The 144179-nt window shown below is 39.2% G+C and overlaps 1 protein-coding gene across 3 annotated transcripts; it reads right to left on the bottom strand.

Annotated features, from left to right (window-relative positions):
* Positions 1–69718: 69718 nt before the first annotated feature.
* Positions 69719–136300, bottom strand: LOC134533052 (leucine-rich repeat-containing protein 24-like). Of its 3 annotated transcripts, none has more exons than XM_063370235.1 (5): positions 136172–136300; positions 85275–85446; positions 79758–80101; positions 77423–77655; positions 69719–74621 (listed from the first exon to the last, which is right to left on the bottom strand). In XM_063370235.1, the coding sequence occupies exons 2-5, from the start codon at positions 85443–85445 to the stop codon at positions 74317–74319; spliced, it is 1053 nt and encodes a 350-aa protein (XP_063226305.1). In that variant the 5' UTR covers position 85446; positions 136172–136300; the 3' UTR covers positions 69719–74316. The 3 variants fall into 3 exon arrangements, with proteins under 3 accessions (XP_063226305.1, XP_063226306.1, XP_063226307.1); XM_063370236.1 differs by lacking the exon at positions 136172–136300 and adding an exon at positions 102904–103258; XM_063370237.1 differs by lacking the exons at positions 85275–85446; positions 136172–136300 and adding an exon at positions 85142–85259.
* Positions 136301–144179: the final 7879 nt, after the last annotated feature.

The raw sequence follows: 144179 nt of genomic DNA, 5'->3' as shown, positions 1-144179 counted from the left end.
TATTTTGGTTTGAAAACATCCCTTTTCAAAAAAGATAGAGCTACAGTTGTTCAATTTCACAGCACAATAATCTGAAATGCCGTTCACGAGAGCCTGGAGAAATGCTGGGCGTGGCTCGGTCGGGCGGGGAGAAGCAGTTAGGCCCTTGTGGCAGGGCGCGGCGCGCGGCCCCTACATCACTCTCCACGGCGAGCTGACACACCAGGCGGGGCAGGCAAACATCCGGCGAGAAGGGGCGGTGCCCTAGCGCGCCGGCCCCTGGGAGGCATGCCTCCCGCACGCCATCGCGGCCGAGGGCTTTGGCCCCAGCGACGAGGGGAACTTTCCAGAACTCAGTCGACTGCCTCGACGCCGGGCTCCAGCGTCCGCTGTCGCTCTCGGGAACAAACAACAACAACACTACCTGCCACACGTCAGATTACAGATTCTTGTGAATTTTTACATTTACATGAAAACAACATTATCACTACAAAAATAGTGCTCGCAGTAATACTGGGGTCGGATTATTACCCGGGCGTTTATGATTTGTGTTGTCCAGGTACCTCCAATAGTTAAAGTTATTTGTAAACCGTTCCCTGAATTTCTTTCCAGTATTAACTGCGCAAAAAAAAAAAAATTAAGTCTCATTATTGAATATTTTATCATTCTTTCCACGATTTAAGAAAACAAATATGCTTGAATGAAACATGAATTCAAATATAAAACTATGCGCCAATTTTCGTTAGAAGTACTCAGTATTATCTCGAAACACGTATTCCATATAATTTACGCCAAAATAAACATAGCAATGTGTTGTACAAAGTTACATCTTTCTTGTAGTATAATGAACTATTTATTGGAAACTGGTTTCCGAAGGATTTTTTTAAAGTACTTATATTATTTGTTCTGTGTGGAGTAGATTGATTCAACATTAAATATTGCTGAATTGCATTTGCTGGTTTGCGATGGCACACGCCTGTTTTCCATCTATTTATGTATTTATCTTTTTGCCCATTCTTGAGGTTTTTCTATGACGGCCAACGTAAACCAGAAATTGCGTATGTCAAAGAATTTATGTTGAATAAAAACTAGCTTCTTTACAGAACAGATTCAAATCAACAAGCATAATCCAGAGTCACTTTTAAGTGAAGTCTACTTGTCACTTAGGCTGCATGATTTTCCAATCCTTTAATATGTTATCACTAAGGAATGGAGAAATTCACGTTTTCATTGTCTGATATGATTGCACAGTACTCTACGGAATAAAAATGTCATCTATCATGTGCTGCTAGAGAAGTGAAAATTTGTGAACAGTGATTTCTAGTGATTCGAGTCCTTTTTATTCGTAAACATTTCATTCATTCTTTTTAGGGCATATCTGATCATCTTTGGGCTAGTGCTAAATAAACACAAACATCAGAAATAATAAATGACTCGAAATCAACTGTTGAATAATTTTCTGTCTAGTCCAACGGTTGTGATATTACGCTATTGGACTAAATATGGTGGCATAAAAATCGAGATGGCAATTTAGAACAATCTTAGGACAACTGCTCACACCTCATTATAAATTCTAACGTCGTACACACTTACTTATACTTTTTAATTATATTTATTTGCCGGTCTTTTTTTTTTCTGTGGCATACAAAAGCTCTGCAATGGCGCACGTCCATAAATGTTCACGTAGTTGCAACCCCATATCAACAAATGTACAAAGAACACTTAATGAATCTGATTTGCCAACATAAAGGAAGAAGCTTGAAATTATAAAGTGGTGGACGTTATCCTTGTAATCGAAATTAATACTTAAGCAGTACCGCAATGTCGGGGGAAAAAAAATAGCACTTCAGCTTTTCAACTAAATTATAAGCAGTTTAAGAAACCATTTGCTAGATATTGCTAGATAACCTAGGTATTTTTGGGATGTATAAAAGTGATGAAAATGTTCTATAGTTTTGGAATGAATACTGTACATTATTTTAAACTCAAATTAGATATATTCAGTTTTCTCGTCAGAAAACTTTACAATACATTTTACCAGTATTCATATTTTTGGCCTAGATATTTTTTTGGTTGAAATTATAGGCCCCTATTATTTTCTGTATGACAATATTGAACTAATATAGAGCAAACAATTACACGAAACGATGCAATTGTTAACTATTTCAGGAAGGTTCATGTGACGAAAATATCAACTAAAGCAAAATCAGCTTAACGTTTGGTGCTCAAAATTTTGTGTAAAGTCCAAATCTTTAATTTACGGAAATGAACTATACAATCAGGGATGAAGGGACTTTACATATCTGACTCCAGTTTATACACACATGTTTCTTTGTGTTTAAGCGATGTATTTACTTATGTATTAATAAAATCATAAAATATTAATTTCCAAATTATATTTAAATTTCATTTGTCCAATATTACAGATAAACATAGCAACAAATTAACTCAAGTTATTTTTACCGTCGAACTAAACATTTTTAGTGCAAAATACTCGGAGATCCTCAATGCCAAATATTTTTAACTTTTTCTGAAGTTTATCCGCTCTATATATTTACTTAAAGCTACGGCTGTGTTAACTTATCAAGACTTCTTATTGCACATGATGGTTGCATATGAAATACACTGCAACTGAATTGGCCAGTGAAAGAAGCGTTTTAATATGGGAGATAAATAGCTTAATTGCAGCCTCCCATTATTTTAATTATTATTCATTTACAGTTTGGGAAAATAAATTGGATGACAAAATCGTGGAATAAATCCAACGAATGTATGTAGTCTAGTGTTAGCATTCAAACATATTTCTTTCCATACATACATATATCTATATATATATCGTTTATATAAATATTTATTTTGGTGGCAGTGAGTTTCGTAGGTTCGTGAATGTTGAAGTTTTATTCTTAGACTTTAAATTTTAATTTGTTGCAACTGCTCCAAATCAGTTAAAGTGGACTATCATTTTGTCGTTTCTAACATAGGATGTAATGTAGATGTTTCATAATTTTATGTCACTAATTTGCCATTGAGTTGAACTATCTATATAAATAAAAATGTAAATTTTCGTTATTTCAAAATCTTAAAACTCCGAAAGTTCTTCACGAATTGCTTTGAAATTTGGACACAACGTTGCATTCGAATACGCGCGTGTTTTCGTATACCTGTGTCACACCTGTGACAGATAAAAAGATAGATAAAAATATATATTAAAAATATTTATATAAATGAATGTTGTGTGTTCGTCTTCTGTTTTGTAAAGATAAAGATAAGAAGATATATACATAGAGAGATAGAGAGAGGGAGATATATAGAGATGCAGAGAGATATAGATGGGGGGTAGATTGATAAATAATTTGAAACATATAAACATAGAGATATAGAGAGATAGAGTGATATGGATATATATTAATATTGAGAGAGATAGTGATTAATAGATTTACATACGATCGTATATATAAACATAGCTATCTCGCCAGCTAGTATGACGTTATGTCCGCCATCTTGTTCTCGTCTGCTGGAGGCCACCATCTTAGATTATAACATCATAGTCGCCATATTGTTTGCGTATGATGGAGGCAACCATTTTTATTTTCAGTAGCTACTTGCTACCAGGAGCGTTAGTTTTATTTAGTACACATGTCGTGCAGAGTGCACTGCCACCATCTTGTTTTCAGTACTCGATACCAGGACGCCTCCACCATAGTGATTTAATTTTTCCTCAATAGAGTACCACTCACCAGACCGTCGTGTCATCCGCCATCTTGTCAGTTGTCTTGGCCGCCATCTTGAAATTATATCATTACCTATAATAAATATAAATTCGGGAAAAATTCTAAAATTCGTCACAACATCTACAATTAATATACTTATTGATTCTAACAGTTTCTGTCCTTGGTTCGATACTTGCTCAATTAAAAAAAAAAGTATTTTGGGCAAAATATACTTAATATAATATGGTGAAAAATCCTAGTGCGTGCCTATCAACCTGATGGCCTGAGCTATACCTGGAGCGTGCGCATCAATGTGGTGGCCCATGCTATCTATACCTAGTGCTCGCTCCTAAGCGCGTCCATCAGTGTGTTGGCAGGGGCTATACCTGGTGCGCGCCCATCAGCGTCTATGAAACTACCCTTGCACTACATTTTGTAAATTTGAATAGTCATAACAAGATATAATCGCAACTTAATAAGTGTATACCTATAAATTATTGGCCAAGAAAATTTGTTGGAACAAAATGTGACGTCAAAGATCTTTATTATTTTGTTGGTTATCTAAAGCATTACGAACATGGCGATATCTCTTAAGTATTTTCAAATTAAAATTTGTAGTCCAATAGATACATTAAAAATATTTACAGGCAATTAATATATTTAGGAAAAATAATTTCTTGTCTTTCCATAGTATCGCAAACGTTGCGCTATCTCTACATTCCAATGTTAACTAGGGATTGTAAATCAACTTTTTTTTTCGTTGTCAATATTTATTTTTATGACTACAAATTATAACATACATTACTAAAGGATAGTTGTACTTTTATAATGTTTAGTTTGGCACACCAATACGTTTGGTTATGTCCCCTAATGTTAAGGAATGTGACTATGTATATAGGCCTACGGGTTTATAGTGTTGCAGAGGGTTCCGCCATCTTTGTTACACATTTCCGTTCATCGACTTCCGTTCCATTTTCAAGAAATTACTCTTACCAAATGCCGTATACCGAGAGCTAAGATGTTCAAACGTCAAAATTACAAGACAGGAACAGTAAATTACTATCGCATAGAGGCCATGGGCGAAAATCTGTTTGATTCCTTGGGGGGAAAGAGAAAGGCGGGGGGGGGGGGGGTAACTTTTATCATTTCCATTTCGCAGTTACGATTTCGTTAGTTCAGGCCCTCTCACAGAGGGACATTTTTATTCCAGTGGGGCCCGGCCGATTTACGCCCGTGCATGCAGCTATAAACATTATATTAAAACAACACGCATTTTAGTGTCGGCACTCCACAGTCAACTGTGTCAGTCGCGCACGCGCCTGTGTGTTCCTTGCCGTAACGTTCCGACGGGCCCGCGGCCGGGTGGCGGAGTCTCCGCGGACTCTGAGAGGACCCCCTGGCGACCGCTCGCCTCGTCGAGTTCCGTCAGACCTTTGAATATATTTATACTGTATAGAAGTCGCGAGTGGATAGGATTTACTCTACGTTTTTCAGAAGCGTATGAAGAGCAGCTTGGGAACTTCACCGCTGCAGTGCGCTGCCGTAACGCCCTGTATCGTCTTAGTTGCTATGTACACGTTAGAGCGCAGCACTGTCGCCCGCTGTCATTCCCCGCACCCCCCAGCTATCATTCACTGCAGCTGAAGGTCGTTCAACAGGAGGGGGAAGGGGTGTTTGAAGAGTTTGACACTTGTCCGCTAGAGACCACCACAAGTCGATGCCCTAGGGATGGTGGCGATTGCGGCGGTGAATTAATCAACTACCTCAAAACCGTATTAGAAATTTTAACCTGGGCTGGCGACTTCTATACAGCATATATATTCGAAGGTCAGACCTCGGCGGGGCGCGCGCCACTTGCGCCCCCGTCGCTTCCCCGGAGCCGGCGACCTCCGGCAGGCGCCCGGAGCAGGAAGCAGCGGGACTCCGGTACACGCCGACTAGAGAGAGAGATATTACATGGGCTCTCTCCTCGCCGACTCTCTCTCTCCCGCTTCTGTCAGCCCGCACGGCACTTCAGAGATCCGCACTCGTCTCAGAAACACGCAACTTGGAATATATTTAATTTAAAATTCTCGAAAAATCCACATAACAAAGAACTGGCATAAGTTAGAACGATCGCAACTCAGAAAATAATAACTAAGGACCGTCACAACTTAGAAAGACTCACAATGTCAAACTCCATACAACTTAGAAACTTCGCAAATTAAAACAAAAAAAAACATTACTTAGAAGTATCACAGCTTCGAAAGACAATAATTAAAACTGTCGTAACATCAAAACAAGAAACATAGAAACACAGAACGCTGAACCACACAACAAAGAAACATTGCAAACTTAGAACATCATTACTTAGGACTGTCACAGCTTAGAAAAACGTTACTTAAAAACACACAACGACGAAGTACGTAACTTAGAACTATCCCAAGTTAGAACCACATAACTTAGAACAGGCATAAATTATAAAATGTTATCTTGTGTGTTTCTTAGTCATGACAGCATCTCAACACTTGCTGACTCCACATCAGCAATCTTGGAATCCATATTTTTTGAATATCTGTAATTATTAAGCTATAAATACGGAAAAAAAATCCAAAAATTGTCACAAAAATCGCTTATTAAAATAATTATTTCGATTGATTTCTGTTCTTGGTTCGATGCTTTCTTGATATAAAAAGGTAATACTTTGTAAAAAAAACTTATTTAAAAATACTCGTAAAAAAATCATAAAAGAGGCATAAATTCCTCATCTACCAGCCTCCAATTGATTCGATCGAGTCCTGTTCTTGGTTCGATTCTTGGTAATCATAAAAATTTTATTTGAGGAAATAATTAATAAAATTTGGTGAAAATTTCCTAAAAAAAATTAACTGCTTAAATTCCTCATCCACCAGCCGCCAGGAAGCTACCGATGCCATCTTGGCCACCAAATGGGAAATTCGTAATTATTAACCTACAAATTCGGGAAAAATTCCCAAAATTCATTAAAAAAAAGTCATTTTAAATAATGATTGATTCGTTTGATATACGTCCTTGGTTTAATCCATACTCGATGCAAAAATAAAGATAATTTAATCAACATTACTAAACAGTGACATGTTCAAACGATAAAAAATTAAAAATAAAATATTTATTATGTATTTTCTACAAGAACAGATAAAATAAGCAAATTACAAGCGTTTCTCGATTTTAACAATCTTCATAGAAGTCGAACGAAGGAAGTCCTTTACATTCCTTGACATCAGTCGGTGGCCACGTTTGGTCAGGCTAACACGACAAGTTGGTGACAAGGTACGCCCAGTCGGTAGCCAGGTACCGCTATTCAGTGTCCAGAAACTCACGTCCAGCAGGTGGCAAGGAACATTCAGTCGGTAGCCAGGCATGTCTATTCAGTAGCCAGATACGTAATCGGCAGGCCAGGTATACATTCAGTTAGTGGTCGACATGTTCAGTTATCTTCTAGGCATGTCCAGTAGTTGGCTATACACATCAAGTTGATGGCGAGGTACGTCTAGTCGGTGGTGAGGTACGTATATTCACTGGCCAGGAACGCACTCCAGTAGGTGGCAAGACGCATCCAGTTGGTAGCTGGGCAGGTCTATTCAGTAGCCAGGCACGTAATCGATGGCCAGGTTCATTCAGTTTAATAGCATTTAAAAAATAAATTTAGACACAGATAAGTGACGTCAGAGGTGTTTGTGCACGAAAAGGCGTCGTAAGTCCTTAAAAACACATTTTTATACTTAGTTAAAGATTTTGTGTTACAGTTTTTAAATTTTGGCTAAAAGGTTAGCAGTATGCTTGAAACGAAAATTTGTATCATTTCAAAATGTGTTATTTAAAGGTTTTGAAAGCCTTAAAGGCCAATTCATACTTCAATGTTAGCATAATTAAAAACAAAAAATAATTAGTTGTACAATTATGAATGAACTGGTAGTATGCAGCAATTTGTCATAAAACTCTTTATATTTAGTATTTCAATATAAATGAATAAAAATCATGTTTTCCTTTCATGACAAATCACTATCAGCAACCGAATAATTCAAAATTGTATAACACAGGATTTCATTCTGGGATTTAAAATATTAATTGGCCGCTACGTTTCTCAAAACCATTATGAAAACACTAATCAAATTGATAAACTAATTAACAAAACATTTTCTCATAGTGATATAATGAATTAATTTAAATTCATTGGCAGAAACACTAATTTATATAGGCACTAGCTAACCCGGCAAACGTTGTTTTGCCATATAAATTATTTCTAGGGAATTTATAGCTGCAGTACCCGGCGTTGCCCGGGCTGAATACAGGATGAAGGGTACCTTTTTCGAAATCAGATGTAGTTAGTAATTGTCTTCTTAATTTGAATGTCAAGTGTGCAAAATAATTTATATCACTTTCAGATCCCGACAGACGTTGCTCTGCCAGTTTATAGTTATTTACCTGGTCTGTATGTAATCTAGACTCTATAAAGTAATATAGAAAAAAGCTTAAAAATAAGAGATTACAAATATAGAAAAGATTCCATTATCTAGCTAATCATCGACATGCATTGCAATGCCTCATTCAGCTATGTTTTGTAATATGTTTGAAGAAGTTACACATATACAAATCATCTATCCATCTCTCTAAACATATATTTATCTCTATCTACATCTTTATATATCTATGCATCTCTCTATCGCTATTTATATCATTATATATACATATTTACATATATACCTCACACTATCTCTATCTCTTCTATATATAAATCTCTATATAGCTCTATACATCTATATATCTCTTTATCTAACCCATTTCATTCTCTATACCTCGCTCTATCTCAACTTATCTCTCTGTCTCTATCTCACTCTATATATATCACTCTATCTCTGACTCTCTTTTATATTTAAATAAATTCTGTCATTAGTGTGCACTTATACAACAAAAACAGACGAATTACCGCTATATAATATGAAATAAACACATTTTTGAAACGATTTGTGCTCCAACTATTGGAAAATAGTTATACCGTCTCAGAAACCTTCACGGGCATGCGCATTACAACTCACCAAAATTGCATCGCAATTGGATGAATGGTATAGTAACGCATACGGCACAAACAAACGAAAATTAAAGACATGACTAACGCATCAAACGATGGTGCGTTTAAAATTCAAGGCAACTAACTCTATCTATTGACGAAGTTAAGAACAAAACGGTTATGAGCGCCTTTATTTTGCTAGCCGCTGCGAGCTCCACTAAGCGGGCTGGTCTCACCAAGGAGAAAAATATGAATTTGCCAGACCTTACTATGTGTATGATCGTGTGGCAGACATAAAGAAATGACACTCCCTCACTATTTGCATGTCTATGACCTATGATTTTTTCTGTTATAAAATGAAATTATCACTTTTTCACTCCCTTAGGGATTGAATTTCATATTAATATGTGGTCTATGTGTTAATCCAGGTAATGAACTCGCTGTAGGCGGGGAAGGTTGATCAAGTGTTAATTGATCAGCTATCGACCGGGGTTGAAAAATATAAAATTCTATTAAAAATTAGGGGTTGGGGGTAGAAGGGTGAAAATTTAGGGTCGTGTGTATTTTTTAATGCCACATTATAAAAAAATAAAATAAAAAAATTTCTCCAAAAATTAAAAAAAAAATGTTAGGGGTGGACAACCCTTATCACTTAGGGGTATGAAAAATAGATAGTAGCCGATTCTCAGACCTACTGAATATGCATACGAAATTTGATAAAAATCGGTCAAGCCGTTTCGGAGGAGTATGGCAACGAAAACTGTGACACGAGAATTTTATATATAAGATATTAAATAAAAACTACCATTTTTATATGCGTTCATCAAGGTCGGCCGAAAATTCAAAGCCCTCCTCCCCCTTTTCCATGTACAGACAACGTGAGCAAGTACCGGAGATACTGGAAAGAGAAATAAGGAGTGTCACTGGAGAGAAGAAAGTCTCTCGGCAAGACAGACGGGCTTCGAGGGCAGCAGTGTTTCGCAAAGAGAGAGACAGGAATGGGACTAGAAGGGTTTGAGGTTCCAAACCTCCTGGCAAAGACATTCGTCTTGTTGAGGACGTCAACCTCCTATTCCTCTCCCCTCTCCCCAACCCCTACCCCTAACCCCTTTCTTCCCGCGGGCTTTGTCTGAAGCAGGAAATGTAAGAAAAGCGAGGCAGAAACTGACGCTTTTAAAATTTTCCACCTTAAAGTTACGAAGGAACGCTGGCCACAAATTAAGCAGAGATATTGGTAAATTTCGTCAATTTACAAGTGTGCACTAAAGTTACTTACGTTTAACATGAACTCACGTGAATCACATTTGAGCGTAAACAAGACCGTAAAAAACTTGTTACGTCTACAGCATGAACACAATTAAATCTTCTTCGTGCGTATTTACCCTGTTTACAACGATGTCGCTACTTCACCACAAGAAAAGGGGGAATAAAAAGGCAAAGGTAGAAACGTGATGGAAAAATTTAGGATCAAGCGAAATTTAATGTGCTGCTTTGTTTCACTGCAACAACTGACAAAGAAATAGATCACAGATGATCTCAAAACGTGATAAACCAAAAAAATAATCATTTAACTTTACTTTACTCAGCACAATTAGTTTCAATATGAAAAAGGCAATTAAAGGGACAGATAGCTGTAGGACAGGCCTCTGCGTCATCAGCTGCATTAATAGGTATGCATGCAACTTACTCATGCAAACAAACTCATACAGGAACATACTATACACATTACTATTATATGTGATACCTATGCCAGCATAGACTCTTACAATACAAGGAATAAATGAAATGTGATTATTGATTTCAGTTAAATTCTCAATTCTAATTTAATTTAATGGATTTTTTGAAGACAAAAAACTCTTACCAGCGAAACTAAAAAATACATAGCATTGTAGCGACGCTTCACTGACCGAGAGTGAGGAGTGGGGGTGATCAATATTCCCCCTCCATTTTCATCGAGTGCCCCACTCCTGGACGTTCAATTTTCGTTACGCCTATCGAGCCATCACCTCGACTTACTCTACCGACTGTAAAAAAGTTACACTTCAAAAAATGTATGAAAAATGATTCTTTTTACGTCGTGGGAAAGTCCTGAGACTGGTCCAGTTTAATTTAATTCGAACCCGCGGTGTGTGGTTAGCAAATATATTTCTATACATTGTCGGAATCTAGGTGGAAAATTAGGGGAATGGGATTCGGGAGTTGGGGTTAGAATCCCCTTGGAAGTAGTTTCGGCTTCGCTGTCTGTCCGGCGTGCCTTTTTGCCAGCGCTCGTCGACCATTCGGACACTCACTGGTATAGTGAGCACAGCAAGCGCGTATCCAACTGAAAACGGCGGAGGGAAAGAAGGTGGACCATTTTTCGGAATTCAACGTCTTTCCTGGAGGAGAAGGGTTCGTGGTACAATATAATAAAAAACAGTAACAATTGGTAGAACATACTTTTAATATAAAAATAAATAACATATTTGTACAATATATTGAGAGGATAAGTAACAAATTTCCTTAACTACAACTCCTTGCTTGCTTCTTGTATGAAAATCCATTGACATACACTATGAATGCTTTAGCATTGCTAATCCATTTAACCATTTATCTGTTGTTGATTTTTTTACACTTGGAAAGGGAGCACCTGCCCCACCCACTTCCTCCTACCCTTGCTACGCCCTTGTACACAGCTCTAGTGGCTATGAGTACGTGCAGTTAAAGAGTGGCCTAGCCTGGGGCGCAAAACAATGCGTGGAAGTAATCGCGGCTGCGTAGCTACGTGAAGTGTGAACTCGCGTGTTCTAAGAAGAAGGCGAGAGATATCGTCAGAGTTGTGCGAGCTTTCGGATAGCCGGAAGCCGGAAGCCGGATGCTACGACTCCTTGTCCTCGTCGTCGCGGCAGGGCGAGGCAAGATGGTGTCGGCGCTTGGACCACGTATCGATCCACCCCCGACCCCCGCCCTCCGCGTCCCCCTTCACAAGTTCAGCCGTTTCTCGCGGCGCGGCGGGGCAAAAGAAAAAAAAAAGCAATTTAAGTGGAAACGCATTTGCAGGTGATCCTCGTGAAAGGTTTCGTTCTCGGCCGGTTTCAATGGTACCAACACCTCAGCTCCAGAGTCGAGGGGAAATATCCCTCCCGTAATATTCCGAGGTGTGGACGGAGAGAGACTGAAATTTACTTATTATAGTAAGTCATTTATATTTTAGATCGTAGTCTATCGTGTTATCTTTAAAAGATTTGTGCAATGGGAGTGCATGACTTGATGTAAGTTTTTGGACATACGCCATTGCTAAGAACTTTTTCTGTTGAAGAAAAACTAATAAATAAAATAAATAAATAAAAATAAAAATAAAAATACTTAAAAAAAGATACAAAAACACACAAAATTAAGCAAACAATTGCTGTTGTCAACAAGGATATGAACACCACAAAATATTCCGAAACAGGAATATGGTCAGCAAACAAAGAAAAAACAAAGAAAAATGTACTAAGAAAACGAAAAAATCCCCACAAATGATGACAACACAAAAATATTGAAACCCAAAATAATTCAGCACAACAGTTGAAGCGAGACAAAAAACATGACAAAACGAAAAAACAAACAAATACAATAGTTTTACCTAAACAGAAACAAGCGACGTTTCGGGAACTGCTATCTGCTCCCGTCCTCAGGCAGAGACGCACATGGTACGGAAACACAGGTGCGACAGGTGCACCTGTGTTTCCGTACCATGTGCGTCTCTGCCTGAGGACGGGAGCAGATAGCAGTTCCCGAAACGTCGCTTGTTTCTGTTTAGGTAAAACTATTGTATTTGTTTGTTTTTTCGTTTTGTCATGTTTTTTGTCTCGCTTCAACTGTTGTGCTGAATTATTTTGGGTTTCAATATTTTTGTGTTGTCATCATTTGTGGGGATTTTTTCGTTTTCTTAGTACATTTTTCTTTGTTTTTTCTTTGTTTGCTGACCATATTCCTGTTTCGGAATATTTTGTGGTGTTCATATCCTTGTTGACAACAGCAATTGTTTGCTTAATTTTGTGTGTTTTTGTATCTTTTTTTGAGTATTTTTATTTTTATTTTTATTTATTTATTTTATTTATTAGTTTTTCTTCAACAGAAAAAGTTCTTAGCAATGGCGTATGTCCAAAAACTTACATCAAGTCGTAGTCTATCGTGTCCAGAGTCACTGATAAATCTTGATTTCAGGGGGTCTGTATAATTGAGGGTTAGGGACTGTAAGTAATTAATTGATAACAGAGACAATGCAAAATACAATTTTAGCGGTATATTTTTAGAGGCAACCTAGTTTGAACATTGAATGATTTATACTGATAAGAGTTTTGGCTAATGTTGTTATATAGTTTAGGTAATCAATTTTATGTATTTATATTTTGTATTGATTAATACTTACCATTTTACTTTTGTTAGTTATTATTTTGAACTGTCGCCTTTTTTTAGTTATATTTCAAATAAATACTACCTATTGTAGCCGTTATCATGGTGAGACTCGGAAATTTTTATAGTTACGGTTCATGGTACATAGACCCCAAAACCAACAACTGTCACAATTTTTCTCAAATCACTTCCAAACTGATACATAAAATCTAGAAATGGAAAATTTTGGTCTAGTTCGTTAATGGGCCGACCACAGGGATAGAAATGGGGAAGGTTAAAAATAAAATCGCTGTAACTCCCATGATATAGAAAATATCACACCTGTTTGAGTATTAAAACTCGTAGGAGTAATACCAAAGTTATTTTTCTGAATACATTTTTGATACGACCAACCATAACTGCAAGGGGTTAAAAAAACAAGGGTTGGAGGACAAAAAAAAATCATAACTCCCTTCGCTGACACAACATCGAATTTGTACAAATTTTGATTTCATCTTATAATTTTTATCTAAAACTTTTGTCTGAAACAATTTTTGATTAGAGAACCATTGCTGCCAAAGGGTTTAAAAAATAGGGGTAGAATTTTAAAAAAATGCCCTTTTTTTGTATGTACACTATCAAATTCGTTCAAATTGTTTGTAAACGTTATAATTTTTATCTAAAACCTTTGTAAGAACAATTTTTTGATAATATGTACCATTGTTGCAGGGGTTGAAAAAATAAAGTAGTCGAATTTAAAAAAAAATTATTATTATTATTTACGTATCATGTACACAATAAAAATCCGTTGTATTTTATTGTAAAACTAAAAAAATTTATCTACAACTTTCGTCTGAAGTTATTTTCATACGACCAACAATCACTGCAAGAAGTAGAAAAAACAAATTAGTTCAAATTGTTTGTAAATATGATAATTTGTATCTAAAACGTTTGTCTGGAACAATTTGTTATTAAACTAACCATTTTTTTAAGTGTTTGAAAAAATCTGGGGTCGAAATAAGAAAATACATACATTTCCCTATCATGAACTCTATCGAAATATTGCTTATTTCTGTTTAACATTGTAAATATTTTTTACTTTTGTCTAAAGTAAATTTTATATCACAAATCATTACTGCAAGGGGTGGAATAAAAACAAGCTTGAAAGACAAGATGTCATCATTTATTTAATAGATTTACTATATAATCCACTATAATTGTAAAACTCTTAAACATTATCTAAAACCCTTGGCTGAAACAATTTTGAATAAAACGAAATATTATCGTAAAACAGGGGGTTGAAATTTAAAAAAAAAATACTTATTATCGAATTCGTCTGAATTTATTAGTAACTATCTTAATATGATCTTAAACCTTTGTCCAAAAATTTTAAACGACCACCTATTAGTGCAAGGAATGAAAAATAGTATTTGGAGATCAAAAATAATTGCATAACTTCCTTAGTGGGCATAATATGGAATTCGTTAAGACATGCAATGCTGATGCATTAAGTTAAAAACATTCAAAATATTTTCGCTGCATGGAATATGAAAAAGGTTTAACCGATCTTTTTTAAATATTGGCGAACATATGGGAATTTATGTAGGCTACATTAAGTTCTTAAAATGTTCCAGAAGTTTATAGAAGTTTCTCCAGAAGAAATAGGTATTTCGAAACCCACTTACGCCTGTAGATTGTGCAGGAAAGGGAATTTTGTTTACCTTTAAGTCCGTATAAAATAAATGTTCGTAATAAATTATTTTATTTTAGGAGATTATTATAAAGTACCATTTAGTAACCTTGGTAAAGACTTTAAGTACAATTGTATGGCCTTTGGTAGCAAATATTTGTATTATATTGCAAATTATTTTGAATAAACTTGTGCAGGTTCTAAAAAATATTAAGATTGGTGTTGTAAATGGTAAAAGTTTAATTTACATTGTATCCTGGCTCCACGCAGTTCCCCTTAAAAGTTACTCTGCTAATCTTTTGGTTTCATTTAGTAGCGTCGTTCAAGGAAGTTTCGGCGTTTTGATGTCGAACTTAGTTCACGAGTTTAACAAGTTGTTTTATGTATTCGCGACTCCCGACAGAGAGCGACGAAGTTGTGCTCCACTGCGGGTCAAATTGGTGATTTCACCAGCAGAGGAAGCCACACCTGTTGCAGCTAGCTATCTTCATTCCTTTGGTCGCCAATCGCCCTTGAAGACGTCATTTTTATTTTCTTTAGAATTTTAATTTTTAATCTTTTTTTTTTTAAATGAATTTTGCATCGATGAGAATCAGAGTAAAAATAAAACCCCAGCATGTCAAACTGCTCTTATTTTGATCAAATGTACCTGCTTCTAGGCAGAAAATGGAATTTTGCATCACAAGCTATGCCGCAATTTTTTTTTTCAAATTGGTGTTTAAACATGAAAATGATTAATTTTCAATTTAAGTCAACAATTGTTTTCCAACCACCCAAAATACAGTGATCCGTATAGTGGTCAAGAAAAACAAACAAATAATAATGCTAATTTTACTTTTTCCCAGTGATGACGAGTATATCAATAGACACGAGTATTTCACGGATGTTTAAGTGGCAAAGTAGACTTAAAGTTAGTGTACTACAGAGGCAGGCGCAGATCCGGAGCCGAAGTCCCGTGTAGGACCACCGACGCACCTGTACTGTTAAAATGGTTGTCATTAATTGCGGACCACTATTCATTATACAGTCTGTCCGTAAAAGAATGTCCCAATATAAATTTTAAAAGGATCAACTGTAGCGATGTTAGAGTTTTGGTTCAAGGTCACAATTAAAGTGTAACTCAACAGTTTTTAGATAAGCTGGCGTCCACATTCACCTGACATAACGCCATGTCATTTTTTTTTTACTTTGGGGCTCTATAAAAGATCGTGTTCACGTTCCACCGCTACCTAATGGTTTGCCAGAGTTGAGACACAGAATTGAAGAGGCTATTGCTTCCATTACTCCGGACTTGTTAACCAAAGTGTGGGAAGAATTACGCCTTAGGTTTGATGTGTGCCGTATAACTAAATGTGCACATAATAAACATTTTAAATAAAAACTAGGTTATTTCACCTTTACTTTGATGTACGACTTGTTGTAAATAGTCTAAATTAAACTGTTATAATATACAATTTAAATTGGGATTTTCTTTTATGGAGATTCTGTATATAGGGAACGGAAAAATTCGCAATTTCTTTTCTTTAAAGATATAATACAAATATATATACCTCTAAGCTGCTTCCGCTATTGGCACATAATTTGCAGGGAATACTCTCGGCCAATGAGCAACCCCTCAACTAACGAGGTCTCGAATCACAGTCTACCAAGTTGAAACGTTTCACTAGTCGGCAGCCAATGAACAGGTGGCATTTGCTAGAGTGTGTAGAGGACTGTGGAACCAATCGTAGAGGTAATTAAAAACGCGGAATTTTCTGATCCCTAATTATATAACGTTTATAAGATTATCACAATTTTTAAGATAACTTAGCCAAAAAATGTTTGAAATTTAACTTCGTGTTTTGCTAAAAAGCGTTGATTTAAAGATTTTTTTATCTCTCTGGGGAATATTCAATATAGCTAGGGCCATTTATTATACTCGAAAAGACTTCCAAACCAACTGTCATACTTATTGCATTCTGTTGAGCGAACGAATTTTTTTTCGCGAACAATACACACCCCTACAATATACCTAAGTTCCCCAGTAAGACTGTTCTCTAAAATTAAGACTCCAGGAAGTCTGTGGTGACCACTGAACAGCAGTAGGGGAGACTGGGGCTAGTTGTTACAGGGGCACGTTGATACAATGAAGTTCACGGGATACCCACAGTGAGCAGCACGTTCTTGTTAACGCCTGCTAACCAGCCTCCCGCACTCCACATAGTGTGTGAGTAACAACGCTATCGGGCGCGTGTTTCTCGGATTACAGGCAAAAGTGTTTTTTTACTTTGTGTTTAGGCATGTTTTTTTGTTTTTTCCATCGCCTGATACTTGAAGATAAATCCTGGTAAGACATTTATTGCCCATGTCCTGAACTCTGTAGATATTAGCTTTCGATAGTAGCTCTCATTGTATTTTTACCCAATGTAGTATGTCTAGTCTAAACCGAAGCATAAAATGGCTGCTCTTGGGGCTAGTTGTTACATTATTTTTGGGGCACGTTGTTACACTGTAACAACGTGCCCCTCACTGAAACAACATTCTCCTATTCCAATAATGCATTTATATATTTCTGTACACGCTAGTGTTAGCTCTATAATAGGCCTAATGCGGTCTCTACACTTGTAAAATTATTTGAGTGAAGTTATATTACGTTCTTTTCACTACTATTTTATTATACTGCCTATTATGAGACAAAACCTTTCAGGGTGAATATCAGCAACGTTCTGCCACGCGCATTTAAACTGTTCTTATAGTTTCACACCTGTAACTTATGAATATTTCTGTGATAACACTTTACATGATCATTTCAACGTAGTATATTTAGCAACAAGTCTCTTCTGTTGCAAATTATTTTATACCATGAATATCTAAGTGATTATTTATGGTGATGAGATGGGATGTGTATTATCAAATAGGCTTATTGACTGTCTGTGTATGTGTTCATCAGTTTGAGTTATATAAATTGAGACTCAATCTTTCTGTGGTCGAGACGTTAAGAGGAATGGTCAGTCGTCATATTGGAATTATATAGGCCTCATTTTTGTTTTATTTGAAATTAATTTCTGAACATTTAACTTCGTTGAAGCATAGAATATGCTTCATTAATAAATATTCTGTCATTATAAGTGTTTGTCTGCTATTAGCCTACTATAAGGTACGTATGCCATGTGTGGCTGTCCTACGTAAATCAATTATCTACCACGAAATTTTCCACAAGGTAAAATAAAAGTTAAATTAAAATATGCCTGAACGCTGTCAAAATTTTTATAATTAAACTCAAATTTAAAATACTGACTGATACTCCCTCTGCTTTATAACGATGTATCAGAACAGAGCTTGCCTTGAAACACGCCCACACTTCGTAAATATGCCTATTACTGTTTAATTTATCATGTAGGTCTAAGTCGAATAAAATAACGCCTACCAGCTTTTTAAGATTGAAATAACCAGTTTAGGCTTTATAAATATTGTTTTATTTACAGGAAATATGGTTCGTACACGTCGTAAAAAGACAGAGAGAGGAAAGACCAAGATAGAAGTCTTTGAAGCAGCTGTATTAGACGTTAAGACCAAAAACCTTTCTATCAGGAAAGCTGCAGCTTCACATGGAATAAATTTTATGACTCTTCAGCGATTTATTCAAAAGCAAAATAAGATGTGTGGTAAGCCAGCGACGCCAATTCAAATGGGTTATACTAAACCGCGACAGATTTTCTCAGAAGAAACAGAAATTGTGTTATTTGATTACATTCATATAGTTCTAAAATACTTTTCGGTTTGACTACCAAGGATGTTAGAGCCCTAGCATTTGAATATGCTGTAGCAAACAACATATCTGTCCCTCACAATTGGTCGGAGGTCGCCATGGCCTCTGTTGATTGGCTTCAAGGTTTCTTGAAAATACATCCAGGACTTTCCATTCTCACACCACAGGCAACAAGTCTTGGGAGAGCAACAAGCTTCAATAGGAACACAGTGAACGAGTTCCATAATAATTTAGCACACCTTTCAGAAAAGTATAATTTAGAATCAAAAGACGTATGGAATGTTGATGAAACCAGCGTGACTACCGTTCAGCGTCCTAGCAAAATTATTGCTGTTAAAGGCAGTAAACAAGTTGGTGCCATTACTTCGGCAGAACGAGGACAGTTAGTAACAAAGGTATTCACAGTCAGTGCAAATGGGAATTCAGTTCCTCCAATGTTTATATTTCCGAGAAAACTTTACAGAGACACTTGTAAGATAGCTGTAGCTAATGATCCTGTTGGTTCTGTAGGCGAAAGCACAGACAGTGGATGGATTACAAAACAAGATTTCTTGAAATTCGTTAAGCACTTTGTTAAGCACACACGTTGCACAACTGAACCAACCGTCTTACTTTTACTAGACAACCACATTGCACATCTTTCAGTGGAAGTTATTGACTTTTGTAAGTCTAACGGAGTTGTTATGCTTTCATTTCCTCCACACACAACCCACTGGCTGCAGCCATTGGACAGGTCTGTCTATGGACCCTTCAAACGTTTCTACAATTAATTTTGTGTCTCCTGGATGCAATATAATCCAGCAAAAAGATGAGTATTTACAACATTCCAGCTACTACACCAGGAAACATTCAAGCGGGGTTCCAGGCAACCGGAATTTGGCCTTTTAACAGGGAAATATTTGGTGACGACGAATTCTTTCCCTCTGTGGTAACTGACCGCCCATTACAAGGTGGAAATGACCTCACTTCACCTAACATTCCTGATCTAACTGGTTAAAATGATAACGACGAAGCATCCTTAAACACAACGTCCAGCATTGAAATGATGGCCTTAGTAATAACGCAATCATGCCTACCATATTCAACGGGAACAGGGACAAAGTTATCTTCTGAACTGAGCCTACCTGAAAATTCGTGGAACATGCCCGGCCCTAGTCAACCAAAAGATACAAAAGAAAAGGAATTGACAGAAAACAGAGCACACATCACACTTCAGGACATACGGCCTTATACTAAAGCAGGCGACAGAAAGGGAAAAGCAAGAAATAGAAAAACGAGGAAGTCTTTGATCCTGACGTCAACTCCAGTCAAAGAAGCTCTTCATAACGAGGAATTAGAAAGAGAAGAGAGAAAAAGAAGAAAACTGGAGACTGCAAACAAGAAGACAGCCCTCAAGGAATCTCGTAAGTCCGATTTGCTACGCAGGAATATTAGGAAGACGAATAGAAAACTGAAAAAGAGACCTAGAAGATCGACATCGTCAGAAGAAGATGATGACTATTTTTTTATAGAATGCCAAGGACCTTGGTCAGAGCGGAAGTCAGGAGAGGACTGGGTCCAGTGTAAAAAGTGTCTTTTGTGGGCACACTTTAATTGTGCTAAACAGAACGCCTTCTACAAGTGCAGCAACTGCAAAGCTGATGAAGACATTGATTTCAGTGATTCAAATTAGAAGGTAAAAATTATTTAGCTTCAATTAAAAAGTGGTTTGTTATAACTCACTGAAAATATTTTAATGGCAGGCCTATCATTCATTATCAAAGTTGGCGGTTTTTCGCTATTTTAAATTTTCCATTTCTTATTGATGAAGAAATAATTGAAGAACAGGCGTTCATATTATCGTTTTTTTAAAGTACTACATTCATTGCATTAGTGAATACTTTTAATGTTAACTTCTTAAGAAAGTAACATGCCATTTTCCACTTTCAGCATTTTTTTTTTGTTGGTGTAACAATGTGCCTCTTCTGTGTAACAACTAACCCCGCTCTGGGGCATGTTGTTACAAATTGCATAAAAGGATAAACCCGACTTTTTTCCACTCAAAAACGTTTTGTATACAAATTAATATTATCAAGTTTAAAGAAGAAATGTAAAGTTAATATGTACACTAAATATCATAGTTATATCAGTATTTATTACTGATCAATTAATAAATATTCTTAAATTGTAACAACTAGCCCCAGTCTCCCCTACTTCAGTGACTGGACTACAGTGATCTCTACACAACCTGGATGACTCTGACCCAGCAATAAAAAAATAATACTTGTTTCACCGATTATGTGTAATCCTGTATAACTCTATACTTTTACAAAAGTTTCCTTTGGAAACCTGTTGCCAAGAAAAAGTGTGTAATACTACTAGAAAAATATTGTAACTTTGTGCAAAGCATAGCTATAGTTATTTTCGCACACGTGAAATTACGTTTTTCGAGACAATGCTGAGTATTTCTTACGAATGTTGGCGCGTAATTTTTATATACTAATTTAAGTTTCATTCAAGCATATATATTTTTTAAAAGCACGGAAATGATAATAGAATATTCAACAATTTGACTTTATTTTGTAATATCGTGATTATTATGTGCGCAATTAATAGTTTACAGCTATTCAGGGAACGGTTTACAAATAACTTTAACTATTGGTTACTGCGAGTACTATTTTGTAGTGATATAGTTGTTTCATTTACAAAAAATTATATATATTACAGTGTAAAAAGACTTGATTATATACTTATAGGCAAGTTGAGACTAGCCTTAAGCGAAACGTATAGTAGAGGCAGGCATTTATTTTCGCGGGGAAAAAAAATCTAACTCCCATTAGACAGCATTATCGTACGTCCGTGCCAGCGGTTACTTCCTTGTGACTTGCGGCAATCCGGAAAAAATCCGTTGCCTTATTTAGCCGGGCCATTCAGGAGGCGTTTCTTTTCGCACTGGATGGCCAGGGTTGGTGGGCTGACAGAGTAGACTTGTACCTGCGAGGAAAGAAGCACATACGTAGAGACCGAAAAAATTCGCGGATTCATTTCGCGATACGCTAAAATTCAAATATGTACATATACCTTAAAGCTGCTTTTGTTATTGGTTCACTGTTCATCTGGACGACTCTGGGCCAATGGGAAATGCTCAACCAAAGAAGTAAGGTAAGATGCCCATATATCGTCCCCCAATTGTTTTTTTGTTATAAAATCCAAACAATTGGCTGTAAAATTGTAGAAAAATTATGAACTGGTAGCTTGGTTACCTACCTATTACATATGTAAGCAAAAAGCATTTTAAGTGAAAGTGTAATAAAAAATAAACAAAAATAGAAAAACAATACAAATTTTCATTTTCGAAAATGGGGTCCTAATTTCGTCCCCCTATTTTTAAATGGTAAAAACCTAAAATACATTCGGAAGTCATCATCAAAACACTTATAAATGTTTTTTTACACATAAATGATATAATACATGCATTTATAAATTTTGTGCCATCAATATTACTTGCAAACCAAACATTAGAATTGAAATACAAATTATATTTTTTACAATAATTTGCCAAATGTCGTAGCTTAACATTTAAAAAAGGAAGGAAAGTAGAAAACATTGTTAAGAAATGTATTAAAGCAACACATGTTATTGTATATTTGTATATAATAGAAAAGTAATATTTTAACTGAATATTCAAAATATTAAAATCTGTAAAAAGAGAACTAAATCCATGAAAATTCGAGACAAGTGGTAAAAATGAATAAAAATTTGCAAGTTTTGACTTACTTCAAGAAATAATTAAAGAATTTCATTTAACTGCCCAGGCAAAGATACAAATGAATTTTGCCTATTCAGAATGGGATGTACAAAGTCCACTTCTCTACACGATGGTCAGCAGAAAAAGGTTTGCAACAAAAAGGACAGTTAACATCGTTCTCACTGTCTTCGTCATAAGTTGAAACAAGTGAAACACAATCACTATCACAACTAGAAGAGTCAGAGACAACTTGTTTCTTCTTTGATCGTTTAGCTGATTTCGCTGTTTTATTAGTCTTCTCTTCGAGAGTGGATGTAGATGCCTGTACTACTTCAACTGAAGATTTTGATGTAAGCTTACCATGTTAGATGAGGGATCACATGAAGAAAGATCCAAAGCAAGTCTCTTTCGCAATTTGTTTGGTTCCTTGTGTTGAGATGTCTTTCTTGCATTTCGTTTCTTTTGCTGAGCTTCTTGTACGTTACCCTTATGTGGAGTTCCTGTCACCAGAATTGCTGTCCCAGGTCGGTTGGATGTAGATAGCTGGATTATTGGCACATCTCGAAAGGCTTTTGGACTGACCACTGGTTGTACTGGAGTTTCTTCTGCTCTCCTATTTTCAGTTACGACTTCTGGGTTTAGGGTTGGAAACTGGTCCTCGGTAAATATTTCTGGATTGAACGGAAAGATTCCTGTTTTCTTGAATCCATTTACTGCGGTTTGCAAGGTTGCAGCACGTTGGTAACCCTCTGCAAACAGTTTCGTGACCTGCAGTTTTCGCACAACCCTGTTTGGGTTGTTGGCTAACCAATTTTCAATGGCTTTGGCGTAGTACGACTTTAAGGGAAACATGAATGCAACATCGAGTGGCTGCAACTTATCTGTCGAGTGAGGAGGGAGACACATGATTGAGACATAATTTTCACGAGCTTCATCATTGACGTCTCTGTTCCGTGTGTGGGTAAAATACCCGTCGAGAACAAGTACCACTGGTTTCTCCTTCTATGGCCTAACAATTGAAATGAAATGGTCAAACCATTTTGAAAATAGGGCTGCAGTGATACAGCCCAACTCACTACACCCACTAATAGTCCCTGCAGGAGCTCCATCAAGTAGTTCAATTTGCCAGTTTTTTTTTGGGGGGGGGGAATATAAGCAGTGGTAGAACATACTGCCTTGCAGCAGACATGCATGTCACAGCAGTTATTGTCGCTTCTCGTTCGGCTGAAGAAAGCTTATGCACTTGCTTCTTTCCTTTTGCTGTTACAATTCTACTTGCCTTGTGCTGGGCGATGGAAATACCTGTCTCGTCTACATTAAAAATTCTTGTTCTATCAAAATCTATTTTTACCAGCTTTTTTTTCAAATGCAGAAGAAAGTGTATACGTTTTCTTTATTGAAACCTTGGATTCTTGCGATTGATAAATTCTGCGGTCACCTTATTGTATGTCATGGGTTCCTTTTAAAGAAAAGTCTCTTCCATTTCAACCCTGCGCTCTTTGTCTCATTTGAAAAGGGATGTAGTAGATTATTCTTTAGTGCTAACTGATAAGTCTTTCTCCTTATATCACTGACCGTCAATCCATAGTAGTTGTTTTCAATCTCCAAGCAGTATTGGACTAACAGTTTTTATATTGCCTCTGGTAGCACTGGGTGTCTTCCAACTTTCTTTTGTACACATTCCTCATATCAGCAGACAGCTCTGATTTGACATAATCTTTCAGCGTCGCTCTTGGAACATTAAAAAATTTAGATGCTGTTTTATAGCCCATAGTCTCTCTTTTACAGCTTTCACTGCAGCAATCATAGAGTCTTTATTCCATGTTTTCCGTATCCCCATCTGAAATGTATGAAATAGGCCACAAATCGCAATTCAAGCTGTGTAAGGACATACAGTGAAGAACAAATAAACAACCGTTAATATAAGAGATAATTTCCCCTTAACAATACAATGCTGCTGTCATTACAGAAGACAAAATTATAATTATGTATGTAAAATCCTTACAGCTTGTAGTGAAATTAATATTGTTATATATAACAAAGGCAGCTCTGTGCTGTTAAATAACATTTAAAAAAAGGTTCGAAATTAATATTTCTTCAAAAGCGCAATAAATAATGTGTAATTCATAATTATTTATAAAACTTATGCTGGAACATAGGTCTCTGTGATATATGGCACTGGATTTATTTTTTAACAGCCTTTGAAACACTGGTCTAAATTTCGTCCCCAGGACGAAATTAGGCACTGTACATGGGGACGGAAATTGGACAGGTCGAGTCTTTCAAAATGGCCGTCTGTCTCTCCCAACACAAACACGAACAGGACGAAATGGCACATGAATATGAAAATAGAGGTTATAAGTAATACATTGCTATGTTGAAGCGAAAAAGTAACTTACCTTTCAATAGAAAATGTCATGGAACAAAGTACAATTAACAGGTTTTTCTCTTTGCTATAAAATACAAACTTAAATTACTACACAGCGCAGAAAGCGACCCGCTTGCGCGCCTTACTATATGTCTACTGCGTTGTTCTCTCCGAGTTCCATCGACTGCCGCTAAAATGCGGCTCTTACTAGTCCGGAAACCATGGGGGACGATATTAGGTCAGGGGACGAACTTTGGGCATCTTACCTTATCGTTATCACAAGCAAACTAGTTGAGACGACTCACAAGCCAGCAGCCAATGAACAGGCATTATTTTCCCGAGTATACTGAGGACTGTGTAGTCTATCCTGAAGGTCATTGAAACTGCGAATTTTTCCAGTCCCTACACATACGATGCTGGAGCTTGTCCGAAAAACCTTTTTCGCGATAAAAAAAATATATAGGTGTCCGTAGGAATGAGCGACGGTGTTTTGCGGATGCCGGCACAACATCAGGCGAGGTCCGTGACGGGCGGGTCGCGACTGTACGGGCAGCGCTCGGCGGGCGCGAAGAGATGTTATCTTGCCCGATGGTGTGGAGTGGCGGGGTCTCCTCCACAGGACCGCATCACCACATCACGTCTGCATAATGCAGTGGCCACGGCCGGCCGCTGGGAACAGCCGCGACGCGCGGTCGCACTCACACACGCACTCCGACACTCCAGACGAGTGGAGCCCCCCCCCCCCCCCCCCCACCCCGGCCACTTCGCGGCGCGTCCGAGTGACGGCGGACTGCTCATTGCTTGCCCGCTCGTGCTGGACGCCATCTCGTTGGGGAAAAAAAATTTGGTTGTCTGTAAAGTCGGTTTACGGACGATAGTTTAACGCGGCAACGTCATAACAAAACATTGATGAAATGATTGCATACTTTTATGAATAAAATTGAATCATTTTTATTGAATTATCACTATTTTGTATGGATACAAAGAAGGAGTGACATGAAATCTACAATTTAATTGATAAATTTACTTTTATTTGCACTCATTAATTCAAATATGTTTATTACTTTAACGAAGAGATTATTTTAACTATAACTTTTATACATGTTTGCTATTTAACTTCTTCCAATCTAAGTAATTCTGTTAAGGATAGGACGAGGATAGGTAAAGTAGGAAACGAAGTTTAATGTGTCTCGAAAAAGTCAAATCGATGGTTGTTCCAATCGAGTGGAAGAGAGATAGATTCGGCGCAAGCGTACAATGAGCGTAACGGGACAATATGCGTTACGGGACACTTTTTCGTGCGTGCAGCCGGCGTTCATCGATTTATTAGACGTTGTCACGTCAAAAAATGTGAGCGAGTCTTTCAGTTCTCGCAGACGATGTGTGACATCCAACCTCGGTAAAGAGCAAATTCTTGTGTTCTCGTGTCGCAAACACACTTACAACACGAAACTTCGGACAAGAAATTTAATTCAGAAATTGTTTCAAACAATGCCGAGCGCGATAAAGAAAAATGTACGGAAATTGTGCTTTCAACTACATTTCTGGACGCGAATCACACGTAGTTTACGCACCCGCCGCTAGGATTATTTGCTGGAGCAGCTACGTTAAATATAGAATCATTCCATTTGCAGACCGAAATTTTAAACTATATAATAAAACGGTTCCGATAAAAACGAAAAATACTTGAAAAAAAAATACTAAATCTCAGCTTTGTACTTGAAATTCGACAAGTAATTTTATTAAAACACTGCTCATCTTGTAAAAATTTACTGAACCATCAATACTACAAAGTTTCTCTTTGGGTTTGTGAACTTTGGTTTGCGCCGCAGATGACAGCACCGTGGTTACACGTTTCCGTTCCATGCGACTTCCGTTATATTCACGTAATTACTCCTACCCAATGCTGTATACCAAGAGCTAAGATGTTACACATCAAAATACAAATGTATTTAGCATGTAGGCGGATCAATTAACAAAAGTTTCGTCTCCAGTAAAAGGTATGTAGGAGTGAAAATATTTTTCGCCATGAAAGGTTAAAAGCACTGTAACTTTATTTCTCTCTTATTATTAAAATATTTGCTTTTTAATACTATGGTTTTACTTTCAGGCGAATCACAGAGGTTCTGTTACTTACACAACCGCTTTGTTCTCATTGGCTCAGAACATAAAAGAAACAAAATTTTCTCACTGATTGAAACTAATGAGGGGAAAAAACCGCAGATAGAACAAAAAAGTAAATTGAAACTAATAAACAGACAAATTTTCCCACGATGAATCTTCATTTTTATTTGTATTCCTACCCTTGGTTGTGTCATGAATATTTTACCCGGTAGTATAAGTACAAAATACAAGTGTGTATGAAGTTTAGGCTTTCTTCAAATGAATCAACAATATTTTTGAGTCTTTATACTTTATTTTTCGTATATTTCTCGGGGGATTGTACGGTTTCCATTGTGTAAAAACAAGTTATGGTTGTCAAGGGCGGCTCCAGGGTGACGTCATGCTCTTCTCTGATTGGCCGAGTGCAACTGCGTCTCTCATTCCATGCGCACTTACGCAGCCGGACCATCGCCAGGGGCCCCGTGGTTAGCGGGCCCCCACGCTGGTGTTTTTTTTTTTTTTTTTTACTTGTCTGTCTAATGTTCTGTTAAAAAAATGGACATTAATGGCAAAGGAAAATTAAAATTTTATAAGTATGAAATTAAAGTTGTGGTCAACGCCAAATTCTATTCATGATTTAAAAATATAAAAAATTTCAAATATTTTATCTCCACGTACAATTACGCGATTCGACAGGAATTTGATCATAAGTAATTATAAAACTGATCCGAGGATAATTTATCACGAAAGAATAATACATTATCTTAAGATAAATAATCAAAACCGTCGTCGACACTTAAGTTCCAATTTCGCTTAAAATTTTGTTTTAAAGAGTTAACTTTTCCAAATTTTCCAGGGGAGGGCCTCATAAAAGAAAATAGCCCAGGGCCTCGCAACATCTAGGGCCTCGAAGAGTCTAGGGCCACCACTGATTGCTGTCTTTTGCCAAATGTTTCTATTGTAAGATGGTTTATGAAACGCTCCAAGTCCTTGCTTCTATGCGATTTGAGTATTTATTTTCAAGCGTATGCCTTACGTTATATAATTAAGAGACCGGAAAAAAAAATTGGCGGATTGACTGACCAGCAAGAGGAACTCAAAAAACCTCAGCAAACGCGGCCAAATGTAGCATGATCATTGGCTGCCGAACTCCTAATTAAATCATATTTAACGTTAGTTGGAAAACCGTTAACTCAGCAGATTTATGAAGTCGCACATTATAATTCAAAATTTTATTTTTTGCATTGAGAGACTTGCAAATTTATAGTTACTGCATTTTTTTGTTAATGGAACTGAAATTACTATGTAAAATTGCAAATATTTGTACATTTACATGTAAGTAAATGTATCACTTCTAAAAAAATAATTTCGCATTACTACTGAGTTTGGATTCTTTCCCGGGTCTTTAATCTTTGTGTTGTCCTAGTTTCTACATTAGTTAAAGTTATTTGTAAATTGTTCGCTGAATATATTTCCAGAATTGACTGCACACATTAATAATCATAATAAAACTAAATACAGTCAAATTCATAAACATTTAATTACATTTTCCAAGGTTTAAAAAAATTATGGTTGTACAAAACATCATAATTTCAAATTATGCACCAACTTTCGTAAGTACGAAAATAAATATTCAGTATTTTTTCCCCAAAACATATTTCATATATGCTAAAGTAATCATGGCAATGTGATATAATAATTTTCAGTATTTTTCTTGTAATATTATTAAATATATCTTGCCTACTTTAATCTAAAGGAATCGTTTGTAAAAGTGCAAAAAAAGTTTTCTGTCTAAAAGATACCTGCAAATTTTGAGGCCTCGAAGTACAAAAATCCAATAAAATACACCTAAACATCCTCTTATCAAATACTATATGACCCGGAAAGAAATTGAAATGTAGAATCAGCCAATGTGCATTAGGTTGCAAAATTGTGCACACGTTTGTGCACCTTGCACCAGAAAATTACGCCAATTATGCATGTATTTTAGTTATTGTTTTAGGATAGGTTAGATCTCATAACATTATATTTTTAGATTGGCATTTTCATTGAGTCATGTAGCCCTATGGATTGACACTCACTTAATGACAAAAAAAATCGATTTGAAAATACCTCAATTCATACGATCCAGTCATATGTAGAGACCGGAAAAAAAAATGTGCGTATTCGTTTCGTGGTAGGCTAGAATTCTATCTATTTTACCTCTGCGTTGCTCATTGCTATTATTGGATCACATTTTGTGTCGCGGACTGTGGACGGATGAGAAACCCACATCAAAATAAGTACCTGAATCACAGGCTAACAAGTTGAGACCTCTAACAAGTCTGCAGCCGGAGCGGGTGGTTCCCGACGTATCCACGTGGTTCCGGGGTCTGGAACTTCGCGAGCGTACAACGTGCGAACACGGCCCCCTCCCCTCCCCCCCCCCTCAACAGGGTCTCAACGCGGCTGTCCCGTCCAGGTAGGAGGGGGGGGGGGTTGCACATGAAGTGCCCTCTCTCGCCCCTGGCGGAGGAACCAGACTGTGTCCGCCCCAGTTGCCGGCAGATGGGGCGCTACCCTCCAACCCGAGCAATTCCTCGCCCGCAAAAACTCGGCGGCGGGCATTAAACAGCAACTACCGCGGGCGAACGCCCCTTTTTTCGGCCGAACCCGCAGCTCGGCGCTAGGCTCTTTGACCGGGGGAATCCTTCGGCGCGCATTTGCATATCGTTTCAAAACCCCGCGCACAATGCCGGCGGGGTTGCGCTATAGGGGATGGAGAGGGGAAAGGGTTGTAAAATTTTTTTTTTTCCACCCCACCGACGGGAGACAGTTGCTTGGCCTTCTTCCTGTTCCGGGTAGCTCGCAGGTAGGCGGCTGTCACCGGCCCGTGTCACACGAGGTGAATGACGAGTGTTCCCCGGATCTCAACGTTTTAGAAATTCCCTGGTCTTCGTTACGTGCTGGCAATCCTGCGCTTCAACTCCTGGGAAGATATATTTTAGTTTGTATTTTATTTTAATAAATTATTAACAAGAGATAAATCCAAACACTATCAATAATGGTAGGACTACAGTCGATAGTAAAATTTATGCAGGAGAATAAAAATTACTATGCTATTTTTAAAAATAGTAAATTTTTCTTTGGATGATGATTTTTTTTTTTTTTTTTGCATATGAGAGAACAGCCAGATTTTGGAACAAGCGAAAGAAAGTAGCTCTCAATTATCAATAAAGAACGAAAACTAATTCAACATTTTATGAAGCAATTCTCTATCGATGCCTGATTACCACCTAATCTTCCTCAAATAATTTGCCCCGAGCAATATTTTACATTGTTATGCACTGAAATGAGAATAGAATATATCTGTAATATAGTTTGGCTAGTCGACAAAGTACCAGTACCCAAACTTAAGAACCTGATACCTAATTATCTCAGTTAGATATCATTGTCATGGTTCGTAGGATCAGTCAAACAATACCTCTAAGTCAGCTTGCAGTAATCCATTCGGTAAAGGCTCGTTAAATCGGTACGTTAGGGACTGAGGTTGCGCCAGACAAGCGATTTTGCCGGTTTGTTGGATGTTATATAATTTTTAACGGGATTATTAAATTAATACAAAGTGTTTATGCAACGTATGAAATAATATTAAAACCAAGTTATAATAAGCTGTATGTACACAGTTGTAATATTGCGCAACCCACTAGAAAACATAAATTGACACGAAAAAAAAATCCTAGCTGTGCCGGACTACAGAACGTGCTTAACCGAAGAATGCCAGACTAATAATCGCCAATGGAGAATTAAAGGTGCAGAATTTCAGGCACTTGAAAAATAAATATACCTATAATTATTGTTGCTAAGAAATAGTTTGAAACACTACAAAACAGATATTGTAACTTTGTAAAACACATGGCTATGGTTAATTTTTGCATGAATGAAATACGTTTTTTGAGATAATACTGAGTGTTTCTTTCTAAAATTGGCGCATAATTTTATATTTAAATTTTTGTTTCGTTCAAGAGTATTTTTTTAAACGTGTAAAATAATTGAATGTTCAACAATTGGACTTTATTTTGTTGTATCATGCTTGTTATGTTCGTAATACCGGAAAACTCTTCAGGGAACGGGTTACAAATATATTTAACTATTGGAGGTGCTGGGACAACATAAATCATGAATACCCGGGAAAGAATCTGAACCCAGTATTACTGCGAACACTATTTTTAAGTGACACAGTTGTTTTCATGTAAATGTACAAATTTACAAACAGCTGTAATTTTACAGGGTTTTTTTTTTCATTTACAACAAAATTACAGTGCACTGTACCTATAGGTTGTATACAATGATACTCAAAACAATTTGTAATAAGATTTATGTGCACAGTTAAAATATTGTGCAAACGTGATAGAAAACATGAATTCACACGAAACAATTCGAGCGAGAGTAACTCGATCGGTGCCGGATTACAGAACGTGCTGAACCAAAGTATGCCGGAATAAAGATCGCAGATGGAGGGTTAAAGGTGCAGAATTGTAAGTACTTTAAACATAAATATGTATTTATCGTTGTGGAAACATATTATTTACATTCGAAGTGTGAAGATAATCGATCCGATTACTTTAACCACCGGTACTGTAACATGTGCTCTGGTTCAACTGCGATCCCGTGGAGAAACATCTCGCTTCCGCATCGTGTAGCACGGAGGGCATGACCGTGCCGGGCCTACGGGGGCCCCGCCATGAATATTCCAATTAGGTCCAGAGGAGGAGTGATTGGCGTGTGTTTAGAAAATATTGCGACGAGGATAATTTGCATAGCGAAGGTCGCGCACGTCCAATGCAAATGGCGGTATATTCTACCTATCCCCCCCCCCTTCCCTCATCGACCCTATTTTTTTACGCTCCGAGGCAACAGCTGACGATCCAAGCTCAGGCCCCTACCCCCTCCCAAACGCTGGTACTAAAGACCTGGGTACCTACCCGGCAACCCTACTATTCATCGCGCCTCGGTCAGTCGACCGAATTATCGGCGTTCGTGTAAAAGTTAGGTTAGGTTAGGTCTGTTACATTAATAAAATTCTCGCGAAAAAAATTTCGTTGTTTGTTTTCCCCCGGGAGGTAGGTTTTCGCACGTTTGGGTGATCGTAACTAAAATGAAAATTTTACTAGGTTAGGTCTGAGACAAACTGAAATTTCTAAATTCGTGAGAACGTATAAAATATCAAAAAATTGTGGTGGGGGGGGGGGGTTACATCCCGACCGCGAAGTTTCCCGAGTAAGCGTTGAACTTCGGATATGTTCGTGACTGATCTAGTTATGTAAATGTTAAGGTGTCTCGTAGGCTGTCTGAGATGCCTAGGGGCATGCGTTTTTCGCTAATAAAATTTAAAAAAATGTATGATCGCACATTGGACTCCAATACCTAAGGCATGCCTGCGCTAGCGACTGTTCTCTTAGAATTGGCGGCCGTCTGCAAGAGAAGCCGTTGCCCTGTTCGGCCGAACCATTCCGGACGCGTTTGCTTCCGAATTGGATTGTTATTTTCGGTGTGCTGGCAGTAGACATTGCGCCTGAAATAACACAGCAGGCCGCGGAACGCAGGTAATGCTACAAATTTTCAACGCACATCTGGTCGGGAAATCGTTTCGCGGAAAAATACACGGATCTAGCCATGCTCTGCCCGGGTTGCGTTGCTGAGCTCAGACTGGTCGCTCGGCGAGTCGATGCTGGCCCTGCAGGATGTGCTGCAAACCCTGGCGTCGTTATTTCAGCGGCGGGCATCGTAGAGGGGAGCTATCGTAGCCGCACCCCCACGCACTGTCCCCAACCCACACACAGAAAAAAACAAATTTCTGAACTTTCACAAAAGATTCCTTTGGAAACCAGTTGCCAGGAAAAGGTTTGTAATACTACGAGAAAGATATCGAAAATTCGTACAACACGTGACTATGGTTATTTTTGTTTTGTTACGAACGTGAGCAAGGCCGGGACACGTGCAGGTGCAGAGCTATGGCTGGCGGCTGCCGCAACATGATATGCGCCGCGCGCGCCTGGAAGATTACAAGGATTGTCGCTTTTCCCCCTCCTTCCCACCACTCCCCGTGCGGCGCCCTGCCTTTGACACGTAACTGACACCTGACAGCTGCGGAGTTGCGCGAGTCGCCGACACGTGTTTCGAGAGATTTCTGCCGTCGGGTCGGCGCGGAATGACGCGACTGGCCCCGGCCGCGCTCGTGAGTTCTGGAAATTGCGGCTGATATATAAAACGAGGACGGCGGCTTGAGAGAGGGAGTTCGGAGTCAGAGTTCAGACGGGAGCTTTCCCGCGGCGGAGTTTCCGGGGCGATAGTGCCGCGGGTGCGGCAAAGTGGTGAAGTCCTTGGACGAAGGTTCCAGGGCAGGAGTTGAGTGAAGTCGGGAGTTCTCCCGCGGCGGAGTTTCTGGGCGATAGAGCGGCGACGTCCCTGGACGAAGGTCACAGAGCGAAGAGTTCAGTTCCAGGCGATAGTGTCGCGGGCGCGGCGGAGTCCCGAGCGAAGTTCCGAGCGAGGCGTCGAGCGGATCCTCGGCGAAGGCAAGTGCGTCGGCGGCGGCGGAGTGAGACGACGGAGTTCCGCGGCGGAGATCCACGAGGAGTGCTGCAGCGATAGTTGCGCCCGAGGTGCGGCCCAGCGAGGTTTGCGGTGTGTGAAAACGAGTGACTGGGGAAGCAATATTTTTTAAGTACAATTGATTAATTGGATTTTTTATATTTGCTAGTAATGCAAATAGTGGCAATAAATAAAACTGCGTAGTGTAATTAAATCTTTAATTGGGCTATCCTTTACGAACCCGCGGTAAATTGTAACAGTATATATGATATACGTTTTTCGAGATGATTCGGAGTACCTATTTCTTAGAAAAAAAATTGGCCCATAATTTTATATTTTTTTTATTGAAGTTTCTGTCAAGCAATACTTTTTTCAAACCACGTAAAAGATTTTGTAATATTCAGTAATTGGATTATTTGGTTTTATTATGCTTATTAAAGTGCTATTCAGGAAATAGTTTGCGAATAACTTTAATTATTGGAGGTACTGCAAATATAAATGCACAAATATCTATACCTAATTTTCATCAATATTTCTGTTCCATTCACAAAATCAAACACAGTGCAATTTTGTTAAATAGTATCTGCTGTTTTAAACGTGTAGAGAACACCGAAACTATTAATTCTGGCTCTGTCAGGATATTTTTCAGAACCATACTCGTTTCCTTGCCACTTGCTTAACCCTCTCGGATTCTCCTTAATAAATAACTGTTTTAAGAAATTAATACCAAAAAATGTTGTTACCTAAAACTTTTTTTAGTTAAAAAAAACACTTTTAGCAGACCTTTTTAATAATTCCATACTTTTGTAAGGTTTTCTAAGAAGGTTTTACTAACTGAAAATAAATCCGATGTTTAACGAAACAACATTTTAATGGTGTTTATGTACATATAAATGTGTTTGAATTTTTTTTTCAAGTGGAAAAGCCACGTATTGTAATAGAAATACATATATCGTTTTTGGAGGATTCCAGTTCGAACTCTACTCCAGTCTTACTGATTAAAATTTTTTTCCAAACGCTAAATCTTTTCCAGGTAAAATTTGTGCTCGGCTATCCCTTCTTTTTGTGCTACTGTATGCACATGCAAATTTTAAAACGATTAAATGGAAAATACTGCAAATCAGTGGAATATCACTGGAAAAGTCATTTCGGTATACTTGCAGATGGACTTGAATTAGACTTATTCTTAAATCAAGCTCCATTTAAGCAATTTTTGAGCTCAACTCTGATAATTAATGCACAGACTTGCATCCACAAGCTTGCGATAAGCTTGAATGATACTATGCAAGGTATCTTGTATTAGACACTTCAATTCAAACTTCGTGTAAGTTTGAATAAGGCTATCCAAGTTAGCTTGATAATTAAAACTTTAATTCAAGTTTGAGCGAGCTAGTTTTTGCAAAGCTTGCACCGATCGAGACGCGTCTGAAGATTAGTCAGTTTGATTCAAGCTTCTCCTCCTCCACTTCGAACCGCAAAGAAAGGGGGAGGGGGGGTACATACCCACACAGATTAACGGTCTTCCAGATCTGTAAAAGTTCTTCAAACTGCTCGCCAGAACTGAGCTGGTGCAACTTCCGGGTGATGTGAAGGTGAAAATCAACTGTCACCAGCGGATCAAGCTTCGCCGATCCTCCAACTCCAGGGCTTGTCGACTAGAGTCTCTTAGAACCTTGCAGGTTGCCGTCCCAGCAGGAGTTGTTCACAGGAGATAAGGAAAACACGTCTTCACACGGACGCGTAACACCGCCCTTTGCAGAAGAAACGGTTGCCATAGCCATGTGTTGTACAGAATGTTCAGGTAAGCTATTGCCGTGGTTGTGTCGGCGCACGTGGCAGAGGGGGGCAGAGGGGGGGTGGGTGACCGACGGGGGGAAGCGAGTGTCCGGTCGCGACCCCTGCCGTAGCGGCGGCTTGTAAGCTGTCTGCCGCGGCCGCCGGCGCCAACAGCGCGCCCGTGATGGATGTGCGGCGCGCCTGGCCCCAGGCAGCTGCCTCGGTGCATGCTGCGTCGCACGGAGAACGTGTGACTTTGGAAACCATCCCCAAGAAACACTTGTAATACTTCAAGAAAGATATCATTACTTTCTACAACACATGGATATGGTTAATTTTGCATTTTTGAAATACGTGTTCGAGATAATACTGAGTATTTATTACAATAATTGCGGCTTAATTTTATATTTCAATTGATGTTTCATTCGAACATAAATTGTTTTATTCATTAATTGGACTTTATTTTTCTCTCATTAATATGATTGGCTCGTATAAATTTGGGTATTTTCTCATTGGTTTCTTGACCTTCAAGTCGTGTAAAAAAAACATCATGACATGGTGGAAATGCAATTAAAACGTCTAATAACCTACGCGAATTACGCAGGTCGTGACGGAGTGAACATCTGCACAGTAAAATGTTTGGTGCTGAGAGTTGTTATTGTTATATTTAATTTTTTATAGATCATTTACACACTCACTCTAAGTTCCTAAATAAATTTAACACTCACAGAAGCAAACTGGTGCGATAGTGATACTATTCTATTTATGCTTCGAGTGGTATTTTAACTTTACTAATATACTATAAAATACAATATTAAAAAAAGGAAAAAGAAGATATAAAAACAAAAAATAAATTAACTACTTAACAAGAGCATATAATTTTAAGTAAGAAAAAATAATACATTGATTAAACAATACATACGATTTAAAGAAAGTATGATAAAAAAAACCACAAAAAACGTACATAAGCTACCAAAAATAAAGAAATCTCATATTTAGTTCAATTATTTAATCAAAGATTAATAATAAAAATCCACGTCTATTTTCCCGTTTGAGGCAGGGTTTAGGTGGAAGGAACGGGGCTGACACTCACAGGAGCCGAGGAACAGACCTATCGTTCCGGCCAGCCTGGAGAATGTGTGAAATGAGATGAGATTGGGTATGGAGCAGTGGAGAAATGAATTAGTGGGGGAAAGTGAGTGCTCCGAGAAAACCCACAAACACGGCAACGTCCGCCACGTTTCCTATTTGCGAAAAATTTCGAGTTCGACCCCGCTGGTGAGAGACGAGTATTCTAACCTCTCAAAAATGTAAAACATTGTGTTGGACATACGTCATTGCTAGTTCACACTGTGTTTCATTGAGAAACCAATGATGAATGCATAGACCACACAGAGAATCATGTAGAAGGAATTAATAAGAACAATAGCATAACACAGACGAACCCAGTGGACTGACAATGATGAGTCAGTTGTGACAAGAACAGTCAATACAGACCAACAACAACCTCGGACAACACTGCAACAAAAAAAAAGGCAACGAAACGATGATTCAAAACAGATAACCTGTACACCACAGCGAAAATAGAGCGAAGTACATGCGAAGCCAACGACGAAATTAAACAATATCATGACGTCACAACGATGACAACACAGACGAACAACAATTGCAACGTCTCGGGAACTGAGATAAAGAAGGTTCGTCCGTTCTTCAGGCTTGATCTATGACACCCAGTGCAAGCCAGCAATGGCGTATGTCAAACGTAATGTTTTTAATCAATATTTCCCATCGAGAATCATTTAAAGAACACTGAGCAGCGATTATTTTTTTACAACTAGTTATGCCCGGCATGCGTCGTAAAGAAGCAATCTTTTTTTTTTTTGTAATTTGTTTGAAGTAGGTACACATGTACAAAGTATCTCTCTATCCATCTATCTCCAATTCTCTATATATCTCTATATCTCTATACTATATATCCCTGTATAGCTCTCAAACTCTCTCCTTTACATACCTTACTTGTATATCTCTCTATATGTATATCTAAATATGTCACTCTATAGCAATGAAAATATTAAATATATATATATTTACCTATCTATTTTTTATCTATCTTTTTACCTGCCACAGGTGTGACATAGGCGTATAAAAACAAGCGCGTATTCGAAAGCAACACTGTGTCACAATTTCAAAGCAATAGGTGAAGAACTTACTAAGATTTATGATTTTTAACGAACGAACATTTACATTTCTATGTGCATAGATGACTTTCAGTTTCGCATATTTGACAGTTAGACCGTCCGGGACGGCTCTCGGGAGCGCACGTGCGAACTGGTCTCCGAGGAGCCGACCTCGCCGACCGGCCAGGGGCCAGGGGGGGGGGAAGAAGACCGCTCGCGGTAATCGGGGCGGACGTGTCTCCTGCAATCATCGCATCACGCCCGGCCTGTGTGCCCGCCCCTGCGGCGCGCGGGGGTCGCGACCCCGGGCGGCCGGTGTCCGGTGTCCGCGCGCGCTCCCCGGGTCGCAGTGCTGCCAACTGCAGGACTTCAGCTCGGTCCATGCGGTCAAGCTTCTTCTCGGCCGATGCTCTCTGTGCTGTACTTTGGTTCAACGCACGGCATACATACATGAAACACATTCTTCCAGATAATACTAAGCGTTTCTTTCAAAAATCCGCGCATAATTTCATATTTTAATTGATTACTCATCCAAGCATTATTTTTTAAAAAAAAAAAACGCGGAAAAGATAATGGAATATTCAACGATTTGGCTTTATTCTGCTGTGTCGTGATTATTACACGCGCAGTTGATACTTTAAAGTTATTCAGAGAACGGTAAATCAATAACTTTAACTATTGGAGGTGTTGGGACGACACAAAGCATAAATACTCGGGTAAGAATCCGAACCCAGTATAACTAACTGCGGAAACTGTTTTTTTATCGATACGGTTTGTTTTCACGTAAATGTATAAATTTACAAATATCTGTAATTTTACGTGAGTATTTCTGTTCCATTGACCAAAAAAAAATTTACAGTGTGCGGTTAAGTCATCAAAGCTTAACGAAAATTGCGAAACGCTCATAGGGCCGTCGAAAGTTGCAGCGATCAAGAAAGGGACGCTTAATGGATTTTTTCTCTGCGTTATAGCACCTTGCGTATTTTCACACTCCCATACTTGCACATTCGCAAAATTATTTACGCACAAACTTCCGCACTCATATCCTTACACACATCCATACCAGTAAACTCACCTGTACGCTTGCACACTTGTACACATGTTTAAAATACTTTAACACCTTACAAATGTCCTATCCTTCCTTCCAATAAAGATTTGCTATGCAGTGATGGTTTTCCAAAAATATAGTAATTTAAAAAAAATATATTTTTTTTTTAAATTTAAAACTTATCTTGTAATTATTATTAAAGCAATAAAGAATCGTACTAACAAACAAAATAACTAAATATTTCTAAATATGTCAACACGCTCATCTTGATGAGTATGCGCCTGGAACAATGTACTAGTCGCAAGATTGTAGCTTCGTATGAAAAACGTTACAAGACAGATCCACTCTGCTCTCAACCGTTGTAAATACGGGGGGAGTACGAAGGTTACGACCCAAACCTTACGTCTCCAGAGCCTGATGGAAAAGTGTAACGTTCATAGGGCAACGAAAAGTGCAACGAACAAGAGTAAGACATTCTATGACGGCGAGGGGAAGACACCTCAGGACTGTGGCTCTCGATGCCTTTTTTTGTTGGCATTATACTTAGCACACTTGAATGTTTGCACACTCGCATACTTGCGCATTCACAAACGTGCTCACTCGCATACTTCCGCACTCGAATACGTGCCACACATTCTTACACACTCGTATGTAAGCTTGTATACTTGCATTCGTACATTTTCAAAATATCTGTGTATCCTACAAGTTTCCTATCCTTCGCTCTGTGAAGTATCACTATAAAGTAGCCATTCATTTTCTTTTATCGGTCGTCCAAATGTTTTGGCGGAAATTTTTTTTTCCCCTAAAAATTTCAATTTTGTATCACCTTTTACATATTTATTAGTTTTAAGAAATAATGTCATTAATTTTTAGCATCGAATCAGATGTGAGAACAACTATATTTATTGATAGCAATGCCATTTTTTAAAATAGTTTTCCTACGTTTTATCGTGAGTTTTCGGTGGGTTTTTTTTTGCTACTATAATCAGCGGAAAATCAAGTTATGACGTGGCAACAATGGCGGCGTAGCCCCACGAGGCATCCCTGCCAGCTGTGAGACATGGGTTTGAACTCTTCCTAGGCCAAGGATTTACATGTACCTACCTCCCCAGCCCCACGCTCTATAAGCTAGTTCTGAACCTCTCTGACGTTCCTAACAATTTTTACTTATAATTATATTCTGTAGAATCTTAAAATTGCATTTTCTTAATTAATATTTAATAAAAATTTAATTTAATTTATTTGTACTGTCAATGATACATTTTTAACATTCAGGAACCTTTCAACGAGAACAAATATTTTTTTTATTATTAGTCAAACTTCTCGAGTTTTTTGAATATATATATGTGTGTGTATGTATATATGCTAATTTAAGATACAATTACGATTTTTTGTCTAAGATTATTATTTTTTTTATTCTATTCGATACGTTTGCAAAAAAAAAGCAATAGCGGTCAGTATTTTGAATAAGGCAATGTTATTAAAATTGTAGGCATGTGTTCATAATTTCGTGATAGTGTGAGAGTGTCGCGATAGTGAACCACGCGGCTTCCACGCCCTTGCGAACCTCAGCGCTGTACGGCCGTGACAATTACGTGAACTAGTAACCCGTTTCACTGCAGAGAGAATCTCCTACTTGTGAGCTTTATTAAATGCTCATTATAAGTTTGCCTGCCTTTTTCCATTGCCTAACTTGAGTCATCAAAGAACATAACAGAAACAGATCTAGGAATTAAACAGTCTGCTGGGGTCAGTATTGTAGCTCCTATTTACTTCTTTTTTACCTGTGATTCTTTTGTGTTTAATTATGTTCTGTAGTTTTTTGAATTTCGTTGATTAATGTAAATCGTCAAAATAAATATATTTCTCTTTGCTATTAAACATTAATGATAATAGGTTTTCTCCCAATTTACACTTCCTATGAATTATTTCGGACTCATGAATATAATTTAATTTAAATTTATCACTTTTTACATACACAACTGCAGGCCAGTTCTGCTGTCATCCCTTCTAAATACTGAGAGGAGTATGTACGAACGTTACGACCCTGGAATGTAGGCAAACTTGCGTTACAGTAAAGCAATTTGCGTCGTGAAACCTGCAGGCGAACAGTTAGGGTTTAGACGGAGCGGCCCGACTGTGTTTTGGTTTTTCAAATTCTGTACGTTTAAAGTGCATGGAAAAAAATACTCATAAAATTAAATATTTCAATTGCTTGTACCATATATATAGCTAACATATGTTATAAAACTATTTTTAAAATATAAATTATTAAATAAACATTTCCCCATTATGATTTACTTAGATGAAAATATGTTTTATAGTCACGAGTTTCAAAAATTGTCATTATAAAATTTAGATATTTGAATTTAAAACTTATCATGTAACTATTGTTAAAGCAATATGGAATCATAATAACAGACAAAACAACTAAATTACAACTTTACCTCTTTAAACTCTCTCATATTGATGAGTACGAACCTGGAACAAAGTACAATTGACTTTTTTTTTTCGAAAACATTCGGCTACATGTAAAACATGAATCTTTCTCTCAAATCAAAGTTTTGTTTGATATCTGTACCAGTTCCGCCCTTAAATTGAACGTGTGAATAATTTGCCATTTTCTGGATAAACGAATACCTTATTTCAGCTATCTGCGAAACGCATTATTTTGTTATACTAGGCCAAATTCTACTTTCTCTTCAGATTGCATATGGTTGGGTCATGTGGATATTCGTTATTTCCTTTTTGGCTTCATGTATTTCAAATGTATGATGGTTACCATTTTATACCGTCTCCAAATAAATAACGCAAAATTTCCAGATATCTTTTAACAGCCCGTTGAAAATGTCTGACGTTGGGTTGTTGTTTTTCTTCTTTCCTTCGCCCTCTGCTCCCCTCCTTCGCCATAGAGTCTGCGCGGGCGAAGACCCACACAGTCTGCGGGGAGCTCCCAGGCAACAGCCAACGAATAACGTCCCGGGAGGGAACGGTGATGTATCGTTCCCACGCAGTCCCGCGCACTTCACGTCTTACCTATGTTTCAATTATGACTCATTACCAGCGAGTTACCTCCAGGAAATAATTGTGCCCCGGCGCTGATCACAAGGGAGAAGCCAAAGTTTCCTCGCCCGCGGAAGAGAAGACATGGGAGAGAGCGGTAGAGAGAGAGAGAGAGAGAGTGAAAGGGTTGATCAAAAGGTAAGAGAAGTTCAATCAAGAGAAGGAGGCGAGGCACAGAAAGGGGTAGGTGGGTCGGTGGGGGGTGGCGGAGGGGGAGGGGGGTACTCATTACCGCAGAGTCGTAGCAAGAAGCGACGGACCAATCCCGAGCGAGCACACACACACACACACACACACACATCCCCCAGGCTCCCCAGGACAACTTCTCTTAAGACCCGCCAGTTTCTTGCGGTCGTGTTCCTTCCCCCCCCCCCCCCCCCCCCGCTCCCCTACCCGCGCCGGAGGAAGGGCTTCGCGGCAGTTCGCCCCAGCTAGCTGCTGCCGCTGCCAGCTTTTGTTACTAAGAGTTGCTCCTTTTGTTCCTGTGTGATGCTGTTCCGCCGCACACGCCGGCGAGCCGGGAACACCCCGAGACCCGGGGGGCTGCGGGCAACAGTGGCGTGTCTCCCTCGGGGTCACGGCGGGCCGAGGCACCTGGCAGCTCTCAGTTCACCGCGAGTTCACCCCAACTTTTACTAAGTTAATGTTATATGCGCAGGGCTCAATTGTTTCTTGAGCACGATTCATTTCGAAACACTTGTTTGCCCTGCAGAAGACAAAAAAGTCAATGTTTCCGAAAGGAAAAATACGGAGTAGTTTTACTAAGTGAACTTTCTGGTGACGTTAGTACTCCAAAGCGATTGTCAACGGTAATAATTTAAAGAAATTTTTCAGCCGTTGTAACAATTATTATTTCAGTTTACGTTTCGACAAGACTCCAGAAGCATCGCTGACTATAGGAAAAGTGTTTACTCTAGAGATCATGCTGACTCTAGATACGAGGCACTGCATCCAGTATCCTCGCTGACTCCAGGGGCAATGTTTAAGTCCAGCGGCTGTGGTGATTCCAAGGGACTAAGCAATCCACACTGTCTCCAGGGAACTTGCTGAACAATGCTATCTCGAGGGTTTTTTGCTCTCTTCAGAAGCCTTGCTTCATCCAGAAATGAGACGCCTCCGGGGAACACTCTCATACTTCACGCGCCTTGGATATTCCGGTGGTTTTGCTATATTTATGGACCTTATTTCCTCTTGGAGCCATGTTCACTGTGACTGAAAGTTAAAATATCTACGCTATCATCATATACATGCTTCCAGTGGTAGATGTTAGGCCTACTCCTTGAGCCACTCTAGAGGTAGACATTTTGAGCTATGATGTCTACACGAGCCATTCTTCTTTTTGTCGGCCTCTGTGGATCATAACGGCTCTAAAAGCATTGCTGCCTCAAGACACCATTCTACATTCTTAAGTCACGCTGACTTCATAAGTCGGGCTGACTTCAAAAGCAGTGTTACCTCCAGTGATTGAGCTGAACTGTGGGAGAAACACTGACTTCATAAGCTGAGTGATTCGTGAGACCACACTACAGCCATCAGCCACTCAAAATCCAGTGACCAGCTGACGTCACGAAGATTGTAATTCCTATCTACAATGTTACATTGAGACAACTCTCGCTCCAAAGACTTCGCTGATTCTATTAGGGACTGTGTGACTGCAAATGTGTTGTCTCCAGAATCAAACTGGCTCCAGAGATTATGCTACCTCCACGTATCTCGCTACCTTCAGAGTTTCCGATGCCAAAAAGCCAGTTTGCAGCAGCAGCTACAATGCTCCAGCATGAAGGACATGATGTACCATCGGTAACAATCTATGAAAGACAACGCTCGGCAAAGGCAAGATTATATAGTCAGTTTGAATAATAGCTCACAGTAACGACATGCTGCTTCTCTATTACAAAGTATGGGAAAAGACTAGCAGCTCATCAGACAAATAAAACGTGTAGTACAGGACATAATTCTGCTAACTGTAAGGAAACATACGAGGAAGTTAATCCCCATAAAAACTATTTAGCATGTCTTTAAACCTGCTGATATTTTTGTGGTAGAATAATCTATTTTTGTATTGTCTATAAAGTAGCTAACTATTGACATCAAAATTTTGTTATCACCTATAAATTGTGTGGATGAGAAAAAAATTGTCGAGGATTTAATTTGACAAAATATTTTATGGTGGCGGAAAAAACATTTCAGTGTAGAAACGATCAAATAAATCAAAAATATATCACCTTCAGAGCTTTCGGTTCCTGTCAAGCCCCACACCTAATAGACAAAGGTATTTCCGGCTGTTCAGAGAGCACTATACAGTTGGTTAGAAAGCCAGCCGAGTGGTTCTGGGTTCAAATCGTAGGTAAGGCAATAATGTATGTGAGGTCTTCACGAGTACACTAAACTCAAATTAGTTCCTAAGCTACCACTTCAATCAATAGCGTAAAAATGGTAATGACGAGGTATAAATTGTAACAAAAATATTAATGGTCTCATAATGTGAGCAACATTCAATAAAAGAATAAAATGTAGGAATAATTCATCATATAATTTACATTAAATGGCATCACTGAGTCAATTTACACATAAAATCAGTGAGAGTAAGTCATCTGAATTTAAGTACTCGACTGTACTCGACTTTGTGTCAAATATTAAACGATTATTGTCATAATACTTTACGTAATGCATTCCAATAAAGCGATAACCTACTTTCGGTAATATAAAAGCATATCAGGTCATGGTTTGGACGAGTATCTGTCAAGGACTTGTCATTGTATACATCTGTGATGAAAGATACTTGCTTAAAACAACCAGTTAATATGCAACTCAGCCCAAGTACCTGGTACAGACCAACCTATATTTATTTTATTTTACCTGCACTCTAATTGTTAAGCAATAAGGGTAGGATTATTTATTGGAAAATTTACAGTACTTAAAAAGATGTGGAGTAATGCTCTTGCTTCGAAATTATACCCTACGTAAGAATTTTACCTTTGCTAGAAAACTGTTTCAGCTGGAAGTATTCATAGTATTTTTGTTTACATTATGAATACGTCCACTAATAAACACGCAATTAAAATTCCTAACTATTGCTACGTAGAATAATTACAAAATTCATCTCAAACTACCAACTGTGATGACCTTATAATAACAATTCAGATAAGAGGAATCAAAAACCACACGCTCAAAGTCTACTTAATGATATATCATGTAGCTGTGTACGCAGAAGCTACGAATGAATGAAATTTCAAAAATTACATAATTCTGAGGAGACTATTTAAATGAGAAACCACTTCTCACACGTACGAGGACGAACGTGAAAAGAGACTGTATAATTTATAATTTAAGCTGTTTATTGCAGAATCTAAAAATGCACTGTTTTAATGACCAATAAGTAGGGGCAGGAAAGTTCACGGGTTATTTTACCTTTAGGATGAACTCGTCAGTCCTCTACATACTTTGGCAAAAACCACCTGTTCATTGGATGCAAATTTGTTAAGAGGTCTCAAAATTTTAGCCTGTGATACGGTACTTATGTGGAGGAGGGTTTCTCATTGGTCCACAGTCGACGACACAAACTTGAACCAATAGCAATAGCAACCTAGAGGTAAAATATACAGAATTCTAGCTTATCACTAAACGAATCCGAGAATTTTCCTGGTCTCTGACAATAAGACTTAAATCAGGCCGTTTTCATGTTGATTAGCTGATGGCTGCAACAGTATACATGGCTGGGTGAAGTGTCATCCGTACTCTGGTTTGTCTTTGGCGGAGGATGTCCTGTAAATGTGTACCAATCATAAAAGTAGCATTAACATGCAAACATTTTAAGATTAACCTGAAGATACTTCAGTCCAAAAATAGTTTTCTGGTCTCCAATAATTATTACAATAGATACCTATTTAAAAGCTCGATTTTTTAAAAATTATCAGTCGAAACACCCTAGTGAACTCTAAGGTAGTAACAAACTTGCAATAGAATAATGAATTGATCGTGTGCATCTCAGAAAATAGAAAAGTTGTATTCTCACTCGAACAATAAGCATTTGGCTACGGCACGATATCCTATCTTATGCTATTGTACAAGACATTCTTGTATTTGTATATGTATACATATAGAGTCTTTATAGGAAACTGCTTCAACTATTTCGTACGGCTTCCCGGTTCACTCGCCTGCAGTGCGGGTAGCCGCACTTTCAGGCGCGTGACTCGCCTTTTACAGTATAGATGTTTTTGGGGGTGATAAACCGAGAGACTTAGGTCCTAACTCTAGGAAAAATCGTTTAAACTTTACATACTTTAAGTTCAAAAAAAGCCAACACAACAGTAAACAAGTATTTTACCAAATATATGTACATGTATATCACTGACACACGAGGTTCGTTCAATTGGGTAGTTTATTTTTGACTTCTCATCGCTTTCACGTTTGCGTACCGGAAGCAGTATAACAGCGGGCGTTCGATTACTAACGTCAAAATGTTCCTGGGACATTAGGGCATACCCACGATGCTCATCCACTCAGGAATGATTTACAAGAACAAGTCGTCGCCAACTGAATTTTTTACATTGAATCAGATAGCATTCTGTGTTAAGCTTAAACAGTCAACTTTTAAACGCTCAATTTCCGCGGTTATTTTAACAAATAATATTACTGCGTATTCAATATGTCACTTATTATTGACCATTCACATGCATTCCATTGCCTGTCACGTATTTTGTTGTTTGTAACTGAACTTTATTTTACCACAACCTTGGTGTCACGTTCTAAATGTTCTGTTAAAAGTGCCTGAAATGCCAACATGGTCTGTCATACGGCATCACAGACGTCTGCAGGGCGAATAGTGACTGGTCTCGCCTTTCAGGCAATCATACTGCATCTTGGCCTTTTTGCAGTAGTTTTTGTTAGTTCATTCAAATTTTTTTAAATAAATAATATTTAAACTTATATACTTGCATTATAATTTTTATTATTTTCCTTTTATTCGCATTACATATACAGTTACACTATGTTTTTTTCAGGTAATTTAACACACACAAAAAAAACGTTTTTGTAATAATGCTACTAGTCTCTGTATGCTACGTACGGTAGTATGACTTTATTAAACATAGTATAGAAAAAGAAATAATCACAACAAGTACAAAACAAATCGTTATTTATTTAAAGATTAAATTATTTAAAAAAGAGAAATTTTAGTTTAAGTAAAATAAAGTATTACATTGATTCAATAACATTTAAAAATTAAACTTACCACTGAAATATGTAAGTAGACATAAGTTACCAGATAAATTAAAAACCCCGTTAAAATCTTAGAGAATTTATTTAATCATAAATAATATATAGAATCTTTGAAAGAAAAATCATAAACGTCACTGTAAAATTATTTAGTTATGTAAAGGAATGTGTAAGTGTATTGCTTAGATTATATACATACAAGTATTTACTCAAATACATATGTTTTCTTTGCAGAATAATTCATATTGAGCGTGTGTTATCATTCGCGAAATATGTTATTTTTAAGCAGTACATCGGGTTTGAGATAATCTAAAACCTATTTACAAGGTTTTGGATGAGATTTGTTTGTCGACATGAAGAGAAAAAAATATTGATTGGACTCTCTCTTGGATCCCAAGTTTTTGGTTAGGGTTTCAAAGTGGCAACAGGGATTTCCGAATTCAACGAGGTTAAAATACGCTTAAAAATAGTATGTAAAATTATTCTTGTGATTAAACGAGAGTCAAAAATATGTTTACCTATGTCACATCTGTAGTAAGAAAAGTTTTGTTACAAATTTTTTTTTAATGTTAATATACACACAGAAAACAAATATTACATTAGTAATTTTTTTATTATTGTATACGAATAATAAAATAGTAAATCAATTAAGTGAAATTATTTTTTTTTACTCTTATTAATTTATTAAATTTTCAATAATTGAAAACAATGTTTCGCGTCTTCCAAGCGAAGCTCCATCATCAAGATATTGACACACGATAAAAAAAAACTGTTTTACTTGATAATGGTTGAACTATCTCCCAGCAAGAAGCGAGCAAGCGCCGAGTGAAAAGTCGCGCGTTGGAACCACTTGGCGCGTGACTTGTGTCCCTCTCGACCGGAGCCGGCTGGAGGCCGCGCGCACTCGGCTCCGGCACGCTGAAGTGAACAATTGTGTTGGTGGTTTCTCGGCTGGAGAGGGAGCCACCCCTCACTGCACCCCCCCCCCCCCCCTCTACGAGCAGCTCCTCCGACGTCTCGGGCCGGAGCAGGCGCGCGGGAGGGCGAAATGAACGCGCGAGTTTGCCTCCACTTCATAACTAACCACTCTCCACCCAACCCCCCTCCCCCGTTCCTCCCCCCACCAGGGGCACCGGCCTCCGGGCGGACAAACTGCTCAAGTCGGGAGGCGAGGCCTCCTTCTGGGACCACCATCGTCCTGTTGCCTCCATCTGGACGAAGAAAAAAAAAAAGAGTCTCCAAAAAAAATGAGACACTTGAGTGTCCACTTGAAAGCGTATATAAGAAAACAGTAATGATGCTGGACGTCGAGATAAGTGAAAGAGAACAGTGGGGCAACATCTGAAAACTTTGGCTGCGACCCGGACAAAAAATCAACGAGACATTCGTCTTTCCTCTCGCTTGCTCGGACTGCTTGCGAATCTATGAAACATACCTGAAGCAGATCTTATGACTGACGTAGTTCACTGAATTTGTAGGAGAAAGTGTTGTTTTTTTTTTGTTTTTTTGTTTTATTGGAGTAAGGAATAAGGTGTCTTGTAGATCCGTGTGAAACATGATGACGTCCTTCACACTATCACTTCCTGAACTACAAATCAACAAGTTTTCGCAAGTCCTCAAATAAAAAAAAATATATATGTTAAAACATTGATGGACAATGAAGGGGAAAATGAAGAAAACTATTTTTGGTTAAGGAACACAGCCTATGTCCATTAACGCAACCCTACAAAGATACAGATGCCAACAGTATCCAGAAAATTTTAATTTCACGTGCATCTTACGCTCGATCGCAGCGCAGTGACGCCATCTTGTTCAGGCGCCCTGCGGAAATCAGGGCGACAAACGTGACGAAGATCTTCGGAGTCAACCACACGCACTAGCAACCAGCAGTCAGCTGTACAGCATAGTGGATGGTGGTTGTGGTAAGTTAACATGCTTGGCTGGAGTGGGTAGTGCAACGTACGGTAATGCCTACCTCCCCACTTCCTTCAAAACATTCCACGAGAGTTGTTAGAAGATGTGCCACTAGCTGTGCGACAGCAATACGTTTCCTGGACGTTGGTTGGGCGCGGTGGTCCGGTCGTGTGCTCCCATTGGTCGCAGGACTTAAAACCTCCGGACTTCTTCCATCTAACATCGGTAATGATCCTTCAAGGCTTTTAACTCGTGAGAGAGCGACGTAAACAAGTTTTTGTGTATATATATTTTTCATAAGATGGTGGCTTGCGAACTTCTACACGTTTGTATCACAAATAATTACAAGGATGCACGACAGCATACCTCGTCACTGTAATGTCTGCACCTGTAACATTTCAGGATTGCATTTTCGGACACACGTTCTTTAACAAAATATAGGCCTACTTGTTGCTACACTTTAAATTTAATCCTAGCTATTCCGAATATACTGTATACGTCCAACACCCATACACTCTACTGAACACACCAGGGGAACAGGCGGCTTTATTAGTCCCTTAGTAGTAAAATTGGTTTGCACGTAGTCTATTGTTATGATATTCATGAAAATAGTGAACTAAGAATAATTATTTTCCAATGTCTTGGTCTGTACATACTGTACGTCCATAAAAGAATATCCCAGTTATAAATTGTAATAGTATCAACTGTAAGCATTGTAGAGTTTTGTTTCAAGGTCATAATTAAAGAGTAACTGAAGCAGTTTTAGATAAGAACATGCGCGAGTACTGCTTTGTTGTTTTCTCGCTTGCAGCGCCACCTACGCAAAATGGCGACTCCTGAGCGTAAAGCGTTGTGTGTTCTTCAATTTGCTATGAATTAATCTGTAATTTCAGTTCAACGTGCGTTTCATTTAAAGTTTAATTGTGATCCCCCGTGAGGCCCATGATCCCTGACCGTTGGACTGGTCGTGATGGTCGAGACGACAGAGCTCTATTTCGCCGGCGTCCACGTTCACCTGACATAACGCCATGCGAATTTTTTTTTTCCTTTGAGGATTTATAAAGAATGGTGTCTACGTTCCACCACTACCTAATGATTTACCAGAGATAAAAGACACAGAATTGAAGATGCTATTGCGTTAGTTACTACGGACGTGTTAGCCAAAGAATGGGAAGAATTGGACTTTAGATTTGATGTGTGCCGTGTAACTAAAAGTGCACATGTTAATCATTTATAAGAAAAAACTAGGTTATTTTACCTTCATTTTAATCTTAATTAAACTGTTATAATAGACCACTGAAACGGATATTATTTTATGGACATACTGTATTATTTATTTTCCATTATGAGATGGGCGGGTTAGAAAACCAATCCTTCCTGATCGCAAGTGTGTTGGTAGGAAAGACATGGCTCACGAAACGCAAAACTTGGATGAGACTCTACGTTACACGCACACTGTCGGAACTATGCGCTATCTCGCCCATGACTGGGCGCCCCTGGAGACATGAATACTCGTCGCCCGAACGGGGCGACACTCTGTATGTTAATGCAAGCGGTCTCGCGAGCCCCCGTGCCGTATCTGCGGCCGAGCCGCCGAGACCTGCCTGCTGCTGGTGCTAGTACCGCGACCGGCCGCGGCGCGGCGCTGATAACGGCTAATGGAATGTGCCGGCGCGCGTCCCTCCCTCCCCCGCTGGCGGCATGATATCGACCTTTTGTGGGTGGGGGAATATGTTTGCATGGAGCCACCAGCTAGGACTGAGGTCGGGCGATAAGGGTGAACTCTCCATGCGTCTCTCACTACCGTTCGCCTCTACGACTACCCGTTCGCCGCCAGTAATGGTTTCGCGGTGACGTCGAGCGATATCGGCCGAACGTGAAGTAAGTACCTCATTTCCGGTGATGGCCACAGGATGTTCGAGTACTTCCATCATATGAAGTAACTCCACATGTAGGTACTCATAAGATCAGCGTGAAAGAGATGAGGGGTTAGATACTGCGCTACGAGAGCAACGCGTGCCTTTCATCCTCGGCTAGCCTGAAGAATGGTCAAAAGGAATACAGAAGTACAGCAGCACCGACTGAATGCAAGGGAAAAAATAAACCTTTTAATTGTCAATATACGTGCCCATAAAAATCCCTTCCGAAAGAGCTCCCCATCGATTAAGGACAAAAATCCACTGGGAGATCTAGGAAGTATGAGACTAATGAACTACTTATGGTCAGCAGGCTATTTTCCATTCTCTAATTATTTGCTATTATTTATTCCTAACAGACTAATTTTGGGATAGCAGGGAAAATTTTCTTAAATTTAACAAATATGATTTCATATTTTTGATTTCACATCTGACGAAGAATTGGTAAAGTTTTATTAAACGTAAACCACTTATCAATAAACAGGTCTTAACGAATTCAATGTATAGAAACATTTATACGTGTGGTTCTTGTGACTCCAGATTCTATGATGAAAACCCCGCAAGACTTCTTAAAAAAAAAAAAATTAAACTATCCTACTTCCATTTGCCGCAAAAGGGTATCAAAATATAATTAACACCCACGCAGGCTATAAGTATCCTTTATGTTCTGCAATAAACAACATTCAGAATTCACAAAATATTTTTTCAAGAATAAGACGTACCCTGGGCTGTTTTGAGAAAAACGTTTCCGTTATCCTCCGGTTATATTAATTTCAAAATCGTATTTAAAGTTGATGATACGCAGGCATTCAGAACCCAGTTCAAATATTATAGTTTAAAAAAAAAGGTCGAAAAACAAGAAAAGGGATTAAGAGAGCTAAACTGGGATGTTATATGGGAAAAGGAAAACGTGCTACTATTGAATATTTTAGCCAAAAATCGCCTTTGGCATTGTGTTACGATTTTATATAGATTTCAAAGAACTACTACTTATTGTAGCCGTTACCATGGTGCGACTTCCAGAAAATTTTGTAATGGTTTATTAGTTTCAAGGTCCAGACTCCAAAACCATAGTCAATTCAAACACGATAACTGCCGAAAATATTCACAAATCATTTACAAACTAATACATAAAATAAAGTCGTGGAAAATCTCCGTCGAGTTCGTTAATTGGCAAAATGCGACCCAATGGGTATAAATGGGGAAGGTTTTTTTTAACAAACAGAAAAATTGCTAATTTTGTATACAACCAAGCAAGGGGTAAAATTAACAATGACTGAAAGACAAAAAAAAAGTCCCAACTTGTTGATAAGGTATAATTTTTTTTTTAAATTATAAACATTTACTAAAACTTAGGCTGAAACAAGTTTTGAAGAAACAAACTACTATCGTAAAAACAGTGGTTTTAATTTAATAAACAAAAATCAAAATTTCTATCAAATTCGTTAAAATATCTACATCAACTGCGCCCACCAAATGCAGAACTAGGTTCTCGTGGCTGTTACGTCAGCCAAGCAGCGACCCGGTGTAGTGCGGGGCGAATAACAGCGCGGGTTGCAAAAGCTCGCCAGCCGCCACAGCTTCGCTGCCAGTACTGGCTTGCCTTCCCAGTCCGGGCGCAGGCCATCGAGGACGTGAATCTGGTGCGTCTTCTGCAGCTTCTCGAGTAGGGGGCGCGGAAAAGTACCATACTGGAAAAGTACCATACTGGTTTGGTACTTTTCCGTGTACTTTTCCAGTATAGCACAATTCCGCCTCTCTTCTTCGAAAAAGACGGTAAAGTTCCATACTGGAAAAGTACCATACTTGAAAAAGGACGAGGCGGAATTGTGCCATATTTTTTTACACACTCCATGGAATGACTACAACGCCTCTTTTCTCAGAATAGTGTGGAGAATTCGTCTGTAGACAGCGCTGTCAACTCCAACAGTTTCTTAGGTTAACTCAAATGACGCCAGATAGCAGCACGTGTCCTTTTTAAAGTATGGCACTTTTCTATTATGGTACTTTGCCGTCTGTTTCGAAGAGGCGAGGCGGAATTGTGCCATACGGAAAACTACCATATTTTACTACAAGATTCAAAAACATTTGTGGCAGCTATAAATTATATTTTTAAGTATAGTACTTTTCCAGTATGGTACTTTTCCGTCTGTTTCGAAGAGGCGATGCGGAATTGTGCCATACGGAAAACTACCATATTTTACTACCAGATTCAATAACATTCGGGCCAGCGATAGATTGGCTATGATTTTTCATTATTGTTTAAAGGTTTTAAAAAATATATACAAATATTTACTAGGTGTAATCTATAATACAACATCACTACAGAATTCATACTAAAATTTAAATTTAATATATATTGCATAAACTAAGAGAAAATGAATGAAATATCTACACCAGATTTTTTTTTATTATACCTCTTCGGATATTATCTTATGACAATGAAAAATTCACTGAGGTGCAATTCATGTAAATAAATATCCACTTGTGTGAGATATTTTTATTTTATATTATTGTACTGAAAATTTGTGTAAACCATCATGTTAGCTTTTATACTATATGTATCCATGGACTAGAAATTCTGTGATTATTCATAACCGGTATGTTTCAATCTTTAAAATTTGAGTAACTTTATGATTGACTAACGTATTGAAAAATTTAGCTGGGAATATTGAATTAGCATGTTAAAAAAAAGACTGACAGCAAAACACGTATTTTTTGACTTGGTCTGCAAAATCACTTAAAATTTAAATATTATGTCAGATTTGTTTCGTAGAAATATATGTCGAGCTTCTAAAAATGTGCATGTCATCCCTGAAGACGTATTTTACCATAATTTATAATATTTGAGAAATAATACAACTGTATGTCCAGCAAGCTTCAGTTATGCTTTGTAGCATCCTCTTGCAATTGCACTGGTGAACGATACTATTAAAATTATTATTATGGTTATTAGGTTGGTTGACTTTTTGTTCACATACATTAAAACTGAACCTAAGAATTAATCAAACATTCATAACTCTTCTGTGGTAGTCAACTTAAAGTACAGTGGCATACTCTAGAAATTTAGAGATCTTGTGTGATACCAATCCAAACGTGTTAAAAGAAATGTAACTGTTAAAGAAATATATTCATGTCAAACTTACAGTGCTCAAACCATAGGCGTGCGCAGGACTTCAGTAGTGGTGGTGCCAGATTACACAACAGCCCTGTCATTCACGGACCCCGAGCCTAAAGCGGGGGGGTCCGGGGATCCTCCCCCGGAAAAATTTGGATTTGAAAGCGCAAAATGGTGCTATTTAAGGTGTTTCCGAACAAAACCATTAAATACACAGATGTAAAAATTTTAACATTTTTTATGACAAATTATGGCTTTGAACGTTATAATCACCAGGAAAACTACTAAACTATTTACAGTTTTAAGCTTTGTTGAGCCATAAAGTAAATTGCACAAATTGTTTGCACGGAATTCATGCTGGTGGCTTTGAAAAACCGTACTTACATGTTTTCTGAAGACGCCAAATAAATGCTAGAAAATACATTCTCAAATGTTAAGTTTTAAAATCAACAAATCAAGGGAGTTTTTGCAACATACCTTAAATATGTAAAATATTAAAATAATAAAAATACACAAATAAGATTGTGGCAAAAGTTTTAACTTTTGGAATACAACAAAAATGTTTTGTCGGCGACTGCATATAAGTCATCGAGTAAGCCTATCCTTTTAACTAACTAAACTCTCTCTCTTTTTTTAAATAAACCCTGGCGGACGGCGGCTATTATTCCGTGCGCCTGCCGAGTGGAGTGAACAGTGGACACCGAGTGCGCATTCTATGTAATTCGAGGAGAACTATGAGAAGTATTTACATTTCAGAAGTTTCGTAGCCGCGGCCCGCGTGTACAACACACGTAATTGCAACTGGCTTGTTTCCGTGTGTATAGTTGGTTCGATTGATAATTGATATACTGATAGTGTTATGAGCACATATCTGTAACTCGACACGATTGGAAAACATATTTTTTTTTTGAAATAATACGGATTTTTGTAAGTATGTATTATTTCTGCTTGTAAAAAAACAAAATAACGTTAACCCTAATGGTGGTGCCAAGGCACCTGTGGCACCTACCGTGCGCACGCCTATGGGCTCAAACGACATATATTTAAGTATATTACTACTTTTTTTAACAAAGAACATTTTTTCTACGAGGTGTACATTAACATTAAATGAGAACTTTGATACGTACGTGGTATACTGTCTTGATTGGAACAACTTTACTTTAAAAAAAAAATCTTAAGTCACATTAAGTTGTAACACCAGTTTATGATAATTATAAGGCAAAATGATACTTTTAGTTTAACATAATATGTTTAAGTTCTTATGAATATTTCTACATCTAACTTAAAAAGAGGAAATATTCTGGATATATATTATCGGTTAAATTAAATTAAATAGTATTAAAATAATGAAGGCCGGGCTTCAGCCAAACTCATTGTGGTGGTGGGATAGTAATTTAAATGTAATACATTTACTCATGCGATTTACATAATTTTTGTGATAAAATTGTTAAAAAATCTATATTATAGATTTTGAAGACCTTAATGGCGCTATGGTTTCAAAAGTTTAAATATTTCCTTAAAGATGGTTATATGATGAGATATAATTTTCAAAGTATCATAAATTTCAGGCTATTCATTTAATCACTTAAAGGGCCCGACTGCACTTTTGACTGAGTTGAATTCTTTAAAAAGTCCACGAGTATGATACTCTATCTGATAAACAAAGCGACAGCATCAGTGGTGCCAACAAGGGAGTACCCAGGGGCAGTTGCCCCCTCTGCGAGTTTGGCATACTAAAGGTTTTCATATACATAATAATAACATTAATTTTCCTCTTTTTAGTGGTTCTTTCAAAAGGGAAGATTGATTCAAGATGTAGCTTGGGACATACTACATTCCTGAATATATAGTTTGTCATAAGAAATCACAATAACAGACGATAAGGATAAATATGCAATCACAAAGAAAACAACCATTAATCAGGGAATGTCAAAGCACAGCTAATACCTTGGAAGGAGTTAGTCAAAAATTTGTTACATCACGGACAAAGTGAGCCAACAAGACGAGACGGTAGCAGCAAGGACAGTAAATTAAGACAAAAAAAAAGGATTTTGGACAACACCATGACAAACAAATAACCCAACGATGATACTAAAAGATAACATTGAAAAAACAACGACAACACAAAGACGCTAAGGTGAATCCAATGATGTAACACAACAGCATTCCTAACACAACGATAAATAGCACAGACGAATAAAGGGTTTCTAAAAACAACAGTTACGACGTTTCGGGTGAGAGATTGTAGATTGTTCTCGTCCTCAGGAAAGATAGTTTCTTGTCACATACACTGTAATAGTGTATGCCCAAAACTTCACCTTCAATTAATTGTCATGTTATTTTAAAGTCTGAGTTTGTCATTGGCAGTTTGATTTTTTTTAATTACATTAGATATGAATAAATATTAATATTGAATTCTTTTAACAGGCCATTTCTTGTTGACCTGTGATTATTTTGTTTTATGGATTGTTTTTGTTTACACTTCTATTAAAAATAGATACAGGTATTAATGCAGAGAAGGATACTCATAAGAGGAATCAGTGTATTTTCATGTTTTCCGTAACAGTACATCTCAAGGACAGAGATTTGTCACATTTGTTCCGAACAATTTGTTTCTCAATTTGTATTGTATTACACAAATAAACACCACAGGCATGATAAAAACACGTAAATGATCCTAAGATAATCTAAAATTCCATTTTACGTATAACACTACCTTTGTAGAAGATTTTCCGGAGGTAGGGGGTGGCTTGTTGCCCCCTCCACAAATAATGGTTACTTCCATGGTGCACAATACGCAAAAGAGATGTAAAGTAAATTTTTTGTGTAATTTTTTTACAACTAGTAGTTACATCGAAAATATTACACATTAAAATTACTTTGAAAACATAAAAAATAATACTACGAAAAGTGTTTATTCGACATTACAGTATTTCGAAATCAACCCCATTCTGCATATTCTGCAACACCATTCCCAACAACTGCATTCATGCAGTTAAAAGCTAAATACACGACAACTTTATCATTATCTTCAATTGCAAACATGAATGGTTCTCAAGTATACATTTTAAAAAAAACTGTAATAACAGTTGACAGGTTGGGCAAACTGTCAATATTTTTTTTATATATCGATAATTAAGGAAACTTTTTTCCAACACACAAGTACGCAGGAGGCACGCTGGTCGTGTGGTCAGAACACTTGCCTCCCACCAAGAAGACCGGGTTCCAAATCCCAGCGGGGTCGAACCCGCATTTTCACCAGTGGGAAAACGTTGCGGCCTTTGACGGGGTCTGTGGGATTTCTCGGGGTACTCCCATTTCCCCTACAAAACAATCCCGTCGATGCTTCATATTCCATCCAATCCACCTCATGCACCGATATGTCTGTCCCTCAGGCGGGCAGCCGGCTCTCGTGAATGTGTGCCGCAAATTAGGATTTTAGGCACAATCCTTAATTTTGAATTTTAAATTTTTTTTTTCGGTAGTCATTTTTAGCGGCTCATATTTAAACACTCCCATTTAACCTTTGTCAGACCAGTCACCCCAATCTTTCCCTTTACTGGATCTGATTTTTGCCGATGCAATGCATGTCGTGCAGTGTACTCGTCTAACCCAGCTTCTAACGCACATTCACTGGCTGATATTCTCCTCCTCCTCTCCATGTCAAAGAGTGCTTTCCCCAGCAGACTATCAGATCAGGCAGTTCCTGAGAACCCTCTTTACGTGAGCGAGTTTCGGACAGGAACACGAGTCGTCTTGCCCAAGCCCTCGGCACGTCCCCAGGCTCGGTAGAGCCTCCTTTCCGACTGAGGTTGCATTAAAGGCTTCACAGGGAATATTGGCCAGAGCAATGACCTGGGCCAATAACCCCGACGACTCAGGGCTAAGACACAGCCTTCCTAACGTATGGCCGCGCTACACCACTGCCCCCTGGCGACTTCTGTTATAAGCTATGTCCGCTAGTCCTTTTGCCAGTCGCCAGAGATCGGTACCTGTCCCTCGATTAGCCCCATGTTGTAGCAGACAACTTGAGTGAGTCGATATTTACTCGTTTCGGACACCTCTCAGTAGGTCGCGCGGACATCGGCCAGTGCTACCAACTTCGAGATATCGAAGTCAGAGTTTTGTTTATTTACCACTCGGAAAACTACGGACTGAATCATATCATCGGCGAGACGCCCCGCAAGACTCCTGTCCGGCCGTAACTAAAGATGTAGTCAGCTCGGCAAGGGATGCTGTCCCTACAAGTCTTTTTAATTATTCTTATTCCATCTACATTCATCGTAGAAGTAGTTATGCTTCAGTAGTTATATTTAACATATACATATTTTTTTAAATTATGGAAACGTCCGTGACTTCCGTGATTTTGCGATCTTCGGATCCTGGCGAGCTACGCTTCGAACACTAGAAGCCACCTCCCTGTCTGACAGGGTCCAAGGGTTTAAGAGCCAGATCCGGACATAGCAGTGCCTCCTTCGAGTCCTCCAGCAATCAGGACGACTAGGGCGCCCTGAAGACATAAGATATCTGTTTCGGCCAGCGAGCACCAAACCTCCGGTGCTAAAGTTTTTTTTGAACTTCCCTAACTACATTCACATCACGACGTAGACAACATCGAAAACCAGAAATATTTATTTTGGGACCTAATAGCACTTATTGATCACTCTGGGATTGTTTTTTTTCTAACGTTTTATTTCTTTATTTTTGTTTACCGACGCTAAATGAAACCTAATATTCCGTTTATGGCCGGCCCTTAATTATAGATATTTTACAAGCCATAATTTTAATTATGTAATTTTAATGAGCTTTAATGTAAATTTAATAATTCAACGATTTAATAATTTAATATAATTATAATATATATGTGAATCAATCAGAGGTAATCAATTTCATGTTATAAGCATTACCAGTCAAATAAACATATAGATACTTATATCTAGACGAAATCACACCTTGTTTCTTTTTCTTTTCTTTTTGAAATTAAAAGAATCACCGTTACAGCAGTGTACGATAAAAGGTCAGCATTGATATGTAATTTAAACTTATTTTCCAACACTGCACAAACGTAACAAATGTCAGCCTCATCCACATAGACCCTGCCTCAGGCGAGGAAACTGTATGCATATTTACATTTCTTACACCAGTACGTAAAAATAATCTTTTGGTATTTTTCACGGTACATGGCTGAAAACAGCCCCAACACGACCAAAACAGAACCACACCAGATTTCATACCAAGAAAACTGACTGTGAATCCCGACAACCCATCAGATACATAAAGAAGGTTAAATAAAGTAGTAATATATATTTTGTTTTGTAAAATGATCCGCTGAGTTTCACTTTATCGTACTTTTTATGTAACTTAGTTTATTAACCAAAAACAAAATTTAATTGAACTCATACCTCAAGGATGACAAGAGGTCGTGTCATTTTAAAAATAATTTAAATCGTGCAATAATTAATTTATTTTTATGGGTTGTCAGGGACTTATGATTTTCGGTCACGTGGCTAAGATCAATACAATGGATTGCATTTCAACTAGTGACCTGGAGTTAACATCTATACTAATATTATAAAGTTGAAGAGTTTGTTTGTTTGTTTGAACGCGCTAATCTCAGGAACCACTGGTCCGATTTAAAAAATTCTTTCAGTGTTGGATAGTACATTTATCGAGGAAGGCTATAGGCTATATTATATTATCAATAACATTAGGGATCCTTACTAAAAGTCCAATTTAGAATCAAATGCGTTGGAGGGGGTTAGATACAACATGCAGTACACGTACGAAGTGTGTGTTAATGCCGCATTGCTGCCACGCACTAGATGCCATATCATTCTTAATTTTCCCATACAAGTAAAACACACCCGTGTGATATTAACAACGAAGCAATCAGTACCCTCATAAGAGTTCAATTAGTATTTAAATACCTTTTATCACATTAAATTGCAAACCTAAACTATTGTTTTTTTTTCCTCTCTCTGCGTTTAATTTGTTTTTTTTATTGTCCTTTTTTTCAAGTATATATATTTTACATACTTGAAACTTCACAGTAATGTTCCTTATGTTACGCAGGATGACATTTTCCGAAAATTAGATCCCACGGGTGGTTAAAACCAGGCAACAGTGGGTACTTTGTCTGCATGAGAACAGGATTTTGCATTGTTCATGCCTTCTGCGTCTCCATGGCAACGGGCATCGCGCGGCAGTGGCGTACCCACAAGGAGGGGCATGTATAATGAGCGGCGCAAGAGTGATCTGCCTGTAGACTGCCGTAGCGAAGTACGGGTACATCAGTTGTACGATGCGTGCACGAGTCGGGAAACCATCGGTGCTATTAATTTTCTCTCCGGTACATTATACAGCACTGTAATAAATTTTCACGGAATTTTTTTTTAATTTACCATTACTGTAAATGGGAGATGTGGCTTAATTTTTTTCCATTAGTATAGCCGTGCGAAGCCGGGTCGGGCAGCTATTTGAAATAAAATCGCAAGCATTTGATTGCTGCTTAATTCTATAGCTTCTTCAGATAACATCCATAATTTACCCATGTCTTTCGAGTATTCGAACTATGTGATAAGCATTTCATTACTTAAGACCATACAACGATTCATAGTAGCATTTTTATATTGAAATTCACACATTTATTTGAACTAATTATCGTTTAACAGTTAATCAAATTTAAAGCAATAACATTAAAATTTAATTCGATGTAGCAAGAAAATGATTATTACAATTATTGAACGAATTAACACCTTCTTTATTTGACATGTTTGAAAATGTATTTTTAATACATAAACAAATATTATTCAATGTTTTAAACTACAACTGTCAATATGATACGTGCTGATATCAGGTTTATGTATGAGAAGGACACAGTTTTGCCATAAAAGAAACAAATGATCTCACTACTCATTCACCATCTAAAATGCAAACAAATAACAGATATCTGTATGGTTTTTTTTTTGTAAAGACAATATTAACATTAATCTTTAAAAAGTATGGTCAAAAAATCTAAGAACTTAAATTTAAAAGCTGCAATAGCTGATTTCCATGTCTTGGATATTTCTGGAATTTGTGGTGCCAGTACAAACTTATTGCTTACTGGCTGACGTAATATAGGTATTTAGTAAGGAACAACAAAATATTTCGGAGGAAAAAATCTAAAACAAACACCAAACGACTCATAAACTATACCTTTGTAGGTATGCTCGCATCCACGATTATTGTTTCGAGTTTCAATATATAAAACTCTTTAAGACCTTTGGATTTTTATTTGTATGTATCAATAAAATTGTAAAGCCTATCTAGCTTAGGAGCATTGGGATGGGAGGCCAGAACCTGGCATGGACTGGGGTTTACGTGAATGGAGCAGATTAGGTATGCAAGGTAAATGGTATCAGGTACATAGACATTTTATTCAAACATCAAATCATAACATTAGTTTACTGATGAGGTTAAGTGAATACAATTTAGGCAAGGCCATAGGCGTGCGCACGGTAGGTGCCACAGGTGCCTTGGCACCACCATTAGGGTTAACGTTATTTGTTTTTTACAAGCACAAATAATAAATACTTACAAAAATCCGTATTATTTCCAAAAAAAATTATGTTTTCCAATCGTGTCGAGTTACAGATATGTGCTCATAACACTATCAGTATATCAATTATCAATCGAACCAACTATACACACGGAAACAAGCCAGGTGCAATTACTTGTGTTGTACACGCGGGCCGCGGTTACGAAACTTCTGAAATGTAAATACTTCTCCTAGTTCTCCTCGAATTACATAGAATGCGCGCTCGGTGTCCACTGTTCACTCCACTCGGCAGGCGCACGGAATAATAGATAATAGCCGCCGTCCGCCCGGGATTTATTTAAAAAAAGAGAGAGTTTAGTTAGTAAAAAGATAGGCTTACTCGATGACTTATATGCAGTCGCCGACAAAACATTTTTGTTGTATTCCAGAAGTTAAAACTATTGCCCACTCTTATTTGTGTATTGTTATTATTTTAATATTTTACATAGTTTAGGTATGTTACAATAACTCCCTTCATTTGTTGATTTTAAAACTTAACATTTGAGAATGTTTTTTCTAGCATTTATTTGGCGTCTTCAGAAAACATATAAGTACGGTTTTTCAAAGCCACCAGCATGAATTCCGTGCAAACAATTTGTGCAATTTACTTTATGGCTCAACAAAAGCTTAAAACTGTAAATAATTTAGTAGTTTTCCTGGTGATTATAATGTTCAAAGCCATAATTTGACATAAAAAATGTTAGAATTTTTACATCTGTGTATTTAATGTTTTTGTTCGGAAACACCTTAAATAGCACCATTTTGCACTTTCAAATCCAAATTTTTCCGGGGGAGGACCCCCGGACTCCCCGCTTTAGGTTCGGGGTCCGTGAATGACAAGGCTGTTGTGTAATCTGGCACCACCAATACCGAAGTCCTGCGCACGCCTATGGGCAAGGCTAAATACAAAAATCAAAAACAATGATTTTAGACAAAACGGGCTTGTTTACAACAAGCTTCGGAGGTAAGCCGGCTACACCGTAAGCGATCCCATCATACAACGCGCAGTTGACGCGAAGCAAAAGCAGTGCCAAGTATGCAGTTAAATTCAGACATTTTACGGTTTACATTTTGCTGCAAGGTGCAGTTACAATTAAACAATTAAAGAAAGAAGTTACATTAATTGCGTTGTACAAAACTACTGCGAAGTGCAGTTACAATTGAAGAAAGACGTTACATTATTTACGTTTTTCCAAAACTACTGCAAAGTGCAGTTACAATTACAGAAAGACGTTACATTATTAAGAAATAATCAAATACGTGCGACGACGTCTCAGGGGGAGACAGTTACCAATAAAAACCAAGTTGACAGTGAAGTTACGTTAATGCATTAATCCAAACTAAACAATTTTAAAGGTGGCGGCCGAAAAGGAATTTAGACAACCCAATTCAAGAATAAATGACTCTACATTAAGGTAAGGGCCACCGCCTCACACACGACTCAAACCAACTTACATTTTACCCTGAGGTCGCACACACACGTAGTTCAAACTGAACCTAACGGACTACATGCTAGTAGATTACAACAGATCAGCTACATTTAGGCTCCTGCTTAACCCTGAGGTAAGCTATTACCAAGAATTCTGTACTCAGGAGTACTGCAAGTTCCAATAAAATATAGTTGTATTCAAATAATGTGAATATTTATAAATAAGTAAACAAATCTCACAAAACTAGTGTCATCTAAATTCTTATTCTTCAGAAACTGATTCATTTTAAGGTCAGTACTATCATTACCTAAAATTCCGGCGATGTCAGTTTGAAATGTACCTTTTAATTTAACATCAGCTATTAAGCACGGTAAAACAAAACAAAAAAGCCAAAAGTGATATAACAAGGTTAACTTTTATGTGGCTTTAAAACCAAAAAATAAAATGTTATACTATAACTTCATGCTTTTAAGCACACACATATTTTAACTAAACACACTCTTTTAATATCTAACATTTATTTCAAAATAACTGCTGACAACCGAGCCTGACTAAAACCAGAAGCAAGAAAGAAAGAGGCTCCTGACAGTGCAAGCTTTTTACATAATTTTTTACTAGTCTATTGTTCTATATAATTATTGTACAGAGGGACTGTAAGTTTGTTTGCAGAAAATCAACTAAAAAATTGCCAGACTAGTTATACAAATTATATTTCACTGTTAAGAAATTACATACTTCATGCTGAACGAAGAACACAAGAATACATAAATTTGTTCGTTACCGAGGTGTACTGCACGTGTTAATGACACACGAAACTACAGTAAACTCGTGGAATAACATCATGTCAGTTTTAAGAAGACTGCACTTATCCGCTCTACCACTCTGGTTCTGGGGTAGAGCGCCTGCCTTGTGACTTGTAGGACCCGGGTTCGCGCCCCGGCTCCTCCAAGGCGGATTGCCCAGACCAAATGGTGGCATTTTCTCTGGTAGGAATACAATCCCTTGTAACAAGTCAGGCTACCAAAGAAACGGTGGGTGGAACAGAAAAAAACCTTCCAGGTGGCTTCCAAATGGGGAGCCCGTTTCTTTTCTTGGGCTCCCCATGCGGTGGCCATTCCGGGGGTTTCTCCGGGGGAACGGAGTTTTGCAAAAATAGTTTTTTTAATTTTAAGCGTTTTGGTTTTTAGTAACTGTAGCATTATCATTCCACCATGTTATAAATAAAGCTCAAACCAAAAAATATTTTATTTTGATTTTGTACATAATATATTTTAATTAAGTGTGTATCAGTCAGTGAGTGGTTGTATACCGATGGTGTGTGTTCAACCATGTATCGGTATATATTTTCTTGAAGTATTATTGACGGTTAAAATTTAGTCACAAACCTTTGTTTTGTAGTATTTTAGAAGTTTTTAACGAAAAACTATTGCATTTTAAAATCACATAGTTTTCTATCAGGAATATTGTCTTTAAAAAACGCTTTATTTATATATGTGTTTGTATGAATCCAGATGTCAATAAAATATTCTATTTATTTCAACATAGACAAAATTATCAATTTTAGACCTCGTCAAGCAATGCGTGGAATATATGTTTTAATTATATTACAAAAAGACGCTTTTCAGTCAAATTTGCAAATGCAATTTCATGGTATTAGGTGTTCCGCAAAGTAGTAGTTTATCTCAAATACTCTTTAATATTTAATAAATGATATTCCAACTGTAATCAGAACTAAGCAAGAATGTTGCTGATGAAAAAAAAAATTATATTTGGGAAATATTTTTGTGAAACTATTCAGCAAGATATTTCAGCTGTCCGGATCTGATTTTCAAGTTCACAAACGTCTCTGAATTACGATAGCATTTATTGTATAACCTTTAGTCAAAAAACTTAATTAATCAGAATAATCACATCGTAAGTAATGACATTAAACGTGGTGTCATGTTTTAAGACCTTCGAGATATATTGATGCAAAGCTTTTTTTTTTTTTCACCAACATGAAGATCTTTAGGTCTTATTAAATTTAAAACTTTCTCTGCATCAAGTGATTTTAATTATAAAAGAATTGAAAGTATTCAGAAAAAGTTCTTAAATTAATATTTAAAAATTGGTTGTATGTAAAGTCGATTTACAGACGATAGTTTAACGTGACGTCATAACATAACATTGATGAAATGGTTGCATACTTTATGAATAAAATTGAATCATTTTTATTTCAATAATAAAAGAATAAATACTTGAAATTATACTAGTAATCAGATTTTTAAAATGTCATGTGGAAGAGAGATAATTGCGGCGCAAGCGTACAATGAGCGTAACGGAACAATGTGCGTAACGGGACTCTTTTCGTGCGTGCAGCCGGCGTTCATCGATTTATTAGACGTCACGTCAAAAATTTCAGGCATTTAAATTATTTTGAATATGCTACATTCCTATGTAACCTATTTGCATTTTCTATTTACTAGACGTTCAATCAGTTTTATTACCATTTTTGTAGCTTCAGACATAATATCTCGGTTTGGATTAAGAATTTCAACTTGCAATTATAGATTTAGTGACACTTTTAAAACCATTAATAACTATTAAAATTGTAACTTGTTGAATAATCTAGAAACATTCATTGGTAAAAAACTTAAGCAAAAAGTTATTTAAAACTTTTATAATCTACATATTTATAGGTACTCCATTTTAGTTTATGTTAAAGATTTTTTTGAAAACCAAAGTAACCAATTAGTTACTATCAGTCTTTATATATGTGTGTTGTTTTGTGTTTTGTCGTAAAGTTATTGATATGTATTGTGTTAATGTGTTATTGGTACCTATTTTTTAATGTATGTGCCACAACAAACTACACTACACCCTTTGAAGACTTTAATTTAATATGGACATTAAAAATCATCCAAATAATGAAAACATTACATAAGAAAACCCTTGAATATTTGCGTTAGATTTGCACTCATTAAATATAGATCTACAATTACTTCAATTATTCCAGTGTGCAAAAATGTAAATTCTTCGTCCTTTTTTGTTATGGCAGTCTTCAATTTTCCGTCGCCTTCGTCAAAATAGGAGGAAAAGTACTATGATTGAAAACTACCAATTTTTTTTTAAATTGTCGAATTAAGAATACAATGCTGCATTGGAAATATTTATTTCTTCTCGTGCACCATCTGGAAATGATTTCTTATTGCAACTATCACCATCAGAAGCGCTATCTGTAAGCTTTAGTTTAAAGTTAACCTAAGAAACAGCTATCTACCGAGTGAGGGAATACTACTTCGAGAGGAAGTATGGCACAATTCCGTCTCGTTCTTTTAAATTATGACAGCTTTCCGTTATGGTACTTTTCCGCCTTTTTCGAAGAGGTCAGGCGGAATACGTCCAGTATGGCAGTCTGCCCCCCTCCCCCTAATTAAGAACCGAGCGAAGCGCAGCCTGCTGGTCGAAGGAAACAACAATAATGCTTTGTTACTTCTCGTCGATGTAGGGGTGAACGAAGTAACGAGTAGCTGGATCAGTGTCTGAATACAGCGATGGTGGAAACAGAAGTACCCGGAGAAAACGTCTACCAAGTTGCTCGTGTTTGACTGCACCGGGAATCGAACCCAGTTCGTGCTGGTGGGAGGTGAGTAACCAGTGATGTATTTTACGTATAGATACAAGAATTGTATTGATTGAGGGAAAATTTAATGTTAACTAAGCTGTTTCGATGTGAAAGCCAAACGTCTCTCTAAAAAAAAGGGGGGGTGCATTTTTGTATCACTCTAATTAATTATAGAACATTCAGAAACGCCTAGCACATTCTATAAACTTGTAGTCCATTCTGTACATACCTACTTTATACAAGACAGACCATTTTTTCTAAAATATTCCAAAAGGATCGCCATAATATTTTTGCATACCTATTCCATTAAAAAACCTAATCCATTTTCATAATTTCTAGAATATTCTCTTTGAGAATGACAACAATGAGATAACATAGTTCCGGTGCAGGTAGGTATACGTTCGAGCTCTCTCTCTTTAGTGATAACACCTACCTACCTATTTACTCCCATAAACAAAGCAATTTACATTTATAAGGTTTGCAGTGAACTTTAACTGAGTTTTTTTTTACTGTGACTACTAAGACAGTTCGAATAGTATCTTCTTTCAAAATCTATTTATTTTTTCATCGCTTGAGTTATTAGTTGTTATCAAATAAAATTTTCAAAAAAAATGTTTAATGTGTCTATTTTAGGAGTTGTACTTTTCTGTAAACAGAAGCAATATTTTTTTCACATTAAGGTAGTTGTAAATTAATTGTTTGGTTCCCCCCTCCCTTTTCATCTTTTTTATCAGTTTCACTGGAACTGAGAGTCTATAGCTTCGGGGCGGTGGTAAGGACTTGAGTAAAAAATTAATTGCATTTTAGTTAGGATATGACTGACTACAATATCTTCGCTTCGCCTATGTTATTTACACAATGGAACTAAAACATGTACAAAATACCTATTGTATTTTTGGTGGCTCGATCTATAATGTGATCTATGAACTTTAACGACTCACCGAAAAGACGTTCTAAGAGTACACGCCAGATAGCAGCAGGCATACTCTGTGTTTCGTTAGTGATTCGAAGTAACGCTAATGTGAAGAAGCCTGAATACCACGAATTTTTACTCTTATGTTTGTTTCTTCATTGTCATAAGTGCCATCCATTGGAAATAATCATTTCTCGTTAACTATACATGTGGACTTTGACTCTATATTAATTTGCACGTCAAACTTTCACGCATTATATCAGCACATGAATCGATTTCAATCGTACTTCACACATCGCAATTACTTGAACAGCCCAACCTGTAACTTAAATTGATAAGACGGTTTTTCTAATTTATATTTTAAGATATTGTGATATTCTTTTCTGATAAATTATCCTCGGGTCAGTTTTATAAATGCTTGCAATCAAGTACGTGCCAACAAAAACTTTATTTTTATAATGCGAATGCACGAATTGAAGTGAGTATTGACCAGCACATCAAGTTACGAGATAATACAAATTTATATTTACCTTTTTCCAATAATGTTCATTTTACAATTCAAAACAAAATTAAGAGCTCCGGCATGTGGCCTTGGGCGATTGCTCGGCTTGCCCATGTCTGAAGCCATCGACCGGCGAGAATCCATCTTCCGGAAACTTTAACCAACGCATTAAAAAAATATAGCACTTTCGATATTTGAAACATTATTTCAATATTTTGGTATTACTACAAACTATTTAAAATAAAAAAAACCGCTAACATGGAACTATTCGCGCACTTTCTGGTGGAAAAAAATAAAATAAAATTGTTAACTTACTTCCTTCACCCGAGACCCGCGATGAACGCAAAGTACGACCGCTACCGATGCAAGCCGCATGCATTAATCCTCCTATTGTGGGACCTTATTGCATTGCATGCCCGCTATCTCGTTTCAAGCTCGCCTCACGTTTCGGCGTGCCTTGTTGCATGCAGAGTAGAAACTGAAACCATGTTTTGCGCAACTCTATCTGTTGGGTGGGCCCATAACCAGGGCCGGTGCAAGGTAAATTGGCGCCCTAGGCGAAAAACCATAATGCCCTCACCCCCTCCACCACCACAGCCGGACACCCAAAAAAAAATTCCTAGCCTCAAAATACATCACGTAAGCCTAAGATTTTGTCAACAATCAAATGTAAGCAGGCTTGTGTTTTTTTTTTTTTACTTTTTTACTTATTACAAATCATGAACAGATCACCGTGGACTTTAAATAATTACTTATATCAATATAAACATTCCAAACTGTTACAGAAATCCATTTTCATCTAGTTTCAATAATCGTTAAACATATTATATCAGCGGTTATGTGTCGTGCTTCGCCGCCCCCAGCTACTTGGCGCCCTAGGCGGTTGCCTAGTTCGCCCATATGGACTCGCCGGCCCTGCCCATAACTACCAGCAAAAATACTCTGACGTGGGGTTCAAATCCAGTGTGAGATTTATATTATTATATTAATTACATGCTTGGTATCAGAAATATAAATTTGCGAGAAACAATGTGGTTTTGTAATTTAAAAAAAAAAATAATTTTCTATATAAATTAGAAGATTTATGGTATGCCACATCACAAAATTTCTACTACCTTTGAAGATTGCTGCAACATGGCACGGCGAAACGTCGGTCAAACAATGAATTTTACAGACGTGTCATCAATCTGGAAGCCAAGAAGTGGTTAGCTGTACAGATATTGGTTGCGTATCCCTCACACTAACTAAAGGGGAATTACACAAATATGTCTGGAATTTTATCTCTGCGTTATTGAAAGAAACGTTTTAGATAGAACAAGAGCTTTATCGAGGTATTACAAATTTAATATCTCTGCTAAATTCATAAATTAATATTTTATTTGGTTGACATGAATGCTAACATCAGTAACATTAAAAACAAAAAATATAAAAGTTTATTTATAGAGATGTCTTAATGTTTCCTGCCATGTCAAGCTACAAAATATATACCCCTATTAAAAAATACTCATAGTGTGTCATAACTAAATATTAACACATCTAAGATGGCATGGATCATCATTCCAACGAATTTTTCCTTTCCGGTATCAGCGTCAGTTTCACGTCATAGCAATTTACAAGTATCTATGGTTGCATAAGCCCATTATCGTATCATAACTGTAAAATAGTTTTACAAGGAAACTTCAAGGCAGAGATTTGTACCATCTGCGATTTTACAAAGCTCTGCCTTGCTGTTTTACAAATGATATAGTTGGTAACTGAGTTTGCAAGGATTTTCCTTGTAAAATATTTACAGTGATGCAGTTATCTTAATCGTATGACTTTAATGAAATCTCTTTTAGGACTTATACGTTTCATACGCAAGTCTTTGATAATTTGAAATAGATTTGTACAAAATATTCACAAATATTGTAATGGCATGCAATGTAATTTTTTATTCGCTCCAAACGTTACTGCAGAACAGGCTTAACTATTGGTATTTCACTCGGTGACAAATGATGGTGACCAGACACGATATCGCATAACTTTTCAGGGCTATCATATTATGGCTGATGGGTAACAACTATTTGGAAATCGAATACACAACTGTATATCCTAGTTAAATATTTCCAACTACTACATCTCCTTTACTCAAAACAAAAACATTTATTTGTATAATTTCAAGAAATGAAGCCAAGATAGTTAATGGAACATATTTTTTATTCAAACACTACAAAAGTACAAATAAAATAGTAATTTCTTACTATATCACTATCACAGATTTTCTGTTCAAACAGATATCAAATGGGCTATGTACAAATAAACAACACAGCAACGACGGTAACTTCAGTATACCGTTGAACAGTCGACAAAATGCTAAGTATTTAATTAAAAGCCACTACAAATCAGGATATTCATGATGAACTTACTCTCTTTCTTCAATACGTGACTGGTATTTGTAATACGTACCTACCAGTAATTAAAGAATAAATATTTCAGAGGCAAATTATTTATTTTGGATGGACGGTAATTTAAGCTTACTTGTTAATTTTAGTAGGCTACTATAGGCTAAAGAATATCTGTTATCCTAAGTAAATATTTAATGTTTTCTTATTAGGCCTAATAAATTGGGAAATATATTATGCATAATGTTTCAAGGTTTAAAATATGTCATCTCATTATTAGTTCGAATAAACTCATTGATAGATACAAAAAATAATCTACTTCGTCTGCAGTTAAACATTCATAGGTAAGCAATTATACATAATTAAATCGCCTCCAATTTTAATTTTTTTAAAATAAAACTAAGGAACTGCTGGAGTGCATTTGTACGATACTAAAATTCTAAGTGCCTCTTAATAATTTATATCTTTTCTCAGGATTTAATAACCAGTATGCAATATGTATGTATGTTGCTGATGATAATGTGTCTATTAAAAATTTTATTTCAGCTATAAATTGGGGTATTTTGATTATGTTCTGTATTTAAAAAGATTTTCGGCCAAAAGTTTTGCAAATATTAAAAAATATATATGTGGCCGGAATAATTCTTGTCAGTCAAATATAACACCAAAAAAAAAAACTGAGTTACAAATTTCCAATCTGTAAGAAAAATATTTCAAGGTTAAACTGTATGCAAAGGTTAGAGGTGCACAGAACCAGTTACGAGAATAACAGATCATGAGCAATGACACAAACTAGAAAATTATATGTGTATACTGTAAACAGTATGAGATTTTTGAATGAAATATATCATTTTAAATAATTTACTACTGCGTGCATCCCAAAAATATTTTATAAGGTACAGCAGTGTTGTCATAGCAATGTTTTATGTGATTAACTTGTTTTCATATTTCCAAAGCAAATACTGACGTTATCTGATTTTAATGAAACACTGTGAATTCAGATGGAAAACGTATTTTCCGAATAATATTGTATTTGCAAACGATGATTTATTTTTATTGGCACGTTATTTGCGATCGTTATTCGCTAGTATTATTGCAACTATTAATATAAAAATTCAAATTCAAATTTTGGATCTCAGTGACATTTCACGTAGTACATTTATCTATCTGCACAGAAAATATGCATTTGTGTTCTTACATACAATATCAGTTTTAAAACATAAGTTAAATATCTATCAGAAAATACACTTTATTGACACAATTAAAATATTGGAAATATATTGATCCAATCGTTTTTTCATCATAACAATGCAGGGAAATAAAATGTAATAAAACTAAATTAATGTACACATTTTTGAGTTCACACAATGTTAAGAAAAAGGCTAGGAACATTGAAAAAAGTAAAAAAAAATTAATACTAACCAACAAGTGTTTTAAATATACTACGTGCTTGTGGTTTTGCAGTCGAGGAAAACTGAACAGTAGTGCAATCTCCGAATAATGTATCTGTACCCATGTCACATAGTTTCGTAATTAATTTGTGGTTTCTGGGTTGAACAAACAAGGATAATTGTTGTCTATAAAACACACGTTACACTATCATTTGGGCCACAATCTTTATCTGTTGATATCTCAAAGTGGTGCCTACACTTAACTCATGACTGAATGACTTCTGTGCAACGTCGCAAACACATGATCAACAGTATAATACAGAAAGTGTCTACGGAATATGAAAGTACAGACAAGTGTAACGACTTTAAGAGGAAATATTGTATCTTTAGTGCTCAGCAGCCCGCCTACTCTTATGTGTGTGTGTGTGGGGGGGGGGGGGGGGGGGTTAAGCAAGTGATTTTGCCAAACTTCCCGTACATAAAATCAAATAAGCTAATGTCTAGTTATTACATTTGTCCTTGTAACTTTTAAATTAGAGCGACGCCACTTTATTTCTGAAAAAATTCTCCTCACAGTTTTAGCTAGGTCCCTTTCTGAAATGTCCACGTATGTTTATTTTCATGAAATTGAAAATAATCGACGAAAAACTCACGTTTTAAAGTACATTTAGATTATATCGTCAGTCATTTGATAAACACTTGACAACACCAAAATTTTGAATGTGCCATAGAGGTAAAAATTTAGAGAGGTCGTAGACCATTACAGAGGCTTCAAGAAGAAATAATTCGTGGTTTGTCGAGAACAAACGTTATCAGACAGATCTATGTACTTCAATTAGCGCTTGCGTATACAAGAATCGTTTTTAATAGCTAATCTGATTGGTGCATATGTGCAGTTTATGTTACAACTTTCAGCTTTTTGTTTACATTCAAAATCAAATTCCAGTGCCAGAGTCATTGCACGAACCAGTTGCTTACGCGACTCAGAAACTGATTCGCGCCTTAGAAGCGAAGCTGTCAACAAATATGCCATCACCCTTCGTCCACTACCACTTGGATCACTGCTTCACTGACCATTATAAAATAAATCCCGATACATTATACAAAAAAAAATACATATTTTTTTCTAGCAGCAGTGCTCAGACATCACAAGATCGTTTACTTCTTTCTCAAGAAATCATAATTTTTATTTAATTTTCAGGATTACATAACTTTCATTTAAAAACCTCATAGTCGGTACGTTATTCCTGTTGCACTAATACAAGCTGTTCCATTGAGCGAAGGTAATTTCAGTATCTTCATATATTACTGACTAACGTACGCACGACGAGCGACAAGTTTTCTTATAGCGATATCCAGGGACGTAACTAGACTGATTTCCACCCCAACCCCCCTCCCCCCTTTTTTTTAGCAACCACCCCAAATCCTTTATCGACAACACCTTATATGGCCACCTCACATTTATTCCACTATTCCAATTTTTTGTATTCAACTTTTGCAGTCATTTAATTTTTAATACATCACGAGTTGAATAGCACGCGAAAAATACCATTGTTAAAAAATATTTGACGATATACATGTGTAGTATCTTTCAATACAAATAATACAGTTCATCTGCTCCTCGACATATTATTTATTTTTTATGTTCCAACCCTACGATATTAAAGTAAACATCTATAGTAAAAATTACTCGGCCAATTTAATCTCCACCCTCCCCCAAATACAGCGTCCGGGGCACAAGTCCCATCTCCACCCCCCCCCCCTTCCCCTAGTTAGGTCCCTGGGCTGCCAATAGCTATTGGCTACAAAACAAAATTAAAATGTCCATGAGCGAGCAGTGTAATCGCTATACTTCTTATGGACACTATCGCTGTTCCACAGTTCTAAATTTTATCCGACAGCAGTTGCCTTTAAAGAAATTTTAACTGGATAACTAAAATAATATTCTAATTTCTTTTAAATGGCTTACATATCCAACATTTTTTTCTTTGATAATAGTGCTAAAAGAACAACATTCCTAATTTTAGTCACGTTTACTTTAAAATAATGGCACATAGTAGGAGTGGTAATCCCTATTCTAAACTGTATTACTTGGGCACAATTGCATCATATCTGCTAACGCAATCTCATGCTTCGATTCACATTGTGACCACTCACCGACTTTCTATTTTTCGTATGTCTGGGTATAATTTTCACGTGGCATTATCATACTGCTAGACATGTCCACACAACGTCACTGCATTTCTGGAACTTCCAACTCGCGTCACGTGGTGCGAGGGTGCACTATGCGAGAAGCGCATAGGCATGGCTCACGACCGTACACCCACGTATCACTCGCTGCAGAGTCCGTTGTCTCGAATTGAAACTTGATGTTATGTGAACGATTTGTTTGTAAACACACATAGAGTGGTAGCTTTGAATATATATACTGTATAGAAGTCGCGAGTGCATAGGATTTACTCTACGTTTTTCATAAGTGTATGATGAGCAGCTTGGGAACTTCACCGCTGCAGTGCGCAGCCGTAACGCCCTGTATCGTCTTATTTTTTTTATTTACACGTTAGAGCGCAGCACTGTCACCCGCTGTCATTCCCCGCACCCCGCCACCCATCATTCACTGCAGCTCAAGGTCGTTCAACAGGAGGGGCAAGGGGTGTTTGAAGAGTTCGACACTTGTCCGCTAGGGACCACTACAAGTCGATGCCCTAGAGATGGTGGCGATTGCGGCGGTGAATTAACCAACTACCTCAAAACCGTATTAGAAATTTTAACCTGGGCTGGCGACTTCTATACAGTATATATATATATATATATATATATATATATATATATATATATATATATATATTCAAAGGTGGTAGTCAGTGTTCGTAAAAACAAACAAAACGTGCGTTGTTTTGCAAGAGGTGACAGTTTGGGAAATGACAAGGTGGTTGACGAGCAAAAGGCGATGGCACGGTCGATCGTCCCGGCCGAGGGAAGACGGTGTCGGGCAAGTGGCGAGCTAGGAGGGCCCCTCCTTTCCGTCGGCGGGCTGCAGCGCGAGCAGGGGCTTCTGGGTGGGAGCCGGGTCGCGCTGGTCCAGCATCTTCCTCCGCCTCCGTCGACGGCGACGACAGCGCAGCCACGCGAGCGCGGCGACCAGAAGCAGCAGGCCGGCCGCGACTCCGCCGACGATGCCCGCCGTGGTCCACGCCTTGCGGGCGCGCGCGGTCCTCTCCAGCGCCTCCAGCTTCTCGCTGCACTCCTGGAGCCGCGCGCTCGCCGCGGAGGTCGCCTCGTCCGCCCGGCACTGCTGCGGCGGCTGGCCTGTCGCACCAACCGGCCACTCAGTCCGTTACACACTTACCCACGTTCATGCCAAGGGCGTAGGAACCGGGGGGGGGGACAGGGGGGACGTGTCCCCCTGAACTTTTTGGGTGGAGGGGACTGTCCCCCCCCCCCCACCCACTTTCTAGACCGTGATATCTTTTATTTTATAATATTAATTCTGCCCAACTTTATTTGTAATTTCTTCACTCATTAAATCTTATCTTAAGGAAACAATAATTATTTTAACATCGATGTATCCGATGGTTAGATACAAAAACTGCTTAAAAAGCGCTATTTTTCACTTTTTAAATCAAATTTTTTCCAGTGGAGGACCCCCTGGACCCCCCGTCTTAGGGGAATGGGTTTACATGACATCAAAATCAGTATTTGTCCCCCCCCCCCCCCAACATTATGAACACAGCTACGCCAATGGTTAATATAATGCTGCTAGCATGAAGGCTTAAAAAAGTGGTGAATATTTATTTTAGACTGACGATCACGAAAAACTAAGCACTTATTAAATCATTAAGTTCTTTTTTTTTCTTTTCGCTCCGATATTTATTCAAATATTTTCATTTGTTAAAAAATGTGTTTCAAAAGTAGGTTGAAAACATTCTGTGCAAGCAGCTAAACAAATAAAACATGTTTAAAAACCTTTTAAATATAGTGAAGGTTGTCGGCAACCTTGCTAACGGTTTGGTTATTATTTCATCCGCTCGTCCGTCGAAAAGTTAAAAAGATTGGTAAGTTTTTGACGGACGGTCGGATGGATGGAATTTTCCGGGCCATCTGATTGGCTGATGGTCACGTGATTGATGGACGGATGAGAAGGATCATTGAGAGTCCAGCTTAAGGAAGGGGGAGAAATACAACATCTTAGTTTCAACAGTTTTAGGCCATAACAGATAACGATCGTTTAATCTTAAAAACTATGCTCTCGTTAAAGCAAGTTAATGATGTGACTAGATTCCTGAATATAAAAATAGTGATTGGCTACTACAAATAGTCCCCTCCCCCTTCGTTTTTGTGAGAGACTACAACTATTGTAATCAATACTGTCAAAAGACACTTGTTTTACAGTTTTCGAAAGTCTCTTATTGTCTGGCTAAACGAACTTTATTAAAATATTCAAAAAAAAATTATGTTTTATAAACAAGATCTTTCTGTTTCTATGTCTCCCCCTGTCTTCACCTGTCATGTCGATTTTTTTTCCCGCTAATTGCTGATTTTATAAAGCAATAATACTAAAATAGGATTATAGAAACAATATTGTAACAAAGTTGTAAAACTCTATATTGCAACGAGGCAAACATTTCAATATGAATGTTTGCCTAACTTTGTGCAAACAGCAGATAACAAAAAAAACTGTATATCTGACAACCAAAATTGATGGAGAACTTAAAATGCAATGCTTATAAAGTGGAACATCCGAAGAAATTGTCCTGAATGACAAACTATGGCATGGTACGTGAAGTCGAGTAATAACGTCTACTGAAGAGCGCTAAAAAAAAATATTTACCTTTACTTCTGCGGTAGTAAACAACTAAGACATGTCACATCACAACAAATAGTCACCACTATGATACGAAGGGCCGCAATATTAATCTCTGGAGACGTATTCAGGAGGACAAGGATTCGTATACCTGTCCGACAATCCTGATTTTGGTTTTAAATTGTTTCCGGAAATCACTCCAGAATAATTATTGGATGGTTCTTTACTATAGGCCATGGACGATTCCTTGACCAACATTCCTTAATTTTGTCGTTCTTTGTCATATAAAACTACTTAAGTAACCATATTTAGCGTCAGGAAGGTCACACGTGGTGGGAACTAATGGTGAATCACGAAAAGTCTGCCAGTTAACGATTGCAGAAGGTGCCAGGCGACAGCCTGTCTCCAGCTAATGATATTTTAATGAGTGCAGGCGCTGGCCTGCTTATCTTCCCGCACGCCACTCACTGCGTTCCCAGATCCCTACTTCACCTCGACACAGTCCCGCCAGTTGCTACCGTAAGTAAAGGTTGCTACAAGCCCCATCATCCCCTCTTTCCTGTTGCTGTTTTTCCCAGTGCAAGAGAACCACGATTGGATATGATCGTGCGCACTACGTGCATTGGTAGCTCTGCAACAGCCAGCGCCAGTGAAGATTCTAATGCGTTTAATACGTCGTTTCCCTTCATTGCAATCTCAGAACAAAAGCGATTCTTGCGCCGATGTCATAAGGCCATTTTTTATTAGTTAGAGAATTAATAAATAGTCTAAAACACAAAATACTTGTATAGTTCTTGGCAGGGCCGATGCAAGGTAAACTGGCGCCCTAGGCGAAAAACCTTAATGCCCCCCCCCCCACCCACCCCCCCCCCCCGCCGGACACCCGAAAAAAAATTTCCTTGCCTCAAAATACATCACGTAAGCCTAAGATTTTGTCAGCAATCAAATGTAAGCAGCCTTGTGTTTTTTTTTACTGTTTTACTTATTACAAATCATAAACAGGTCACCGTGGACTTTAAATAATTACTTATATCAATATAAACATTCCAAACTGTTACAAAAATCCATTTTCACCTAGTTTCAATAATCGTTAAACATATTATATGAGCTGTTATGTGTCGTGCTGCGCCGCCCCCAGCTACTTGGCGCCCTAGGCGGTTGCCTAGTTGGCCTATATGGATGCGCCGGCCCTGGTTGTTGGGCAGGTACTGAAAGACCAGTATGCTTTGAGGTGACTCCCGAAGACGATGTAAATCATCGTGCGGTATCTAAGAACGAGCGGCGTCTGTGGCCAGGGGCCGCTCACCGGGCACGTAGTCGTCGCCGCACCGGAGGCTGTAGCCGCGGGCCAGCTGCACGCCCTTGGAGTCCAGCCACTCGGCCAGCAGCGCGCAGTCGCACAGCTGCCCCGGCCGGCCGAAGAGCGCGTGGTTGCCCGTCAGGTCCAGCACGGCGAGCCGGCACAAGGGCGCCACGTGCCCCACCGTCAGGTTGGTCAGGCTGTTGCCCGACACGTTCAAGGTGTGCAGCTTCCAGAACCTGCGGACACGCGGCCGTCACCACCTTGCCGCTGCCGGCCCACCGAACCTCATCGAAGCCCGTCTTTTGTCGCGAGGGAGTTTTCAAATTTGACTGAGGGTTGTAACAACAGAATTATAACGTATTTTTTAAAGTTGTCATTATAATCTTAGTGGCTATAAATAGGGGCATGCAGATTTCGCGAAAATATTTCGAGACTAGCAGAAAGTTAAAACACTGTAGCACCGTCTGTGTTTCGTGATTGGGTGAGTTTCTTTCAGGTACACGTATTTCGTAACAACACCAATCACGATAATCCAGTGCGGCAGCAAATTCGTCCTGAGTGGCTCGGTCAAATAAGGCAACGACTTCTCTCGCAGACGGCCGCCAATCACAAGGAAGAAACCACAGGTGCGGTTATACCTTGTTGCAGTCTAATAAGTGTTCAGAACTCTTCGCGAAAAATGCATGCTCTAGCAATAAATTATAACATAAACTACTAAAGGATAGTATGTTGTACTATATAAAATTTTACTTTTTGCTGCTTTTGAGCTGTGTAAATTCTACGATGTTCACGGAAGCTTCATTAAAGGATGATTCACGTGGGTCCGCCATCTTTTCGAGATTTAAGTTCGTCACAAGAATGGCAAAGTCAAATTAAATAAATGTCAAATTGAAATGAACTTCGATGAAAAGTCATAAAAGTGGGGATGTTTGGCTCACTGGTGAAGAAAATTAAAAACTAAATTAGAAATTCTGGTTGATCCCGGGTTTGACTACCAGGCCTGTCGGTAATTTTTCACTCCTGTAAAGATTTCCTGATCGCAAACAGTCAAGTCACGATCATCACTCACAGAGTGCTGGGGCACAATCCATCAGCTTCCGGGCTAATAACCCCATCATCATTATTATAATCATCATCGTGGGTATACTGCGCGGCGTATATCAGTGGATCCTGACGACGGTTAGAGGAAGTTCTGCCATCAGCCGACAAGAAGGAAACAAGACTAAACGTTCTTGTTCTTTAACTAACCTCAAAGTTGATAATACACGCGGGCAGCGAAATTGTTCTAACTACTTAGTTTAAATTACTATTATACAAAATTTAGTTTACAAGTTTACAAAAAGCTTGACTACAACGAAATTTTCCATTTTTAGGGTTTCGAAAAGCTTATTTTTTTATTTTTTAACTTCTGAAATAAATTTAATAATATTTACGAAGGTGAAATTGCGAAAATAAGTCCTTATCCATATGTTCTTATTTTGGTTCAAAAAATTATACATTAGCCACAAGTACATAGGCAAACACACAAAAAAAAAAGATGCCCTCACATCTTCTGAACACCTCGAACTTTCAGACAGTTGTTTTTCAGGTAAATGTTCAAAATATCTGTTATTGTTAAGAGACAAGATTTAATATTTTTTTAAAATTTTTTAAACCTTTTTGCTTTTTTAAACGGGAGATTCTGTGTCTTTTTTTATTTTTTATGAATTCTGTTTATTCATAAAGACATGGGCGTCGCAAGGATATATATTTTTTGGGGGGACTTCAATTGATTTATTTGTTTGAGGAATATCCATCCCCTGGGGGGAAAAAAAAGCGGGGGGGTGCGGTGGTCCTCCCCCGGGAAATTTTGGGGTTTGAAGGTGCAAAAAGGTGGTTTTTAGGCATTTTTCTTTCCTAAATATTCTAATTATAGTTGTTTGCACTATATAATTTATATTTTATAAAAAATATTTTCAGAGAACAAATTTGTAAAAACACAGTTAAAATATCTGATGGTGCTATATCCACACAAAATCATTAATTTAAACATCAGGAGAAACTAAGAAACTACGAAACTAAATATATTATTGGAGGGGACGAAATTGAAGACTTTTATTACTGGGGGGGGGGGCGTTCCCCCCCCTCCCCGTCCCCCCCGATTGAGACGCCCATGAAAAGATAGCATTTTAGTTAAACAACAAGTTACGAATAGCAGTTGTAAGATCAAAAAAGAATAAAATTAAAAATTTTCTAATTTAATTAGTAGGCTATATTTATTCCGGTGTTAAGTGGTGTATCGACGGTTCCACTGCAGTTCACGCAAGTGGTACAAGGAGGAGGGAGGGAGAGGACGCACCCCGCGAGCGGCGGCAGGACGCGCAGGCCGCACCGCGCCAGCGACAGGAAGTGCAGCTCGGAGCCGGCGGGGGCGCGCTCCAGCCCGGTGGGACCCGCCGCCGACAGCGGGTTGTCGTCCAGGTACAGCCTGCGCAGCGCCGGCAGCGCCAGCAGCGAGGCGGGCACCGCGCGCAGGGCGTTCAGCGACAGGTCCACCGTCTCCAGCAGCTGCAGCGCCGAGAAGGCGCCCTCCTCCACGGACATGAGCAGGTTGTCGTTGAGGTAGAGGTAGCGCAGGTAGGCGTAGCGCGACAGCGAGTCCGCCGCCAGCGAGCGCAGCCGGTTGGACGAGAGGTCCAGCAGCTGCCGGGGGGGAACAAGAGAGCGAGGCGCTTCCTGGTTGGTTGAAATAACTACAATTATAATAAATGAGACGGAAAAATAATACATCAAACAAAATCACTCGATACAATATAAATGAAATGATTTTTACCAAAATGCACTTATATAAGTAAAATGAAGTGGAAAAAGATCAAAAAGCATTCAAAGAACCCGTTTTTAATGAAATTAGCGTACATTAAAAGAAACAAATTTCAATGAATAAATGCTTGAATTGTAACAAAATAAATAATTGGAAAAGACTCAAATGTGTGGAAATGTTTTCCAATTGAACATATTAACGTGAAATAACCGAAATAATCTCAAACGATACCCAAGAAATGAAATAAATACAATTATAACAAAATGAGTCGGAAAACTAATACATCAATTAAAATCACTCGATACAATATAAATGAAATGATTTGTACCCAAATGTACTTAAATAAGCAATTTACTTTATTGGCGAAGTTAAAGCATGCTGTCTTGTCTTAAACTTAACCACATACATCTTTACTAAGCAGGTCCATGCAAGATTATCCGAATGAAAACTATAGCCAAGAAAAAAAAAACAATTACAAATACAATAAAATAAAAACCAAATAAAAATTCCCATGAAATATAAAAATAACAAAAAAAATTGCACACAAGATAATCATTAACTTAACAAATAAGATACTGAATATTGATTTTGAAAGGATTTTTAATCCATCTAACAGTTTTAAAATATTTTATGAGCTCAAACACTTAAATAATAAAGACTTAGTTTACATGTTAAATCCAGGGCCGGTGCAAGGTAAATTGGCGCCCTAGCCCCCCAACCCCCTCCCCCGCCGGACACCCCAACAAAAATTTTTCCTCGCCTGAAAACACATCACGTAAGCCTAAGATTTGGTCAACAATCAAATGTAAGCAGGCTTGTATTTTTTTTATTACAAATCATAAACAGGTCACCGTGGACTTTAAATAATTACTTAAGTATATCAATATAAACATTCCAAACTGTTACAAAAATCAATTTTCATCTAGTTTCAATAATCGTTAAACATATTATATCAGATATGTGTCGTGCTGCGCCGCCCCCAGCTACTTGGCGCCCTAGGCGGTTGCCTAGTTCGCCTATATGGACGCGCCGGCCCTGGTTAAATCTGAAACTGCGATATGGTCAGGTTTACTTTTCGGATCTAGAGTGAACGTTCAAGCGAAGAGAAATATGACGAGCAATGTCGATACCTCATTACCTACATGGGGCTGAATACTGACGTATAAAGCGCGAATCATGGCACATTCACAGTGTTGAGTATTAAACTTTTTCTGAAAATAAAATGCAGAAGAAAAAAGTGAAAATGGCTACAAGAAAGTAAAAAAATATTGTTACTGATCCGATTTCACTTTCGAGTTTAATTTGTGTGTATTTAATTAAACCAGATTCTGTGGCACATAAAAGATCAATTCTGCGTGAGCACAATAATTATATTGAACTCTGAACTACATTGCACCGGATGGATGATCAATTTATATGCGTGCCATACACAGTTATCAATGAATCATTAAAATTCATAAATAAAAAGCCTGACATTCCGCAGGTAAAAAAAAAAATAGTTTAAAAATGTACCATTAATACTTAATAGTTTCCAAAATTAATCTTCCATCATAAATCAGCTGAAAGTTAAAGATTACCTGGAGAAAAAAAAACTAGAAAGCCGCAGGTACTTCAGATTTTAATATTCCTTGACCTTTACTTATTTTTTTGTTTGAAAGCACAAGCTGAAAAAAAAGATTGACACTTTTATTGTTAACACTTTCACTCCACTTGCGAATTGACTGACGATTGCATACATGACTTACAAGGTTATTTCTCGTTAGCTATTACTTTTCAACCTCTCTCTCTCTCTCTCTCTCTCTCTCTCTGACTTGCACAACTACCGTCGGCGAGCAAGTGGACTCCCATCTGTGATCATGACTAGCTGGAATCACACGCTTGATAGTTGCCTCTCCTTGGTAGAGGTGGCCGACTAAGCGATAACCCCCCTTCATTTTCAATCTGTTCCGAGAGGCCACCGTTACACTTTCTCTTGGAGCTGTATTATGTTCGTAAGGCGTAGAACCACGGTAAGGCTGAGAACATTATATACTCCGGCCCCGAATCTGTTCAGTTCATCAAATAGCCGAGTGAAATTTAAAAAAAATAAAAAAAAAGGATTGAACGTAATAACGAGTGATCAGCCAGGCATTGTGCAATGATGTAATGATCAGGGTTCCCGATGATCGAGATTCCAAAACCCATTAAGCTAATGTGGTGAAGTTAGTCGGTTCGATCCAAACACACAAGCATTTCTCCAGTTCATGAGCACCGAGTCAGTAAACAGGTTACTTCACGGTTATCTGGGAGGTTGCTGCGTGAAATTACGTACCTTTAAATTTAAGCTGTGAGTACGATATAAATATAATATAAAGTAGTCTACACCACGTTTCACACATATTTCATTCGTATGAATTCAAATATCTTCAAATATCTGCAAATTAATTTTTGCTAATGATGAGGAGGCAGCAAAAACTTTTTTTAATAAGTTACTCTCCAAGCATAACAATCTTCGAAAAATGTGAAAATCTCCAAGGGAAATTTTATGGTTTATGATTTCTTTTAAAAACTTTATAGAATAAATAATACAACACGGTGCGCGGAATATACTGAGATCAATGTTTGGTAATGAAAGCCTTCGATATTAAAATTCCCGAAGTTTCAAAGTATAAACACTCATTGACAAATAGGCCGATACCTCCTTAAGAGTGCTCGATTTAACAGTTACTTAATATCGTGCGAGTGTAAACAGCGACTCGTCTAAGTACTGGATCACAATATGGCAAGTACCTTCTCCAGTTAAATGACCTTATAAAAGAATATTCATTAGTGTCTTGAAGGGGTGTCCAGTAAATCACTATGGTGCATCAAATAGGAGAGAACCTTCATATCAACCGCAATACAGAAGTATACCCTTCCCCTAATGTTGTGCACACATATTAAATTTAGCTACTAAACATGGTGCTGGATAAAAAATAAAGTCCGTGCTTTCTCAAGATCTATTAAAGTTTTGAAGAGCCACTCTCAAAGACATGTTTTTGTGAGTAGGTAACAAATTCCATACTGTATGATAGATGGGCCAGTACATTCTTGATATAAATGGCAATACAGAAGAGTCCCACCCAAGGCCATAACCCAATGCTTAGCTGTTAACCCCAATGTTGGATATCGAAATAAACAACACCAAGAATTATCCTCTCCAAAATGCATGCCCCAGTGTGTAGCTAGCTACTCACCACAATGCTGGATCTTGAGATCAAAAACATCACAAATCATCCTTTTCAAAATGCCATGCCCCAGTACGTAAGCATCACAATTTATTCATCCTTTCCAAAATATCATGCCCCAGTATATAGCTATCACACTAATAGCTGTGTTACAAATGAATCGATCCCTCCTACAGATCAAAGGCACTACAAAAGAATCTTCCTTATTTAATGCGTAGCATGCAATTGTTAATTGCTGAGCGCCAGATTATCTGCAAGCCTGGGCGACTCGAGAAAGTTGATTTCTGGACCATTAATGGTTGAGTTGGTGGAGAGTCAATTTATGTTCTGCCATACTACGTGAAGAAAAACATTAAATGTTCACTATGATGTCAAGTACTTTTTATAACTCTGAGGCTCACAGCTATCTTGCGCGCAACATACTCATCATATCATGGATGACAAATATGCCAGTGTATTCTTGATGTCACTACAGAATATTCCCTCCAAAATATCATTCCCTAGTGTATCCCTTATCACCCCAACTGCTGTATTACAAACAGTACCTCCATATCAACGATAATACATAAGATCTTCTTAATTCCATGTGCGGCACACCATATTTAACTACTGCACGCCAGATTATCAGTAAGCCTGAGCATCTCGAGAAAGTTGATTTCTGAATCCAACATGGTTGAGTTTCCATGCAATATCATATGCACAGTATTCTCACCATGGCACTGGATGACCAACAGACCAGTGCCTTCTCGAGATTGCTGCAGAAGATCCCTTCCCAAAGCCAATAGCCAGCGGGTAGACACTCACCCTGATGCTGGAGGACAGGTGGGGTGGTAACTCCCTAGGTTCAAAGAGCTGCAGAGGAGTCCATGCCTTCTTCAGGTTGCTACAGAAGATCCCCTCCCAAAGCCACTAGCCAGCGGGTAGCCACTCACCTCGATGCTGGAGGACAGGTAAGGTGGCAACTCCTAGGTTCATGGATCTGCAGAGGAGTCCTTACATGCGTTCTTCAGGTTGCTACAGAAGATCCCCTCCCAAAGCCACCAGCCAGCTGGTAGACACTCACCCTGATGCTGGAGGGCAGGCGGGAAGACAACTCCCTAGGTTCATAGAGCTGCAGAGGAGTCCCTTCATGCCTTCTTCAGTTTGCTACAGAAGATCCCCTCCCAAAGCCACTATACCAGCGGGTAGCCACTCAACTCGATGCTGGAGGACAGGTGGGGTGGCAACTCCTAGGTTCATGGAGCTGCAGGAGTCCCTTCATGCCTTCTTCAGGTTGCTACAGAAGATCCCCTCCCAAAGCCACTAGCCAGCAGGTAGCCACTCACCTCGATGCTGGAGGACAGGTGAGGTGGCAACTCCTAGGTTCATGGAGCTGCAGAGGAGTCCCTTCATGCCTTCTTCAGGTTGCTACAGAAGATCCCCTCCCAAAGCCACTAGCCAGCGGGTAGCCACTCACCTCGATGCTGGAGGACAGGTGGGGTGGCAACTCCTAGGTTCATGGAGCTGCAGGAGTCCCTTCATGCCTTCTTCAGGTTGCTACAGAAGATCCCCTCCCAAAGCCACTAGCCAGCAGGTAGCCACTCACCTCGATGCTGGAGGACAGGTGAGGTGGCAACTCCTAGGTTCATGGAGCTGCAGAGGAGTCCCTTCATGCCTTCTTCAGGTTGCTACAGAAGATCCCCTCCCAAAGCCACTAGCCAGCGGGTAGCCACTCACCTCGATGCTGGAGGACAGGTGGGGTGGCACCTCCCTGAGGTCCATAGAGCTGCAGAGGAGTTCCTTCATGCCTTCTTCAGGTTGCTACACAAGATCCCCTCCCAAAGCCACTAGCCAGCGGGTAGCCACTCACCTCGATGCTGGAGGACAGGTGGGGTGGCACCTCCCGGAGGTCCATGGAGCTGCAGAGGAGTCCCTTCATGCCGAACGCCACCGTGTAGCTGCAGCGCCGCGAGTCCTCCTGGGGCCAGGCGAGCTGCGCGGTGCAGGAAGCGACCAGCGCGGCCAGCAGCCACACCGCCATCCTGCACGCAAAGCAACGCCATTGAGTTTCTTTTCCCAATGCACTATTTCTGCCATGAGCGCTTTCCTTATTCTGGCGCAGACTGTTGCCAATGTAACTATGACTTACAACACAATCATTTTAGAGACAATTTTAAAATCTAATAAAAAAAAATTTAATTAAAATATTGTATTTTGTAAAGGAAATTTTAAAATAAGAATTTTGGAAGTACATTTTCTTGTGGTATTTCATCAACAGCGATCTCTGATAGTAGTCAATTATTCCTTAAGATGATGCAGGCTAACTGAAAGACACCATTTCTGTTTTTTTAACCATTTTTGTCAACACATTTTTATAACATTTAATTTTAAAACTATGGTTCTCTTTGAGCATAACACATAATTTAATGATATTTGTGGTGACAAACTGCTACAAATAGTTTATGCTGAAACTATTTGAACTTTTTGACATAGAATTATTTCTTTCTTTCAGAATGTTTACAACTGTAATATAACTATGTCAAGAAACACTACTTTTATAATCTTAGAAAAGTACAAATAGTACAATTAAAAATATTAAACCTTATTATAATTAAAGATAGTAAACATAAGATTTTTAATGTTAACATTCCAGGTAGCCATGAAAACATGCTGCTTGGGATAGACAGGGAGAGTCTAAAGGCCAACACACACTAATAGCCCCGCTCCTAGTTCGGACTGCTCAGTCCAAACTGATAGATTGGACTGAAGCGAGTCCATCTGCTCAGTTCGGACCGATCAGTCTGAACTGTCAGTGAGGACTGACATGAAACCTTCCCCACACACGATGTCTTCTGGTTGCTGTTGCTGTTGGCTGTATCGTTTCATCGTAGAATATACAAGAAACTTTAGATGCAGTTGCAGTCGCACTTTTAGTTAGAAAAAGGAAAAAAGAAAATCAATCAAAGAGAAAAACAAGTATGTCTGTCATAACACTAAGTTGATGGACTGTTTGTCTGATTTTTTGAACTGACGGTTTGAACTGGCGAGACGCTGTTCCCACGCACGGCAGTTCGGAATGAGGGTTCTCAAGCCCACAGTTTGACTTGATGAGGAGCCATCAGGTCGTCAGTCCATCAGTTCCGACTGATCAGTCCATTGCCTTGTTGCACACACACTGTTTAGTTCCGAATGAAAAGTTTGAACTGATAGTTCAGACTGATCGTGTGTTGGATGCAGCCTTAATAGTTTGCGGGGCCCTACAAAACCAAAAAGGGCCAACTTGACACGGTCCGGTTACACCTCAACTGACCTAAAAACATAAATATTCTAAATGATGCTGATGTTATCTACATATAGCTTGTTTTAAAAACTACCATAGCCAACATATTTTGAACAGGTATATTTTTCGAAGAAAATTCCGCGCCCCAACCGATACGTATTCCTTTCCCCAACTTCGCCTCCCAGCCAGCTTATCTATCACTCTCCACAAAACGTTTTCGTGCAATACCCTTGTCTCTAAAATTGGCTTATCTCCATAAGCATAAGCAGCCTACTAGGAAAATATACTTCAAGTCAATATATTATTTTGATAGAAAAATTAGTAGTCAGTTTTCATTTTTTTCATAGTTTTACATATTTTGTGAAATGTACTTACTATCAAAAACAAGTATAAAAATAGTTTTTCAAAGAAACAATTTGTCTTTTTAAAACCCGAAAAATAGCGTAATTTAAAAAAAAAAGGCATTTCTTTCGTAAACTCAAAAACTAATATAACATATTGCATTACAAGCTCCCCACACCCCCCATCGGTTAATATACAACCTGGCCTGTGGCAGATAAGTCTGACGAGCCACTGTATGTAGGCATGTTTTGTGACGAGGCTACCGAGCACAGGGAGTTCCTCACACTCGCGCAGTATCAGGGTGCTCCGGGTGTTATCGCTGTGCACTTCGCCCGAGAGATCGTGGAGGTCACGCGCCGTGGTCTGTGGTCTGGGACGGGACCAACCGTCACCGGCACCCTTCAGGGCGTGCACATGGACAGGCATTACACGTCCGGTCTCGCGTCAGTTCAGTCCATTACTGTGGTCAGACTGAGCATATCGTGAATAGAATAAATATGTGCTTCTCGTGTACGTTGAATTAATGTGCCTGGAACTACATAGTCACCGCCAGAAGTGCCATAATGGAATAATACCATAACGTAAATATTTTAAGTTAACCAAAGAAACTGCTGGTGGGGTTTATAGCGCTACCCACCGACGTTTTTTTTACACGCTATCCTGAGAGCGATGTACTTATTCCACGGAATGTATAAGAAATTATGGCAGAATTCCCCCTCGTCCTTTTAACTTACGGTAGTTTTCCCCCCTGTTTCAAGGAAGCCAGGGGTAATTCCGCGAATCCAAGCCGTGTCACCTCGAGTGTGGGGGGGGGGGGGAGGGGAGGGGAGGGGATGTGAGTTAGTGGTGTGACTACTCGCCCACCGTGAGTGTGTGTGTGTGTGAGTGTGTGAGTGTGTGAGTGTGTGAGTGTATGTGTGTGTTTGTGTTTGTGCCACAGCTGGGAGCGGTCGTGTGCCGCTGACTGCAGACAAAGAGCACGCGAGGAGACTCGCAGGCAGTCTTTTATCACCGGCGACATGCGTCATTTGCCGCCGCGCTGCCGTCCACTTCGTCAACAAGCGACGTCGCGCGGGCTCCTCCCACAGCAGTCACGTGCTCACGAGCTCTTGCCTGCCGACTCGGCCCACGATCCACTGCCTCCCCCCACCCACTGAACAGTCCCGAACGTACAGGCTTTTCCCTGTGTCTGCAGGCTTTGAATATATATACTGTATAGAAGTCGCCAGCCCAGGTTAAAATTTCTAATACGGTTTTGAGGTAGTTGGTTAATTCACCGCCGCAATCGCCACCATCTCTAGGGCATCGACTTGTGGTGGTCCCTAGCGGACAAGTGTCGAACTCTTCAAACAACCCTTCCCCCTCCCGTAGAATGACCTTGAGCTGCAGTGAATGATTGATGGGGGGGTGCGGGGAATTACAGCGTGCGACAGTGCTGCACTCTAACGTGTAAATAACAACTAAGACGATACAGGCCGTTACGGCAGCGCACTGCAGCGGTGAAGTTCCCAAGCTGCTTATCATACGCTTCTGAAAAACGTAGAGTAAATCCTATCCACTCGCGACTTCTATACAGTATATATATTCAAAGCTGCAGGTTTTACCTGTGCCCAACCTAGAGCTAAGATAAGAGACAATCGCTGCCATGGCTGGGCAATCCTGGAAAAAAAATGCACGCAACCTTCTCCCTGAGTGGCTACCCTAGCACTAGGCCTTCGGCCCGAGACGCAAATTATGTCCCTACCTGGCCCAGACACCTTCCAAACACAGTTTTAGTTAGGTTAGGAAAAAAAAGTTTTTTGCAACATTTCATATATTTTAAAGAGACATGTCTCTAACCTAACACAAATTAGACGTACGGAATCCTACCCTTCTGGGGAATAAAGAAATGAGGAACGAACTTTTTTTCTTTTTTTTTTTTCACGAGCAAAACAAATCGCGTGTTATAAGTTATACTTCTTTTCGATAAAATGTAGTTACATATTATTTTAACCGAAAAATAGTAAACTGCACAATGGATAATAATAGGTATGTATACACATTAAGCAGAAGTTCCTGGTATTGTTCGGGGTTTATGGAACGTAAAGAGAACATTTTTATTAGATAAAGAAATTCCAATACTTTTTTATTTAATTTCCGAAATTCAAACTACTGGTTGATTGAAGATATGAGTGGTTTTTACGAAATCAGATGACAATAATTTTTGTTTTATTTTGAATGTCAACAGTGCAAAATTATATCAAGAATTGACATAATTCTTTTTAATGGGTGGGGATGTAGATGATGATCTTAGATGTGGACAGTCAATTTTATCTGGCGCGCAAAATTTGGTGGATAGTGATTCCCCCCGTTTCAGACAGTAATTTTGGTCAAGTGTGCAAGATGTAAGCAAGAGTTACCAGAATATAGCTATAATGGAAGGGAAACATTTCCATTGCACGCTAAAATGTCACCCTCAACGTGCCTAAAAGAAGTATAACTTGAAAAAAATCCGAAGAATTATTCAGGGGTCTGACTCTGAGTCAATAGTGGTCTGAGTCGGAGTCAATAGTAAGTTTCCCGACCTGCAGCAGCGCTCGTGCTCGGCCATTACAAGCCTGCGCAGGCGCAGAGATAAGCACCGTCAGTGACAAGTGGCACAGCCATTGGCCGGCTGAACAGCTTGATTACAACGCGATTGCGGGAGTAAATAACTCCTAAGTATCTTGAAATATTTTAGCGCGTTTAAAATGTTCAGTGTTATCTAATTGTATGTTCAGTTTTATCTAATAATATATTCAGGAAGAACCTTTTAAAAGATGCCCCACGGAAAATGTGTGAAAAGAACGAGTGACGAAATAAATAGAGCAGTGTGACAAGAACCTACCTAGAAAAGAGGACATTTCCAGCACATGTTGTTACTTAATCACTTGTGATTAACGGGAACCATTTTAAAAGACTTATCCTGTACAACTGACCTACTCACTGACACATACAAATTCTAACACACTTCCATATGAGCTTGAAATGATATTTGGTCAGCTCATTGATATCGGTCTGTAACCAACGTAAAATTTAAAAAAAAAAAAAATTCAAAAATTCTAATTCGCGACGCATCTTATAAGTTGGCGCAGACCTACTGTAAACTTAACAGCGATATTGACTACACCATCATACAGGATTTCACTACGTTTTCAATATCGGTCTCTTCACTTTTTTTTTTGTCATTTTCTCCAACGTTACCGTATACCATACGTAAAGCCATCTCGACAGGTCTATTCATGTTGACGAAATCTACAATTTGGGGCCCACAACTTTGAGGTATTTGGAATAATGTATATTATACAGTGATAAATATATTAAATTTGTCCTATACATTTAGAGTTTACTTCTTGAAAACAAACTTCGATATCGACGATAACCTACACGCAACAAAAGTATATACCTATACACGTAGAAAGTAAAAACTGTTTCAAGTTTTTGCATAATATATGCCATATTTATTGGTTAAGCACAGTACAAACAGTAGATGTGGTACACACAAGCTATGTAGGCTCCTACTTTAGCTAAAGAACACATGTATTTGTTCCACGAGTAAGTGTTAAATGCACGATTGACTTTTAGGATGATAAAAATATTTATCCAACTTGTATTCAAAGGATATTTTTCATGTACCTACAAAAACATATGTACTCAGCGACAAAATCGATGTCTTTTTTTATTTCACGGGAATGGCGTAACTATAATGCTTGTAATTGGACTCTTTTCAATAAGAAAATCTGCGCATTTCTTGTTTAGACATTGACCTCTACGATCAAATTCCTACTGACTTTTAAAGTGAAATTGGCATCATGGTCATTCACTCATCCATGGTCACACACGATCGAACTTAAGATATGAGTTTCATTCTTGAACAAAGATAACACCTGCTATCTTAAAATTTTAAAATTACATTTTTAGAAGGAATGATAAAACTTTACCTTTACATCTTTTTTGCCACAGCCTACAGCCGTAGGTAGATTTCGAATTACATATTTCTTCTGACTACTTATATAAACTTCTGTAACAATTCAAGAAAATGTACTTGACATTCCATATGTTAGTTCAATATTCCAAGATGATTTATAAAACAATTTCTCACATTCCATGCAGCGAAAATGTTTCGAAGATTTTAACTCAATGCATCTAGCATTGACTAGCTTATAGCGAATTTCATATTATGACTTTAAAAAACTCTTTTCCATCCCTGGCACTAATACATAGTCGCATAAAAGTTTGCTTTGGACCACAGTTTAAGAAACTATTAAGATGGTTTAAAAATATATTCCAAGTTTTGCAATAAATGAAAACGGATTTAATAGTTCACAAGTTGTGTAAATTATGAATTTTTTAATTCTACCTTCTTTTTTTTTTTTTTCAAAATTGTATGAATAATTGTTGCAGACCACTTTTCGTTTTAAATAATTTTTAGAATATTTTTCAATTATTTCATTTACAGGTTACAAGAGAGTTAAGAATTATTTTGTCTTTCAACGCCAGAATGTTTCACCCTTAGCAGCAATAGTCGGTTGTATCAAAAACTGTTTTAAACAAATGTTTTAGATAATATTTATAACGTTTACAAAGAGTTCGAACGGATTTGATAGTGTACTTACTAAGGGATTTTTTTTTGTCTTTTAAAAACCCTGTTATTTTCCACGCCTTGCAGTAATTGTCGTATAAAAATTATTTCGGACGAAAGTTGTAACTAATAGCCTATTTTAAGGTCTCGCAATAAATATGACTGGATTTAGTAGGGAAATGATTATTTTTTACTTCTACCTCTTTTTGTTTTGGCCCTTGCAGGAATGGTTCAGACAAAAGTATTAGATAAAAATTATAAGTTTTACAAACATTTGGATTGGATTCGATTGTGTGCCTACTAGGGGAGTGATGATCTTTTTGTCTTCCATCCCTTGCAGTTATGGTTGGTCGTATCAAAAATTGTTTCAGAAAAAAAATTTAGATAAAAAGTATAATATATACCAACAATTTGAAAGGATTTGATTGTGTGAGTACTAAGGGAGTTGCCAATTATATTTTTATCCTCCAACCTTGTTTCTTCCACCCCTTACAGTAATAATTGGTCGAATCAAAAATACATTTAGACAAACGTTTTTGGTATTACTCCTACGAGTACGGGTGCGATATGGTTATATGATGGGAGTAATAGAGATTTTTCTGTTTTTCAAAAAACGTTCCCCATTTCTACCCCTTTGGTCATATTTTGCCTATTAACGAACTTGACTTTGATTTTCCATTACTATATTTTATGTATTAATTTGGAAGTGATTTGTGCAAAATTTCGGCAGTTATCGTGTCCATAAAAATGTGATATATATTTAAACTTTTGAGTTGAAGATGGTTTTGGGGTCTATGGACCATGAAACGAAAAACTATACAAACATTTTCCGGAAATCGCACCATGGTAATGGCTGCAATAGGTTGTCTTTCTTCGAAATGTACCTAAAAGTAGAGGAAGAATCTTTCTAGGTCCTTATTACTTCAAGTTATAGTGTTGGTAACGTCTAAACAACTTTCGGGCTTTTATAAATTCCTATGTTTTCAGTTAGTTACGTTTTGCGTCCTTGCGGTCTAGAGTTACTAGCGTACTTTATAAACCCGGCCTTACGTATCAGTAGGGGCAAGCGAAAAACTGAACGCCTATTAGACTGCAACAAGGTATACGCGCTGAGTTTGCTTCCGCACTTAATCACTGTGACGGGAGTTGTAACAATCGACACGTACCTGAAAGAAAGTCAATCACTAGAGACCGGAAAAATTCGCGAATTCATTTCGCGATAGGCTAAAATACAAATAGTTATACCTCAGTGCTACCTCTGCCATTGGCTCACAACTCACCTGGATGACTCTGGGCCAATGAGAAACACCCAACAAAAGCTTTATCGAATCACAGGCTGCTACGTTGGAACGTCTCACAAGACAGCAGCCAATGAGTTGGTGGCATTTGACCGAGTGTATGTAGAACTATGGAGTTCATCCTGCAGGTCATTGAACCCGCGAATTTTTCCGGTCCCTATCAATCACAAAACACAAGACGATGCTACAGTGTTTTAACTTTCAGCTAATCTCGGAATCTTTTCGCGAAATATGCATGGTCCTACGTATCGACCATTTCTGTGCCTATGTGACCAACTGGTCGGGCGCACGAGCTCTAAAAGCGCCGGGGGCGCTAAGGGCGACAACGGCTGGCGCATCACACGCCTCTTCGCCTCTACGCGCCGGGCGCCGAACTGGCGTGCAGTTTTCTTGTCGGTGACGCGCCTCTGTGAGACTTGTAGCGGTGACATAATTTTATGCTGGAATATTAACACGTCCCTGTACCACTTACAATAATGTGTGTAAAATTGTTCATAAGTACATAAAAAATGACCGTGAAAACATCCGTTTTAACCTTTTTTTGACTGTTCAAGAAATACACGTTATACACACAAAACCACTGAGCGATACTTGTAAAGAAACATGCAATAGTTCTTACTATAAATTTTGAACGGTTCGTAAATAGCGATAAGACGTGGAGCTCTCACGCCGTTTGGCGACCTAGTCAGGCACGCGCCTTATACGAGCTGCTTGCGACACCTCCCGGCGGGAAGTATACACTTGGCGCTAGCCAACTAAACGGCGATAACGAGAAGTGACGCTAACCTCGTGATCGGCGACCCTCTTTCGCCTTCGCGGCGATAGCAGCCTCGCTGCTCGCCTTCGAACACGGTTCACAGCCAACTTCCGGCCCGGCGTTAACTCGGGTGGCCGCCTGGCTGACCGATTGCGAAAAGCATTCCAGGGCTCCCGCCTGCTCAGGTGTGTGTTTGCGTCGGGCGGAATGACAAAGCTCGGCTCACGCTGCTCCGTCTCACCCGTCCGTCCGCAGTCACGTGACCTGCAGCCAATCAGGTGGTCCGGAAAATTCCAACCGTCCGTCCGACAAAACCTTGCCGAGCTTTATCATTAGACGGAGGGACGGATGAAAATACAGTATAACCTCAAAAATGTCTGAAAGGCACTGTCTATTTTTAAAGTTTTTTTTTTTTTGTTTAATTAGTTTAGCTGCTTCCGTATTATGTTTTTAACTTGCCTATGAACATGTTTTAAGTTTGATATTCGAAACAAAAATTTTCTGAGAGACAAAATTATTAAATAATGTACGGTAACTCTAAATTATACATAAATATATTACAGTTTGTTTAATAATTTATAAGTGGTTAGCGTAGGCCTACTTAATCGGCAAGTGTTAAAAATGTAATTAGGCGGTATCCAAGTAGAAAAATATTATGACGGGCGTGCGGATAATTGTTAATCGTTCGGCTTGATGACGGACGAATGACGGACGGACGCTCACCGGTTGGTCTAATGCGCTGTCGCCTCTAAGCACAAGGCTGTGGGCTGGCGCACGGTGTCGTGACAAAACTTTTACACAGTAACAAAAAGCCTTTAAAAAAATGCACAAATGGTTCATGTCACATCTCACTCCGAGACATCATCAGATTGAATTCAGCCTCAGAAGCAAAAGAAAAAAAACGCTCGGCACACCAGCATTGCAATAAACAAAGACGGAACCCAAATATGCAAAATAAATTTTACATGTCAACAGGTTGACGATACAGGTTGGGCCTTTGTATAACCAGTTCATTAAAATTCACTACATTACATAAATTTCCCTGACTATTTCCTGATTTTTAACCGAAATTTAACATTCCCTCACTAATTCAGAACTTTCCTGAAGCTGGACACTTTGTTATAGTGAATAGTCCAAGTATACCAACCCTTCGAATTCCTGTGTATGCACAGTCACAAATACAGCAGGAATGGGCCAAAGTTTGTTATCGTCACAACAATGCGTCCGCGTTCCGCGTCTTTAAACAGACCGACGAAGGTAAAATAAAGCGAGCACGAAGCGGCGGTGAAATAAACACTCTGTTTACAAGGCCCCGCGGGAAGTGAGGCACCAAGCTCCGTCTAACAATGCACAATCGTTCCGTGTTCCGGTCCGCCGTACACAGTTTACTCCAGGCGGCTGAAAATAACCCTCGTTCTGTCCAGACAGCTGGACCTGGTCATTTGACTGTCTGAAGAGAGAAACCAAAGATTCACAAGCATCCAGTCAGACACCCGAAAAATCCGGTTTCGTGCATCTTAGTATTTTTTTTCCCCCCTGTTGTGAAAGTTAAAGGTGGCTTTTTTTTAGTTTAGTTACATTATTAGTAATACGTAAATTAGTTGTCAAGTATAAAAAATTTCATAAAAATTCTTTTTTTTTTTTTTCTTAATTGAAACTGTTTACAGCCGGTATACGGTAAGTCGAGGCGATGACTCATAGAGCGTAACGCAAAGTTCGACGCTCAGAGTGGAGCGTTCGATGACGAAGAGGGAAATCGGAATAACAAAAAAAAATAGACACCTGTAGGACTCTCAGCATGTTTTTTTTGTGGCCAAGTTTGTTGCAATTGTGAACGTCCATGTGTGAACCTTCATACCAGTGTGCAATGTATAGATTCGTCGTTCATGAGAATAACTGATTTTTTTTTTTAATTATTGTTCAAGTGGCTAATAGAAGTGTGAAGTTTCACTTCTAACGCACGTGACAGCCAAGCACTGCTTTTTTTCCTAATAGGGCATATTTTCACTTGTCTAGTTGGTCTTAATAAAAATTAATGGTTCAGTGACGTTCTCACAAATCTGGTACTTTTATTCCGACCAGCCAGTTTCAAAAGCAAGCGGCGAACTTCGGAGAAGTTCGGAACCATTCGGGCGTCTGACTCCACGTCGGTGAATCTCGAAGGTTTTTTTTCCCCCCTTCGTTCAGCCCTACGCCAAACTGCTTGCTCGTTTAAACGTTTGTTTGCATATATTTGTGTCAGTGAAAAGTGAAATCAATTTTGTATAACTATTAGATTTGCGAAAAACTTCACGGAGTATGGAGCGAGGTTGAGCGGTGGGTGAAGACAAAAAACTCGGCATTCCTAGCCACAAATCATATCCAAATGAAAAAGTAGTTTCCCGGCTGAGGCAGGGTCTACATGGATGTAATTGGGCTTCCCTGCGTGAAGGACAACCTTAAGAATGCACGAGGTGAGATGAGTATGCAGCAGTGACGGAAAGAATTAACGAATACTCTCATGATTCGACTCAGCCGGAATTCGAAACCCCTGTCGCCTTTAAGGGAGGCGAGTGTGTTCTAAACCACTCAACCACCACGCCTCGAGACCAGCGGTTCCCTATTTTTTTTTTTTTTTTTCCGGCCAGGGAACCCTATGGTTGACTTTCTTTTGGCAGAACCCCAACTCCTTCAAAGAAAGTTATTTTAAAATAATTGTGCCAGATTTATATGACATTCGTCCTGACTCACGGAACCCCTGTGACCCTGCCACGGAACACCTTTTGTGAACCGCTGCTCTAGATCATTTCCAAATCCTGTATCAATAATCCTGATATGTACTGTGTGTTACCGTCTCTAATGACCTCATTGTTGACAAAAAAAAAAAAAGAAATTTCCAGGGAAAATTCCCCGTTTACAGGTAAATGGGCGTATGAAATTTTCCACGAGGTTTCCAACACAAAAGTTCTGCATAAGACAAGTCGACAAGTCTCAACAGGGCCATCGGCCAGCACATTGAAGTTTCGTTTATTTATTTATTTTGATAATTTTATTAACTTAATCGACTAATCTCTAAGATTGCCGTGAAAATTTGATTATAAGTACCTTCTCATTCGTCACTCTTCACACAGCAGAATTTCGTTACATCATAACCCCTTGACCTTGGAAAGTGGCGCAACGTTTCAGTCACTTCTATGACGATTCGCTTGTCTACGTTGTAACTAGTAATTTACTGCATTATAACTAGTCGTTATTTTTTTCTACTCAAGAACCGGAAACTCGTTTACACACATTAGAACCTAGTCACACATACGGTGTGCACAGCTTCAAGTGAAACCAAGCGATTTGAAAACTGCTCAAGATATCCGAATGGTGTCTGTTTACGAAAAGCATTTAAGAATGGCTTGAGAGGGGATAGGTTGTTATGTTTCAGTATAACGTTTTTAGACTGCATTTTTAGGAAAGTGAAAAGGGCTAAAACGTGTGATTTCAGAAAACTATTAGTATATATGTACATGAAACGCCCGGTAAAGATTCTCAAAAGCACCAAAGGGCCTTACATTACATCTTTATCTTCATTTCTCCGCTACCTGATTTTATGGTTACTGCTGAAATTTCATGGTCGCTCTATGCACGACGAGAAGACTGCGCGCCAGTTCAGAGTAAGTTAAAATGTGTGGGACCTTTTAAAAGTGTCCTAACCTCCAAAACACGTATGCAACATTTTGAGTTCAAACATTGGCTTATATTAATAAACATATAATATTACATTCATCTTTCACTCCCTCATCCTAAATAAGACTAACGAGCTTTAAGGTACCCTTTCAGAAATTACAGTAGGTAATCTTCCGCACTCTTCAACGAAGATTGTGCCTGAAATAAACGAAGGATTCTTCCCAGTTTCAAATAATATCTCTGTATAAACTTGACAGTAGATCGCTTTCCTGTTCCGTAAACAGGGTAAACATACATGTGGAAGGAAGGCATGCTGTAAACAATTTTTTTTGTTAGTAAGCATTCCAAGATGATAGCTAATTCTAGAAGTTCATGTTCAAGGTAATTTAAATTGGTGCTCTAAATTTACTAAGATAAGCTACATTAACACCCGGAACTTCTTGTTTTTCGTAAATTTAAGGTAACTTTATTTAGCAGTGTATGCTCTGAACGCAAAGGAAGATCTACACATAAAAGTGAGGTGTTGGGCTATAATTTCGTCAGCGGCTTCAGCCACTTAGGTAAAACTTGCGTAAATTTATCGTGATATATCCAGAACAAGGTTTGAAGGACTCGTAAAAGAACTGCAGATCGTCCTACGAAAATATTACTTTATTATGTCACGTTAGATTGCCGACTTATTTCTTGTATCCTCCATGCAATTCCATTCTAAATACAAAAAAAAAAGGATGTTTTTAAATATTATTTTAATAATAAAACAAGTAAAATGGATGTTGTTTAATATGAGCACATTTGGAGAATAGTTACGTATTTTGCAGTTATTTTGACATACATAGCAAAACTTATATATGTTCGTAAAATAATTAACCTTGAACTGATCCCTAGTTATGATTTTTTTTATCCAATACTTGTATCCCATTGTATATAGGTAGCTACAAAATATTGTTGCCCAAAGGTTTTGATTTTTTTTTTTAATCGAATAATAAATATTAACCCCTAAATATGTGCCAAGCATTGTCAGTCGTCCTGAACGTAAAACCAAATTTAAAATTAAACATTACGAATTACTTTATTTTTTCACTAAGGTTTGCCGGCTGATTTAAAGAGTAGAGCGTACGTTTTTTATTTATTTATAACCGTGCAGAAAAAAAATTTAATATGCGAAATACTGAAAAGAAAGTATTCTCATAAAAATATGGTAACGAATCTTACACGAGATTTTTTACAATACACATACCTCAGTTCTTTTCTTTGGGTAAACCCATACCTACCTATCAACTGTTGTGTGTTATCAACGTTGTATCACTAGAACAGAATGCTTTAAATTTTTGTAGCGCCTTTGACGTGAGGTGTTTGTTTCGCGGAGGAACTATTTGCTAACCGCAAGCTGTTTTAATTACTAAATCGTACTCCGGGGAGGGTGGAATTTACAGCGCACACCATACGAAATCATGGGAATGAGGTAGGTATATGAAAGAAATACGGTGGCTTTATAGATAGTCGACGCAACTGTCAATTTAGTTTTTTTTTTTTTTTTTAAATAATCATTGCTAAGTGGAGTACTACGTGAAAGGTTCAGAGAATGTATTAAATCAGTTTGTGGTTAGCTTATAGCATATTCAGTATTTTGTGCACGTCTAACGATTTTAACGCTAAGTCTTGGGTTTTTTTCCTGATAAGTTGGCGACTCTGAGAAGTGGGCTCGGCCAGCTCGGCAGTGTGTAGACTTGTAGTTATCGAAGTGGCCGGCTACCACGTGTTTGTGCTTTGCCCGGTGACGTCACAGCGGAGGTCGAAGTCCATGTGTGGTTGGGGGATGGGGAGGGGGTGAAGGGCATTGGAGTTCTGGGTATGGGAACAAGCATAGCACGGGAAATGACGCATGCATAGGACGTCTACGCGCTGTCGAACAGTCACCACGTATGGACCAATTGAGTTTACGAACATGCATAGCATTCTTGAGGGGAAAGTGGAAGGATGACTACCATGGGAAAAAAAAACAGTAGTATTTAGCTTAAGACCTAGATGCAATCAATACAAGCATTTCACAATAAAAGTATCGCATATACACAGCAATTAAACTTAGAGTAATTCAATCTACATAGCGATAATTATTTACACAAAGCAACGTTATTCGTTTTAAGTAGAATTTGCAAAAAGTAATTCTTGCTTACTGTCACTACTGGAACTGTCTGTTTCCGGCCAACCAAAAACTCAAAACGTCGTACTAATTTGTAATTTGACAACATTATTTAATAAATACGAAAATACGTCGGCCGAACACGCTGTGCTGAATGTTATTTACTTTTGATTTTTTGCGTTTGCACCGTGGAGTTGGGCGATATAACTTCACTGCGCAGCTTTCCCGAAGAAGAGGGGGGGGAGTGTGCTTACTGCTACTACTATATATGTGCAAATGTTTTCTTAGAATCATTCTTGCAACAGGGGAAATTAATTTGAAAAAAATTTAATGCACATACGCCATAGCTGGTCCATCTGCACTGTATGTCGCAGTTTAAGAAACGTCGCAAATTTGTTTTTTAATAGGAAGCTTACTCGTCTGTGCTGTTGTTGTGCTGCCCTCCAGACAAGCTGTTCAGTTTCATCGCCTGTTTGTTGATGTGTTGTGCAAAGTGGTTGTTTGTATTTAATGTTCTCGTTGCAAATGCGTCGTCCTTGTCATCCCACTGTGTTTGTCTGTGTTGTAATATATTTCTGACACTACCTTCCACGGAATTCTCTGTGCTGTTTAGGCGTTTTAACGTTTGACGCCAGCTGATTTTGGTTTGCTCTCCGTGTGTTTGTGTATTATCTTTGTCGTCCATTATTGAGGTTTTTCTACAGTACACATTTGTTATAAATCGTTACATATTTTCCTTTTTCATATTTTTCCTTTCGGACCTTGTAAAATGATGAGCTTCCAAAACGGGGAAATCGTTTATTATCCTTTTGCATTTTAGTTATTCTGTGAATAACGTTTACACAATAATCGTACGGCGTAGATTATGTCCCCACACTTAAAGCTACCTGTAGAAGACTGCTGAATTTGTTTGTTTTTTTACGTGATAATAATTATGCGCGTGTCTAGAGCGTCAACGCATTTGTGAACACACACGCTTATCCGAGGTGTCATTGTCGCCGAGAGGTGCTAAGCTACAGCGAAACTTTATCTGCTCTAGTGTCTTATCAGCAGTGTCTCCGTCCTTCACTAATTACGTAATTATTTACCTTTCAAAAAAAGCAACTAACAAGATTTTTTTTAAAAAAAAAGAGCGAAAATTCTTGTAACAAAATTTTAACGGTGCAAAACAATTACAGTTCCAAACAAAACATATAAAAGAAAATTTTAATGAAATTTTTGAAACCTGAAATCTCGAAATGTTCCTATAAAACTTTTAATAAAACGATTTGTTAGGTGCCCATTATGTCCATTGTTGGGAAATAAGTGGTTTGTTACTCCACTGAAGTTCTAAAACAGGTGTTCGGGGAGGAAGCATTTGTGGGCGTAAATTATTTTATGGTTGCGTTAAAAAGTTTACTGTGGTATAAAATCGCAGTACGTCATGTGATTGCGAAAGTGGAAACAGGCTCACAGCAACGCCTACTTTAATCCAATTTCGGTCAGCCTACATACAGTGTGGTACTATTTATTCTAAGCTTTTTAAAGATTTGAAGCACACAATTTTGCATTTCCTTGACATTATTCAGTTTTTTAAATTATTATTTTCATTTAAAATTGGAAGCATTTCGTCAGTCCCTTATACGGGCTATAAATATTTTATTAAATAAATTACCCGCCGGTTTTAAATTGAACGTATTTTGGAAGATTGGAACTGATAAATTCCGTCTCGTGTTGAACTAAGGTAGAACTGAAAGATCAGAAATCGTATAGTTCCGAGTTAAAATAGAACCCCACAACGTTGACAATTATTTTGCAAGCTTCGTGTCCGATAAACCACTAAATGCCGTGTTTAAGACTGTTAAAGCAAATGCGTTCTCGAGCATGACAAGTGGTCATTTTTTCACGAATGGCATTAAAGTTTGTGATACTTTGTAACAATTGTATTGGGTTTATTTCCAAAAATATCCTAATAGCATAGTCTTCAGTGGCTGAGAATGCCAATGCGTACTAGTCATGCACCAAGGAAGCTCTCCTGGTAACGGTTCACACCCTATATCCAACAAGACCCCATTGTGTCATTGTTTAACACCTGGCCGGTTCCCCTTTTAGCGGAATTATTTATGCGAGAAGGCTAAAAACTGGGTTAATTACTTTCAATCTACATTATTTCAGAATAAATGGGCACAAATAAAACAATGATGTATAATGAAATTTTTTTATAATGCTTTATAATTACAAAGGATCACAAAATTAAATTAATGTTATATTTTAACGTTTAAGTCTTCTTCAATATTTGTAAATAAAATAAGAAAAACTGTACTTTATTGCAAAAATCATACGCGTCAATGTAAAAAAAAAACACACAAGGTTTAAGGGCGAAATAATATTCTGGGTTATCAAGTCGGGAAACAGACATAATACATACATATTATAAACACACACACACGGTTAATTAAGATTTTTAACAATCCTGTCTAAAGGGCCCCGTACACACTCATTACATCTGTCAATTTACCACGAGTGACGTCCTGTCCGAACGATGAACTGTAGTAACTGCGCAGTTCTGTCCGGCGAAACCTCCGGTGTCTGGCCCGAGCCCCGGGACCACAGCTCCCACCCGTCAACCGACAGTTTAGAACACTTCGCGATGGCCGCTTAGACAAGGGAGAGCCTCCTCGTTTATCGTCACGTACGGATCTCTTCCAGAGATGTGGTATTTGAAGAATGGTAACTACAGTTACAGGCTGCCGCGTACGATGTACTCCAGCAATGTCCCAGTTAAACGCGCTTCCACGCTACACCAATTTATAACTTTACACGAAGCTAATTCGTTAAACAAATCTCGCACATGCGCCTACACTGGTACAATGACGTCACAGGAAAAACAAACACTACGCGACAAACACGAATAGGCATGATCTATCCGTTGTGGGCTCGACCATTGTTGACGCATAATTAGTCTCGTGGTTTATTAGCGATTCAAATCTGACGGTATTTTGTCACACAAGAAATTTCGGCCGACCATAACTTTAATGAGCGAATAGACGTTCTCGCGTCAAAAGTTAACATAGCGAATATTCCACCCACACACACACTCCCGAACTTACCTCCATGATCATGACAAAACAAACACTGGGAACGTAACAAAAAGGGGCGCAACAACGGGGGGGAGGGTATTTTGCCCCCCCCCCCCCTTCTTAAACCTTGAAGTGGTGGCAAACGGGGGCAAAGAAAGTGCTGTGTAATCAATTTTTAGATAGTAAAACTGCTTAAATAGCACTATTTTCCACCTTTAAATACAAAGGACCCCCGGACCCCCCGCTTAAATAGGGGGATCGATGATTCTTTATAAAAAGGTGTATTGCCCCCCCCCTTCACCCCTTTTTTTGAAATTTAGTTGTTGCGCCCCTGGTAACAAAGTATGTACGAAAGGCCAAGGTACTTACGCTGCGTCGAGGCAGAGGACGTCCTAGAGCTCGCGACGCCGCCACCCGACACGACGCGACGTGGCCGACAGCCCGCGTGATACTGATCGCTCCGCGCGCGGCCCCGACCCGTAAACATTTCGCCCGCCGACGGTCCGTCGACGTCGTCCGTCGTCGGCCTGTACCGCGCGGACTGAAAACATGCAGCGCCCGCCGGCAACAATGCGCCGCGGACCGAGAGATAAAGCGACAATGCGACGAAGCAGCGCGTTCTTATAAGCTATTACAGCACGGAACAATGGCGTGAGAGAATCCTGAGATTCATTGACACGGAGTCAGCAGCCCGAAATATCTGTGTTCGTGCATTTTCGGTTTATTTGTGTTTTAAAGGAAAAAAGTAAGGTTAGGTATGTTACATAAATATAATTCTCGAAAAAAATCCCTCAATATATATATATTTTTTTTACTCTCCCCCCCGGGGATTGATATGTTTTCGCACGTCTAGGTGATCGTTATTAAAAAGTTTGGTTATGTTGGTTCAACGACATTTAAAATACTTACTCTAAAATATGAAAAATATGAATCTCCCAAAACTTTTTTTTATATATATTGCACGATCTAGCTGATAGCTTTGGATGCGTCCAAAACTTTTCTGGCGTCTTGACTCCAATTCAATGAATCAGTGTGCGTTTATTCCATGGAGTAAACACCACGTGAACTCTTAGTATAAGTTCCCTTACTGAAAGCATAGACTAAACATTTTTTTTTTTTTTTTTCAGTCACCATTTATTTCAACAGACATTTTACGCCCGAACAGCCGGGGGGACAGCGTGTCCCAGCGGCACTGCGCTTTAACACGCTTACAAGCTAACTATATACACAACACAGCAACACTTAAACATTGGATATAGACCGTCGAGCTGCGCAGTAGGAAATTTTTGGGCCCAACCTTTAACTGTTAATTTTCCAACAGAAAAGTTGATTCATGGAGGACGCAGCTGGTAATAACCTCTTGGGCATAAAACAAAAAACTGTCAATTTCATATAATCAGTACAGTACAAAAGTGCGTTTGAGTGCAGTCCACTGTAATCTTTGGAAATCATCTGCCGTAATTTTTTTTTCAAACTCTTTTACAGTTCTATTGTTTTTGTTCTTTTTAGTTTAAATTATGAATTTGAAATTAATAACAGTTTGCTAGAACGCCTTCATTTCGTGGAAACACAACTTATTATAATTTTTTTTTCTTTTGACAAGTAAACGTCGTTACAGTGATAGTCGGTCGAACTTTCTTACGTGACAAAATCGCCAATAACTACGAGACTAATAATGCGTGGACAATGGTTGAGCCCGCAACAGATAGATAATGTCTGTACGTGTTTGTCACGCAGAATTATTTTTGCCTGTGACGTCATCGTGCTCACCGTCGCGTTCATCTTCAGCTACCACACATCCTTGCTACATACGATGAACTTGTGATGTATCTATGCTGAAACCATTATACTACTCTGTGTGACTGTTGTATTAAAAACATTGATAATTAAATTACATATAAACACTTGTTATGATTTTAATGCGACTTATTTTTTAATCTACGGTGCGCACCCAAACTGCGTCTTTCTGTGTTTGTTTTTTTAGGTGTAGTTTTATTGACAGTGTGACCAAGCTTGTTGACGTGATAAAGTGCACGTAAAATCTGTGTCGAGTGACTCATCTCAAATTAATTTGACATTTCTGCCACTGTTGTTCTGACAATAGTGTTTTGAAAACAACTCATAGTGGAGCCCAGTGTCGTAAACAAACAACGTGCGATGCTTTTGCAATTTTGGGAAATGGGCAGGGCCTACCACTGGTACTTCTTTCGACAACTGACAAATCGGAGTCGGGTTTCGCGACGCAGTGTACAGTAGACGTCGAGAACCCAATCCCTCTGGACTCGTGTGCAAGCTGCCGAGAAACAAGACACACAATACTTTCCCGCTGGAACAGGTTCTGCTTCTGCGGTCGACCGCCTCGTCATCCAAGCCCCAGAGGCAAGCAGTCTGGCTCTCCGTGCAGCCCGCGAGCAGGTATCCGCACCTAGTCCAGGTGCACTCGCTGCAGGCATTTATCCGTGTGCCCAGTGGCGTAGCCAGGATTTGTGTATGGGGGGTGTTAAGACGAATGCCCCCTCCCCCCCCCCCCTCCCCCGGTATGAAAGCGGGGGATCCGGGGGTCCTCCCCCGGGAAAATTGTGATTTTAAGGTGTAAAATAGTGCTATTTTAGCAGTTTTCGGTACTTAAATTTAAATACTGTAATGGTAAAATTTTTATTAATTTAAATATGAAATTTGTTTGAGTGATGAATAAGAAATTTAATTAAAGATTTGGTGCTAAGGGGGGGGGGGGGTTGAACCCCTAACCCCCCCCCCCCCCTCCCGGCTACGCTCCTGCATGTGCCTACTAGCTGGGGTACCCGGCTTTGCATAACATAAGGAACATCACTACCGAGACATACGCTTGAAAAACGGGATATTTTGATTTCGGTGCATCAAGGCTACGCGTCAGTAAAACCGGCACGTTCATTTTGTGGGAAGGCAGGTTACCCCAAGGCAAGACGTGTCGGACGAACGAAACGATAGCGCATTGCAAATTCAAGGCAACGCCACCTATTGACGAAGTTCTAAACTAAAATATTAGCGCTTTTAGTCCGCTAGCAGCCGCGTGCTTCACTAAGCGGATGGGTTTCGCGAAGGAGAAAGATAAGGAAGTTGCCAGACCTTAACTATATGGCCGACAGGCGGACATGGAGAAATGACACAAACTCACTGTTTGTGTGTCAATGACCTACCTTCTATGATTGTCCATTATAAAACTGATTTACCCCCTGTTTCACTCCCTTAGCGATGAAATTTCATAATTATATCTAGGCTATGTCACTCCCCGGTCTATAAACTATCCACATAAATGCAAATAATCTTGTCGATCCGTTGCTCCGTGGCTGCGTGAAAGAAGGACAAACCGACAAAAACACTTTCGCATTTATAATATAAGCAGGGGTTGACTTAATGGCGAACTTCAGGCTTTCAGCTTTCTCTTACACTTAACCACAGCATTACACAAACACGCAAAAATCATACTTCATAAACTTGTAATACTAAACTAACCTAAACTAATAGCTTAATAACTAAGTTTTGATTTGCAGCAATTTTTTTTCCATTGCTACCAAAGTAATTTAACATTGGCAAAAAATTATTCTAAAGTATGTTTTGTCATTATAATCAATACGCTACTCCGTTAATGCACCGTTTCTATAAATTTTTAACAAATAATGCTCGTTAAAAATTCTTTTTAGTTACGTTATTATGTTTAAGAAATTTCTATGTTTTCCTCTTTTTTTTAAATCTTAATTTTTGATGTGTTGGCATTTCTCAACCGCACAGATTATTTATATATATATATATATATATATATATATATATATATATATATATATATATATACACACACACACACACATATATATATATATATGCCACATTCCGCCTGTGCAGTTGCGCCCCCTGCTCGCGAACTGCCGTCAGGAAACGAGGGCAAACGTGATGGCTCGACGACCGCCTAGTGACAGCGTTGACGAGCCCCATTGTTGTTCGAGCGAGGCGATTGTCCTCGAGACGAGCCTGCTCTCCGGGAAACCCGTGACGTGACTGAAACCAAAGTCTCCGATTGCCACGGCTTCACGCGCGTCTTCGTTGCTCTTATCAAACAGATAAACTATGCGGAGGCGAATGGAGCAGATAATTATCTTCACTGTGTCTGCCTGCATTATGTAGTCCTCCTACCTGCGTAGCGTAGTTCAATGCGATGTGTTCTGTGTATTTGCATCGTTAGAATAAAATTTATATATATATATATATATATATATATATATATATATATATATATATATATAAAATTGTTGGAAGGTTTTGGCTGGTTAGATAAAGGACCTATGTTCGATTTCCCACCGAGAAGAAAGATTTTTTTACGGTTAATTCTTTTTAACAAATTTGAAGCTCTGTTTTTTTATTATCTCCTCCTATAAATTTCTATAATGATTAAAATAAGTTGCTATAAGAGAAAATAAGTTGTCATTATGTTGGCACCATTAGTATAAAACAGATACATACATTATTCATACTAAGCAGACCGCCTGCCTTCTATCGGTCTGACGTAACAACAATTTCAGGTTTTCACGCGAAAATCTTGGAGTTTTCCAGTATTAGTTCCTAGTATATTTAGTAATAGGTTTTCGTAACAACACAAAGATTCTCTCTCTCGCTCTCTCTCTCTCTCGCTCTCTCTCTCTCTCTCTCTCTCTCTCTCTCTCTCTCTCTCTCTCTCTCTCTCTCTCTAACACGTTGTGTGGCCAACTAAGCGAGAAGCGACTGGTGAGAATCCTAAAATTATAGTCGGTTCCGAACCACTGGAGGAATAAAACTAAATCTCTGTTTTCGTAACTGAATTTATATTCATCAGGAGCTGTAACAGCATTACAGACCCTTTCCTCGCGATACGGGCGTGTATCAGCGATTACGGTTGTAATTCTTGCAGATGAAAACATAGTGGTTGTTTCCATAGGCGTGCCTGGAGTTTTTGATTCACTTGTTTCATTAAATTTTAAAAAAAATATATTACCGTTTATTGCCATTTTCTGTTTCCGAAATAAAAGTATTAACGGCTTAATTAATTTTAACAAGATTGGCATATTTTAATAAAATATTATTGTTAGAAATCCTTTTTAAAGCTAGGATTTAGTTAGTTTTTTTTTTTTTTTTTTTTTTTTTTTAAAGTATTTTTCGCTTTTATTGGGGCCGTTCCATAATATAATTTAAAATTTCGTTCTTAAAGTAGAATGATTTGATAGTCGACGCAGCTGCTCCGGCAGTGAATTCCAGCGACGGGCGCGGGAACTACGTACGTGTAATTCGCGCCAAGAAAAGCAGTTGAAATCATAATTTGCGTGTTATTTTAAATAATACTACTTTTAAATTTCGTGTCCTAATTTCGTATTGTTAGTGTATTTGCAACATGAGAACACATGAATTCGCTCGTTACCGAGGTTCGAGTACACTAGCGAGTACTGAAAGACTTGCTTAGATATTTTTTTTTGTTAAGAGTTTCTAGCGGATACACGTACGCGCTCATTTCTTCCAGGCAGAGAAAAGTCTTAGAACGTATCGTCAGCAGCGATTGTACACGGACGGCCTCTTTCGCGCGGGGAGTTGGCGAGACCGGCGATAAACTGCTTTATCTGATAATACGAAAGTGAGCACGGACACCAGGGTATTATTCCGTTGGCGGTGACGCGTGTGCCGCTGGTGTCTCGTCGATACCTTATTCAAAGTCGATACGCAGGTTTCCCAACCCGCTGGGCCTCTGACGACAAGGGCAGGAATGCCAACAGCAGAGTCCAGGTGAAGCCACGCAACGACCGGAGTACTCCTCCTGGGAATAGTCGATGGGAGAGGTTAGGTATCTGAAGTGTGCAATCTCTTCCATTTTGATAATTGATAATTGAAGCGAGAATAAACTACCCCCTCCGCCCTTCTGCTTCCGTCAACCAGCCTTCCTTCCCATCGTGATTATAAAACTTTTTTTATATTTTATAATTATGCTTAAGGCTAATTCCTTGCCGATGTGATTTCCTCGAGGTATTTTCTAGCTATTAAACAAATTCTAACACTAGTTGTTAATCCTTAATCATAATGACTTCAACATAAAGAGCATGCACCACTACGTAGGCTAATAATTCCGTGTTAAGGATATGGAACTCGTAAGCTCCACTCAGTGCTGCCTTACGGACAAAAAAAATAGTTTTAATACGGCGCAATTCCTATGCCAAGTCTAACCGACTATACACCAGAAACCAGTACCGGGGGAGCTTAATGCTATCAAAACAGGAGGATTCCTTGTTACTGTGTTCGTACCGTAAGCTTTAAACTAATCAAATGTTCATTCTAGACACTTCATCAGCCATCCATTGGACTGTTGTGAACACAACGCCTTGTTTCCGCACAGAAATTATCTAGTAGCTAGTAGCTGACCTGTATAGTTAGTTCTCTAGCTTATTTCGTCGCACCCCCGTCTGTACGCCAATTATTGTTTCGGGAAGCCTTCTTGTCACTGTCTCGAACACATCCCAAGTACGGCGCTCGCTCGTGCAATTCCGTGGTCAGAATTTAAAAAAAAAATGCGAGATTTGATATATATCCACGATGTTAAAGTATTATAAATGTCACTGACCTAAGCTAAACAACCTTCTTATTTTAGTTACGATCACCTAGACCTGCGAAAACCTACCCTCCCAGAAATAAAAAGTTTTTGTAAGAATTTTAATTCTTCAGCAATTTTTTCACGTATTATTTAGGTAACTGACATGACCTAAACAACCCTCCCCCTGAGAAAAAAAAACTATAGTTTTAGAAAGATTGTAATAATTCAACGACTAATTTACGTATTATTTAAGTAACTGATCTAATTCATTTTACTTCCGATTACATAAACGTGCGAAACCAAATCTCCTGGAAAAATATTACATAACTTATTTTTTCAAGAATTTTTTATACTTTAACGAGTAAATGTATTGTTTAGGTAACTATGTCAATGTGTGTCAAAAGTAACGTGTTTTCCAAAACATGTGCAAACTTTTTTTTTCTTTCTAAATACCCTCTTCCCCCCCCCCCTTCCCGTAATATTCAGTATCCGCTAATTATACTAACCAAACTTTCATTTTAGTTATGATCTCCCTTCACAAATAAATAACTAATTTTTACGACAATTTTATTTAGTAACAACATAAAGGAAACTGAAGATGAACGAACGCTTGTTTATTTGGCTGTCGGGTTCAATGTCAGTGTTAGCTTTCTCGTCGGCGCGCCGTCACTTGCGTTCGCTTGACGCGGGGAGTGCGGGTGGTAATAAACTCGGCCACCTGTGCCGGGGGCCACACAGCTGCGCGCGCCAGCGGTCAAGGAGGGGTGGGGGGAAGTCCGCTGACCCGCCGACCAGTGACGGGCAGAACGATTCGATTGACCGAATCGATTCATTTGAATCATCCCCGTGTGGTGATACGTTCAAAATATCCGCTCATTTCGTTATTTTAGTTCTGACCACCGACAACGGGATCCGACACATCTCGAAGAGTCGTTACTCGTTCTCCTACTCAAGTATTCGTTACGTCTAGGCGGCTTGCCTTGTCGCCTTGCTTATTATCACAATCAGGTCAGCTCGTATAGCTGAAATTCCAGATGTCTAGCCGTATACTGACTGTTACCATACTATATATGTATGTATGTGTGTGTGTATTTTTGTGTCTGTGTGTGAACAAACTTCAAAGCTCTCGCCGATAAATTTAGTAAACAAAACCAAGACAATCCACGGATGATAATTCTAACGCGATACTTGTTAAGTAGCTAATCCCCACTCCCGCCCTTTTTCATGTCACTCTTTTTTTTCCTTGCCGCGGACGTTGCAATTACTGATTTCTCTGAATCCCGACGTCAGGAGTATTCTAAGAACGAATCAGACAGGCCGGTTCACTTTCCTCGTTCTCTAGAATCGTGTTCAGATTTCGAGTAATCGACTCTCAAAGAACTGAATCTCCACAGAGCGAACGAATCATATTATTTTGTCCCGCTCAATGAACGAATCGTTCACGAACGCCACATCACTAAAGCTGGGTGCACAACAATAAATTTAAAAAAAAAAGCGAGTGCACAGCAGGCCATGCACACGACTGTGCACACGACCTGTGCGAAATCAGTTCACAGTATCGAAATCTTACTGTTAATTTTAGCCAGTGAAATCTCGCGATATATCCGACATCTGTTGGTAGGGTTAGTAAATAACTATATTAACTACCAAATAATTACCCAGTGACGTCTGACCATTAATATGTGAACACGGTTTTTTTTTAACATATGAATTAACTTGGGTAACCTATGTAAAATTTTAAGAAACAACTGTAACAAAGAAAAAATTTTTTTTTAAAGTAATTGCTGATTATTTTTATAAATAATAGCATTAATTAATTTTTAAAGCAGAAATTACACCTCAGAATTGAACTATCTCGGAAAATTCTTGCCATAATATGATTGATAAATAAAAACAATTCTATAGGTCCGCCAAAATGGCATCTTAATCTACTCTCATTGGCTGTTGCGCTTTGCGTTCGAAACAGAAATAAAATATATTCATTTCCCTCCTATGCGCACGAACTATCTGCCATTCGCACAACCGTCCTATGCGCTATTGTGAATCAGTAGGTTGGGAAACATGGCGGTCAAATCTTGTGCGCACGACCTACTGTTACTGTTATGTTTTTTTTTAATCGTGCACCCCAGCTCCGCGCTGATACTCACAGGTGTGGCGCGACCAAGGAGAATGCTGCACGCACGCAAGATCCTCCTTGGGACGCGACCATGCCCGCCGGGGCCACGGCGTTGGATTCCCAACACTTTGTGTTTCTGTATGTTTCTGCGCCGTCTTAATTGCTCCATACGCGCCCCATGCTGGGATGTCAGTACACTGCTTATGGCATGACTGTCGCCAGATCTATAAACTTTAGGAATTTCAGGAAATTTACTTCTTTGGAATGCTGAGTGTACGAGAATCATTTTAAGACTCGTACTATCACGCTTATAAATCTTTAATAAATCACAATTTGTTTTTACTTTAAACAACAAGAAACAATTCACATACATCCATTGATATGAATTCACTCGAAAATTTTAATGAGCTCTTGACAAAGGAATTAATAATATCACAAACTTTTTAATCACTATCGCTACCTTTGACCAAGTTGATACTCCTTCCATAAAATCAGCCCAGGGTCGACAGAAGAATGAGGGGGTGGGATTATGTGGGTGAGGCAAACGTATTAAAAACTTTGTCACTGACAAACTGTAAGACATGTCAGTTTCTGAGGAATTGCTCTTTAGGATTTTAAACTACATAAAACAAAAAAAAATCATATAAGAGTTTTAGTCTTGTTATTTGTTTGTTGCCGTCTACAAAAATGAATTTTTCAGCCCCTTCGAATGGCCAGAGATATTTTGATGCTGTACAATGAACGAAAATCTAGTCCAAAGTTCAATTTCAAATGTCTATGACATTTTGCAATAGCGCACGCAGAAACAATATCAGAGCTTACGGCATTCGGCGTAAAGAAAGAAAGCGCATTCGCTCGTGGACTTCCACACACTTTGATCTAAGAATGAGACCCTCGATAATCTGAATCCAAACCAATAACAAACCAGGAGCAACTGGATGTTTGAATCACAGTCTGACTATTCAAGACTAACGTGTCTTTGCGTTTGGACAGCATACAATGAACGAGTGAGTGAAATACTCGAGAAAACAGTAACATAAAGTCTATAGCTTGCAGGTCATTGAATCGATCGAGTTTTTTTGTCAATGAGTACGAATTAGAATTTTCGTCGTTCGACGCAGACACTTCCATAAAACACAGTCCTTTGAACAATGTGAACACAACACTCTTGGAAATTTCAGTAAACTTAAGAACTTGGAAATATTTTTAATAAAAAACATAAACATGTGGAATAAAATAATACTGTGGAAGGATTTTATTATTATTATTATTTTACAAACGCAGGGCGTTGCGTTTAGAAGAGGCTGAAAGTCAATGTATGACAATTCAAAAATAAATTTCTCTGATTTAGTGAAATCATTTTACAACAGTCCAGTTAAACATCAACCAGATGCTTAGTTCTTCATCTTAGTACTTTCGCTGTTACATGTGATAAACTTAGCTGTTCAGCACCAACTTCAAAAGCGATATCAGCCTTGAGAAACACGTGGGACCATAGGTCGTAAATATATTTTCAACAGGGACGCGGCAGTAGGCCGACAATCACTAGGCCGAAAGCCACTAGACCGAAAGTCATTTGACCGAAAATTCGGTCTGCTACTTTTTTCAACTGATTTTTTCGTGATGAACCTGCAGCAGATGATTTTTTTTCCTGTGGAATTCATACCGGGCCTTTATAGAGACCGGACTCTCAGCCGTATACAATCCTCGAGGCCGCGTCTCATCGTCTCATCTGGCATCGTTCACCCGGTTCCGCGAAGCAGTCGTCCTTTATGAGCTGCAGACTTCATTCATCCTTGGCCGCTCGTGCTTCGCGTCCAGATGAAACGCAGCCATCATTCGCCTAAAGGTCCTGTCACAGTGTCAAATTTTCGCTTCCGACACCTTCCAATACGTTGCAAGTTGGAGGGTTATAACTTATAACGTATTGGAAAACATCATTAGCGCAGCCATGTTTGTTTGACAAGTTGGATAACATGAGTTTCCATAAAATATTTTTCATATAGGACAGGTTCTAAACTAAGTAGGATGTTGGATGCAATCAGCCAATCAACATTGTGCCTTGCGTAAAATGGAAATTAAATCCGTTTCCGTCACAACGAATCTTTAAAATGGGGAAGAACATGGGAGCGATTAAAGAAGCATTAAAAGTAAAATAAACTAAATAATGTTAATATGAATGTCGTATGCGAAACAATTTTATGTGATAAAAGGAGATAATGTTTCTATAACTTAAAATTTAAAAAGTCAGTGGAGACAAATATTTGAATGTGTGACTGGGCCTTAACCAACTCAATCATTGTGCTGCTCTTTCAACTCTCTTGTGACCAGTTCCTTTTGAGTCCGCACAGTTGTAGAGAATTTAGTTCAGTAAATATTTTGCGAATAATATATATATATATATATATAGCATGAATATAAATGTACTATTGTCTGGTAAGAATCTCAATAAGTAGTCTCTTTCCCCTCACACCAATCACCCACAGACTAAGCGAAGGACGAAAATAGGTTGAATGCAGAATACAAGCCACAGGCATAGCCTAACGCTACAGGTACAGATATATTTCGGTCCATCTCGTTCTTTCGGAACATTCTGTAAATTCTGAAATGTTCTAGAATCTTCTGAAACATTTATGAAACTTAATTTACAAAACATCCTGTGATTGTTCCAATATCCCAAAAATGTATAGATGAATCAATTTCCCATATTCCATTCGCCAAAATTTTTCTAATGTTTTATATTCAATACATCCAGTAATTTTTTTAAATGGTTTCTATGATATTCTCGATAATTATGACACTGGCCACGAGTGTGCAATTGGCTTGGCATTTTTAGTAGGTACTGTGCTACTAATGGAGACTAACGTGAAGAATCGCACCTACAGACAGCTGTGGTTCCGGGAAGAAGGAAAAATGCAACGTGGGAGTTCGACCGGAGCTTGGAGACCGACGTCGCAGTGCAGTCCTCACACCCGTAACAGGCGAAATTTCATGTAATTAATGTACTCGAAGTTTAGGATGCTCGGATGACAACAATGGCACTGATAGCCCAGGAGTTTTGGTGTTTTACCTAAAAAAAAAATAACGTAGTTTTGAAATTTGGCACAGACATTCCTTTGGGTGTTAAAAATTGATCCTAAAAAGTCCCCATCTCTCAGATGCCGGCTTCATTCTTTTATAAGGCAATAAGGGCGTAAGTGCCGAAATATGCATATCATTCATTCTAATATATCAAAATTTGGTCAAAATTTTAAAGTTAAGGGACCTTAGTCCTTAATAATTCGTTTTTATTACTTTATACAGAGCAAAAATAATCTTATAACCTAATTTATACTCAACTAATGAAAGTAAAATGTATCACTGCTCTATACAATCACCAGTTACATCAAATGCACCACTGTGTTACGCCCCTCGTGCCTCAAAATTGAATTATTTTAAATTAATTAAAAAGAGCCTTGGAAACTTGCTGGGTAAGAATAATTAAAAAATAAGTTTATTGACCAGAGGTGAATCGAGGTGGAGAACAAGACAATTTGGAACTCCCTGACACAAGCAACTGGGGAGATGGTGGATCGTTTAAGGGAAGAAGGTATATCATAAATAAATTAACACTACACAAGTAGCTTGGTCTATAGGTTCCCTGTTTTATTTAAAAATGTAACTAATGAATTCCGTTTTCCATTTGATTTGGCATTTATAAGTTTCCCAATTAATGATATTAACAATATGCCTTAGTTTTTCGAGAAAGGGCCGGCCCTAATTTAGTATAACAACACATACTCAACTTTACCAACAAACAATTATATAAACAAAAATTTATAAGTATCACACCAAAATTTGATTTGTCCAATCATTACATCGATGACTAGTTTTATTGATTCTACATATTCTTGAGGAAAGCCCTGTTCGCTGGTAGGCTATTTATTCGATTAATGTAGTTCGTAGCTAGAAAGTGGGGGGGGGGGGGGGATGTTGATTTCACATTACCACCCGGGTCTTCAAAAAATAACGTCGGGTCGCGGAAACCTCTCTTCTAACGTGACCCGCAGTGGAGGTGCAGGACCACTTGCTGGGAGCGATTTCTCTCTCCAGCACTTCGACCCTGTCTGAAACCCAAATCAAATTCAAAACGAATTAGACTTGCTTCCAGACAGTCCTATACCGTCGGCGCAAAAGGCCAACAAACGGGAATGGGGGGGGAAAAGAAAAAAAATTACTCACCAACCAGGATGTAGAGTTCGGAGCTCACTAGGTGTCTCGCGCCGACATCAGGATGCCGCGGACCGAGAAATCAGGATGCGCGGATGAAACCGGAATTTTTAGAATTAAATAATAAGAAATAAAAATTTAACTACGCATGACTTTTCTAAAAACTACCTCTGCCTGGCTACTGTACAAACGGGATCACATCCCTTAAGCAAACTGACTACATTCTCGTGCACGCGAAAATCACCGTTCCCGCAAAAAGCCTCTTAGCGCAGAGGACGTAGATGAGACGAGGTCAGTAGCCGAGGTCAGAGGGCTGAGTGCCCCGCAATCGGCCAAAACCCCTAATTAAATCGGGCGGTAAGGCCCCGGGTCAAAGGAGGGGGTAGGTTCGGTTCTAAGCCGAAAATTTCCGAAGGAGTCCGAGGCGGTCGTGGCAACAACACGACATGCGCGCTCTCTACCGGACCGAAACGAAAAAAAAGAACAATCGACTTCTCCGGGCCGCGAGAGGGAAGCATAGTGCCTTATGGCACCGCGACGCTGCCTTCTAGCGGTGTAAGGGGGAACTACTTGAGGTGGTGAGCAGACTTGCCACCAGGTGTCATGAGGGTAAGCTCTGCACGCTGGCGACCAGGCCCGCGGTTACTTTTTTTGCCGCTAGATGTCAGGGATGTGTCTGTCGGACCCGGGAGAAGGTTTTTGCATCAGGTCATCGTCCCGTCCGGTCACTGCTCTTAGCTTAATTTCTCAGAACTACAGTGAGGAGGAGAGAGAGGAAGGGGGGGCAGAAATAGCCACTAAGGTGGGAACGCAGCTCCACTGGAGACTGCTTCGTGACGAGACATGCTTTTCTCAGCAGGCCTCTACAAGGTAGCAGCTTGCAGCCCAGGAGCTGCTCAAAGCAGTTTTGGTCATGCAGGGAATTAAAATTACAAACTCGGGACGTGACTGCAGGCGAGAGAAATTTCAACCGGGCTGACCATGTCCACATTAGACAGCAAAATATCAGATTGGCCCCCTGGGAAGGGGCTTCGGTCCACTGGCACAAAGTTTAAATCGGTGGCGTACACCGGCCTAACAAAAAGTAAATCACCCCCATTAACAACCAGATAAATTTAAAAAAAATAGAAACCCCGAAAAATTTTAAAATTATAAAAAAAATTAAAAAAAAAGTGACGAAATGCCTAATTTCCGGCATATACTCCCCCGCTTGAATGCGGAGCATATAGGGAAAATAAAACAAACACTTACACTGCTCAGTAAAACTAGTACCAGGTTCGCCTGTATCCTACTACTTATATTCTAACACCTTTGAGACGCGTCCGCCTCTCAGGCATAACATATCGATAACCCTTAAACAATATTATTAACTAAGAGCTTATTAACTAAGTGGCCACTTAAAACTAATACAACGTAAAGCTAGCATTCTTATTTCTAGTACCATGGATTTTTAAGACCTCGAGGATTTCTGGCATGCCTAATATTAGAGAGTCCCCTATGTTAAGGTAAAGAAAATTAAACGCATCTACTTTAAGTCAGCCTGTGTTTTCTTTAGATGGGAGATGTGCGCTCTGGTCACGAATTCTCCCGAACTGGGGTCAGCTAGGCTAACCGTAACTGGCGTTAAAAATCGCTGTATTTGAAAAGGACCCCTCCAGCGGTACGCCAGCTTGGCGGAAAACTTATCCACTGCCTTGCTGAGTGGGTGTGCCTTACAAAGCACAAAATCGCCTACCCTGTAAGGGTTAGGAGATCTGTTTTCGTTGTATTTCTTTTTTCTGCTCTCATGAGCCAGATTAAGATTTTTACGAGCTCTTCTCCACATCTCCCTGATGTCTCTCGGATCATCGGGCAATAGGTCATTCAAAGACCAAAGATTTGAAAGAGGGGTATTTGGTCGGTAAGTGAACATGAGTTCGAAAGGAGTACTTTTGTGTCCTTCATGATGTGCATAATTAAAGGCCATTTGCAGCCACACCAAATTCGAATCCCATTTATCCTGCTCCTGCGCATGGTAAGCTATTAAAGCAGACCGGAGATTGCGGTTGAATCTCTCAGCATGCGAGGGCTGTGGATAATAAGGCGAGGTCGTGACGTGCAGAATGCCATGTGAGAAGCACATGTTCTTAAAAATCCTAGCCGTGAACTGGGTTGCATTATCTGACACTACTATAGACGGGACTCCCGACGTCTTGAAGATATGATTACGTAGCGCAGATACAGTGTTTTCTGCGGTGGCTTTTCGTATGGGGATGAGCCAGACAAATTTTGTGAAGGCGTCGATACACACCAGCAGCATAGTGTTTCCTGTCTTTGAGCGCGGGAAAGGCCCGACAAAGTCGATAAACATCTTTTGCATGGGGCGCTCGGCCACATCTGAAGTTAAATAACCGAAACGAGTGTTCTGCGCTGGCTTACTCAGCGCACAGATTTTGCATAGTTTCACCTGCTCGGTGATGTCCTTGTGCATGCCGTCCCACACGAAATGACGTCGGATCGCCTGAATGGTCTTATATATACCGAGGTGTGCGCCCACCGGCGAGGTGTGATAATAATGGAAAATCATATTACGCAGATTTTGCGGGAGCACGATTTTGTATGGTTTTGATTGGGGGGTGCGTTTTTGCAACAGCCCCTTAGACATCCTAAAGTATTTTGGCGCCGTTCCTGAACTAAAAAGTTTAATAATACTGGAAATGTGGGGATCAGCTTCCTGCTGGCTCTGTAAATCCTGAAATGCCAACGGAAAGTCTGTCAATAGGGCTTGACATAAGAGTGGAGTTCCTTCGGGCGGAGTCTGAGTTGGGTTTTCGAACATGCGAGACAGTGTGTCCGCTACTATATTCTGTGTGCCCTGAATGTGTTGGATTTTGAACTTTAAAGAGGAAATTTTTGCAATCCATCGCCCGAGTTTCCCTAATTGTTTCGGGTGTGCCAAAAGCCAGGCTAATGCCTGATTATCTGTCTCCAACAGGAATTCCCTGTGTTCTATAAATTGGCGGAATTTGTCAATGCCAAAAACCACGGCGAGGCATTCTTATTCGTAGATCGAGGAGGCTTTCCTCTCGGCGTGGGTAAGTGTCCGCGATGCAAACGCAATAGGCTGTCTGCAGCCTTCGACTTCCTGTGACAGTACTGCGCCAATAGCCACACTGGACGCATCAGTCTGTAAAATGAAAGGTTTGGTGAAATCTGCCATGCGGAGTACAGGCGGGGAAGAAATCGCCTGTTTCAGGAAATTAAAGGCTTTTTCTTGTTCCGGACCCCATGTGAAAGGTGTGTTTTTCTTGCGCAAGGTATTTAGTGGTGCTGCGTGCTCAGCGAAATTAGGAATATATTTTGAGTAAAAATTTGCCATCCCAATAAAACGTGAAATACCCTTAGGGTTTGTGGGAGGCGGAAAATCGCGAATGGCTTGTGTACGTGAAGGATCAATGGTGACTCCCTTGCTAGAAACCAGGTGTCCTAGAAAAGACAGTTCTTGGACTGCAAACTTAACCTTTTTTGTGTTGACAGTTAGCCCTGCTTTACGAAATCTACTTAGCACTTCCTCTAAATGTTTGATGTGTTCTTCGAATGTTTCTGAATATACGACGACATCGTCTAGGTAGTTGTACACTGTTTTGAATTTTATATCTCCTAGTATCTGATCCAGGAGTCGAGTTAGTACTTGGGCTCCCGTGGCAAGTCCGAAAGGTACTACTGTGTATTGGTACAAGTTCCAAGGGACACAGAAGGCTGTGATGGGTTTTGAATCCGCAGTAAGGGGAATTTGGTGGTAGGCAGAATTTAGATCAAACACACTAAAATATTTGGCCTTACTGAACCAATGAAAAGCAGTGTTTAGGTCTGGCAAAGGTATGTTTTGTATGACTATTTTCTCATTAACTTTTCTGTAATCAATTACACATCGTTGTTGATCCTTGCCCTTAGGCACCAGGAAAGCTGGGGAACTGTAGGCGGAGGTCGAGGGTTCGATTACCCCTTTTTCTAAAAGCTCCTGAACATGATTGCGCATCGTCTGCATCTTAGGGCCTAAAAATTGATAAGGGTGAGATCTCACTGGTATTTTATCCGCTAACTCAATTTGGTACTCGACTAAATTTGTGCGACCTAGTTTACTACTCAAGACATCTGGAAAACTACTGCATAATTTATCAATGGCGGCCCGCTGCTGTGTATTAAGGTGCTCGTGTGAAGTGGTGTTACCCTGATCCAAGATGGCTGCCGTTGGCTCGGCCGGAACTGAAACTATTTGTTCAGGGGTCCCACAAGGAATAGGATTACCCATGTTGAATTTGAAAACGAAATTCTTCGCCTGAAGATTAATGATTAGACCTGTCTTGGCGATGAAATCAGACCCGTAGATTAGGTCTGTGGCAAGTTGATCAGACACCAAAAATGGGAAATTCCATGAATATAAATCAATCTTCACCTTGATCACAACTGCTAACGTAATATTTAATGGCTGCTCTGAAGCTGTGAAACATTGTAACTTAGTGGTCTCAGTCTTTAGAATTAATTTGCTCTGTTTTAACTTGTTAAATAACTGCCCAGAAATCAGGCTGCGCGCTGATCCTGTATCAATTAGTCCCGGTACAGTGTGTTCGCCAATCGTTGTTACTGCATACGGAATTACTGTAGGAATATTACCAAAAATTTGGTGGCACTTTCTCTTGCCCTTATTTGTAGGATCAACACACGTTTTACATGAGTACGTGTGCGTTGAATTACCATTTCCCTTATTTTTGTTATTTCTCCTGCTATTGTGCTTTCTTTCTTTATGTTTGTGACCTCGCTTGTTACTTTTATTCCTGGACTCCCTGTTAGGATTATTGTTTTTGTGTACTGGTGTTTCTTGTGTACGGCCATTACTTGGCGCAAGTTGAACTTCCCACTTATAAGAAAAATTTTTAACACTTGAATTTTTCGGTGGCCCTGAATAAGGTTGTTCAGGCCACCGCGTTATGCGTTTTTTGGAGTGTCGCCATTTTGTTTGTTGTTTTTGTGGTAACACTGGGACAGGGAATGTCCGTCTCTTTTACAGAAAGTACAATGTGCATTTTGTTGATATCCCCCTTGTGGCCTTGAAGAGAAAAATGTATTGCCCTGATGTTTCTGTGCTGCATTCTTATGTTGCGAATTACTGCGCTCCGTTCCCGCGCTGCTACCTTGTTGACTAGCGAATGTGGCTTGTTTATTTCGCTGAAAATCAGCGTATTCTATGTTTGTGGCGTGTACGCAAAGTTTGTCTAGTTCAGCATAATTTTGGGGGCGTGCCTGGAACACTGAGCGCGAGCGCTCCGCTGGGTTCAAACCGTCTAGAATCGTACTCACGACCTCTCTCTCGGAAACCTTTAACCTGAGTACCTGGTTGGCTTCGCGTATGTCAGCCACGTAATTTGGCAAGGCTTCATTACGCTGCTGCAGGCGGTTAAACCACTCCAACCGAATGTTTGTGGGTAGCCTACTCGGTATACAAAAATTTAACACGTCTTCATGAAACTCATCGAAAGTGAGGTCATTCTCAATGGCTGCCATGATCCGCTCACTTAAGGGAGCTTGGGTGTATGGGTAAACAATTTCAAAAATTTGTTTGTCGGGAATCCCTCCCTTTTGTCGCAGCTTTAATAAGACTCGAAGGAAATCAATTAGTTTGTGTGCGTCCAGACCCGACGCCTCTGGCAAATCCTTGAGTAACCTTTCTACAGGATGGGTGATTTTTCCGTAGAAACTGTAGCCAGTTTCTGGGGCTGTCGTGCTCCGCAATACTGAGTCGTGGGGCTGAGCCGTGGCTCCTGCCGGCTGAGGTGAAGGCTGGTGTGACACCGGGTGCGACTGAGTCTGTTCCCGAGTCGCACCCGAGGGGCTGATTTGTGGTGGGGTGAGCTGGGGCGTAGTGAGTGGCGGCTGCAGAATACCAGCACTCGGAAGTGGGATGGTTTGCCATGAAGGAAACTGTGGCTGAAATTGAGCATAAGGATTAAAATAGCCCTGAGCGATCGGATACGGGAAAAACATGTTTGGTGGGTATGGTTGCGTCATGTGGTGTGCCATGGTTGGTAATCCCTGTGAAAATGTCACGCTAGTGACGGGGTGGGTTGTCACATGACTCGTTGTAATGTTTGTCGCCGCTGTCGTCGGCTGCACAAGCGGCTCTGAATGAGTGGTAGATACGTGTATCGGTTGGTTTGGAAGCGACGTTAGTGGCTGTGAGTCAGGGGCTGCGTCTGGTAGTCTTTTCGTTTCCGTCTCCTGTCTGTTTACCGTCGCCCGTACTTCTAATTGTCGCGTGTCGGGTTGCTCTACTCCCAGGGGCAAGCTAGGAGCGTCCCCTTCCGGGAAGGCGGGACAATCGATGCCTAAAGCCTGTGCCCCAGCCACATAATGCTGACTGCGTCGTGTGTCTTCCAAAACGGCTGCTCTCGCCGCCAATTTTGAATGGAAACCTGCCGTCTGTTGCAAACATCGTTCTACCTCTTTTATATAAATTCCATGGAGAAGGTCTGCCGAAAGCTGTTTCAGGTTTTGCAAACGTCGGGTAACATGTTTTAGCCTGACTATATGTCGCTCGACATTGGGTAAATTTTCCTCCACATCTAGATAGCTTACGAAAGCCGATATATCATAAAACTTGGCGCAAGCAAAGTTGAATTCTTCAGTTACATCTAAATCCAAATTCGATACACTAGTGGGCACACCATCATGAAGGGCGGCCCTGAGCCTCTTCCTGAGGACTTGGACATTGCCACTGGAGGGCAAATTGCGTAGCTGTAACTCATAGGTCAGCTCGTCTGACAGCAATAACTCCGGCTTAAACATACTGCTCGGACGTAAATTACTGCTAATTAAAACAAAAATTTAACACACATGTACGATTCAAACGTACACCATAAATACTCCTCTCTTAACAACTATCTTAATTTTAAATACCTCATAAGGCTTCCTATATTAATATCAAATACCAACTAGCCCCAATGCGTGGGGAGTAAGTCACACTTTCAAGGTGGGGGGGTATGTGCCCAAACTTATTTGCGTAAAGAGTCGCCGTACTACTCAGACAACTGCGCGAGCTTCCCCTGTCAGCGGGGGAGTATGTGCCGGAAATTAGGCATTTCGTCACTTTTTTTAATTTTTTTTATAATTTTAAAATTTTTCGGGGTTTCTATTTTTTTTTTTTTTTTTTTTTAGTTATGCCTACTCGATTTAGGTATGCCTATAGACCAAACCACGCTCTGCTACTAATTGTTACGCCCCTCGTGCCTCAAAATTGAATTATTTTAAATTAATTAAAAAGAGCTTTGGAAACTTGCTGGGTAAGAATAATTAGAAAAATAAGTTTATTGACCAGAGGTGGCACGAGGTGGAGAACAAGACAATTTGGAACTCCCTGACACAAGCAACTGGGGAGATGGTGGATCGTTTAAGGGAAGAAGGTATATCATAAATAAATTAACACTACACAAGTAGCTTGGTCTATAGGTTCCCTGTTTTATTTAAAAATGTAACTAATGAATTCTGTTTTCCATTTGATTTGGCATTTATAAGTTTCCCAATTAATGATATTAACAATATGCCTTAGTTTTTCGAGAAAGGGCCGGCCCTAATTTAGTATAACAACACATACTCAACTTTACCAACAAACAATTATATAAACAAAAATTTATAAGTATCACACCAAAATTTGATTTGTCCAATCATTACATCGATGACTAGTTTTATTGATTCTACATATTCTTGAGGAAAGCCCTGTTCGCTGGTAGGCTATTTATTCGATTAATGTAGTTCGTAGCTAGAAAGTGGGGGGGGGGATGTTGATTTCACATTACCACCCGGGTCTTCAAAAAATAACGTCGGGTCGCGGAAACCTCTCTTCTAACGTGACCCGCAGTGGAGGTGCAGGACCACGAGCTGGGAGCGATTTCTCTCTCCAGCACTTCGACCCTGTCTGAAACCCAAATCAAATTCAAAACGAATTAGACTTGCTTCCAGACAGTCCTATACCGTCGGCGCAAAAGGCCAACAAACAGGAATGGGGGGGGGGGGGGAAAAGAAAAAAAATTACTCACCAACCAGGGTGTAGAGTTCGGAGCTCACTAGGTGTCTCGCGCCGACATCAGGATGCCGCGGACCGAGAAATCAGGATGCGCGGATGAAACCGGAATTTTTAGAATTAAATAAGAAGAAATAAAAATTTAACTACGCATGACTTTTCTAAAAACTACCTCTGCCTGGCTACTGTACAAACGGGATCACATCCCTTAAGCAAACTGACTACATTCTCGTGCACGCGAAAATCACCGTTCCCGCAAAAAGCCTCTTAGCGCAGAGGACGTAGATGAGACGAGGTCAGTAGCCGAGGTCAGAGGGCTGAGTGCCCCGCAATCGGCCAAAACCCCTAATTAAATCGGGCGGTAAGGCCCCGGGTCAAAGGAGGGGGTAGGTTCGGTTCTAAGCCGAAAATTTCCGAAGGAGTCCGAGGCGGTCGTGGCAACAACACGACATGCGCGCTCTCTACCGGACCGAAACGAAAAAAAAGAACAATCGACTTCTCCGGGCCGCGAGAGGGAAGCATAGTGCCTTATGGCACCGCGACGCTGCCTTCTAGCGGCATAAGGGGGAACTACTTGAGGTGGTGAGCAGACTTGCCACCAGGTGTCATGAGGGTAAGCTCTGCACGCTGGCGACCAGGCCCGCGGTTACTTTTTTTACCGCTAGATGTCAGGGATGTGTCTGTCGGACCCGGGAGAAGGTTTTTGCATCAGGTCATCGTCCCGTCCGGTCACTGCTCTTAGCTTAATTTCTCAGAACTACAGTGAGGAGGAGAGAGAGGAAGGGGGGGCAGAAATAGCCACTAAGGTGGGAACGCAGCTCCACTGGAGACTGCTTCGTGACGAGACATGCTTTTCTCAGCAGGCCTCTACAAGGTAGCAGCTTGCAGCCCAGGAGCTGCTCAAAGCAGTTTTGGTCATGCAGGGAATTAAAATTACAAACTCGGGACGTGACTGCAGGCGAGAGAAATTTCAACCGGGCTGACCATGTCCACATTAGACAGCAAAATATCAGATTGGCCCCCTGGGAAGGGGCTTCGGTCCACTGACACAAAGTTTAAATCGGTGGCGTACACCAGCCTAACAAAAAGTAAATCACCCCCATTAACAACCAGATAAATTTAAAAAAAATAGAAACCCCGAAAAATTTTAAAATTATAAAAAAAAATTAAAAAAAGTGACGAAATGCCTAATTTCCGGCACAACTGATAGGGAAATTAAATACCTTTAAAAAGTTTTCCGTTAATTTATTAGCTTTAAATTGGTGGGTCAAACATGTGTATGCGATAATAATTGACTGACATATTAAGGATTACAAGGAACTAATGCACAACAATGGGTTTTTGAGCAATTTTGGTTAATATTGACTATAGCATTTTACCAGAAATAAAAATAATGTAGGTTTTAAATTTGGCACAGACGTTCCTTTGGGTTTTAAAAATTGATCCTAAAAAGTCCCCATCTCTCAGATGCCGGCTTTATACCTTTTTAAGGCAATAAGGGCGTAAGTACCGAAATATGCATATCGCGACTGTTGCGCGAAAAATATTCATTCAGTTGTATCGTAACTTGTATAAGATGTGAAGTAAAAGGCACTTAGTCCTTAATTATTCGTTTTTATTACTTTATACACAGCAAAAATAATCTTATAACCTAATTTATACTCAACTAATGGAAGTAAAATGTATCACTGCTCTATACAATCACCAGTTACATCAAATCCACCACTGATAGGCAAAAATATACTTTTATAAAAGTTTTCAGTTATTTTATTAGCTTTACATTGGTGGGTCAAACATGTGTATACGATAATAATTGACTGACAAATTAAGGATTACAAGGAACTATTGCACAACAATGGGTTTTTGAGAAATTTAGGTTAATATTGACTATAGTATTTTGCCAGAAATAAAAATAATGTACCATTTAAATTTGGTACAGACGTTCCTTTGGGTGATAAAAATTGATCCTTAAAAGTCCCCATCTCTCAGATGCCGGCTTCATACTTTTTTTAAGCCAATAAGGGCGTAAGTGCCGAAATACCCATATCACGACTGTTGCGCGAAAAATATTAATTCGTTGTATCGTTACTTGTATAAGATGTGAAGTAAAAGGCACTTAGATGTTTAACATTTATTATTGTTGAGTAATACATAGCAAAAAAATTAAATCTGATCAAAAATCAGTTAATGGAAGTACACAATAAAAAAATTAACCAGTCCATTAAAGGTCCTCTTCATCAGAACCATCATTGATAACAACATTAATGCATGTTGCCCCACGACATTTGGCACACATAATACCATACTGCAGTCCAGCCCGCACACACTCGCATTTTTAGCTGCATTCACTTTTACAGTTACATGATATCAAATTCAGGAGCTGTTCTGGAGCTGGAGGAAGGGATGTTGTTATAGGAACAAGTGTGCCACTCACACTTTTCCATCCCCACTCAACAGGATCTAATGAATGGCCCAGCCACTCTTGCACCTGTAGGTAAACCCGAAGAGAATGCTGTTCACATGCGGCACTGGTTGGTGGAAGAGAGGCTAGCTGGAAAGAAGCACTAACAGGCATCTTTGCTATCTTGCAGGTATACATATATACTCTCATTTCATCCAGAGTGGAATAGTTATCATGTCCCTGATACATTGCAATTGCAAACTTTTCTCAAGCTGCAATAACGATCTTCTTGTCCGCATGTGGACATGTAAAAAACATGTACTGTTCTCCGAATGGAAACATCGTTCTTGATGATGTTCCATGCTTGCTTCTTTCCCTTACCGAAGAAAGCACTGGTTGTATCTGATCCAGTCATAGCATGACAAAACAAAATATAGTTTTTCATTTCACCAATGTCCTGCTGAATAGCTGATATACTGTAAATATTTCCTGTTGTCTTGTTTGAGGGTGGATGGACAATTTCAATGTGTGCATCTTCTTCTGACCTCACAGTCAACATCGCAAGGATGTCTGTATCAGTAGCTATTACTTTTACACAACAGCTTGCTCTTCTTGGTGTGATAGGATAACCATCTAAAATGCCTACAGCGTGGGTTAACGAATTGTCTAAGGAACAGCTGAAAGTTAACCTAACAGCCGCGACCATTGAATATGACGACAGTGACACTCTAGATGTTTTGAGAAAAAAAATTGTGGGTTTCATAAAGGGAAATAAGAGTATGGCTGGGGATATTGAAGCAAGTCAGGCTAGACAGGTAGCTGTTGCTGAATACAAGATTCCCCTTATTATGTCATAATTACAGAGTGTTCCGCAGTTGAATTCGTATGAGCCTAGGGCATTGCTTAAGTTCATCGTTGCTGTCAATAAGATAAAACGTAGTTATCTGTTGCGCTCTGAAGTAGAATTAATTCAGGGGTTGTTGCCCAAATGCACTGGGGTAGATCTTGAAGCGTTATTGGATGGTTTAGCCCGGGGTGAGAATTGGGAAATTATCAAAGAGAAGTTATGGGTGTTGTTGTGCCCTGCAAGAGAAAAGGAGGATTTTGAAGCAGCTTGCCTAAAACGTTTTCAGCGCCGTGGGGAGCGCATGGTTGAGTTTATTCAAAATTTACAGGAATGTGCTTCCGCATTGGGAAAAAAGTATTCCGATGGTCAGTTTATTAAGTTGGTGCTGGACAACATGGCACCTGAGATTAGGCAGCAATGTTCTTTCCTGCAGTGTCCCAAGTGCCTGGAGGAGTTGAACACATGGGCCATTGAGGTATTGTGTATACCTGCCGGGTTTATCATGCACAGTTAGCAGATCAGGTGAATATTGAAGGGGGGGGGGGGGCAGCGTAAAAATACTCATAAAGAGGTTAGAGGTGATAAACATCTGGGTGCGAGCAACCTTTTAAAAGAAAAGAAAAAGACAGTAACTTGTTTCAAGTGTCACAAGCAGGGGCATTTTGCCTCAAATTGTTGGAGCCAGCTCTCCGAGGGTAGTCGGTGTTTCAAGTGTGGAAATGTTGGTCATATTTCCAGTCAGTGTAAGAAGGTGGGTTCTGGGGGCACTGAGAGCATGAATAAGGGATCAGACGAAACCAATGTCAATCTAGGAGGGCAAATAGCAACTATTAAATACAGGGGTCCCGGAAAAAATAATAGCAGTTTTTGGGTTGATACCCTGGTAGCGGGGAAAACCAGACAAGCTTTGGTGGACACAGGTGCCAATTCTAGCTTCATCAGTCAGAAGTTTGCAAATCAGTTGGTGTCTGAGGATCCTGAACTCAAGAACCGGTTGAAGGTAAAGGAGGGTTTTAGGTTGCAGGTGGCTAATGGCATCAGTATTCAGGTTAAGGTTTCTATGAGGTTACATTTAAAAATTTGTAAGTTTGCATGGACTAGACAGTTTTGGGTCCTGCCTGATTTAATCTGCGATATGGTGTTAGGGTTAGATTTTTTAGAGGAGACCCGAGCGGTTGTGAATTGTGGTGACCGAGAGTTAACATTTGGTTTTCAAAAAGACTATGTGGTGCCTTTGGAGCAGAAGTCAAAAAGGGAAATGGAGGTATGTTCTGGCATACAGGGGGAGACGAATTATTTATCGGGTGAGCAACAGGAGAAGTTGAAAGCAGTGATGAAGGAATTTGGGGATGTTTTGAATGATAAGTTAGGGAGATGTGAGATGATGCCGTATCAGATTAAAGTGAGTGATGAAGAACCAGTGAGATGCATCCCGTATCAGTGTTCACCCCCGAAGCTTCAAGCATTTAGGGAAATAGTGAAGGAGTTAGAAAAGCAAGGGATTATTCAGCGTACGCTTTCTCCTTATGCGTCGCCTGCTTTCCTCGTGAAAAAGAAGGAACCTGGGAAGTACCGCTTAGTTCTCGATTATCGCCTGCTGAACCGTAAGATAAAAGTGGACCCTTTTCCTATGCCAAATATAGAGGTGTTATTCCAATATCTGAGTGGTGGAAAATACTTTACTGTATTTGATCTTAATTCGGCCTTCCATCAGTGTGTTATAGAGGAGAGTAGCAAGAAGTACACAGGATTTGTAATGCCATGGGGCCATTTTCAGTGGGAACGCGTACCCTTTGGGGTCAATTTTGGGGGACAATGCCTGTCAAGGATTTTGCATGTATTGTTAGAGGAGTACCAGTTCGAGTTCGTAGTTTCTTTTCTTGATGATATTTTGATATTTTCAAATTCTTTTGAGGAGCATTTGGTACACGTGCACAAAGTTTTGGAGAAATTGCGCAGCACAGGATTTACTGTTAATCCTAAAAAAATTGTGTGGGCTAGTGACCAGGTCAAATTTCTTGGATTCCTGGTTTCCAATGGGAATTTAATCATGGATCCGGAAAAAATTGGGCCCATAGTGAATTTTCCCCAACCCAAAAACTTAAAAGGGGTTATGAGGTTCATAGGCATGTTGGGTTATTTTGCCAAATTTATTCCTAACTATGCAGAAAGATGCGCCCCGTTGAATATGTTGAAAAGAAAGAATGTTACTTTCAAATGGGGTAGTGAGCAGGAACGGGCCTTTCAGGACTTTAAATATGCTATTTCACACCCACCGGTTCTCCAGTTGCCCAACTTCAACGAACAATTTGTATTGCAGGTAGATGCCAGTAGTCTAGCAGTGGGAGCTGTGTTGTTGCAGGGTCAGGAAGGGCAGATGAGGCCGATTGCATATGCGAGTCGCGCTCTAAATCATCAGGAGCAGATGTGCAGTATGTACGAGAAGGAGGCCCTAGGGTGTATTTTTGGTGTAGAACGTTTTTCTAGTTATCTGGAGCACGCAGAGTTCGACTTAATGACAGATAACCAGGCATTGACTTGGTTATTCTCTCATCCTCGCCAACTTGGTAAATTAGGGCGATGGATCATGCGTCTTACACGGTTACATTTCAAGATTATACATGTGAAAGGGAAGGAAAACTATATCGCGGACACACTTTCACGTATGTTCGACCCAACTGAATTTCATTTAGAAGGAAAAGAGGAAAGAGAAGAAACAGAGGTGGGCGATAAACCATTGGCTATTATCCATCACATTCCTGAGTCCTTTGTTGACATTGGTAAATGGCAGAGTGAAGATGAGGAAGGTGACGAAATCCGTGAGAAGATCCAGTCTGGGATTTGCAAGAACTTATTCATTTCTAAGGGGATCATCTATCACGTCGATAAGAAGGGGAACAAACGAGTTTGGGTACCTCAACGTGTACGTAGGATGATTCTTAGATATTTTCATGATTCGGCTGTTGGTGCCCACATGGGAGCTAGGAAAACTGAGATGAAGATCCGCCAGGAATTTTTCTGGGAAGGGTTAGGAAAGGAGGTCCAGGAGTATGTAAGGAGGTGTTCTGATTGTCAATTTATAAAACAACCTCATAATTCCAAGGTGGGAATGTATTCCGTACAGACACCCAAAAGAGTTTGGGAAAGGGTATACATCGATGTGTTTGGTCCTCTGCCACGATCTAGTAAAGGACACAACTGTTTGTTAATTCTTGTGGATGGTTTTTCTAGATTTGTGGTTCTAATACCTCTCAGAGATATGAAAGCCAGCTCCATTTGTGGGAAGCTTGAAAATGAAGTGTGGAGAATATTTGGTAGCCCTGAGTTGCTCATTTCCGATAACGCGACATATTTCACTTCAGTAAATCTTAAGAATTTGTGTTTTCGTTGGGGAACAAAACAAGTCCATACCAGCCCGTTCTACCCATGCCCAAATTTGGTGGAGCGTGTGAACAAGTCGATCAAGGCAGCTCTTACCATCTTTCACCATGAGAAGCAAAGGGGTTGGGACACTGAGCTGTCATCTCTGAATGTCGCACTGAACTCCATGGCTCATGGGGTAACTGGAAAGACGCCCAGTATGATTATGTTTGGTAGGGAGCTCCCCCATCCCCTGCTAAGTCTATGGGGTATTTCTCCTGGTTGTTTTGAAGAATCTGGTGTAAAGCTGGAAGAAGTTTGGAGTAAGACTCAACAAGCGTTGGACAAAGCGCATGCCTTTATGGGAAAGAAGTACAATCAAGGGAGGTCGGTGTCGGATATTATTCCTGGTGACTTGGTGGTGTGTCGAAAAGTAAATCTTAGTAAGAAGGTGGATTTCTTTTCGAGCAAGTTGTGCCCTGCCTTTGATGGTCCTTATCGCGTTTTATCTTTCCTGACCCCTGTCACAGTTAATTTGGGAGATCCTGATAAAGGGTTTGTCATAAAGAAGGCTCACATATCAGCAGTAAATAGTTCTTTCCACCTTAGAACAGCCCAGTTGGTGGTTTGACCCTAGTTGCATGGGTTCTGGTGTCCTTGGAGTTTCTTATTTTGTGTGGGTGTAATGAGTTAGGGGTTTTTGTAGCTTGTAATCGTTTGTTATGTGGTTGGTGAGTATGCTTAGCTTTGGTCTCCCTTTTGTTTGAGCTGTTATCCCTTGCGTTGTCCGAGGGGGAGTGGGTTTTAGGCGGGGAGGCTGTGACGTTAGCTTCGCTCGTCACATATTTGTTTTCTTTGTGACCGCGCTGGTTATGTGAATGTTTACGCATTCTGGTGAGGTGGTTTTGAACTAGCCTTGCCTCGTAGTTCTCTGATTTGTCGTAGGAGGTCTCTGTATGCGGCGCGCTGATAGCGCCACGATGGAGAAATTTTTGTTTGCCGTAGCCAGCTGTTGGTAGGGCTAGGGAAGTAATTTTTTGTGAGGTTTGTGTCGGTATGGCGAGTTGTAATTGAAAATGTTGCGGTTTTTGGGGCGGTCTGTCGAGGATGTAACTTCAACGAGTGGAGTTGAGCCACTGTATACTATGGCAGTATTAAGCAATACGATTTACGAGTGGTGTTTGGGACGAGTGCATGCAAATAGCTATTGCTGAGAATACTATGGCAATATTAAGCATTACAGTTTACGAATAGTGTTTGCGACGAGTTCGTGCTGCTAGCTATTGCAGTGAAACGGGTTGGTGCCTGGTTGTACTTCATTTACGATTACAGCAAACGTGACGAGTTTAATGTAATTCATCGTGGTGGACGGTTACCGCATTTAACCAGGAAGTTCCACTTGGTCTGGCACTGCTGCGTTTTCGGCCAGGTTGCCCTTTTTGAAGCATGTTTTGGAGACCTGCCTTATGTAAGCGTTTTCGTTTACTGTCGACGATGATTTGAGCTGTTTTCCTTTGCTCATGATGAGCGATGTTGGGCAGCAAAGTAAGTTTTTGGCACTTAGTTTTAGCACCTCCCCGAATTTGGAGTACAATATGTGAGTGAACTTACTAAGACTACCCACAAGTTAAATGAAAAGTGTCACAGTCAGCCATTTATATTTTCAGTAATTTATTATCATTTTCAAGTTTGGCTGTTAGTGAGCTTTGACTATATGGTGTAAGATACAGATATATATTTTAATTTGAGAGCGCTACTAGAGAGAAAGTTAATTTTTTTTATTGAGGAAAAGTAAATAATCAGAGTGACATATTGTTGATGGGTTTTTCGATGATGCATATGGTAGGCATTTAAATGTGTTCCTACTTTTTTTTTGTAGTGAAAAAGAAGTTATATCATGAGGCAGGTATGCGTGTATTTTAAAGTGCCTTACCTTGTATTATTAACAGTTAACCGTTCGTTATAACATGTACCTGAAGCAATTTTTTTTAAAGTTAATTAATATTCTATTATGTATACACGCTAAAGATTTGCTTATCTGAAGGAAGTAATGTTAAAATTAGTTCTGTTAAGATACATGCTGGTACATGATCTTATTTGTGGTAATAGTGTTTTTTATTTGATGTTTTACTAATATTGGGAAGTATTTATTATTGCAAGTATTTTACACAGCCTGTACTGTTTATGTATGAACCTTATTATATTTGTATTCTTGGGGGGAGTACAAAGTTATGCTGGCATAACCTGTACTTTATTTGGAGTCTGGTTATTAATAACTGTGAGTTGGCATTGACTCAGTCTGAGGCATGTGGTGTGGCCTGCGACTACCATCTCCAACCCCCTCCATACTTTCATTTAATATTTTTGAGCGTTATTATTTTTGGTAAAAGTAATGGATTTATTAAAGTTAATAATTGATTACTATTATAAATGTTCCAACTAATATTTAGTGATCAGTGTAAATTTGCTGTGGAAGCGGTCAATGTAATTGTTGATGAGTACAGTATTAATTTTGTGGACCAGTACAGGTAATAAATTCACTTTACTTCGACCTAGGATTCTTTATTTCCATCAGACTGCCCTACTACCTCCCTTTCCGCTTAACGCTGTGGTTAGTGGAGATAACGGTGGTCTCAGAATACTGAAGAGCAATAGCTGCTATAGTGGTATCAGCATCTCCTGAGCACTGAATGGCGTGATGACCTGAAGCTCGAAAAAAAGTTACTAATAATTTGATGAGCCCATTTTTGTTATGGCCATTTCTCAGAAAGTCCAATTGAGTCGATGTAACAACATTGTTAGCAGCTATTGAAATATCGGTGGAAGACCTCACTGCAAAACGCCGCCTTCGCTCTTCCTCTTTAGTGGTTAACTTGTCATAACCATCAAACACTACAGTTGCTGTCACAGAAAAATGTTTTTGGACGAATGTAACATAAGCCTCACATATTTGACCAAATGTAGCAGGTCTTGCCACACAAGCACATGCAAGAGGTATCCTCCATCGATTGTTGTGCAGTAGTTCCTCGTAATCCTTAATATGTCAGTCAATTATTATCGTATACACATGTTTGACCCACCAATGTAAAGCTAATAAAATAACGGAAAACTTTTATAAGGGTATATTGTTGCCTATCAGTGGTGGATTTGATGTAACTGGTGATTGTATAGAGCAGTGATACATTTTACTTCCATTAGTTGAGTATAAATTAGGTTATAAGATTATTTTTGCTATGTATAAAGTAATAAAAACGAATGATTAAGGACTAAGGGCCCTTAAATTTAAAATTTTGACCAAATTTTGATATATTAGAATGAATATTTTTCGCGCAACAGTCGTGATATGCATATTTCGGCACTTACGTCCTTAATGCCTTAAAAAAGCATGAAGCCGGCATCTGAGATATGGGGACATTTTAGGATCAATTTTTAACACCCAAAGGAATATCTGTGCCAAATTTCAAAACTACATTATTATTTTTTTTAGGTTTGCTCAATTTTTCCCCTAAAATGCCTCGGCACCGAGGGCAGTGTCGCGCCGATTGGCTGCGGCAGGCGGGCCCGCGCACATCTGGATATGGATAGGTGGGTTTCGAAGCGTTGTTGCCATTTCTATGTTCAGAGAGAGAGAAAAAAATTGAACTCTAAGGCCGTAGCCAGAATTTTATGAAGGGGGTCCAGTATTATCATTATATAATTTTTATGAGTAAGTTTTCTTTATAATTGGATTTTAAAAGAAAATTTATCATCACGCTGAAATCTCAGGTAATATTATACTTTTAAAACTCCAACGTTCACACGCATAATTTTATGTAACTATTTTGCTTGAGAAATGAAAATTGAAAAATTTTTATTGAACTGTTTTTAAATACTTTTATCAATTGCTTGTGAAACACTCGTGTCCAGTTTGTATCAAAGACATGTGCAAACCAGCATTGGACACAGACTACTTGGAAATACAATTCCTGTCGCTTCTGTGTATGATACATTTGGGGCTATAGTTGGGAGTAAATACATTATTGTAGCCCACTAAGGATTACAATACTTCTAAAAAAATAATTTTTCTGTGACATTAAGCAACGAAGTTTCTGTAATTTACTTATTATGGCTTCGCTTCTTCTTTTTTTTTCCTTTTAAATTTTGGAAGGGAGGGGCCAGGACTCCATGCCCCCCCCCCCCCTTTCCCACGGGCGGTGTCCCTATTGCCCTGCATATCACTTATAATTACATCAATTTCTGAAATATTAAACCGCTGTAAGAAATAAACTTAAAAACTAATCTAATATTTTGTTATTTCTGATTATTTTTTTTCTTATGCAAAGGGGCTAGAGTGCCGTCTCACAAAACTTCCTTGCACCGCGCCTGTCGCAGGTTCTCCGTTGCGAATGATGAAGCTCTTTCGGGGTAAGTTCAACCTTGTAAGACATTAACGTATAGTTGTTTACGTCCACAAATAATGACTAACTTCAAAATAGTACGTTCAGGTGAAAATTCACTTTTGTAATTGCCTTGTGGAGTTTTCTTTAATTTCATCGACAATCACTAATTAAATATTATATTTAAAAAAAGGTTGAACTACCCGCAAAAAGGCTTTTACCAGTAGCACATATTCGCGAGACGCGATTTTTCTGAGATATTTGTAAAGCCAGCCAAATAAAAGTACGTAGAGGTTGTGGTTGGGAGGTAAACGATATGCGCGCATTTTTTTTTGTCAAGCCGAAATAACAATTGTCCGTTCCCTCCTTCCTGCTATCAATCATCCGTCAATCACGTGACATGCAGCCAATCATATGGCCCGAAAAATTCCATCCGTCTGTCTAAAAGTTTGATAACGTCATAGTTTTGACGGACGGATGAAATTATAACCTCCAAATGTTTGCAAAGTTTTTGCGTGTCAAATTTGTTCATTTAACAAGTTTTTGAAGTTATTTTAATTCTTTAGTTTGTTACATAATATTTTTTAAATTATGTTTTAACGAATTTTGAAAATTAACACAAATAAAAAATACAAAAAAAATCTAGTATAAGCCAGAATTATTTGTATTTTATATTTTTATATTTTAATTTTTTTTTTTTTTTTTTTTTTTTTTTTTTTTTTTGTGATTTGCTGATCTTGATTTAGGAAAACATTTGAAATTTTACATGACTTGTTTGAAAGGTACCTATATCAAGTATTGAAATATTACACATCTTAGCTACTGACTGTATGTGCCTGACCACCAAAAGGACATGTCTGTCCAACCTATCCGACGAGGTTGGCCACAGAATGGAGGTGCCTAGACAACAATTGGATGTGGCTGGCCACCGACTGGCCTTGTTAGCCTCAACAACCGAATGATACATACATTGTCCGACCTATCTGACGTACCCGGCCACAGACTGGATACGCCTGGCCACTGAGTGGACGTGCCTGGCCACCAACAGATCGTGTTAACTTGAACACAGACTGGAAGTATCTAACCGCCAACTGTACGTGTCTAGCCAACAAACTGAATGTGCCTGACCACTAAATACGTGCCTGACAAATGAATAGACATGCCTGGCCACCGACTGAACGTGCCTTGCCACCTACTGTACATACGTACGTTCCTGGCTACTGAATATATGCGTCTGGCTACCGACTGGGCGTAACTTGCCCACCAACTTGGCGTGTTAGCCTGACCAACCGACTGATGTGTCTGTCCAACCTATCTGACGTTCCTAGACAAACAACTGGATGTGATTGGGCACTTATTGGACGTGCCTGGTGAATCGTCTGTCGTATAGATCTGCCCTGAAAACACATGTCAAGCCACTTCGCACCAGGCAGTGGTGCAGAGAGGACAGCCTCTCTTAGGCCTAGCTTCGCTGTTCATGCCAGCGTTTGACAGCCACCACTGCTTCAGGTTTTAGGCGACCCCGGCGGGTCGTTGATAGCCCGCGAACCGCGACAGGGACAGGGACAGCGAACACAACATCAACCGAACAGGCCACGGAGACACAACAGGCAAACGCCAAGCGTGAACGCACCGACGACGACACCGAGTTCCAGCAGGTCGGGGGGAAGAAAGCCTTGCGGACCAAAAACTCACGTGACCGGAGACAATCGCTCGGGAGGCGACGGGAGACGGTGCTAGGAAACAATGAAGATGCGCGTCCAGCTAGGCGCGACTCCGTACAAACACAGACAGCAGGGACATCCGCGATCCCACTGAAAAACAGCTACGACGCACTGGCAAATCTTCCTTCAGACACGCAACCACAGACACAACCACAACCGCGACCGGAAACTGGTACAAGGGAGTACCATGCATGGTCAGGGAAGTTGCGAAACTTAAGGAAATCGCAACTTTCCTCAACACGCACCGTATCGCTTTCCGCAATACTATCACGCGCAGGAGAGAGCTGCGACTCACATTTAACGACAGAGAGGGCTACACACAAGCCCTCTCATACCTGAAAACAAACTCAATCCACCACCACACGTGTGCGCATCCCGACGAGCGCAACACGAAAGTAGTGATAAAGGGCCTGTACCCTGAGGTCGCCGAGGCAGACATCACCACGGAACTGACCGAAAAGGGATTCGTAGTGCACGAAGTACGTAATTTCGAAATCACCCGGACAGACGCTACAGGGCAGCCACAACGCTTCAGGTCAGGGACATTCTGCGCGACCGTCGCTGCCTCAAACAACATCCTCGCCGTACGAACGTTACATTACACTTCGGTAACTGTTCAGAAGTACCAAGTCAGCCCACAAGACATCGCCCAGTGCAAGCGCTGTGGTGAATTTGACCACACCCACACTCGCTGCAGTAAGCCACCGCGATGCGTCAGGTGCGGCGAAAACCACGCCCGCAATGACTGCCAGAAGTCTGACGACGCAGACAAATACTGTTTCAACTGCAAAGTGTGGGGACACACTGCAGCCTGGAAGCAGTGTCCACAAATATTGTAATAGGATAATATGGGAAACTGACAAAAAAAATGCGAGACATGTTGTTCAGCGAACCTGGCGGCGTGGACTGAACCTACGCTTTGGAAACGGCGGTAAAAGGCATTGAAGTGTGTTTGGTGCTATAAGATGATGGTTCTATTTGCGAATAAATAAACACATTATTATGTGAACAGTAATTCAGAATGGCCGGAAATATTTGTGCGGTGTTACGCTGCAAAAATTACAACGTTACTAACTGCTCAAAGTCTTTTTTTCAGATTTCCAGCGGACCCAACGCAGTAAGTGTTTCGCGTTTCGCGCATTCACAATTTTAACCCCTTTGTTTTATATTTTTGTCTCTTATTATAAAGTAATTATTTATTACAATTCCTTACCATTCTTGTAACATTATTTGTTTGCAGCAGTTTCTCCCGGTTTAATTAAGGATTTTTATTTAAAATGTAGTCACATTTTCAGGTGAGAAATTAATTTCATACATACAATTTACTTCCGTTACTAAAACTAGTTGTTCTTGTTTCCTTAAAAATAAAACAGCTGGAAAACCAATTAGATACTACATAGGCCTACTACTTGTTCAGTTATTTTGATAGATTATATTTTGCACATAATTACATATCTATCTTTGACACATACCTTTAAATAAAGCCTGAGAACAGTTCTGTATGAATAATATCATTAAATGTGTTTGAATTTCTAGTTTTGGTAAAAACAGCACTTAATTGTGTAAACATGTTGCCTTTAATATGCACGTAAAATTGAATTACGCGGGGCTTTCTTCAGTCCACGCCGCTAGAATGCGCTGCAGTCTGGTGTCTCGCGCTTCGCCAATGCTAATTGGCCGGAGTTTCCCATATTATCCTATTACAATATTTGGTGTCCAGTTTTCACGAAAATGGTGGCGAGTAGGACACGACAAGCCGTGCAGACACAGGCAAAGAACACAACAAGCGCCAGCCACGCACAGCCAGGTGGAATTCCCCCCCACCCGCCCCACTCAAACACAGCCGCGAGCCCAGGTGGTCAACAAGCCACAGCTGCGGCCGAAAACAACAACCACCGAGCTGACACAACCGGGAAGAAAATACTCGGAAGCTGTTAGAGAACCACGCACCACTCACACTCCGGCGCAGGACAGAATCGAGGGAAACGCCGGTGGTGACCTATTCGAGCTGGCTGAAATTCTGATACTCTGTAATTTCTCGCAGCTCATAGCAACACTCTCACCACACTACGCCGCCATCCGAGCTGAACCCGACGTGTCAAAGCGACAGATTATTTGACTATCCGCAATTCTGAATCTCGCAACACCTAAAAATGGCACAGAAGCCGGGGAAGTCTTTACAGGTTCTAATCTTCAATGCATCTTCAAATGCGTTATTTTACTAGAAATTACGGGTAAAAAGACGCAAGTCTAATTTCTGTACATCTACTCAGGGCCGGCACGTCCATATAGGCGAACTAGGCAACCGCCTAGGGCGCCAAGTAGCTGGGGGCGGCGCAGCACGACACATAACAGATTTTATGTTTATGTTTAACGATTATTGAAACTAGATTAAAATGGAGTTTTTTAACAGTTTGGAATGTTTATATTGATATAAGTAATTATTTAAAGTCCACGGTGACCTGTTTATGATTTGTAATAAGTAAAAAAGTAAAAAAAAAACACAAGCCTGCTTCCTTTTAATTGTTGACAAAATATTAGGCTTACGTGATGCATTTTGAGACAAGGAAAATTTTTTTGGGGTATCCGGCCGGGGGGGGGGGCATTAAGGTGTTTCACCTAGGGTGCCAATTTACCTTGCACCGGCCCTGCATCTACTGCAATACTAACGGTAAAATCCGTACAAGTTTTATATACAAGAATAAAAGTAATACAGTGGAGTGTGCACAACTGTAATTTTTATATCAATATGTTGTTATTTAACCAAATTGTAGGCGTTTACTTTAAGGTGCGCCCTAGTCCCTCACTTTACCCCACGCAGCAGCGCAAAACGAGATCCCTGCTGTATAATTGCTAGCCGTTTCGCGCCTCTTCGCTCCACGGCAGTGAGTGGACAATCCTGTCGCGTCGCTTTTAATATCTAACATCTTTCTGCGTAATGAAATTTTAGTGGCCAGTAGTATATGTAACATGTTGAAATGGTTTATTGTGCTTAATTTCAGAGAGATCATGTAATAGTTCCACAGTTAATATTTTTTTCCAGAACATCATGTTAATTGAACCTAATTTCAAGCTGGGTTTCTCCATCCATGCAATGTACGGCTCTTCGCGAAACTACGGAGATGAATAACGCCGTACGACTTTCTTATCTGCAGCCTTTATGTCTCATTCCTGGCTGTGAGTAATTAGCCGATGTAGATAATGCTGGGTTATCTTGCGACCTCGTCGTTCCGACCAAAGACGTGTATAATCCACCGAAAAAACATTTATCTGCAATTCGTGGTTAATGCGAACTTTTTTTGGTTGTCAAATAAACATGGCTACGCTAGTGATGTTTTCGGTGACGTCATAACCCTGCAACTTTGACACAACATACTGAACGGTGTTGGAAGCGAAAATTTGGCAGTGCGACAGGCTTTTAGGCGAGGGCGTGTGATTGTTTGCTGCAGATTCTGAAATAGACTTAGAAAAGATTGTTTCAGAAAGCTACGACGGTGCAAAAAAGAAGCGAACAGTAAAGCTTCCTATGTTGTTTTTTTTGTGTTTTTTTTTTTCGGACTGACATATCTAAATGCGACGTAGATAGCTGGAGTGAGAAATGCAATTGTTGAAGAGATTCTCAGACGTTACTAAAACAAATTGGATTGCTGAGAGAACGTTTCCGAATGCAGTAAGGTATGTTTTTCGAAAAACAAAAGGAAAGAACTGCACGTCATACATTGATATTAAGGTTAAATTCCAAAAATGCAAGTAATACAGATGCAGAAATATACCTAAGTTTTAAATATATTTGTATTGAAATGTACTCTTAGTTATGCAAAATTCTGATTTAATTTTTCTGTCTATATATTTCAGTTAACGTGCCGAAATAAGCTGTAATTAGTTTTCTGTAAAAAAAAAAGTTCGATGTTAAGAGGTTCTGTTTCTACATACATGCAAACCTATTTCATAAAAAAAAACGTTTTTCTGAGTTTATTACATAATAAGGCAATATTTAAAGGTTGCAAGTAAAGTTAAAAAAAAATTTCATACAAAATCTTTTGTCAATATAACTCAAAATTGAACTTATCAGATTAGTTAGTAAATCTAACAAGGGCATGCAATAACCTTGTTTATTCTTTTCACCTTCTCAGGTTTTGGTTCTGGAGTGTTTTAAATTTAAATTTCATATATTTCGTAATTAATGTTCCAGGTAAGCAGTAACGCACGTGAATAGTCATTGATCACTTCCGCACACATAACCAACTGAGCACACCGCAACCACTAAGTCTCAATGCGACTCGGCCACCTTTATACTACTGTATAACAAGCCCCGGCTCTGATTGGGAAAACCCACGGTCGTAACTGAAACGATCAATGTGTTACGAATGTCAATAAATACCTCTTGCCAGTGACACCTTCTTGCATTTATTAGTAGCATAGCATTTTTGGGGGGCTTAAAACACTGGGGGTACATTTTCTGTGATTCTGCCTGCTCGCCAGATGGCAACGTCATGCCCAGGGAGAGTGTCTCGTCTTCTTTGTCTTAGCACGGGGAAACACCTGCTAGTTGGCACCCTGGCTCACCACATCATCAAGATATCCTGTATCTTGGTGGCACATCGTCAGCGTTTCGTGGTTCCTGTGACGACACACTGCGAGCACATATATTTTATTGCTTTTGCATGTTAGTAAATCGTAATTTTATTTCCTTTTCTCGCTTGTAGGCAACACTCCCTTCTGTCAGAATTTTGTGTTTTTATGTGCTCTAATTTTCATTGACGAGTGTAAAATTTTGAGAATGAACGATTGTTGACCTATTTTCCAAGCTTCGTCAAACCTTGTGTGTCATATTTTGTAAATTTATTTCAAATTTTTAAATTTTTATTTGTGCGGAGTGTTCAGGTTTATCATGATTATCTTAATTTATTGTTTTCATTAGATCCTTTTTCCTTCTATGTAAATTATGACATCTTCAATATGTAACACTAACAAATAAATTCTAATTTTTTTCTAGAGCATTGTTGTTGAGAACAAGAGTAAAATCAAGTTGTTATTGTGATTCTGCAGGTTGGAATTTCTTGAAAAATGGACATTGAAGTATGTTGATAGATTGCAATGGATTTTACCAGGGCACTACCAGAAGAAGACAGTTGTATGCCTATTCATATGATACTCTTTACTCCTCAGGATTTGATAGGTTGGATGTTCTTTTGCACAGGAAACTCCTACAAGGAAACATCAAAGCCAAACCTAGAAGCTTGCAATGAATAATCTTCACTAATAATTAAAATTTAACACTGGTACATCTATGTACCACATCAAAGTTGTAATATATAATATTTGTGATTTTTAAGGAAACATGGTGTGTGTCAGAAATCTGTAGAGAGGATTAGTGAGGCAGCGAGTCAACGGTTTAATACAGTAGGCTCCAGATTTTTTCTAGTTTTTGAACTATTATGCTCCATCAAATTAACTCAGCAGCACAAAATTGTGTAATATTGAAAAAAAATCATATACTTAAGGTAATTAAACATAACTGAATCTTTGTATTCTATATATGGTACAAGACAATAAACAAAATGTTCTCTGTTATGCGGTTATAACATATACACGATAGCACAACTGAAGTATTTGTCTGTAGTACTGACAAAAACAAACACAAGGTATGTCAAATGCAGTTGGCCCAAGACATTTAATAAATTGTCAGGATTACAAAAAAGTACAGCAATCTGTATGACCGAATTTCTGTAAGAAAGTGTTTTCCATTTTTTGTGGTTTCAACCAATTATTAATTAACATTGAACAATTTTAACAAATGTTTCAATATTACGATATTAATAAACTCTTGTATCATTGTTTACATTATATATTTTATTTTAATATTGCTAACAGGAAATTTTAAAAAGAATAAATTTGACTCAGACCACCTGAGTTCCCTCTAGTTGCACAGGCCGTTATGCCTCATCGGCGCCTCAACCAGACGTGTGCGACGAACGCGCTTCCAGCGCAGTGCAGTGCACCGATTCAAACAGGCCCTGCCATTGATACATCGTTAGAAACCAGCGTGGCTACCGACCAGCGAGTGTGTGTATTCTTTCACCAAGTATGTGTATATATCCTTTCACCGCTCACTGGACGGCAATATAAATTCAAAAACTAATTTAAAAAAAAAAATTGTATTTAATCTGCCTTACTTGTAAAAATAATTAATTATTATTCACAGTGTGACACGATTCTAAATCCTAGCCTAAGGCTGGGTTCACAATTAAAAAAATTAAGCGAGTGCATAGCAAGCCATGCACACGACCTGTGCACACGACCTGTGCGAACTGCGAAATCGGTTCACAATTGAATTCTTACTGTTAATTTCAGCCAATGAAATTTAGCGAACTATGCGACATCTGTTAGCAGTGTTAGTAAATAAACATATTAACTTTCAAAATAACGATAATACTATTATTATCTCGTAATTTTCTTACCACAATATGGTTAATAAATATAAAAATATTTCTAGTCCCGCCAAAAAAGCACCCTGCTCTTCTCCCATTGGCTGTTGTGCCATGCGTACGCGACCGAAATAAAATATATTCATTTCACTCCTATGCGCACGACCTCGCTCCCATGCACACGACCAACATTCTGCTATTGTGAATCGTTAGGTTAGGAAACATGGCTTTCATATCCTATGCACACGACCTACTGTTACTGTTACTGTTATTTTTTCAATTGTGAACCCAGCATAATTCGTTTTCGGCTCCCTGTTCGCTTTGTGTGCGAAACGCGACCCCGAGTGGCACGGTGCCTCCCGGGGCAGCGGCAGCTGGCATTCACTTAGCGCCGACGCTGGACACGCTCGAGTACCATAGAACATTCATCACCTTACCATCTCTGAACTAGCTGAAATAGTGTACGTTTTTCTAAATTGTTTTCAATCCGCTCCGTGGCCGGCCTCTTTCGGATTGAACCGAAACTTCCAGTCGCTTAACTTCATTAACACTTTTTACATTATATACAATTTCCCTATTTTTCATATGGGCCACGAGGCAGGAGACCCATATTCTGGAATTTCCGGACTTTTTGTGCATTTATTACTTTTAAAACAACTGTAAATTTACCTTACAATAATATGTATTCATTATAATCAAATTAATATTCTTTGGTCTTTGTAAGCTATAGACACAGAATTTGCTTTTAACACATAAAAATATTTCGAATACAATATTCATATTAACATTTTTTTTAAATTTAACCTTATAACCTTTTTTAATGCCCTTTTGATCTTCGCCATTTTTAGATTCTTTGTAACGAAAATGAACATTATTTCCGTTTTCGCTAGGCCCGACTTTTACTGGCCGATATCACCAATATATTTTAGAACTCATTCTATATCCAAAATATTTGACATAAAATAAATTCATACAACTTGTCAAACAAACATGGCTGTGCTAGTGACGTTTTTTGTGATGTCATAACACTTCGAGCATATATATATGATCGAAGTCATAACAAGTGGGTGGGCTGTGATCCGGGCTTTAACCCAGAGGTACGGAGGTACGACGTCAGACCCCCCTCCACCCTGGATAAGCTTGGGTCAAGGCCGTCCGTGCTTCCACCCGAGGCAGCAGGATCGGGACGCCCTCTCCCGCGGCGGTCGTCGGGGTTAGGGCCGCCTTTATCGAACCGTACTCGCCGGGTCGTCGTACACGCACATCCATCTCCGAGCCTGTGGCATAGTCTGCTAAGTAACGTGGGGCTCGGCGATGTTGTCGGTTGCGTCTCGGGGTCGTCTCAGCTGGCTCCTCGACTGTGACTCGGAACTCTGCATCGGCCAGGGAGGCACCATATCCCCATCCACCTCGGGTGGGGGAGAGTGGCTCAGCTGCCTCCTCCTCGTCCGGCTCGGTCACACGAGGTTATTCGTCTGCCGCATCGGCGCCCGCCTCGGGCATCCTGGTGACGTCACAGATCTATGTCCGTGTCGTGCGTCTCCAACGGTG

Source organism: Bacillus rossius, chromosome 6 (assembly GCF_032445375.1).
Source record: "Bacillus rossius redtenbacheri isolate Brsri chromosome 6, Brsri_v3, whole genome shotgun sequence".
Taxonomy (NCBI): domain Eukaryota; kingdom Metazoa; phylum Arthropoda; class Insecta; order Phasmatodea; family Bacillidae; genus Bacillus; species Bacillus rossius.
This window is presented reverse-complemented; position numbering and strand designations above follow the sequence as displayed.

Excerpts from the sequence above, each read along its gene's own strand:
- LOC134533052 (XM_063370235.1), bottom strand. The coding sequence starts at position 85,445 with ATGGCGGTGTGGCTGCTGGCCGCGCTGGTCGCTTCCTGCACCGCGCAG. Across the intron at positions 80,102-85,274 it reads ACCTGTCCTCCAGCATCGAG|CTGCTGGACCTCTCGTCCAA; the intron begins GTGAGTGGCTAC and ends CCCCCCCGGCAG. Across the intron at positions 74,622-77,422 it reads CGGCGACGACTACGTGCCCG|GCCAGCCGCCGCAGCAGTGC; the intron begins GTGAGCGGCCCC and ends TTGGTGCGACAG.